The sequence below is a fragment of the Primulina huaijiensis genome, chromosome 7, assembly GCF_012295235.1.
Source record: "Primulina huaijiensis isolate GDHJ02 chromosome 7, ASM1229523v2, whole genome shotgun sequence".
NCBI classification, from domain to species: Eukaryota; Viridiplantae; Streptophyta; class Magnoliopsida; order Lamiales; family Gesneriaceae; genus Primulina; species Primulina huaijiensis.
The window spans coordinates 22,263,867-22,408,045 of record NC_133312.1 but is presented as its reverse complement, the minus strand read 5'-3'; the positions used below and the strand labels follow the sequence as shown (position 1 = coordinate 22,408,045).

The window sequence follows — 144,179 nt, the reverse complement described above, 5'->3', positions numbered from 1 at the left end:
AATATCCCAAAACATATTTAAAAGCATCTCTAGACGTAAAATCGAGCCAAATTCAAAATTTAACCGATTCGTTTTAAAACTTGGACCGGGATCTCGGTTTTAACCCGAATCGAACCGAAACTTAACCAAAACTTTTCCAACTTTTTATCATATCTTAAAAACTCTATAATTGTCCTAAAATCTTAACCTCGTCCCTTCCACAATTAACCACCGACCCTAATACTCACCCTTCCAACTCGCGTCCTAGCTCACCACCGACGGATCAAGCCTCGACTCCACCTTGCCTAGACCCCCTAGGACTCCCGTGAACCTACTGAACCCACACAAATCATCCCATGCAAGCCGCAACCCCCTTCAAACCACTAATCTCACCAAAACGTCTAAACCGAGCCAAGCCTCTACCTCCTCGATCAACAGCGCTTGGGACGGTTCCAGCACGAGCCAAGCCCTTCCAAGCCTTATCTCAGACCCACCAGGGTCTGGTCTAAGCCTCAGCGAGGTCCCTGCAGTGCTGGTTGAACCCTAGACGCTGAAACACCAAAGATCGAGCCACCCCCGAAGAACCCACCTCACGTCCCTTTACTCGTATACGTCCAGCAAATTTTCTAAACCCCATGACAGCAACTTGACACCACCAGCAGCCTCTAAACACTCAAGAACCACAGCCCCTTGCCCAATAATTCAGAAAAAATGTGAGTAATACAAAAAGGGTGCAAGAAAACACATGGAAACCGACATTCTTTCAAACATATGCTTGGATCGGAAATCTTTATACATGAACACAACCATCAACATAAAAACGTGTGTGATGCGTAAAGAATGATACAAATGCGTGCCTGATGATGATTGAAGAGCAAGAACGAGGCGAGGGAACACCAGGAGGATTTTCTTCTTTGGAGAAAACTCGACCGACTCTTTCTTGGGGGAAGCTCTTGCTGAAAACGTGAGGAAAAGATGGTGGGGGAGGGGAGCGTCGGTTGGTGGGTGGGGAAATAAGCGTAGGGTAGGTTTAGGTTTAGTTTAAGTGTAGTTTAGATTAATTAAAATGTGTATTAATGGGTCTCAATTAAAATAAAAAGGGTTTTAAGTCCAATAAGCTTAGAAGTAGGCCCAATAGATCCAAACACACTCTTGAAAAATATTTTGTGTTAGAAAGTTTTTGAAAACATTAACCGAACCTAAAAAAAATCCTCCGATTCGATAAAATTTATGCACCGTTAAAAATTAAAATCATACGGGTAAAAATACCAAATAAATCCCATTTTTTTTTAAAATACACTTAAAAACACATTAAATTAATTAATAAAAATTAATCATGTAAACGGATCGTGTGCTCGGCACCTTAGGGGTGCTTTAAACACAATAAATCAATGAGCTGCAATATCTCGTGTTCTAAGAATAATTACACCGATGAATTAAATCGAGTTTGGTATAAAACCAAGCGAAAGACACTCGAAATAATCATTCGCTAAGAAAAACTGATCGATTTTATATACTGTGCGACTGAATAACTGAAATTACGCGAGAATCAGTTAGAGCTTATATCAGTTCAGTTATGGACAGAACTGAACTGATATCAGCCGGACTGATCAAAACAGTTAAGAACGAAAAACACGCAGTTAAGCAGAAATAACACAGGATATGTTTATGGATGTTCAGAGACTTCAACTTCTCCTATGTCACCCCTTCTACCTCCTCGGGTAGGATACACTAGAAGACTTTGATTTATACAGCACCTTGTACAAACCCACCTGTGAAGACCCAAAGAATTAACACACAAAGCCATTAATTAAAAACACATTCAAGTCATGAATTCAAATAGGAATTTGAAGAGTTCAAGCCATGAATTCAAAGAGGAATTTGAAGAGCCATAACAACATGTTAATGGTGTTTAAGGCATTAAGAAGGCCATAAACATGGTTGAATGGTAGCCTCTTCATCTCCCCTCCATGAACCTATAAATACCCCCCCAAGCGCTAAAGGAAACCACACCAAAAACAAGGCACAAACTGTCCATATTTTCGAGCTCCATAGCGATTATTCTCAAGCCTCGGTTTACCTCCGTCCTACCCACATTTTGTCCCAAGTTTTGAGCTAAGGTTGCTGCTCAAGTGCTGCCACTATTCGGAAGAGTTCGAGCTGAATTCCTCCCACAAGTTGCTCACGTTTTATTCCGAAGATAATAATCAAGTAAGTGGGCTTTTCTATACTATTATGTACACTTGCTTTTCATAAGTGTACTACTCGATAAATATATTAACATACTCGTTCTTCGTAAGTATGTCCACATTTGCTCAAAAATAAATTATGTATGTTTCTTGAAATTCGATCGGCATACTATATTCGTTCCTATTTGCTATGAAGATCCTTGAACAATTTGTTGTTTGATATTAGTTATAATATTTGAAAGCATGTTTGAAATATTTGAAATGCACTGTGATGATTCGAATTAGAAATGGCAAGGAAATTCCGATATTTGATATGTTTTGTTTAAGGCCCTGATGCGGTGGGTTATAATAACCGTTCTTTTGGCCTTGCCCCTTAGAGGAGTAACATATAGGGGACTGATCAGTAAACCATGAAAAAAGATATGATTTTCAGTGCTATGTTTGTATTTTGTTCGTATTCGATTCAACATACTTATGATTGAAATTATGATGATATATTCTTATAATTATAACCTTGATATTTGTTATGCCCGATCGACCCCCATTTACTGAGTATTTTCCAAATACTCACCCCATACATTCCCACCCCAGATGAGAACGAGGAACAAATCGAAGATAAAAAACAAGAATATTTTTGGGGATGGTGATGAAGCCAATCCACTTCAAGACCAGTCTTGTCATTCTGTCTTTTAGTTATTTTATCGTGTATTACGCTTCCGCATTTCGTTTTAAATTGCATTGTAAAGATGATTATTGATTTATGTAATAGACTGGCTTTTGGCTATTTGATGTACTACGCGGCTTGTTGTTACACGATTTTAAATTGTTAAACAACACCGATGACACGTCTCGATTTCGGGGCGTGACACCACCCAGCTTTGGACTTACTCACTGCCTAACTGAACTCCTAGTCTAGACTAAAGACAGCACCTTTCAGCCAAGACTTGTTTAATGTCTGTGTGTCAAAGACTACATACACAAGTTTTACATCTTTGTGCAAGAATGTATTTTTGGGTGGTGATGTGTGTGCGTGTGTGAGAACTAAACGATGGACACTATCCGAAAGTGTTCTCACACACTGAGGGAAAATAAGCTTCTAATCTAAGCTGATATAACTTTGAAGTGTTCCCTCACAATTCGGCGTAATGCTTCTTGTAAGCTGATATGCAATATGCGTGTCCTTCTTCTTGTTGTGTTCTCTCTTTTAACCACACTGTCTTCACTGAGCTTCAGCTTCTATTTATAGGCGTTTTGCTGATCGTGCAGTGAGACACAATTATTGTATCCGTTGCATTTTGAATTTGTTCCTTGGAATCCATTCCGGAACCTTTGGCTTTATGCTCTGATGCAACGTCCATAATTGTACTGTGATAGTACAATTGCTTTTGTACCTTTGCGCATAGCTGTAATCCATTAAGATCAGCTGTCGAATGCCGCAACTGGTTTGCACCTAACTGAAGTTCAGAACTGGTCTGGTTGCGGTGAGGTGAAATCAGTTGACTCGTCAGCTGAACTGATTTCACTGATTCAGTTGAACTGCTCTTGATACTTCAGTTGTACTGGTTCAGTTCGATCATTCAGTTAGCGATTTCAGTTGGCATCTCGATTGCTTCAGTTTCGACTATTTCAGCTGTTGCGCACTTAAGGTAGATTATTAGAAATAACAAAACAAGTTTTGTTAACATCAAAATTAAGCAAAGATTGCGAACTTGAGAAGTTCCAACAATCTCCCCCTTTTTGATGATCACAAAACTTGAGCAATTAAAGCGAAAAACTAAAACACTTAAAACAGATAAAAGAAATTTCAGTGTGAGGGATAACATATTTAAAATCAGTTTTAAATAAAGCTCCCCCTCAAAAACTGAATATAAAAACGTGTTAAAAACATTTTAAAACATTTTTCAGTTCTAGAGGAAAGAGAACTCCCCCTTAAGAACTGAATCAAAAACTCCCCCTTAAAAATATAATCGATCACGCGATTTTTAAAATATTTTTCAGCAGCAGTTATGCAAATAATTAAGGTTACACAAAAACTGAAAATATCAATTCAGTTATATTTAAACTAACTGGATAATACGATGTTTATTTAAACAAATAAACTTCCCTTGTATTATAATTAAGCACATCAATTATGTAAGGGAAAAATGCTACTACACTTAGCTGAATTTTAAACAACATCAGTTATCAATCAGTTTAGACATAGTTTAACATCAGTTATCAATCAGTTTACACATAGTAGAACTAAATGTACCAACTACTGATCACCTTGAATTCTATAATTTCAATGGGGCATATGTGGAAATTGGACGCCGAAGTTGAGGACAATGCTTGGCCAACATCATCATTATCAATATATTTTAAGATACATATTTTACTCTGTTTTTTTTTTTAATAGAAGTTCGAGGAACAAGAATACATACCTGATCAGGCCATAGCCACCCCGATTGCGATGAGCAGAAAGGCCATTGTGCCAGCAGTCCACGCCACAAGCGGTACAACAGTCACTCCAAGAACCAGAATAATTGCTGATGAAATAGCTACTGCTCCAAGTTTTTCCATAATGCCCGATAGCTTGGGCTTGACATGGCGCAATCCAATGCCTAAAAGCAGAAATGAAATCGCAAACACAGTTGCAACAGCCGCAAAAATGGCAGTCAATGAAAAGTGAGCTGACCCAGAAAAAGCTCTGCTCACCAGCGTTCCAGCAGCCTGCGCAGCGATGGCCAGTGTCGTCTCGCTGATCATAGAGTTATCTCGTTTCTTTGTTGTATCTGCAGGTTCGCCACCTATGTGTTCTTTCCGTTGCTGCTGGTCAACAACAGATGGAACATCGATGGATACGTAGGGTTCCCGTGGCGAATTTATCCGGTTGGCGGGTATCTCCTGTTTCCTTCCATGGAGGTCGCCGCCGAGTACATTCTCTTCATATTCCTGGTCAACAACAGATGGAATGTCGATGGATAGGCATCGAACCGGTGGATAATTTATCCCGTCATATATGATTTCATGAGTGGTCATTCCTGAGCTTTTATTTCTCTTTGGTTCTTCCCTTTTCAGGGGAAAACCATTAAAAGGCCCTTTTCTATGCTCACCCTTGAATACTTGTGGAGCTTCTGAGTGTGAGCTAGACCCTTCACCACAATTGTGGGAACCATCACGACCTCTTCTTTCGGACAGAAGATCAGATATTACTGCGTAAAGCTCGTCGGAAGCTTCAGCGGGTAAATAAAAATTCGTCTGCCGAAGAAGGCCCAGAAAATTCATCATAATCAGTCGTATATGCTCTTCAGGAAGAACATAACTTCTGTCGTCAGGCGGGTTTAGAGTTTTTTGAGCTTCAATCCTTCCGATCAAATACGGAAGAAGAAGGGCAAAAAAATTCATCAAAATCAGTGTATGTTCTTCGAGGGGAATATAACTTCTGCCATTAATATTAACTACACGAATGCCAGGCGATGGACGGCGCACCGGTTCCATGTTTAGTTGATGTAAGTCAATCTTAGATGATTGACGTGAATTTTAGTGCCAGTTTGAGTAAATCAGTGCTGGAGCTATGAAAAGTGGGATGATGTATTTGTACCTATATATATTCCGAATATTATTAATTTTTTAAAAAAGAAAAAACTTTTTAGAGTTTTGTTTTAATGTTAAAAATTTATATTTTTATTAATAGCGGATTCTATTTATTTTTACAGTATACTAAAAAATTATAAATATTTAATCAGTTCTCCCAACTTTTATATAACAATAATTATGTCCAAAAAATAGAAAATTTTATATAATAATAACATTAATAAAAGCTACAATAATCAGAAATATTATATATTTTTTCATTTACACTCTCGATATATTATTTCCAAATATGATGTTTTGGAAGTTTTATTTCTATGCAATACAAGAAAAATGGATATTAAAGAAAACTTTTAAACGAAGGCACCACTTTCCAAGAAGACCAAATGAACAGTGGGTCTCACATTTTCCCTTGAAAAGTTTAAGCACTTGCATATGAATCTTCTCGGAAATGTCCTGGAAATTATATCGGAACATATATCCATACACTTGTCTCCTTTCACAAATTAATTTTACCGCAACTACCTTTAATTCATATTTCCTCCTGATTTGGACGAGCTCTTAAGTTCGAAAACCTTAGAAGAAGTCGAAAAAAAAAATCTGGATAACCTCTCTGAAATTTCGGAGAATTATGGCGGGGCCTGGAACCTCTTTAATTAGTGACTTTGTCTCGGAATATCTCTAGTTCAATTATTTGACTATCGTAATGTTGGAAAAAGAACTTTTGTATTTGGGAAAAATTGTGGGGGCAAGGCGCGGCTCACAATTCACAAATTAGCATAAATATTCTCTCTCCTTCCAGGCCTGTCCATTTTACATTTTCGATTGGAGAAATTAATGTCATGACATTTGCGGAGAAAAACCCGTTTAAATCTCTCCTCCTCAATAGCCCATCGTTTATCAGAGAAATATTACTGAAAAATATTTGTAATGCAGCAATTGTTATATTTACTTCGAGTGCGGCAGCTGTTTTACCTGTGCTGCCCCGCCAACCACCGGGCGCAACTGGGATCAACGTCGGGGTTCAGGCAATACTCTTCGGAAGTTACTCTGTGTTCGTGATCTGCCTCATGTTCGCCTTCTCTTGTGCTTTCACCTCCATGGTTCTTCTGCCCAAGAGGCCAAAGGCTTCAAGATTGCTCCATATCAGCGCTGCCTTTTGGCTCTCTTCTGCTTTCACTTCTCTGTTCTTATTCTCGCAACTTTCTGTCCTTGACGGGTCCAACCAGGCTTGATCGTTTTGGGTCAACAGGCCATATGTTCTGATTCAACGGGCTTTATTCAAACCATATGTGAATTATATCTTGTGTTCCCTTGTCTCTAGTGTTTTATGTTGGGATTGTGTTTGAATTGAATGAATGAACGTTGCACTGATTCTGATTTGTTTTGGAATTTGTTGGTAGAGATTTAATAAAATAAATTTATAAATCATGTGATTAAATCCATATATCACAACATGTCAGGAATTCATGTCGAATTATCAGAAAATATAAATAATAGTAAACACGTATCAGAATCCATTGACTGCTCTAGCGTCGGAGTTATGGATTTTTCAAAGCAACCGAGAATCAACCACCTTATTTTGCCTTAGATAGAAGAAGGAGAGATGTCTAGAATATGTGTGCCGTATGTTTTCTGTGATATATTCTCTGTGTCTTGAGTACCATAACCTTATATAACTTTAATAGTCTTCAACCCATCATAGAAGAGTTAATTGGGCTGGGTTTCTACACATAAAGTGGACAATATCAATTTATTTAATACTTTGAAAACCTTTAATTAATTAGATCACTTTATGGAGTCATTTATTAGATAGCTTGTCCATATACAATTAATTAAATTATGTGAACCCACAAAATAATTCTAACATTTGTTAAATCTTAAAAATCATCTTATATTTATTTTACATGTATCAAATAACAGAAACAGTAGAAATAAAGTTTAAAGTCAGTATAGAGAAGATTTAGACTCGGCAGGCATCCTTCGTTTTTCATTATTCCACCGATAAAAACTCCTTCGCCCCTTTTTTTTTTTTAATAAGAAAAAAGCCTCCGGCGTGGCAGGGATGTGAGCTACATATATTTGCGAGTGAGAACCCCAATGCTACACCAGACTGCTTAGAAGTGAAGAACACAGGAATAATATTTCTCATCATGAATTTACACAAAAACTAACATTGCCGGTAATACTTGATATATATAGTTCATTTGTCACTTCTATAATTGTATTGGGGTTGTCTGTCTTCTTTCATGTTATAGTCTAGCCAGAAAATTGAGATTTGGGGGACAAAATAAATTTTTACCGTGGTAAGAGCAAATATTAAGGGGAAAGCGAAAAAATATAATTATTTTTAGATCTCTAGTCAATTAAATTAAAAAATTTAGAGGACGGGTGTGTGTCGTAAATGGTCGTCATAGGTGCTGTGGTTATACTTTGGACGAAAAAACATTTATTTATACTGATTAATCGATTCATTATATATGCTCAAACCTATAGTGTAGCCTGTGAGGCAAGTGTCTCATGCCCAAAATCTTTCAAAAAAATAACTAATATGTTATGCACTTGAGCTCATCTCATCAGCCCATGAATAATGGTTATTGGTTAATGACCCATGAATGATGAAGTCCATTCATAATTTCAACATGTTGATTAGCAAAATCAGCAGATTCGGCTTTCTTTTGCCCGTCGAACAGAGGCGTAGGACAAAAGCCATTCAAATACTCCAGAAAGGCGAGAGAAAAAGGAGCAAAAAATCTCTTCTATTTCCACCACTCAAGAATATTTTGAGTTTGTTTTTCAATCTCTCAAAATTCTAATAAATTTTTAAATCGAGTATTTCTTCTCTACTTTGAGTGTTTGCACAAAATATTTTGAATTTTAAGAAATATTATCTGATTTTTTGTGTTCTTCCCTAAACTTTACCAACAAATACTCATTCATTTTTCATTCCAAAATTATATTAATAACACAAAATCATCTTATCTACAATCACAAGTATAAAAGTGAAAAAGAGGATTTAGTGCGAGATTTCTTAAAGAGTATTTATCTTTAGAAGAAATATGATCAGTGAAGAGAAAACGAATGCTAAATTCGGAATTTTATGAGGGAAATACCTTGTATTCTCAATTCTCTTGTCTTCATTATTATTAATAAAGAAATGATCTTCTTGAGATATTTAGAGTGGACATAGCCCAATTTTGAGATGAACCACTATAAATATTGGACATAGCACAAAAGGATTTCTAGACAGTATTAGGGAAGTTGTTCTTTTTTGTTTAGACTTCGACAATTAATTCGTTAGTAGTAGTCACAAAATATGAAGGTATACACAAACAAGATGATTAGCCTTAATGCCTTTAATTGTCAACTTTGAAAAAGTAAGATGAAAGATCTTCTATTCATCATCAAGATGCAACAACTGGTGTTCAGCGAATCTAAACCAGATGATAAATCAGATGCCGAATGGAAATTTGAGCACGAGCTAGTCTGCGGGTACATCCGATAATTTGTCGATGAAAACGTGCATAATTACATTTGTAACGGGACACATTCTCGTATGCTTTGGACGAATTTAGAGACACTATATACCTCCAAAAATGGCAACAACAAATTGTTCTATTTGAGCAAGTTTGTCCAAGTTCGATACAAAGAAGGAATTCTGATCGCATATCATCTGAACGACATTCAAAGATTCATGGAGCAGTAATCAAGTATGATCATAAAAATTGATGACGAGGTGATAGCTATGATTGTGCTATCTTCATTACCAGAGTCTTGGGAAACTCTGAAGGTATCGCTCACGAACACAACACTAGGATGAGTTGTGAGTATGAACTTAATCAAGAGTGGCATCTTGAATGAAAAGATGAGGCCGATGTCTTAAGGAGCTTATAACTCACAGTCAGATGCTTTGGCTGTTGAGTCAAAGGAGAGAAGCAAGATCAAGAAAAACACAAATCAGAAGCCAATGAGATGTAAGTCCTTGGGGATATATGTCAACATAAAGTATTATCGATGTAGAGAAATGGACATATTAAAAAATAATGTCGGCAACCAAAGACAAACATGAAACCGGTGATGGGCAAACAAACGTCATTGACGAATTCAATCTTGTTCATGAGCTAGATCAAGAGTCCGTAAATTTGACAACTCAAATAACTATGTGGAGATCAATAGTGGAGCAATAGTCTACATAACATCTCGAAGAGTATTTGAATTTTATTTTATACCTAAATGAGTACTTACAGTTTATTAATGTCAAAAATCTAAAAAAAAAAAGTTAAATTTTATTATGAATAATTTAATTGAATTTTATTTTACACCTAAATGAGTGCTTAGAGCTTATTAGTGTCAAAAATCTAAACAAAAAAGTTAAATTTTTTTTTGAAAAATTTAAAGATTGCAAATGTCACGCCTCGAGCCTCGGATTAGTCGACGCTGATGTTGTTTAACAACCACACAATTGAAAATAACAAATCTCGTTTATCAAAGTCTATCCAACCAATTTATAAACCATGATCGACATTGTCTTTACAACGTAAAAATTTCCAAAACATAAATAACTTTCAAAGTGTTTTACAACTTGAATTAAAATAAAACTTAAAAAGAAACGCACATAAACTAAACTTCTTGATTCATCTATCACATGCCCCAAAACTGGTCTTGTAAATTTTCCACTATTTGTTGTTAAGAATTATGAAGAGTAGAGAGTGACTAATATGGTCATCACTCAGCAAGTGAACGTCGTTCGAATATATACATTGCAATATTTAACATTTTCAAAATCAACATATCATAACACAAATTTTCGTACAACACATATAATAGAATAAACATAGTAAGTACTGAAATTCATCTAATTTACATGATTTATTGATATCAGTATTTAATTTTTAATCTTCTAAGGGGATGAGGCCATAACAATGATTACAATCCAACCATATAAGGGTCATAAACTTATCGTATTTGGGGTTCCACCTATATCCAGTTGAATACTAACAGTGCTAAAAAAATATGGTAGTTTTTCATCGTAACACAAGAAGAAAGAAGCATGATCGAACGAAACTTTAAAAAACCATCGANTTACAAAAGCACACTTACCTTAATTCTTGGGTAGAGAAAATGTGATGAAATAATTGGCTTGGTTCGAAAATACTGCCTAGATCCTGACATCACTTCGACAGAATTTCGTCTTGCAAAAAGCTCCAAAAACTCGACAACACTTGGAAGAAAATTCTTGTAAATTTTAGCAGCACTTGAAGAGCAGTTTTTAAAATTTAGGTAGAAATTTTAGGTGTGATATTCGAATAGGAGTGTTGTTCGACTTATAAAGGTGCAGATAATGTCCAGATCACGTATTATCTTCGCGTTTATATTTTTTATTCAACTCTTGAATTTATTATATATCACTCCAAGATAGATCATAATCTCCCTATTTGTCCATTGAGAATGCTATTTTCGAAAATTATCTCCCTTGAAAGCCTAGGATTCAAAATCTTTATCCCCAAGTTTTCCATATCCGATAAATCTTTTATTTTACAGTACAAATATAATCCATGTGCCCTAAAAATTCGAATTATCCCTTTGAAGTTTTCAAATTTTTTGATGATTTGTACTCAAGATAGGATTATTGATCTTCTTGGGTTGAAGTTCTTAATTCTTTGATAAATAGGATTTCGAAATTTTCATCCATAGTTCTTCTTATAAGTGTAGACTTTTATCCATCCCTTTTGATATATATATTTTGTGAGAACTCGTAATTTTTAAAGCACGACCCGGAAGAAGTAAATTTTAATTTTATTAATTCAAGGTATATTAGTTAAAGATTAAGCACAAAGAATTTGAATTTCAGCTCATGGGAAGCAATGTGAGACTCAAAAATTATGTACTCAAGTACAAGAAATTGAATAGTAGCTCAAGAGCACCAACCTTCAACTCATAAACTCAATTTTTAACCAAAAAAAGTCAACCTAAGTGGCCAAAAATTTGGCCATATTTGTTTACATAATTAAAGTGGAAATTATACATACAATAATCATGCAACTGATATGGACCAATTAAATTTGACAACACATTGGGTAATTTGAGGAACCCAATCGATTGGCATGGATGGGGAGGTCTAGTAGAGTCTTCCTTTGACCTATAAATACATACAATCCTTTTCAGAAATCCTTGCACCAAAATTCTCTCAAATCACTCTCAAGCTTCGGCCACTTCAAACAAAAAAAAGTGGTTGCATTCAGTCATTGTAGTGTTATCCAAGTGCTGCCCAAACCTGCCCGAGTCGCTGTCGCCCGAAATGCTGCCCGTGTTCATCCCAAATTTTTCCGAAGTATTGGTTAAGTTTGAATCATACATTTGAACTAAGAGTAGGTGAGTTTTGTGTGTGTGTGTAGCACACTCGTTCTTTGTGAGTGTGCTTAAGTATGTTTTAAAAAAGTTATGCTATGATTTAAGATTCAATCGATTAAAATATGTATTGCTTTCTTCACATTTCTGTATGATATGCATTCCTTCGCTAAGTTTCAATTCGATATGTTTGTTTCGTCTTCGAGTCATTATGTTTGTTTCGTCCGCTTTGTTCCGTCTGTCTTGTTCCAATTCGTTTCGATCTTTCGTTCCGATGTGATATGTGTATGATATGATTCGCATAATGGTGCATTGAGAAATCCTGTGAAGGAAAAGGTCCCAAAGAGAATCTATCTATGGAAGGAGGTCCTAGAGGGAACCCGGATAAGGGAAAAAGCCCAAGAGGGTTGCCATTTATAGGAGAAGGCCCCAAAAGAAGCCCAAAATAAAGGATAATCCATGATCATTATAATGTGATTTTCTTCGATAAGATCTTACAAAGTTCCGTTTTGATATATTTTGATCTGATATGATTCTGTTCTGATATGTTATGTGTGTATGATATGATAAGTCCTAAGTTCTGATTATTCCATTCTGTTTGAATTCTGTTATGTATTATATTCCTTCTGAAAGATATGTATATGTATAATCTGTTGTTCTTATATTTGATCGGCTCCTACTTGCTAAGTGTTTCTCAAAATGCTCGTCCTCTTACGTCCTTCCCCAGATAATAATAAAGAACAAGTGGAAGAAACAGAAAAAGATCAATTCTGAGGCTGGTGAAGAAATTCAGATTTATGAAAATCAAGTCCTTTGTATTAGCTTCCGCATTTTGCACTTTTCTCTGTAAGAACACCTTTCGTTTTATTCGTATTTTACATATCTACAGACAATGTTCTTTTATGAATTAGACTGATTTTAGTTATTTGATACAAGATTTATTGTTTTCAATGTACATTGTTAAACAATGTTGGATGTCTTATATGCTTCGGCCCCCGGGACGTAACATATTTTCAAAATATATGTCAGTAAATATGTGATAATTTCGAAAACATGGGGTTACACTATCTACCTTTCAAATATCTCTTTACTTAAATCTTTATCTTGCATTTTAATTTACTAATTTTGAAATTATACCCATAAATTTCGAAATAGATATTATATGTATCCAATATTTTAATTCCTATCTTAATACTTGAATTTTGAAGAATCTCAACCTATATATATCTACATACCAAAATCGAAAATTAGGTATTTATCACTTGAAACTCGAATTCCTTGGATAATTTGTACCTAAAAATTTAATTATCGTTTACCACTTCAGATAATCTTAACAATCCTTAAAAAATATTTGATAGCTTAGTACAAAATTTCAAGTACAAAAAAATAATACATCGAGTTTAAAATTTGCGGATTTTATAACAACTAACTACTACATCGAAAAAATATTTTCCCAGTCAAATTTCATGAGATTCGGAAAACTAACCTATGGTTCTGTAAAAAAAAAAAAATTTAATGAAGTGTTTCATAATCGATGACAGCGCATGCTGTTCTTACTTCGGGTGCAAGTATTGAACAATCATTCAACTACGACTTTAATAATATGCCTAAAGATTTAATAATTTATTTTTATTTTTTTTTGGAATACATGGCATTCAGCCATATCTGTTTTTCAAGAATTTTGAATGCCTTGTACTAAGAGAGTTGGTACAGCATCAGGGGCGGCTGAAGAAGTGAACTTTGAATTTTTCGATGACCTCTAGAAGGTTAATTGTATAGAATTTTCCTTTGGACCAATTGTATTTATAAGTAATTGTCTCTTTCTCTACCACGTACACGTACTTAATATAATAATTATTAAAACTAATTAATATAAATATCCCAGAAAATTTAAAATAATTAGAGTACTAATATTTATTTATTCCAACTAATAATCATCGATTATTAATCTAATTAATTACAACAAATTATATGAAATTTATTCCCTAGTTATAATAATTAGAAACTAAGATAAATTGTTATCATCATCAATAGTCTAATAAAGTAGAGCAATTTTGTGATTAATTTGCACCAATAAAATAAATTACAAACTAGCATAAAATAAATTACACTGATACAATATAATAAAAATAAAACATACAAAATAATGGCGTGCATGTGCAAGTTAAATATACAAAGGTTTAATTGCTCATCTTACATGAAAACATGTGACAGATTCAAATGAGTCATTTAATTTGAAGTTTTTTCCTTCGCTTATTGTTGCATGACATGTAACCCACTACTTTATTTACTTTTTTTATGCCAAAAATTATAACATTAGTTCTCTGTAATTTTGCAAATCTAACAAGAAAATCATATGTACGTGATCATCCCAAGTCGAAAAGGAAACAGATAGTCCTGTCTATGCCAACCCCGCATACATACTTGGGAAACTAGAGGGAAAATAAGAGGCCAAAGCCGTGCAAGACACAACTCCAGCTGCAAACAGACAACAAACAACCGCCAAACTCCGGCAGATTGAAGCAACCGACCTGTTCTTGTTGCGGAAAGACATGGTCATGACAGCAGCGGTGAACCCTAAATTAAATGCTAGCAGAAACCCATGAAATAACGTTGGATGATTCTTGAATATTACAACCCGAATTTGGTTGCCACCCATTTCCTCATAACGTACTGTCAAGAGTGCCTAGGCCACAAATATTCCGGACAAGAAAATGTTCTCTTCGGGTGGGACGACGAGGGAACCAGAATGGTTCCGTTTACTCATGATGCTAACAGATGACCCCATGTAAAAATAAAAAAAATTAACTCATTTATCGTTTCAGAACTAAGGATAATACGCTCTCTGTTTTTATAGTGAACCGCATGATCTTAAACAAACAAAGACTTTTTGTCTCCCATTGAATTGACGAAATTTCCAGGAAGTTTCGTTCTGGCAAGCAATAGGTAAATAATAATAATAATAATAATAATAATAATAATAATAATAATAATAATAAATATGACACATTGGCAATATTTTTATTAAAAATTGAAAATTATATTTTAAGTTTTGTGTAAATTATATTAAATGATTACTTAAAAACTTTATTTCAAACCACCAATAATATGATAATATTTTATAAATGTTATTTCCTATCAAATTAAATTATTGTATAATTGTATATGTATGAGTGTATGTATTATATATAGCAGCCATATCCTCCACCATACCTTCATTTCGAAAACTATAATATCAATATTCCAGCATTATATATGATCAATATCCTAATTTACATATGTTCTTGGATCAACCAACTCTTTACAGTATTAATATGAAGAAAAAATTTGTGTGAGACGGTTTCACGGGTCGTATTTTGTGAGACGGATATCTTATTTGGCTCATACATGAAAAAATATTATTTTTTATGCTAAGAGAAACTTTTTATTGTGAATATCGGTAGGGTTGACCCGTCTCACTGATAAAAATTCGTGATACCGTCTCACAAGAGACCTTATCTAATATAAAATTGAGGTCATTAATTTGTGGCGTACAGTTTTGGAATGAAAACTGATATATGAGGTTATTCAATATCATTAACCTACAAAATCTAATAGAATATCAAATATAAAATGAAATTTTGTGGAAATAACGAAAAAAAAGATACAGATTATTTAACTTCGAACCTGCGTAGTTTTTTTTTCCAATTTATTTTTATGTTTTTTTTTTTGAACCCAAAACCGATGAAGTTTCATTAGCTCAAAGCAATTTCAATTTATTTTTATGTTTTAAATTATAGCATTTATTTTAAATTTTCAATAACGAACATTGAGTTATTAAAACTCAATTTCAAAAAATGGTACTTTCAACATAACGATCGATTGTGTTTTCAATTATGGATGTTATTCCTTCAAAATATATATGTATGTATATATATATGTGTGTGTGTCTGTCTAGATGTTATTGACTATATAACGAAGACGTCAACAACTTAACCAAAATAGTCAAAAACTAAAAGTTAGTATACCAAATTGTTAAAACTTAATGGATTAAAACTAAAAATTGAATAGTTTAATATACTAAAAAAATTATTTTCCTTATATAGCCCATGTAGAAAAACTGATCTTGCTCAAGTGATAATTAACTGAGGAAAACTTGCCTGTATTGCAAAAGGATCTTTTCCCATGGTGCAATAGTCCCTCGGAAAATCTATTATTAGCATAAAATAGACTAGTAAGTCACTTAATGCTCATACAAATTTATAATCAATATTTGTGGAACAACAATGAAGAGAAACCCACACAAAAAGAAGAATATGAAATTAAAGAATTCCCTTTCTTTTGGAAAATAGTTGAATTCGTCTTATAAGTTGACTTATGTTGAGTTTTGTTCTTGTTACTTGTCAAATAATACCATCTTCAATGTCCGAAACCACGGCAATACAAAGGTAAAAAAAAGTTACCACTTTGAGACAAAATTTTAATTACCTAAATGTCGAATTTGGCTATTATATATTTTACCTAAAATTGAAAATATTTTTTTAGCTTTAAATGAATCGAGAGAACTCTAAACATTTTCCACTTTGATTTTGAAATTTTATCGCAAAACGGTGATTGCATGTTGCACCTCATTGACAAATTTCATAGTGGGAAATTCAGTTTTAAAAGCAAATAATTCAACACTTACTCCAATCAAACACTGTAAATTATGATGTTATTCTACAAATTTCTATCAAGTTTTACTTAATTAATTGCTTCGAAAATTATATACTCAATATTTATATGCAAATGTATCCACCCTTCTACTTATTAGACAAAGTCAGGACACCAACAAAAACAAATCACTATTAGCAAGGATGTAGATTAATTAAGGGTTATGCTACATGTAAGATGGTTAGACATAATTAGGTTACAAATTACTTTTAAAATTACAAAATTATTCTATTTAAAATAATTTTTCCAAATAAAATGCTCGGATAATTTTGATATTAATTCAAAGCGAATATGTAGTCAAAATATATAATTTTTCATTAACTAGAGAGAAATGGGCAGATGGACGCCCAAGAAATCAAAGTTCGAAACTCCCCTTCCTGGCTTCCTTGACTTTGTTTCATCAGTATTACCACTTGTATTTTTTAATTTTTTTATAGAAATATTATCACCACTTGTATTATTTTAATTGGTTTGCTCGATATTAAAACCCCTGCTTGCGAAGATCAGGCGTTAATATTACAGAAACACTTTTTCTTACATTAGAAAAAGTCCATAGCTCTTTCATGGCTGACGCTGGAGGCGGTATTAATGGTGGTGACGGCTACCATTTACACCCAGTATTTAGAAACATGAGAAACCATGAATTAGGAAAGGTTTTCCTAAATATGATGATGGGTATTTTTGCTTTAGCAGTATATATATTGTTCAACAGCACTGACAAGAACAAGACAGTGTACGGGTTCATTCTTTCGGTGCTCTTTGCCGGAGAAGTTGCTATATATTACGGGCTTCTGCTACGGGACACATACCCTCTATTGGCATGTATTCTTGAACAACTCGGAATTTATTTTGTTTTTCTCTCCATCACTGGATTGGCAGCTTCTCTTCTTTCTGTACCAGCTCTAATCATTCCAGTGGTTTGCGTTGCTTCTGTAGTGCTGCTACCTTTCTTGATTCCGTTTCTGTCTCGTCAGCCTAACATACAGATGGAGAACTAATGACTCGAATCGAACTGATTGAGTCTAGTTTTGCCCATCTTGTTATGTATAAGTAAATATGTTTTTTTTCCCGAATCAGATCCTTATGTAGCCGTGCTTGGACAATAAGAGAGCAGCGACGACTACGGATGGTTAAGCCCTTGATTATATCTAAGAGATGATGATGTTGATAAATTCATAATTATTAACTTTCAAACCAAATATTGAAGAATCGCATCACTTGGAATTCAATGCTAATTATATATGTTGCCATAAGATCGATATTCAAAGACTCGTGCTAACGGAGTTTGTTTTTTGTGTTTTTTTCTTGCTTTTTTCTTTTTAAGTTCTGACGAGAGCACGTGAGACATATGTTGTACGAGTCACTTCTCTTATATTCTCTTATATTTTATGTATTTAATTAACATTTTTTTTATATGTTATAATATTTATATTTGATAAGAGAAATAAGTTACAAATAATAAATAAATAAAATGAGAGAGACGAGNTAGAATTCACCACCGACCCTTATCTTTGTCCCCCCACTTGGTCCGAATAATCAAACTCTTAAAATAAACACATTAGTCAATTTAATGGATGAACAAAAATATTTTTTGTAATATTTTATTTATTTATTTTATATAATAATGCACGAACTCCTTAAATTAACCATATTGGTAAATTTATTGGATGAACAAAAATGCTCTTTTTTATATTTTAATAAATTGATTATTTATTAATTATAACTACCATCTTTCAATTTTATTTTTTCAATTAAAAATATAACAAATGCTAATTTATTTTTAGATGTATAAATTCGGGTATGTGGATGGCTGGTATTAATTAAGAGAGACTTGATTTTAAATCCTCGACAATATGATTAAATGTATGTTTCGTACTTGTTAGATCGAAACTTTCTGTGCAGTCTTTGATTCACACAAAAAATGATTTTGTACTCTCTGAGCTCACAATTAATTTTTCAAATGAAATTCGATACAAAAAATTGAAAATCTGAAACGTATATATGATATTGCAGAACAAATTGTTCTAAATCTAATACAAAATATAAAATTTTGAGTATAAAATTGGAACAATTATATTTATATCAATACTTAGTACACTTGTTTTTTGCTCAAATATCATATATTAGTACCAGATCTAAAAGAATTTATACTGAAAAATCATATATTAATACAATATATTTAATGTTTTATACCAATTTTCATCTGAAAAACATGTGTTATTAATACTAAAAAATTTTATACACATTTGAATACTCAAAATTTATATATTTTTGTCAGATATGAAATATTTAATACTCAAAATAGATTTTCAAGGTTTTGTTTCAAATTTTCATTCGACAAAAACGTGTCATTAATATCAATTTTTTTACATGTTTGGGTACTAAAAAATCATATATTAACAGAACATAGCGAGGAAAAAAATTCGAGCGAAATTTTGTTTGAAACATATTCATAATCATAGAAAAATATATAACATATTATACTAACATTAAGGGTGAAATGAACACATTCTAATAATTTTATAACTTGAACAATAAATAATAAATTTGAAATAATTTAAAAATAAATAATATCTTAAAAGCAAAAATTGACCAAATTATTCGAAAATATATGTATAAAACTTGAACAAACTAAATTATGTAAAATAAATACACCCCAATACTTCATATTTTGCATAATAATAAAAATAAAAATAAAAATGATTGTAGAGTACAAAATTCATATCATAATCGACAAAGTTTATGCAATCGATAGTTGATAATAATAAATAAAAAAAATTCATACTCTCTTCTCGTATGATTGTCAAAGTTGGTATATATTTGTAATAAAATATAATGACTCGTGTATATTAGTATCGGTTAAAAAACATTTTGTAAGGTTCGAGATTTTATCATTTTACTCCGATTATTTAATTTATGAATTTTGGAATGTTGAGTCATATTCCATGGTTTTAAAATTCCATAGGATTGAAATGGAATTAAAAAGAGTTATTGAGGGTTGAATTGTAAATAATGAAGAATTCAGGGGCTAAAGTGCAATATTGGATTTGAGTGGACACTTGTCTTTGCCATGTGTTTTGGATGTATATAATTTCATCTCCTTCAGCAATTCCAGGGAAGAAAATCGAGAATCCTATAGAAATTTCCTCAAGGTTCTTAATAGCTTAGATTTTTGATTTTGTAAGTACCGGCGATCCGATTTTTAATCCAAGCACAGTTTTGAAATCCCCTCGTCAAGAACTATACAAAGACGTAAGTTTCATTGATTTCTAGCATGGTTTGAAATTTATGCATTGCAGAAATTGTGATTTGATTATTATTATGTGTTCTGGAAATACTGGTAATCGTAGAATCGAAACCGGATCGAAAAACAGACTGTTTATGCACTTGTTATCATTTTTCAGATTATATCGATTGATATTGAGCTGATTTGAATTATGATTGTATTTGTTGAGATTATGAGTTGCTGAGATTGTTTATTGATATTGAGTTGCCGATAGTATGTCGAGATTGTACCGTTATGCCGTCAGAATTTGATAAGATTGAGATTGATCAATCATGACGTGATTTGAATTGTATATTAATATGGTACTTCTCGAATGTCATTCCAGATTGGTATTGAAGATTTTAAAGACATAACAAAGCCGAACCCCGAGAAAAGAAAGGTATAAACCAATGTTAACCGGGAGATCGACTCGAGTTAGATTTGACTTGAGTTTCCCTAAAACCACATACTTATTTGCTATTGTTTTCAAATATTTGAATTTATTCCATTGATATGCTTGTTCTATTGATTTATAGAACGCATGATTTAGACGATTGGTGTCGTGACAGAGGTGCCAGATTGTGATAGAGTAGTCATTGGCCCATTGCACATTGTCACAGAGGAGTAATTGGTGGATGTGCCAAAGTCTTTGACGGATAGGTCAAGACACTGGATGTTTGGTTTATATCGATGTTTGCTTAGGAGTGGAGTTACTTCTATTGCTGAGATTCGATATAGTATGCCAACGTCTGGAAAAACCGGGATCCCTAGACTAGGAATGAGTCTAGTCTGAGATGTGGAGTCACGAGATTATTTACAGGTTTATATTGATTCATGTGTTCAGATTTGATACATGTTCTTTCATGCGTTTCTATCGTTTATATGATTGCATGTTTTGTTGATTTATACTGGGATGTATTTCTCACCGGAATTATCCGACTGTTGTCGTGTTTGTACGTGTGCATGGCAACAGGTGGGACAGGATCAGGGTCGAGGAGATGAGGAGAGATCGTGATTAGAGTGGAGACTACAGACATTGATGTAAATAGGGTTTGAACACTTGATAATTAGTTGTTGAACCTGAGTTTTAAATTGTTGTATGTTGTACAAGACTTGTACTGTTATACTGATATGTATATTAGATAAATTCCATTACGTTCCGCACTGTATAAAAAAAAATTTTAGACCCAGATTAATTAATTTGATCTAATTCTCCCAATGACGATTAAGAATATGATTAGCGTCCGGGTCCCCACACATTTAGTTCTGAAATATCATATATTTGTGTCATATTTTTAATTTGGTACAGTAGAATGACTCGTGTATATTAGTATCGGTTAAAAAACATTTAGTTCTGAAATATCATATATTTGTTTCATATTTTTAATTTTTTGTACCAAATTTCATCTGAAAAATACATGTGAGTCTAGAGAATGAAGAAATTTTTTTGGGGTTAGTCAAGAAGTGCAGAAAAAAATCGGTTTGATAGAAATTGAACTCACATTTAACTATTAAGATGACAATTTATTCATCATTTACTCTTATTAAAGTCAAGTCCTAATATTAAATATTTTGATAGCAATGCACTCTATCATTTTTATTTTCTATAATGTCTTTCTTCGACCCCTCCTGCACTTTTTTTTTCAATAATCAACCAATCAAATCATGCAAATTCTTAATGCTTAAGATAGTTTTAAATATTTATATATTTACATTTTTTTCCTTTCAAATTAAATTTATGATATATTATTAAAAAAATTATAAAAAAATAATATTGTATTTGTATATATATAAATATACGAACACACAACACGTGTATGTTAAAGACTAACATTATATTATATATTGAACACAATTATATTAAACACAATTGATGAACAAAATAATAATAACAATAACAACATGTATTTTAGTAATTTTTTTAACTTATTCAATTTTATATTTCTTAATAGGATCCTAATATATAAAAATGTCGTCCTTTTCTATTATAAATATGTATCGATATAATAATTTAATCTTCTACTTCAAGTAATTCAATTATAACATACACAAACGTTGGAATTAAATTTTAAAATTATTGATTTAAATTTATCGTGAAATTTTATTCCTCTGAAACTTTAACTTCTTTCTACATCAATTTTTTTAAATTATTTTCCTTCTTTTTTTTTTCTAGGAGAAGAACAAATTGCGTAGCTGAAATTTTTACGGTAAAACACGAATTCAAGAAAGAATTTAAAGCATGAATTTTAATGACATCGATCATAAATATAATTTGAAACTTCTTATAATAATAATAATAATAAGAATAAAAATTATGTGCACCACGAAAATATATTTAAAATTAATTATTTCCGGTTGATTCACTCCAAATTGACCCAAATACGTTTTTAACGGATTATTGTATGATACATTTAAAATATTTCATTTTTAAAATATGATCTAATATTAATCATTGAATACATAATATATATGTTAACTTTCATAAAATTATGTTTCATTTCGATATCGCCGGCGCGACCACCAGCCACCGCAGACCAAATTATCTGGAAGTCCGCGGTCGTCCTTTTATTCCTGGCAACAAAGAGCTAGTTCGACTTCGCTGTTGTATTCAGCGTCATTCTCCTTCAGTTCGATAATATCTTCTTTCAGCCGATTGAACCTGTACTGAGTTTAATGGATTAAACTCATAGTATTCGTATGTCTATTCAACAGACAACAGGTGGCTGGCCTCTCTACTGCCGCTCTACCATTTTGTATTTAGCATCCCTTATCTATCAACGAATAGCCTGAATCTGAATCAAACCCTTGTACTAGCTGAGAATTTTGATCTAAGACCTCCGTTGACTTCTTTTTTTCCCGTCGGTGGGAAGAGAAAGGGCTGATTTATTTGTATTTTATTTTAACTTTTCGGTGTTAATTATAAATATGTTTCGGTCCATGGATTTTCCTTCCTTTTCTTTTGCCGCATTTCGCTTAAAGGGTTGAAGGGAGATAGTGCATCAAGCTGTTCGCNTTAAAAAAAAAAAAAAAACTATTTGAATCTCCTATTCGATCCTACCAATAAAAAAATATTTTTTAACTTCCAAAATAATATTCTAAATGTTGATCAGATCAACTCGACACACGGATATTTATGAGACTATCTCACAAAAAACCTTCTCATTTTTAAATATATTTGTCCAATATTTTTTTAAAGAAACGTCAAATTATATAAGTCTAAAAGGAATTAAGTCCAGTATTTCGACATAATTTTTTAATATCGCAAAAACTTGTGTGAGACGGTTTCACGGGTCATATTTGTGAGACGAATATCTTATTTGGGTCATCCATGAAAAAGTATTACTTTTTATGCCAAGAGTATTAATTTTTATTGTAAATATCGGTAAGGTTGACCCATCTCACATATTAGGATCCGTGAGACGGTCTCACATGAGACCCACTCTTTTAATATACACTGTTGTTTACTCCGAAACATTAAAGACAACGGAAAGAGTTCTATTTTTTTTTTTTTATGAACAAAAATACACTGCTACTGATAGAGCTACAGATTAAACAACTTTAAATTTTATTAAAAAAAAAGAATTGTAATTTGGCAAGTAAATTCTCATCATCCATAATTATTAATCTATCTATATATATACTTGTAAAAGTGTGGATCATGAGTTTTGTTTTTATTGTGAAAATATAAAATGATTTCTTTGTCAATACAAATTCAAAAATTCAATAAGGATATATATATAAAATTCTGACAAATATTAATGAATTAACAATATAATATACAGTTATTGTAGTAATTTATATCACTTCAAAAATAAAATGCAACTCCTATATTAATTTCTCACATAAACCATTTTTATACTCTCTTCAAATATTTTATCCTTTTAATTTTCTCTCTATATGTTTTTTTTAAAATTTTAATGTAATTTTGTCATTATATTTTTAGTGTAATTTTTAATTAAATAATAAATTATTTTATCACAAGAAGATATATGAAAAAATTAACTATATATATAATAGTAGAATAGCATGAAAAATATAGAATCATATGTTAATATTAAGTTTAATATTACCTTATTTTATGATTTTTTTAACAATAAATTGAAAGTAAAAAATTTAATAAATTATTTAAGAGAATTTATATTAACAACTATGAATGTTAATAGCATTTTAAAAAAATTATATATATGAAAAATTTATAAATTCAATATAAAAAATTTGGTAGTATTTGAAATATTTACTAAGATTGTTTAAGATTTATACATTAAGGGTATAAGGTAAACCCGATCATGGTTCTCAAGAACAGTTTAACCAAAATCAAAATTAAAATATTTTCTTTGTTTCAGTTATAAAATCAACTATAATAATATATAAATTTTACGACATAATTGCTAGACAATTAGTTTCATTGTCTCACATATTGTACAACTACTTTATTTGATATTAAAAAATTATTATAGTAACAATTTTTTTAACATAAATATTGTATATAATTTGATTATGATATAATCCTAAAACTTAAAAAGCAAATTACTTTAAATGTTAAATATTACACCTTATTTGATATTAAAAAATAGATAATAGAAAAAAATAATTTTAAATGCCCAATGTACATATGCTATAAGAACTAAACACACAAAAATACATTTAAAAAAAAACATGACATTGATTCGTATATTAAGGCCTAATGAAAAATATAAATTATATATATTTTAAAAATTCTTAATTAACTAATGTATATAAAAAATACTGTTTGCAAAAAATTTATATATTCGCACCGATTTTTTCTTTCAGTGAGATAATAGATATCCATATTAAAATTTATAATGTAACACATATATAATTTTGATTTTATTTTAAAAGATAGTAAAAATTCAAAAAAATATGAAAATTTGAAGAAAAAAATTATCAATAACAAATGTTTATGTTATAGGTATGATTATTTTATTAAATTGTATAACTAAAAAAATTATATACGTTTGCTCGTCAAAGTCAATCATCAATTAAAACCATAAATATGTAATACATGAAAAGATATATTAATGAGCAATAAAAAGCGGGTTTTTTTTTAAATAATTTAATTTTTAAAATTAATTTCAAAAATAATTTTAAAAAAAAAACTTGTGGAAAAATACCTCAATCCGCGCTTCGTAAGCACGGGTGGTGCGCCACGTCCGTACGACGGAATATTTAGCGACGGAATATATATCAAAACCGTCGCTAAAATTGAATCAGCGACGGTTCCAAAACGGTTGCTACAAACCAAAGTCAGTCATCCCTGAATCACTGAAAAAACCAGGTTGAATAGTAGAGGTTCCTGAAAAAACTTATTTCGTGATGAATTTTTGTTTTTTTTTTCTCTGTCTTCACTAAAACAAAAATGGTTTTTCGCAGCGCACAAATTCTTTTTCCGCAGCGCACATTGCATGCTGCAAAGATGCAAGCTGTTGAAATTTCAAGATTATTCGCGGCGAACATGTGTACGCTGTTAATACTATTATGCACGCCGTTAATACAATTATCTGTAGCGTGCAATGTACGCCGTTAATGAATATACCAAAATTTCGGGAAAACCATCGCTTAAAATAGCGACGATTTTTAAACCGTCGCTGATTCCATTTAAAAACTGTCGCGAAAATAAACGAAACCGTCGCTGATTATATTTTAGCGACGGCTGTTTAGCGACAGTTTTGATATATATTCCGTCGCGCGGACGTGGAGCACCGTCCGTGCTTACAAAGCGCGGATTGATGTATTTTTGCACAAGTTTTTTTTTTAAATTATTTTTGAAATTAATTTTAAAAATTAAATTATTTTTAAAAAAACCCATAAAATGACACATAAATTATTTTATACTGTAAAACAATATATGACATAATTCTTATAATAAATATAATTATAATGCTCATTGATTAACATTTATCAAAACATTAGAGTTTTTACATATGATATTTNTTTAATAATTATTGTATGAGTTTATTTGATTTTATTTGATATTTACAGTATCATTTTATTTGAATGTGTATTTCATTACATATATTTATTTATTTATTATTTTAAAACTGTATTTAATAAGAAACTAATATTCATTAATATTAGTCTACGAAAGATCGATTGTGATATAAAAGTAATTATCTTTGATATAGAATTTTAAAAACAAAAGGTCAAAAAATTCTGCAGAAGGTTAAATATTATTTAAATTGAATATTATACGTTATATTTTGCGATCAATTTTACTATTTCATTAGTTTTTGATGTTTTGATGAGTTAGTCACAATGATTTTAAAATGATAATTATTTATCATTAATGTGCTTCATCATGAATCCTATTATTTTAGTTTTAAAAAAAATCCATTCAGATCTCACGTAAATTCCACACGATTGAAGAAACAAAAAGATCTGTTTGTAGATATTTACGATAAGAGCTATATATGCTTAAAATGAATAGTTGGAGTCGGTATTGTATACATAAAGACAAACTATTCTAAAAACATTATATCAATTGTTTAAATCATACGATGCCCAAATAAGATTTTGAACGTCAAAACAAAAATTTTTAAACTTCTACTGCTAATTGAATGCGAGAAAACGGTATTTTCAAGGCCCTTGGTTGGGGGAAGCTGCTGAAGGACAAGTTCATATCCGGCTTCTTACTCAATCCCCGAGATATCGCAAACTACAAGCGAGCAAAGGCTATTGGGGTGGAACAGAGGCTAAGGCGAGATTAAAGGTGGACTCTTCATAGTTGGCAAAGGGAAGAGTGGGATTTCTTACCGGTTCATTGAAAGAAACTTTGGCGATTGGGCGCAACTTTCTGAAGTTGTAGAAATCTGTACTCAAATCCAGGTAGTTAGTTGTCTTTCAGCCTTTCGTAACGCCTTGACACGATTTATGTTCAAGCCAAGGATTCAATGTATGAAACTGTATTCATTTGTAAGCATAACCAACAGGACAGCCAGTCAGAGGAGACGAAAGGGTTCAAACAAGAAGAATAATTGAACCGTACGTAGGCGTGGATGAGTAAAGCCATTTCGAATGTTTTGAGTGATGTGCTGATTTCTTCTCCCAGATGAAAATTATTTCTGTAGCAAGCACAAAAGATTGAGCATAGGCGTTCGTTATTGCATGGTTGCTCATGCATAGCGAGATAGCACTTTCTTGAACTTTGATTATGTATTGCAATAAAGTGGGAAATGTAAGCTCATGGTCTGTAGTCAGACGTATATAGCACAGTGGGCTCTGCAGGTGAAAAAAATTTATTTGTCTATTTTTCCTTGGTTCCCACGCGAAATCTGTTCATAGAAGTGCATAAAGCGAGTCAAGTTCAATCCAGGACGCATCATTTATTAGGCCATAAGCACCAGAACAGAGCCAAAAACTAGTTCCACGAGATACTCCAAGACTAGATAATCATCGTATCATCACCATCAGGTGCAGTAGTATTGTTTTGTGAAAATAATGATATTGGAAGCTCGATCAAATAAATAACGAGCGTCTAGCGTCTGAAATTGATGTCTTATTCGATCAACTGCATGTTGTACTTTCCAAATATCGATTTCATATTTGGATAGCAGCAACTAAGGATTATAGAAGAAGACGCCATTTAGAACTCAAAACGGACAATATTATGAAGGAAATAAAAAGTAGAGGAATAGATTTGATTTTTGGGTGAAAATCGTTTTGTAATTACAACGAAATAATATATCAATCTTTAACAGTCAACGAAAACAATCTTCTGTTCTTCAATATATTTTTTTAAACAATTCTATGTATCTTGTCAATCTCATACAATTACCAATTAAAATCAAGAAACATCACATGACGCTACATAATTCTTATTTATTTAGAATTTGAAGAAAAATTTGTTATTTGCATTTAGATCGTCCAGTTGCTAGTTCTATGTCGCCTGCTTGCATCGAACGCGTGCAACATGAGCCCGATCATCCGAAAAAACTCCTAGCTGCCATCAGATTAAGCGTACTTTACCGGAGAAATGCTTCGCTGCATCAACCATTGTCGCCTCTGGTTCATTAGACGCTTTCATTTTTGAAGCCTTCAAATTGTCACCTTCAGCAGAAGCGCAAAAGAACGACTTCATCAATTTAAAGAAAGAAGCGCCGCAGCCACCCATCACTGATACCTTACTTACTTTGATTCTTAGTTTCTTAATTGCAAGTAAGCCTTGGCAAATCGGAACCCGAAATAATTATTGACTTCTTTTATATATATATATAGCGAACTCAGCCTTTATTTAACACTTGGAATTCATTGAGATTTTGTGGGTAATTTATAGATATACTGAGATATTAAAGTCCAAGAAATTACCCAGAAATTAACTGACTAAAGTTTTTGCTTGTTGATCAAGAACATGATCAGTCAAAAAAGTTGACGAACATTGATAGACCGTGTTTTGAAAAAATCTAAACTTGTTTTGACTCCACGTAAAGTAATTGCGTGTCAAAGATACAACCAACTTAGCAATCGTGTCATAGATTTAGGAACTGTGGTTAATTATATAATTACAGATGATTTTATAAACAAACATAACAAAAAAATCTCATGAGATGGTTTTATAGATTAATTTTGTCAGACGAAACTTCTATTCGACATGATGCATGAAAATGTACTATTTTTTATGTCAAAGATTATTATGTTAGGATCAAACGCTTACCACTAAGCCAAAAATTATAGATGTTAGTCAAAATTCAACTTTATTTTATTACATTTATCACAGCGTATAGTGCATCTACTTGGGTGTTAATGGGTCGAGTTGTGAGGCACATCAGTTCGGGGAAGTACGTGTCTATCCGTTGGTGTTGATCATATTTTTTAGAGATTAGTCTTAACATTTTCATTCCGCTAATCATATTTCCGACGGAGACACTATGATCCGTAAAGATCTAACACCACTCTTTTACGGTCCACCTATTCAACCAGATCAAAAAACACAGCATCACCAGCTTGATCCACACAAACTTCTCAAAAGGTTACACATGTATGCAAGTACTACTATCACACATTCACGCTTAACCCAACATATTACTTTTCAGTATACTCTCATACATTTACTACTTTCATACGATCGAGTGGACGTGTCTCATAGATATAAATACATGAAATCGTTTAACAAGAGATCTACTGACATAGAGGAATTTAATTTTTAAGAGAATATACGATTCTATTAGCTAAAGTATGTAACTCACATGTAAAACTAAAAAAAAAAATTAAAAAAAATCGAAAGATAAAATTGAAACTTTGATTCTAACGAAATAATTTTGAAATTTACTACTCCAATCAATATCATTGTGGGGCAGATGCCAAAAGATGGATGGTTTTGGACAGGGATGGTAATGGGTTCAGTCTAGTGGTACCCAATCCGAACCTTACCGTTTTGGGGTGGGCATGAGTATCAAACTTGGACATCAGGCTGGGTAAGGCTATTGATTTTGGGTCTTAATGTGTACGGATCGAGTAACGGGTCTCATAGGACCCGACTATTCTTAAGTGTAATGGGTATGAATCGAGTAGCCGACTTGTTAGAGTTTTAATACTAATAATACAAATATAATATATAATTTATTAGTTGATAATTTTAACATTATTATACAAAAAGCTTGATCTGGTTGGTTATGTGGATCGTAAAAGAGTGACGTCAGATCTTAAAGAATAATATTGTCTCTGCTTGGGACATGATCGGCGGTAGAGAAAGGATCAGATCAATCTCTAAGGGATACGAGACAGCACCAGCAAATAGACACGCGCCTCCTAAGATTCATGGGACTAACAGTCCGACCCATTAGCACCCAAGTAGGTACACTCTGCACTACCACAAATATAAAGAAATAATATTATTCTTAACATGTATAGTTTTTGACCTACTGATAAGCGCTTGATCCTAACATCAATAACTATGTCTCCACAAAATATATAAAACAACCAAGTGGAGTCAATTCCTAATCATCACCAATACAATAATTAAACCAGATGAGACCTCCAAGCCCCACAAATGCACATGTTTTCATTTGTTATTCTTTGTTGCAACTTAAATTGCAATCCACACTTCGCATGAAAACCATAAGTTTTATCAGAATATGAAGGATCATCGAGTTGATTAGACTACCACGTCCGTTGCCATCCAAACTACATATAATAAATTCAACTCTAATATAAGATTAAAAATATATATTATACATACACTATAAATCTTTTATCTACTTTTTAAAAATAGGAAATAATTCCTCTTTTTTGAACTATTAAATGTGAAATAAAATTGGTTTACTGTCAACAAAACCTACAAGGGTCCCAGATTCATGCATGCCCCCTTTCTATTCGTGCGATGATTCTTTATTTTTTTTCAAGTGATTGATGGAGAGGTTTCGTTTTCCTTAAGAATGGACAGCATGCGATGGAGACTTCTGCCTAACTTTACATTCTTATCTCATTTTCTGTGCCAGCATCGATTTGTTCGTTGAGTTTTGTTTCGGACCTTATTTGGCGTATTTAAGATTAAGAAACAGATTAAAGTGATCACTATTTCTGACAATAATCCAAATGGTTTATGAAAAATCTTGGGATTATTTTGATTCTAATGTTCTTATTATTATACTAACGGTGGAATCACATTCACACATGTTGCATGTGTAAAAAATAATGATAAATTCGAAGCATAGAGATTTGAGATGGTTATCATTTTTACTTGAGTGTGAAATTAAAAATAGTTTTGGTAGTTTAGTTCGATCGGATGAAAAATTCAATAAGAAGTTGGGGGAAGATTTACTCAAATTTATAATATATTTTTCCTTCTAAAAAAAATATTTATGAGGAAGTTGGGGGAAATTTTTTCATTAAATTGTAATATATTTTGCCTTTTAAAAAAGTATATGAGAATCATTTCTGAAAATTTGAAAAAGGAGAAAGGGTTGGTACTCAAATACTAAAAGAAATTAAAATTTCAAATTTCGTAGTAGTTTATTTTTTTAAAAAAAAAATTGATCGACTATATAATATGATTTATTTGTCAAATTTCTTGGATTCAATCATGGGAAAATCTTTAAAAAAAAAAATTTTTTGGAAGATATTAACTTGAATCTTCCATCTTGAATGTGCCAACTGAAATCAAGAGCTTTGTTTTACAAAACTACCCACACTTAATTAGTCCATATTTTTATTAGAGCAAGTCTATTGTGAGACAGTCTCACGAATCTTTATGTTTGAGACGGGTAAATCCTACCGATATTAACAATAAAAAGTAATACTCTTAGCATAAAAAATAATACTTTTTCATGGATGACCCAAATAAGAGATCTGTCTCACAAAATACGACACGTGAGACCGTCTCACACAAGTTTTTTGTCTTTTTATTAAACTTCTTTTCATCAATCCTACTATATATTTACTTTTCCTATTTTATTTCAATTATTTTATTTAGATAATTTCAAGCTTTTAATTTATTTGATTTTCTTTTCCGAAGAATGATAGTATACAAAATTTAGAGTTTCTTGATGATATGGATCGAATAATAAAATTATCAATTCCTACACGTCTTGAAGAAAATTCCTACAAAAATTGTTTTCATTCTCCGGTGAATGGTAATTTATTTGATTTTTCAAGTATTTTTTTTTTTATAAAAAAAAAAATACTTCTCTGGAATGAATTCTTTCAAGTTAGCGTTGATATTTTCTGAAATTTTTAATTGAAAAGGTTATGGTGATAAAAACTTCAATGTAAATATTGATATTTTTAACTTCAAAGATTTGTCGCAAAAAAAAATTAAATTAATTGATGATAAAATCCGTCTTTGTCTAAAAGCTCCACAGCTTTTAACCAAGGCCAAAACATAAGCTCCACATGCAACCAACTGACCTAAAGTAAAATTTTAAAAATACACACATACGTATATATACATATATATACAGTAATAATAGTTTGTAAAACGGTAAAAATAATACGCAAAGAGCACAAACATGAGACATGTAAGGATCACATTCAAAGCGGATATCTATGATATTTACAACATATATTTCCTCTCAAAGATTTAAGTTCTACAAATTATTTATCTGACAAAGTTCGACGAGTGAAATTAAGAAAAGTTAGAACTCCAAAAAACTGGAGGGGAAAAAACCAACTCCAGAGAGGCCTTTCACGCAGCAGCGTCCTCGGAGAAATATTTACATCATCGCTTTCACTGCCCTAAACTCGCATTCAAACTGTAATAACAGTTCTATATGGAACTTGTATCTTACTCTCAAAACCGGCAAGAAGTGCCCAGCCTTTGTCTCTGATGCTGATAGAGGGTGACGGGCTTCTTCTGGGTAAATGCAGGGTGAAGCAACTCCTGGAATTTCTCCAAGAACAGTCCCCATTCTTCATCAGTCATGTCGGCTAGCTTCACAAAATTCACGCTTGCTGGAAGCTGCTCGTTCGCACTTCTGTGGCAAGACAATGAACTCAGAGAATAGCTGTAATCGGGCTTTGATCCTGGGAATTTTGGGAACTTCTGGTTCTTATTGACTGAGCTAATATTTTTCAGATACATGGACAGCTTCGAAATACTTGGATTATTCGATAGGAGCGGAGCATTGATGAAACTATGCTCCTCGTCTTCTCCTTCATTTTCCTCCTCGATACTTTCTTCATGCGTAGAAAGTGGAGCACGTAAATTAAAGCTTCCAAATCCAAAATGGAATGGGTTTCCTGCAACGAAGTTTTCAGAATCCAATTTTTGGGTGAACTCATATCCACCATCTTCGCAATCTAAGTCAAATTGAAACTCGTCAAAATTTATTTTATCTCTGGAAGATGGCATCTTCTCGGAGATGAGCCTTCTAGCCTCGATGCATATAACCTCAAGCTCACTAGGTTCCTCCTCACTAGTGCGGAACTCCCTACTCATCATCTCCCCGATCTCAGCAAGACACAGCCCATTTGCGGCAGCTTCCTTGAGAAAAATTGTACAAAGGAATAAGACACGCAAACAAGCTTCTCGAATCATAGGGAGTTCATTCCGCAACATCTCTGTGTCACGAACAGGGTCAAGATCTTTTATGTACTCAAGTTCATAGTCAGAGAACGGGATTGATGCCTGAGGCCAATGAATCCACTCGAAATACGGATCTTCCAAACTCTCTGGCAAACTGAGGCCGTGATCAATGGGAATCAATTCCACTTGACCGAATCTTTCGTCGTCGTCAAGCTTCCTAACTAACAGATTACCTGCATGCCTATCTGTGTTAAGAATCCTAATGTCTAAAATGCCAATTCGATGCACAGCAGAAATGGGGAAACTTGAGGTTCCATGGTCACTAGCATCATAATCATGTGGAATGAACTGTTGAAAGGATGCAATCTTGCTGACAAGATTCTTGTTTTGAGGCTTGTTTCCATTCACACCATCATTCACATTGAAGATGGAGTGAGTTATCTTGACCAGGGCCGTGGGTGGAACATTAGCAAAATGATCGTGATCGAGAAGATAAGCAGCCACTTCTCTGAACCCTGTTTCCCCAACCCTAACAGAGCGCTTTAAGCCAGGTTGACCTAGAACTTTGCCAACAAAGCCTTTTGGATTGTTAGGCGCGAATGGTTCCTCGTCTGTGGGCTTCACAATGGCAACACTCTCACCTCTGTTGTTTCTGAAATAATAAGCTCCTCCAAGCCCACTATGAACAGGGACTGGATCAACTCCATTGTTGATTGCCTTGATGATTTTCTTAACAAGTTGTTTTGTCTCGGCAAAACGCTTCGAATGCCCCAATATCTCTATAGGCCCACTCTGATCTCTCTGTTGGACGTTGCTACCAGTGGGTGACAAACATGGAGTAGAAGAGCTTCGGTGGAGTAAATTCCTTGTCAGCAGAAGAGCAGAATCATTTCGAATGGAACTCAGATCATTCTTCAGCACCTTATCGCCAAAAGTCAAGGAACTCTCCTCAATGGGAAAATTTATGGCAACCTGTAACCTCCTCTTCAGTGTATGAGCATTGTCGCTCCGGTCCAACTCCATACCTAGCACACAACCTGCTTCTGTCTGCACAAAAACACGACTCCTTCCCGTTGGTTTCCTTTCCATCCTATTGGATCCGTTATAATCCCCACTACCAAGTGGATTTGTGAAAAAAGTAACAGCCATCTGAGTCTTAACAGGGCTATCCAAATTACGAGACATAAAAGGACGAACAAAACTGAAAATGATTCTTCTCAAAGCCGGCAACCAAGATGTTGAGAGGAACAGAGCTCCCTCTCTCAATGGTATCGAAATATTAAAAAAGTAATCGGATAAAATTTTGCATCTAAGAAACAATCACTGATCCTTTGCCGTTTGCCAAGATCTGAGCTGCCACCCTTTACAAATTCTGCAACCAAAACCACGCACAAGATCGCTATATTAAAAGATCAAACTGAGACAAAGATCTACACAATCACTCCATCAGGAAAGCCACATGACAATTCCAATCAAGCGTTTGACCACAATCTCGAATGGAGTAACAAGAAAATCAAATAAACTAAAATAGAGAAAAGTACATTCAAGAAAAACGCACTCAAAAGAGAGAGAAAAAGGCTTCGAGAATCATTCAAGATTTGTTGCAAACAGCTTATTCGCCAAAACCTGAGCTCAAATCCAAGAAAAATCCCACGATATAACCACAAGAACAACAAAATATAAACATTGAATACATAGATTTCTTGAATCACTATTTAACATCACACGAAAATAAATGCTAGGCAACAATAAATTCTAACAAAAACGCAAATCAGCTGATACACGCAATAACCACGAAATCGACTGATTAAGAAAATGAATCAACTTCACACTCCACACACCACTCATTATCATTAAATAAACTCGCCTCACTCACATCTTAACAACAACTAAAAACTTAATACCATCAAGAAACTTGCCGATGCAGAACAAAATGCTCACCATTACACAACAACAAAAAAAACCACGAAAAAACAAATTATAGCATGAAATGGGAAAATCAACTCACCAGAACAACAGATCTGAACAAATCTTGAGACTGTTTCCCAGTTTTCCCGCTCACCGGAGAAAACCGTACATAGAAACAAAATGCACGGAAAATCCGAACAACCAACGCTCGGATATCAAGCGACCAGAAGGTTCAACGGCTAGGATCAAAGCTACCAGAAACCCTGTCTCGCTCCGTGCTTCCTCTCTCTGTATCTCTGTCTATTAACACGTGAACTTATCTTTTTTTCTATTTTTTTCTATACAAAAAATGGCGTTTAATACGATATTTTTCCACCTTTGTTACCATTTGTACTATTTTGTCGGATAAATTATGTATCATTAATTAGACTGAGTGCATTATTAATTGATAAAAAAATCAAAAGAAAACAAGAAAAGCTGTCCACTCCAATTTTTGTACTCGAAATTTTGAGATTATTTAATTTAAAGAACATGATCTTGTTTTCAGCTTGATTAACAATTGGAATACTTGAGCACTTGCTAAATGTCTCCATGCATCCAACTTGTATAATTTAAATGGGGTAGTTTAATTTTATTTAATAATGAATCCCCACAACTTCAGCACTTGTATCTTATATGTAAGTTTTAAATAATTTTGGGGAAAAAAAACACTGAGTTCTATTAATAGTTTTTTGGGAATTTTCAATTTTGGTAATTTAAATGGTCACATTTTAGTCTTAGTTTACTATATTTATTTTTTTGAAAATTTAAGTTTTTTTCCACGTGATGCCGACGTAAGCAGTGTCACATAAGCACTCTAGTGGAAAAAAACTAAAATGGCAAAAAAATTTACCAAATTGCTAAAAATAAAAGATGCAAGAATAATATTCAAATTTGATAATATAACGTGCCAAAATGACACGAAAGATCAACACATATGAAAAAATTATTTTTCTCAATTTAATTCAATAAAATCCGCATTACGTGGCAATTAAGGACATTAAATTACATTCAAACAATAGACCGCACTAGTCGAAAAACATACTGGAAAACAAATCAAATGTCTGATAACTGACAATGGTTTGGAATTCCGTGGAGGAGAATTTGATAATTTCTGCAAGTATCATGGGATCGTGACACATCGTATTGTGAGACACACTCCACAACAAAATATCTTGCAGAACGGATGGAAAAAACTATGATAGAAAGAACATGATGCATGCTCTCAAATGTTGGTTTAACAAAAGAGTTCTAGGCTAAATCTATCAATAAATCTTGCTACATGGTGAACATACGTCCATCTTTAGCAAAAAATTTGAAGACTCCTGAGAAGATGTGGTCAGGTTCTCTTTCCGAGTATGACAATCTGAAGATATTTGGTTGTTTGACTTATGCTAACGTAAATGAAGGCGAGCTTGAACCAAGGGCAAAAAAATGTATTTTTCTTGGATATCTTAAAGGTGTGATAGGGTACAAGATGTGGAGCCCTGATACAAGAAAATGCATCATTAGTAAAGACGTGACTTTCAATGAAGCTAAAATGATGAAAGTACAAAAGAAGTCGACATCTGAAAAAAGAAAATAAAGATACCTCTAAGAATGTCGAGCTTGAGGTGGAGTCTACAACATAATACTCAAAAGATAAATTGAACATATACTACAAACAATTGAGGAATCTGATCCTTTGCAGGATTATCAGTTGGCTAGAGACAGGAGAAAGAGAAAAAAGGTTAAAACTCCTCAAAGATATAGTTGTTATGCCGATCTAGTCTCTTATGCACCAAGTATTCCTGCAAGCATTACTCTTGATGAACCACAAATATACCAAGAGGCAATTGCTAGCAAGGAATCTCCTGAATGGATTAAGGCAATAACGAGGAGATTGAATCACTTGACAAAAATCATACTTGGAAGATTATTTAAAAATCGAAGAATCAAAAGGTTGTTGGAAGTAAATTGATCTTCAAAAGGAAAAAATTCATGGTGTAGAAGATGTAAGATTCAAAGCAAGACTTGTGGCAAAAGGTTTTACATTGAAAAAATGGATTGACTACAATGAACAAGAGAATGATTCAAACTTATTGCAAAGTATAGAACCTCGTGAACCACAGATAGAATGTATTCTGGGTAGGGGTGGGAAAAAATACCGAATTTTCGGTATACCGAGATTACCGTACCGAAAAAATACCGAATTTATCGAATTTTTGGTATACCGAAGATTTCGGTACGGTACGGTGTACCACCCCTAATTCTGGGGAACATGGAGGATCAAGTCTATGATCTAGAACAAGAGTTGTATTCTCTCTGGTGGTAAAAACACAACTCAATCCGTATACTTTTTGCAATTGTTTTTCATTTTGACTTGGAACTTGAGCAACTAGATGTCGAAAAAACTTTTCTACTTAGCGAACTGGAAGAACGAATCTACATGAAACAACCATAAAGATTTGAGGTTCCAAGCAAAGAAAACCATGTATGTCTGTTGAATAAATCTTTGTATGGCTTGAAACAGTCTCCAAGATAACAGTACAAACAATTTAATACTTTTATGCATGGAAATCATTGCTCAAAGAACGAGTATGATAGTTGTGTGTACATGAAGAGACTCAAGGATGATATATTCATCTATCTACTGTTATATGTTGATGATATGTCGATTTCTTGCAAAAACATATCATAAATTGAAAGGCTGAATGCACAGTTAAGTACATAATTTGAGAGAAATGATTTGGGAGCTGTTAAGAAAATATTGGAAATGGAGATCTACCGAGATAGAAAAGCAGGCACGATGTTTCTTTCAACAAAGAAGTATATTGAAAAGGTACTTGAACGTTTTGGCATGCAAGATGCGAAGCCTGTGACAACTCCATTAGCAGCTCATTTTAAACTCTCAGCAGCATTGTCACACAACACTAAAGAAGATGTGGAGCAAATGTCTCGTATCCCTTATGCAAATGAAGTTGGGAGCCTCATGTATTCCATGGTATGTACTAGACCAGATATTTCTCAAGTTGTCAGTGTTTTAAGCAGGTACATGGCAAATCCTAGAAAAGTATATTGGCAGACAGTCAAATGGATTATGTGATACTTGAGAGGAACTATTAATGTTGGTTTGACTTATGGAAATTCTAAGTACAATGATGTATGTATGCATTATTGGATTTGCGGACTAAGATTTTTCTGGAGATCTTGTTAGAAGAGATCGTCATGGGTATGTGTTCACACTCTGCGGACATACTATCAGTTGGAAAGCAACCTTGCAGACTATTGTTGCTTTGTCAACCACCGAGGCAGAGTACATCGCAGCAACAGAAGCTGTGAAAGAGATTATTTGGCTTAAAGGAGTACTAGTATGTGAGCTTGATATACCACTAGTTAAGATAATAGTCCACTGTGATATCCAGAGTGTAATCCATTGGACGAAAAATCATATGTATTATGAAAAGACGAAACATATCGATATCAGAATGCAATTCGTAAGAGATTTGGTTTCTCAAAAAACAATTACAATAGATAATACCTACAACAGATAATCCAGAAAACATGATGATTAAGCCAGTTCCAGCCACCAAGTTCAAGCATAGCTTGGACTTGATTTAAAGTATGTAGAATATGAGAAACATGAATGAGAACATCATATCAAACACTATGAATATTATTAATCTACGCCTAGGTAGAGATTTATTTATTAGTTTGCATAATTAATAATAGTGATTGTTAGTTGACATAATAATGGTGGTTGATAGTTGGCTAATAAATATGGTGGTTTGATTGTTGAAGGACGTGGAAAATTTTGAGTCATTTGTTTCATCTCAAATTTACATATAAATAGGTTTCATCATTGGCCTCGAAAACCATCTCAAAATGAGAAACATAAGAAGTAATTGAGAGAGTTTCTTGAGAAAAATTGAGAGTTTTTTTGCATAGAGTTGAGATAAGAAAATTATTCAGTGATTGAAAGTTCTTTTGTAAACTTTATCCATAGAATAAATGTGTTGCTCTCTTTCCTGTGGACGTAGGAAATTTCCCGACCGCGTAAATTTCTTGTGTCTCATTTTTCATTATTTGCTAACATATATAATTTTCTACAAGATGCAAACATCAAAGTTCAACAGTTACACAAAATAAAATATATTTCAAACGCCTTCATTATTTGGTGAACTTGAAATTCATTCTAATTACCACTACAAAAAATTCAATGTACAACCACACTCAAAAGACAACGGTTTTATCAGAAACCGTTGTCGTTTTTCCTATTAACAACGGTTTTCGTTAAAACTGTTGTCTTTGTGAATTTTTTCTTGTCAAAGACAAAAGTTTTTTAAAAACCGTTGTCTTTTATGGGACCCGTTGTCGTATACCGTTGTCTATTAGCGTGTTTTTCAGGACATACGACAATGATTTTAGAAAACCGTTGTCGATTAACGTGTCTTTTGAACAAACAACAACGATTCATTTAAACCATTGCCATATTTAGCGACGGTTTTAAGAAATCCGTCGCTAAATTTAGCTACGGTTTTAAACAAAACCGTCGCTATTTTTAAATTAGCCACAGTTAAGCTTAATCCGTCACTAAATTTAGCGACGGATTCCGCAAAACCGTCGCTATATTTAGTGACGGTGTTTAATAAAACTGTAGCTATTTTTAAATTTGCAACAGTTTAATGCAATAACTGTCGCTAATAGCGACAATTTAACCCAAAACCGTCGCAAATTGTCTATAAATCCATTTTCTTCAATACCACTTCACAACACTTAAAATATTAGCGACAGAAATCATGAAAAAACCGTCGGTAATTAGCGACGGACTTTATGAAAAAATTGTCGCTAATTTTAGCAATGATTTAATAAACCATCGCTAATTAGCGACGGTATTTTTATGATTTCCGTCGCTAATTAACGACAGGTTTTCAAAAACTGTCGCAAATAATTTACGACGGTTTTTCAAAAATCGTCGCAAATTGTAGCTACAATATCGGTTAAAAACCGTTGTCTTTGAGCGAACCCTTTAACCACAGGGACTTTAACAACGGAAACTGGAATGAAACCGTTGTCATTTGTCTTTTTTCTTGTAGTGTACGTGAAACACTACTTAAACATGTAAGATGTGTATTTGAAATTTATTGTCTTGCTTCTATAAAAATACAAAAATACATTTGAATATATTTGAAATACATGGATTTGAAATCCATCGATCCAAACGCAACCTTAGGTTCCACACTCCAAACTCAGATGACATTGCAAGATTAAGAATGGTAATTTGATTATAGTTATAGTCTGCCTAAACCAAAAGAACTAGTGCATCACATTGGAATGTCTCCCAAACTTATTTGTGCCACTGTCCGGTTAAATGTGGTGGCATTTCGGGATCGTAGCAGTTCTTGATGTTTTGTTTGATAATTTTTATTTTTCGTGCAGATGAAGCTGATCAGAAACGAATGCCTCAGGCTTTATCCTGCAGCTCATTTAGTCACAAGAAAAGCTTCAAAGAAAGTTTAACTATGGAATCTGATTTTTCCTCAGAATATCAACATTTTCATCCAAATTTTAGCACTGCACCACAACCCTCAAATATGGGGAGAGGATGTTCATCTTTTCAAACTAGAGAGATTTATGGAAGGCATTGCTAAAGCTACCAAGAACAACGCTGCAGCCTTTTTCCATTTGGTATGGGGCCTCGAACTTGTGTAGGATTAAACTTCACAACCAATGACAAGATTGCTCTTTTAATGATTCTGCAGCGATTCAAGTTCATTCTTTCTCTAAACTACATCCAACAACCTGTTAAAACTCTTATTATGCGCCCAAAAATGGTGTGAAAGTCTTACTCAAAGCCATTCAAGAGTAAAACTAAATACTTTGTTGTACGAATTATCTGGTGTGCTGGAATTTCAAAATGATTCAATTTGAGCACGATATTTAAGAAGAATTTCAAAATTTTAAAAATGATACATACATGAAAAAAGAGACAGGATTTCATAATCTGTTTTTCATGGCTCATAGAAGCGGTTTTCAACCATTTTTAAAGTCTTAGCAGGAGCTAAGTGTTTGCATAATTTTTTTGTGATGCGCGCGTTCTAGGTACTAAAAACACCAACTTGAATGAAAAATAATAAAAAAAATTAATTTCTAACTATTCAAACAACGTGAATTCTTAATTCAATCGTTAGTTTTAATCTCCTAAACTAATATACACCAAAATAAAGGAATATGATGGAAATGTCGCTAAAATATAAGAAATAAACTTCCAACATGATTAATAAATTCGATCATTATTTCTACTTGCCTAAACTAATATGTACCAAAATAAAGGAATATGATGAAAATAACGCTAAAATTTAAGAAATAAACTTCCAACATTATTTTGTATCTACAAAAATCTGCAGAAATTCGGAAACATAAAATATAAAAACATCGATTGAAAAAAATAATGGAAACTGGAATGAAAAGCCTAGAAAATATTGAGAATGCTTGAAATATGAAAATATGCGGATTTGCTGCTGGAACAATTTGTACTAAAGTAATTTGTCATGTTTTGGCTTCTTCCATCCATTCAAAGCTGTCACAGTCCAATATTATGCAATGAAATCTGGTGGTCCACAGAAAATGGAAGGCCTAAAGCAAGGATGAAAGGGGTGATTTGTTAAATATATCGTAAGGCTCGTGGCTTCAACGTAGAGGAAGAACTACTGAAATTTTTATTTGAAATGGTTTTTTCAAATGATGTCACCCTTTATTGTTCTTTATCATTGTTTGATCCATAATCTATTAAACAAGGGAAGATTTGTGAGGCACTTGTACTTTTTTAGTGAGAGATGGTAATCTGTAGTTTTCAAAGATGAAATACAATTCAAACCATGAAATCATTTTGAATCTTTGTACATCTTCCCCTTAAAAATATCATAAAGATTCTGAAAATAAATATGTATATAAAATTTTCTGTTCTATCTATTTAGGTAAATATTACGACGCTTTTTTATTTAATATCAGGGCATTTGTCACAAAAACAGCTACCAATACCAAGATCGAAAAGTATGCTAATCTGCATTAGTTTAAAAAGTTCATAATGTTTCCTCAAACACTGAAAGAGTTTCTGAACTAGACGATAAATAAAAGTAAAGCCAAAGACAGAATTGGACTAGTATCTTTGTTTCTGTTTTCACAAAATTCTGGCTGATATAAAAATAAATCATCTAGTAACTTTGCTGTTTGCGGAAAATGGCTCCCGTCGAAATTTTTGTGCTTGTTCTTTCGAGTGTTCTTTGCTTGTTCTTTCTTTTGAAAGTTATTAGATTCCTCCGCAGAGTATGGTGGAATCCACTTCAGCTACAAGCATTCATGGCTTCACAGGGAATCAGAGGTCCATCTTATAGTTTTCCCCATGGAAGTACCAAGGAAGTATCCGACATCTTACACCGATCCATGGAAGCAACGTCTTCAGACATAACACATGATATATTTCGAAGAACTCAGCCTCATGTGTATACATGGATAAAAACATATGGTAAGGTCATGTTTTCGAACTTTTGTGTTGTTTTTTTTGTCTCTCTCATGATTGCTCAGCAATGTTTATTGGTGAAAGGGATGAATTTTCTAAACTGGCATGGTTCGCAAGATCAGTTGTTCGTCAGTGAACCGGAGCTTGTTAAAGAGATATTGATGAATAGAGAAGGCTTTTTTCCAAAAATGGACATGGAAGGATATGCAAAAAGATTGCTAGGGGAGGCACTAATTACTAATGAAGGTGAAAAATGGGAGAGGATAAGGAAACTAGCAAATCACACTTTTCATTCAGAAAGTCTAAAAGTAAGTCTTTGCTTATTTCTCCATAACCGGGTGGAGTGAAAGACTTTATAAGAGCGTTCACATTTTCTATTAATCATTTTCAAAACTCATTTCATGAGATCTAGCTTGTACTGCCTCATTAGTTTAGTGCATGACAGTACTATCGAATATCGACGAAATCTGAAGTTGTGTTCTATGTTCAGAGGATGGTTCCGCAGATGAGTTCAAGTGTTTCCATGATGCTTGAAAAGTGGAAAAATTACGATGGGAAGGAGATTGATGTGTTCAAGGAATTTGGACTGCTGACTACTGAAGTGATATCAAGAACAGCGTTTGGGAATAGTTACTTGGAAGGGAAGAATATATTTGAAATGGTGGCCAAGTTAACTTCGACCACTGTCAGAAATGAAAATAAAATCAGATTCCCAGGCATCAGGTTTTTGCTTAGAGCTAAGAAATAGTCTCATACTAATCAAATTCTTAGTGGGTTTTTCTTCTAACAGTAGTTTGCTAAATTTTTCAGCCTGGTTTTTAAATCTGATGATGAAGTTGAAGCAGAGAAACTCGAAAAAAGGATAAAGGGTTCTATCATGGAGCTGGTAAAGAAGAGGGAAAGTTCACCAAATTCGGAATTGGGAGATTTTGGAAGTGATTATTTAGGCCAACTTGTGAAAATCAGGCATGATTCCGATGTAAAGAAACGAATCACACCCGAACAGATGATCGATGAGATCAGGGTAATATACGGTGCTGGACATCTCACGACCACGAGTCTTCTTGCTTGGTGCATCCTGCTTCTCGCGATACATGAGGACTGGCAAGAAAAGGCAAGAGAAGAGGTGAAGGAGACTCTTGGTTTCCACACACCGAATTCGGATGGCATTGCAAGATTAAGAACGGTAATCTGATTACAGTTAGAGCCTAAATCCAAACAACTAGTGTATTAGGTGGGAAAATCTCCGAAATGTAGGATCATAACAATTCTTTAAGTTTTCTTTGATAATTTTTATTTTTCTTGCAGATGAACTTGATCATAAACGAATGCCTCCGGCTTTATCCTCCAGCGCTTACACTGACAAGAAAAGTTTCAAAGAAAGTTAAGCTAGGGAATCTGATTCTTCCTCAGAATATTAACATTTTCATCCCAATTTTAGCACTGCACCAGAATCCTCTGATCTGGGGAGAAGATGCTGATCTTTTCAAGCCAGAGAGATTCGCTGAAGGCGTTGCTAACGCTACCAAAAACAACTCTGCGGCCTTTTTGCCATTCGGTATGGGGCCTCGAACTTGTGTAGGATTAAACTTCACAACCAATGAAGCCAAGATCGCGCTCTCAATGATCCTACAGCGATTTAAGTTCGTTATCTCTCCGAACTACGCCCACCAACCTGCACAAATGTTTATCCTTACGCCAAAAAATGGTGTCAAAGTCATCCTCAAAGCTCTTTAAAAGTAAATTAAACTACTACACTCTAGAGTACAATTTATCTGGTGTGCTGGTAAAAGGTATGTTCCCTCTCTATTGTTCTAAGAAGTAAACTTGTGTAATTAACAGTTCAACGTTGGAGAATAATACAAAGTCGTCGCAACTTCCTTCAGTCTGATCACATGAAAACTTCCAAGAATGTCGATATGTTTTCAGAAATATTGTGTGATTTTAGTCAAATGTTTTGTACTCGTCCCATGTTTATGAGAAATATTTATGTGCAACAATTCCAATGGAAATATATTTCCATGCAACAATTCCAGTAACATTCCATTCTAATTCAACATGTTTAAAAAACAATCACACCAATAAAACCAACAAATAACAATCAATTGTGAGATTTTTTTCCCCTTGGTTAAGATGGGTTGAATAATAAATTATTATGTGATGATGCATGTATAATTTGACGTAGGATAAAGTGACCATTATGCACACCTCAGATCTTGTGGAACACCAACATGATAAACGACACAAAGATGGCAGATTTGTCTTTCTATATACATTCTTAGGAATTTGCCATCCTTGCCTAACTTCTTCCAAGATACATTCATACATATATAATTGGTCAAAAGTGCAAATTTACGGCATGTTTTTTTTTATTACACGCGTTCTGTTATTTTCGTGCTATCATATGATTTCACAATAAGGAACAAGCGAAAAACAACAAAATTAGGCTAATGTAACAAAATTAAGGCTCTTGCCCGATAAGTACTGTCGGCCACATTCTAAAGCTAATTAAAAGGCGGACAAAATTCCTCGTTTCATGCCCTATTAATCATACAATATTTAACTATATCTGTCACAAAATTGGTTACATAGAGTTGTATATGTATAGCAGAACAAAAAAACCCATGTTTTATGGGACAAATGGAACTTGCTTGTTATGAATGGGCCGTCGTTTTCTAACCCATGGATAATCCATCGTAAAATATTCTGATTCCTTGGACCCTTCTCTCCATTCACCTTTCTCTTTTGCATGCATCGCATTTTCTTGTCTCTCGCGTGGAGTGAGATTGTTACCTAAATAAATGTAACGCAAGACACAATTTTACAAGAATCTAAAAAATGAAATGAATGTATTAAACATTATGCAAAAATTAATAAGGAGATATAGACTTCAAGTACATCGACTGAGGTATGAATTCAAAATTTTCGAAAAAAATGTGACTAAACGCAGGATTTTTATACTTAATGATCGAGAGCAAAAATGATAGGATGCTAGGTAAATGTCAAAAACATTAAACATAGAGGAGATGGATGCAAGAAACCCGACTAAACGCATCTCAGGCTTTCTAAGAAGGTTATGCATGGTTGATGGGAAATGAGGTGCCACTGAAACCATATCTGATGTGCACGAAGGGATACATATGAACAATAAACCCTAACCCTCTTACATTTCTAACGAGTAAGGATTTTACGCGAAATGATACCAACGAGGCCGGGAAATGGTAAACTTGATGAAAAAAAAGAACCTATTTTCCTTACCCGAGGAAGCTTCAGTCTTCAAGCTCTTGTTGTTCGGGACAACATTTTTGTCAGAAAATCCTTTAACCAGTACCGCCTCTTCACTGAGTTTTAGTTTTCTTGGCAGTGAAGAAGCTGTACCGCACTCGGCATCATTTTGGTAAAGAACTTTGTGCAGATGTACTTCATCTGAGGCGCAGTGCACAAACATGAAACAAAATGCAGCCAAAAGGCTTAACAAATCCATAGTTCCCTATGATAGAAGGTTTTCTTTGACGAAAGCTTTTATAAAGCAAAGGAAGCTAGCTAGCTAGCTTACAATCTTACATATATAAAGAAGAAAGAAATGGAAGTAGTGGTATTTTTAGTAAGAAATGCAAGAGAACATACACAAAACACAAAATTCAGAGTCCCAAAACCAGTACACAAAAAACCCTTATTTTTATACTACACTTTTTAGGAACAATCAAAACTTTGAATTGACTTTTGTGTGCCCAATCGGGAACTGGCGCTTATTCGTATCTTTATATTATATTACGATGGTACACTTTATATTTTCGAGAAAATTTTGGTTCTATATATGGGTATGTTTAGTTGGGTTGATTAGATTTGATGAGATTATATAGATAAATAATATTATAATTTTTTAAAATATATGAGTAGATGTTGAATAATATTGAATCAGTAATATATTTAGTCTGATGCAAAAATTTGTGTGAGACGGTCTCACGGGTCGTATTTTGTGAGACGGATCTCTTATTTGGATCATCCATGAAAAAGTATTAATTTTTATGCTAAGAGTATTATTTTTTATTGTGAATATCGGTAGGATTGACCTATCTCACAGATAAAGATTCGTGAGACCGTCTCACAAGAGACCTACTCTTAGTCTGATTGGTTAAATTTGAGATAAAATGATAAAATTATATTAATATCCTTTTCAATAATTACTAAAAATAAATAAATAAAGATATCGAAGATAATATTGTAATTTTGTATTAAATTATTTTGATAAATTTAGGATAAATAATAAGATAAATAATTGATACCTAAAATTGCAACTAAACACCTTCCCAGTCCTTGACTTTATTCTGAAAACTAGTAGATTACGTTCTGTCCATAGGCTCCAACAAACCAGTACCATGTGGAGAATGAGTTAGCTCGACATAGTTTTCGGAACCGTAGACAATTTGTTTTACTCGCATGTCATTCCGTTGTTTATCGTCAAAATTATAATTTATGATTTATTGAATATGTAATGGAATGATTTTAATAAAAAAAAATTGCAGCCAAACATTTGATGGGATTGACATCGAAGCAACCAAACGTAACCGTATGAAATTTACTATTAGGAAAGTCTTCGTTGTAAGCTAAGGGGAACTATGTTCATATGTTGTTTCTAGTCAAAGGAAGCAACTCTAAGTTCACATGAGAATTTTGTTTTCCAAACATAAATTATATAATAATATTGCATCAAATGGCGTATATAATAAAAAAACGTGCATGTGGGATAGTGATATTCCATTGAAAACTACAAGTAGCTATATTTGTCAATCAAGCTGAGATAGGAAAAGTAGGGTTGGTAGGACAGTTGCTAGCTGTACTTGCTGTTCAATTTAAATATAAATACCAAGTTTTTATATACTAATTATTCAAAATTTCATTTCTGATCAACAACTTGCATTTTTCCAAATAAAAAATGTGTATATCACTATTAACTATATGTACATAAGTCATAACCCCCTTTATAATAAATATTTTGTATGAAATTAAAAAGCACGCACAGACAATCAGAATATACCAATAATACTTCATTAGATTTCCAAACCAAAGAACCAAATAAAACTAATCTTGTTGATGCTACACAAAATTTACAAGCTCTCTCTTGGAAATTGACATCAAACAATGTGATAATTGAAAAGAATAACAAAATTAGACATAAGAAACAGCTCCAAGCTCACAAGTTCAGATCACATCATGAATTCAAGAAATAGCATTCAAGCAAACCGAGCCCGAGAAATATCGACATGTATAATCACAACGCTCGTATCTTTTAAAAGATCCCCGTTGTATAACTGCACCCTAATAACCTAATATGAAAAGAAGACCTTTAGAATCTACAGCAAAGAAGGCCTGATCTCCAACCTTTGTGTTTCCGAAAATGTCTCCCATCGGCTTTCGCCATTCTTACAGGACTGCTATTCCATTCAGATTGTAATCTGTAAGTGAAACAAATAAACCAACATAAGCAAAAATGTCAACAGAGGAGGAACTGTAGAGATCTCGAGAAGAATTTTACATTGGGAAAGCAAATGATCGGCCACTGGCAGCACTGCCATCAGATCGAAGGGAGAGGCTCCCAGTATATGCTATTGGCCCTGAAAAAGTAATAAGACCACCAGCAGCAGTGAAGCTTGATTCTCCCTCGTCATGTCGAAGTTGGCTGATGACTGAAACCTCATCGGAATTCTTGCGCTCATGCTTGATTGAATGTTGCTCTATACCTTGGCCATCATGAGTCATTTTGTTTTTCACATCCTCGCTGCAGACGTGCTGAACTAGGACAGCTTCAGAGGACCTATCAGAATCCTCATTCTTAACATCAATGGCTTGTTCTTGCGCGCCTCTAGCGGCTTTGTCATTAATGCTAGCACACCGAGCTAACGAACTATCCAATATATTGTCAGCATTTCCATCTCTATGAGCATGCACATTCCCTGATTCAGTTAACTGTTCCTTTAAGTTTTCAATTTGCTCACGTGTGATGTTCGAGACCACTTGTTCAGGGGAATTGAAATCGAAGGTAATGCTGCCTCCTATTTTACTGTTATACAATTCAGTGTTTGATTCAATATCTTCCTTTGCTCCTGTTCCTGCTCCTGATTCTGCTTCTACTGCCAATTCTGGGATCTTAGAATCTTCTTCTCCCAAAAAAAACTGCAAGTAAATTGCATGAGCATGTTAGCATTATCGTGAGTTAATCGATCGGGTCCAAAACAGAATGCTGCGTGCTATGGTAAAACACAAGTAAAATTAAAAATAGTTGCAATCTAATTGTCTAAAACAAAGATTGCAGATTTCAGAGCTGTATATCAGACAACTAATAAAATATGTAAATGCAGAACCAGAGCAAAGGTAGGGCACATACTTCATCATGCTGTTCCACAGCTTTATTCCCCTCATCATCCAAAGATTTGAGAAAAGAACGAAGGAAACTCCGCGTACCAAACTCTTGAATGGGAAGTTCACTACCAACATAAGATTCCTTTTTATTATCTCTGCCAAAACAGTTTGATTCACCTACCTGTGTTGAGTCCTCTATTTCACAATTTTTAGCACTGTCATCAGCAGACAAGTTTCCTGAGGGCGGTTTCGACCTGCATTGAGCAAGTAATTCGTCATAGCTCACTCCAATTTTTCCACATTCAGTCTCATCAACGCTACTGGTATTTCCTAAAGATGCCGCCTCTAATCCATTTGATATAACAAACACATTGTTGATGTCTCCCTCTGCGCCAGGTTGATCATCTTTACAACTTTCGAACAAAATTTTGTCCTTTGCAGGCATCCTTTCATCAATGCTTATGTCCTTCACGACGTGAAAATTAATCTCTTTGTTGCGTACAGTCAACTTGGGTGATTCACATTCCAAGACGTTTTTGTCTGTAAATAATTCCAAATCTTTCTCAATCAAGTCTGAACTAGTCATTTGTGGTGAGCTAAAATCGCTCGATTCACTTTTCCTATCGATATTGGATAATTTAACAGCGGGGCTGCTCTGCAACTTTTCTTTGTCATTTGCTGCAGAAGACCTTCTAAGAGAATCTAACCTTCCAAGTTCACAATTGTTTGAAAGATCATCAACAGCATTTATATTCCAATGCTTGCCTCCACCATTAACCTCAAATGCAATAGGATCATTTTCCCTTTTAGAACCATTTACTTGGCATACTTCTTTACCTTCAAAGGGCAGGGAATCTGCTTCCTTCCCAAAACTTTTAGAATCATAAAATGTTGTATTCCGATTTTCCTTCATGTTTTGCTCTTCAGCATAGAAGACACTGCCATTGCATTTAAATGGTTTAGAAAAAGCTTAGAAACAAAGAGGATGCAAAACAAAGGCTTAAAATCTGCATTGCATATCACTTCTCACCCATTCAGAAGTTTGGAAAGGCATAAATGTACTCGTGTAGCTAGAAAATTAGCATGCGAAACCAATCGAGATTTAAATTTTAAAAACGGGCGCTACCAAGTTTCATGCTTCATTTCACTTGGCATTGTTTGGATAACTCTCAGTGATTGTGAAGCAAGCATCCACTAGGCAGGCACATGCTACTCAAAACAATCTGCCAGTCAGAAAGTTGGCAAAGTTAGAGCGGATGAAAAACAACAAAAAAATAAAGACATAACAGATAACGTAATAACAACATATCATTGGTGATTAAACATTAAGGAAAAACAATTTGCCGCAAATAATAGCAAGCCACGAAGAGGAAACAATAGCTAGAGCAGAGTCAGTCTCAGGTTACATTGAAAGGGAGAAAAGAGAGAGAGAGAGAGAGAACCAAATGCAATCTACTGAATGCCAGTACCTTGAGGAAATGGTCAGCCCCGATTGAGTAACATCAAAAGATAAAAGATAAGTAAGCATACATAACAAAGGCACCATGATTCTCAGTTCAGATTCTTGACTACAAGGGGTAAGTTTAAAGATGCATATAAATATGGAAAACATAACTTCCAAACTGATTTCTTTAACTTTCGAGTGGAACAGTAAAAGTCCAGTTTAAAATTTTTACGTGTAACTGGATATCCTTAAAATAATGTCCGAAACTTTTAATATAAATAAAGAATAAGAAATTATCCTTTTTTCTCTTTTAACTTCCTTGACCACTACACCTGTTATCATTTGGAATCTACCCTTCGTCTAAAGTAAAAGAAGAGGACAAGAAAAAGTCACCAATTCTTAAAACATCCTAGCAGCTAAAAGAATACATATACTCACATTTTAAACTTTTTTCGTTCAAAGTCAAAACCCCAATCCCCACATCATTTGTCCTCTACCTCCCAGATCTGAGTTACACCCTAATTTTATATAACTTTTTTAATCTTTTAAGTTTTAACCATTCCATAATCTCACTTACAAGTTACAAAGAGAATAACGTAATTATTTGCCCAAATCCTTTAAGTCTGACAGATTTTATTTTATCAAATCCCCAAAATTTTAAAATGCAAAAACACACCGCCCATGGAAAAAGAAAACCCAGAAAATCAAATTCAGAAGCAAAACTCATATATTTCCATACACACAAGTGGATAAATAAAGAGCCCAAAATTGAAGTACCTGAATTACCTGTTCGATCAACATAAAAAATAAAAAAAAAAAACAGACTTCCCCTTTACGATTTCACAGAATTCTGAAAAAAAAAAATTCACTTCAACGCTTCAGAAGTTGATCAGCTTAAGAAAATCCCGAATAAAAAATCAGGAAAAAAAAAAAAGATCAGTTCAAAATTGTATCACGAACGAGTGACTACCAGACGGAGATCTAAACATCAAGAATCAACAAAAACATATCACAATTACATTTAAATATGCATAAACACACAAATACAAACCTTAGCTGCGATTCAGCTCTGTAAACAAAGAATTTGCACGTATCAAGCGAAACCTCAGCCGCCTAAACGACACATCATCACGCCGTTTGATTTTCTCCCCGATAAAGGGATATATTAAATACAGATAGATACACTCTTCCTACGCAGAGAGAGAGAGAGAGGGTGGAGAGATTAATGAAATGGATTTGCGCTGTATAATACATGTTTTGTGTGCATAGACAGCGATCAAGTGATAATAGTCAACACCTCCTTCGTTCTCTCTCTAGGTGTAGATACAGAATCCTGTATGTACAGCCGGGTAATAAATGGACCAGTGTGGTGTCGGTTTAAATTGGCATTAAATGTCGGGAGGTTTTCATACTAAATGTTATGTTACCATATTGAATAAGTAAGTCTGGCTATGTTTTGTTTGGGGAAAAAAAAGTTTGGTTTTTTTATCTTATTTAATTAAAAAAATTTCACATAGTCCTTTTGGCAAGCGTTCAGAGTCCTAATTTAAGACGAGATCTCAGATTCGATACAAACGCAAAACCTCACTACTAATATTGATTGTCATCAGCCTCAAACATGTAGCATTAGTAATAATATTAATTGTAGAATCAAGTATTTATCAATATAGCGACAATTGTAATGAGTCACAATTAGGGATGTAAAAGAAGCGAGTCGGTTCGTGAGTTTTTCGAGTCGTATCGATAAATATTTTACTTGTATTCGAACTTGAGTCGAATTTGAACATGTTCGAACTTATTTCGAGCTGACTCGAGCCAAAATTATTATGTTCGATAGTTTACGAGTCGTTAACAAGCTTTAATATTTTTTTAATATAATATTGTTATCTATTAAATGTATAAGCATTTTGAGTCTTTCGAACGTTTCGAGATTTCAAACCTTCAGTATCAAACGTTAATATCTGAGCAATAGTTCGAATAGCTCGTGAATAGGTTCGAACGTTTCGAATCTAATGCGAACTTGAAATTCATTTTAAGTCGAACTCGATCTAAAAAATTAAAATTTTCGATCTTTAAATCGAGCTCAAACTCGAATATACTTAATTCGAGCCGAATTTGAATCTTAAATTTTTACTAATATTCTATTTGATTCGATTCGTTTACACCTTTAATCACAATGCAAGTTAGTATTTCATGTTATAAAATGTTCAAATGTTTGGTTTCAGAGTGAATACGGTCTGTTATGACGTCATTTAGTGTGAAAAGTGAGACATCAATTTGTTACATATATTTGTTTCATTTCATGTTTTGTTCAAAGTTTACAAAAGATTATATTATTTTACAACATTATAACTATATATATATATATGTGTGTGTGTGTGTGCGTGTGTATAAATATATATGTATATTGATTTATTCCTTACATAATATATTATTATCATATCATCTCACGAGTCAAATGATGGACTAACAAGGTGATTGTCTCTATATAACATTTGTCTAGTTAAAGAGAAATACATAAAAACAAACTGGTTTAGAATATTGAAANTTATCATTGTTAAGTATGTTCTAAGAAACTACGAGGCTTTGGGTTTTCATAGTATTATTTATGTCCATCCATAACAATTAAAAAATACAATGCAATCTCCCACACGATCTCTGCTGTTTTTAATCACATTTCAAAGCTAAATGAGGAATTCTCAAATCTGAATATATTTTGGCATTAAGGATTCCATGCTAGGTGTATTTGGTCTCCGATGATATATAATTATATNTTATCATTGTTAAGTATGTTCTAAGAAACTACGAGGCTTTGGGTTTCCATAGTATTATTTATGTCATTCCATAACTATTAAAAAATACCATGCAATCTCCCACACGATCTCTGGCTGTTTTTAATCACATGTCAAAGTTAAATGAGGAATTATCATAGATAAAGATTCGTGAGATCGTCTCACAAAAGACCTACTCTAATTATATATGTATAGTTGTGCTAACTTCACTTATCGGTAATTTATACAATTTTCCAACTTATATTGGTGTTTTCATTGGTTGAAAATATGGGTATTTCATAACATAAAAATTCCTTTAGTAATTAATTACGGCCTTTTATTCCTAATTCAATTTAATTGGCGTTTTCAATGTTACTCGGTCAACTTATTGATTAATATATTTATTTACAACAATCGGTTACTTTCTCAAGAAAAAATAAACACCACAGATGTTCTAAATTATTGAAATTCAATATATATTCTTTTAATTAAAAATATAATATAACAATCAAGTGATTTGTTAGGTGAAATAAATATTTTTTTAAAAAAATGAATTATTAAATTTCGTAACGGTCAAGTGATTGAGTATAGGGAATACAAGTTGCTTGTTGACATCTTACTAAAAAAATATTATTTATATTTATAAATGTAATGTTGGGTCATATATAGATGGGATCAAGCTCTTTACTAAATTAAAATATAAAATTGAGTGTTTGTCACTTGTACTAAAAGTTATGTAGAATCAAAAACTTTAAAAGTTCATCTATACCACGCGACATTATTTAAAGATTAAATAATATTTATTTAAATTAAGTTAGTTGTTTAAGTAAAGATTTTTAACGGTATTTTCGATATAGTCATTATTTTTCAGGTTGAATAAGTTCTTCCCGAAGAAGATTATTAGATTAACTGTATATGAGTGAGAGTAGAATGGATGACATCTTAAGAAGTTCTCGTGCATTAAGCTGTTGACATTGCGCAGCTTGATCTAGTTGACTAAGTATGCCGTAAAAGTGACACCAGATTTTAACGGGTAATATTGTCTATGCCGAAGACAGGGCCGACGACAGATAAAACATAAGACTGATCTCTAAGGGATATGAAACAACACCAGCAGATAGACAACTCACCTCCCCAAACTCATAAGCCTAAACTTGACTCATTAGCACCTAAGTAGATGCACTCTGTCCTACCGCAAATATAAATAAATAAAGTTGCGCCTTGACAGATGACTGTAGATTTTGGCCTAGTGATAAGCCCCTAATCTTAACAATTACTATTAGAGTGATGTTATAAGTTTAAGTCTCCTAATAAACATATTTATGTACTTCTTAGAAGAGAAAATTCTGGGTTAAGTGTGCATTAGAAAAAATAGTAGTGAGATGGGTAATCTCCTGAGAAGTTCTCGTGTGTCAAGCTCCTGACGTTACGTCGCTTGATCTGGTTGGATAGGTGAGTCGTAAAATAGTGACTCCAGATCTTAATTGGTAATACAGTCTCTGCTAGAGACATGACTGACGGTAGAGAAATGGTGAGACCGATCTCTAAGGGATATGAGACAGCACCAGCAGATAGATATGTACCTCCTCGGATTCATGTACCAAACAATCCGAACCATTAGCATCCAATCAATGAGAATTGAATTTGTGACACTGACTCTAATATTAATTGTAGGACTGAATGTTTGCTATTTTACCAAAAGTTATAACTTGTGGTAACGTGCAACTCAAATATTTTAAAGCGTACAACAACTTAATTAACACCACATTTCAATTGTTTTATCCAAGAAAGACAATTATTACACCCAAAAAAATAAAAATCGTTTTTTACTTCTTAAAAAATAAAATCAAATATGAATTTTTAAATTTTGATTCATGTTTTCCTGGAAAATATATTGTTATCTTTTCAAATATTACAATTAATCATTATCTGTAATTCAACTTTCGTCACTATCCGAAAATATATTTTTGAATATTTATAAGTTTTGATGATGTGATCTTAAGTCTATTAAAACTCTGAGACATTAAAATTCAAAAAATGAATTTTTTCAGTAGTCCGCGATCAGTAGACCTTATGAGAAGAAGTAATTAACGTTTATCGAAATCAGATAGACAATATATACTAAATGATCGTACTTTTCTATTGCCTACTTAATTGTACAAACAATCTATTAGTATCGAATATGTTTCCTTATCTGTGAAAACGTTTTATCAACAAATCTTCTTGCTTAGAGAATGTTCAGATAATACAAACAAAAAACATTTTGGTCATTAAATTTCAGTGTTATAGACATTAATTATTGCATACTTTATGTAGAATATGATGAATGACATGTGACATCCAGTGTTATTTATGTTATGACCCTTGGAACGACTAAAATATAGTCGTTCAAATCTGAACGTCGGGAATCATTTATAAAAGCTCATCTCATTATTCAACAAACTCTCCTTACGCTCAATCATTCAACAATTTGTTATATATGAAATCAAAAGATTTGTTGAAAATATTCAAGCACGCATATAAAGGTATATCAAATTATTTCAGAGATAATCTGCGATAAACTTACATCGACATTTGTTTCAAAGTTTATATCATATATTTGTGTAATATTTGCAACTGACAGAAAGTGTTTCTGATCATAAAACATTAGGATTTTACTTTTAGAAGTTGTTGCTAAGAGTTTCAGTAGATATTGTCTAAGTTCTATTGAAGTAGGTGTTTACATAAATTGTAAAATCAAAGTCTCTTAATAGATAATTTCTGGAAACATAAAAAAAAGAAACGTAGAAAGATTCATGCTTCGAACTTATATAAACAATTCTTGTATGTTTTTACTTTAAGTTATACTTAATTTTTATCGTTCCGTTGCTCAAGGTTTACGCATTGTCATTTTGGTTCACGAAGTTCTGTTGAACTTATTTTGCGCTTTTATTTTAGTTGTCTACCGAACTCAGAAAGCTGGGATACGATTTTAGCTGCTAACACAAGTTGAGATAACTACTATTTAGATTCAAAGTGTGACATCCGGGGCCGAAGAGGGTGGGGACGTTATAATTGGTATCATAGCCGATTTCTCTTAATACGGTGTGGTTTAGAGACGAACCAAGCGGAAGCTGGTAGACATGTGACGCCCGTGGCCGAAGAGGGCGAGGAGTGATCGCCGGTGCCATGAGGTTGCACTGACAATAAGAGGCTCCTGACATGCTTCTAGGAGAAAGAAGCTTGAATAAATCGATCTCACATCAGAATGAGAGATATTCCAAAACTGTTCGGGTATGAGACAATGCAGTTGATGAGTGCTTAAAAGATTTGATAGGTACTACTCGTATAAAAAATATGCATATTCTTTTCGGGACCTCATTTCGTAAGAACTTCAAAATTAAGTGTGCTTGATTTGATACAATTCTGATATGGATGACCACTGTGAAGTGTCCTAGGATGCGTGAGAGTGATAACATAAATACGCTGGTAATATTCGTCTTAGTACAATGGAGACAATCGTCGAATCCAGAGTCTTATACAAAAAATAAGAATCGTGACGTGTTTATTCACCTTCTATAAAGACTTTCACCGATCTTAACAAATATTGGATTATTACATATTATTAAATACAACACGATTTAATTAGTGTTTTTAGAAATTTAAAATAAAGCAATCTTACTTTCGAATCTTTCATAAATGTTAAAAAATTAATGAAATGAAGTAGTCAATTTGACTATTTTTAAAATATAATAATAATTATTGTGTATTTAATGCAATAATCAACTCCGCTCTATGTACGAATGTTTATGTCATATATGAATCAAATTAAAATGCTATTGGAATGTTATATGATTTTCAAAGATTGAGTTGTACAGCTAATACAAGTGATATAATTTCCTATAATATTTACTTGGTTATGTGATTGGGATCTGAGATTATAACGATCATGCATTTGACTTATAGGAATTTCTCAATTTTTAAAGATAATATTTTGTAATAAAAAAATAACATTTTTTTATGAATTGAGTCTGATAAAAAAATCCATATAACAAAATTGACATAAAAAAATGATTTCACGTAAATTTATGTGTTCGAAAATTAGACATCACAATAAAAAAAACTGAACGATTTTACATTTTATTAAATTCGTAATAAATCACATAACTCAAAGTTAAATTGTAACATAAAATTAATTAATTCTTACCTAAATGATTTCTTAATAACATGAGATGATCCCAAACACATTTTATACTACATAATTGGAATCATTAAAATTTTATATAAAATCAACTGGTAATTATATTATAGAATACATTTTTGAATAAAGTCAAGAAACCCTATCTTAAAATATAAAATAAAAATATGTCAGAAGAACAGGTGGGGACGGAGATGGGCCCCACTTAAAACTGAATAATAATTTGGTCCCCACGTGTACGATGTGCTATTGTGCGCCGAGGGTGGGGCACACTGTTCTCAGTTGTCCCATTCGGACTGTTACTTGTAGCTTATGCCGACGTGAGGTCAGCAAATTAATTAAATACATAGAGCCATTTAAATTTAAATTAAAATATTTATTCGAGTATTTAAATAAATAATTATTATTCTTCACTAGAGGTTATTAATGATTTTTATATCATTAATTTAAATAAAATTTATTTGTATATGTTATTAATTTGATAAAATATTAATTACATGTAATTTAATTTTTTATTATTTGAATAAACGTTTTTGTCATTAATGTCAAAAATGAGTTATGAATCAACCAAATAAAAATCCCAGTTGCATATAATTTGATGACAAAAACTTGTATGAGACGGTCTCACGGTCGTATTTTGTGAGACATATATCTTATTTGGGTCATCCATGGAAATGTATTACTTTTTATACTAAGAGTATAACTTTTTATTATAAATATCTGTATGGTTGACCCATTTCAGAGATAAAGATTCGTGAGACCGTCTCTCAATACACCTACTCTAATTTGATTTATTAAAATCTGTCATGAGAATCTCTCCCAATATCGAATTTTTTTAAATATATATATATTTTTAAAAAAAGGAAGAAAAGAAAAATAAAAATAAAAATTCGAGTCAACAAAAAGGGTCAAAATCGGGAGGAAAAAGTGCAATCCATATTAAAAAGTTTTTTAACAGAAAATGCAGCCTTTGTCCCCAAAACATAAGAAGCCAACAAATGAGAACATAAACCTGAGTTATGACAATAAACCTGAGTTATGACAAATGGACAAGATTTGAGGCAAGTGGACAATTTCGTGCTCTCGTTTTTGTTTTGTGCCCAAAACTCGATCATTTTTGGACAAATTGAAATCCCAAAAAATCATACACCGAAAGGGACATGGTCGGCAAATGTTTGGATTTTATATTATTTTTGTTGTTTGATATCCGAAATATTAATTAACATTATTTTAATCCATCGAGCTAATTATAAAAATGTCAATCTCAAACTACGGTTCTGTTCTGATTCATGCTTTATCGGACATTTCATGTAGAACTTTTGGCAATAATTCTTGTCAAAGATGGATTTTTCTTCTTGTCCCTAGCCAATATAGGCATAGGCTTGAACACAAATATTTTTGAAACGTAATAATTGTCTTAGCTAACAGAGTAATTGACACTTGATATTTGAGCTATTGATTATACGGATCAAATAGTAAACGATATAATAATGAAAAAAGAGCCACGAGGTTAGCTAGATGGACTTGATCAAATGCATTTATGAAAGAAGAAAATTCCCAGAAAATGAAACTTTTACATATTCTAGCAAATATGTTAGAACAAAATTAAAATCATAAAAAGATCCATTCATTTACACCAGAAATTGGCTTTATCTGTTATTAAAACTTGTTAATGTAGATTATCTGATGATCGTGGTTTGCAAATTACTGCATTGATTCTTTAAGTTTATTGATAACACATCAAAAGTAACGAATATATATATATATATATACTCACACATGCGTGGGGATGACTATGAGCATTATTTATTGAAACGTTGGTCCGGTGAACAATAAGTCCTATGTTATGAATGAAACTCAACAACCGCAAGGACTCATGCAATCAAGACATTCACAAAAATGTATGTCAATTCATAATAATTATAAAAGTTTTTATGTCCGTTCATAAATATAAAGCTTACACACAGAGGAGAGTAACCAAGATTTCATAGAGTGAGTCTCATGTGAGACTGTCTCATATATCCTAATCTGTGAGACGGGTTAACCCTATCGATATTCACAATAAAAAGTAATACTATTAGCATAAAAAGTAATACTATTAGCATAAAAAGTAATACTTTTTCATGAATGACTTAAATAAGAAATCCGTCTCACAAATATGACCCGTGAGACCGTCTCACACAAGTTTTTGCCGATTTCAGAATCAGACGGACAAAAATTTATATAATACTTTTTGTTGTTTTCAAATGTTTTTACTACAAAATAATATAATTTTATAGGTAAAAAAAATTATATACCATCTCAAAAAATTTCTGCCATGGATAAAAACTTAAATAAGGATGTATATTTTATCGAACAAAAATCAACATTATATTGTTGTTTAGTTCGTATCAACGAATAGTGAAATTTTAATATGATCCAAGATACTATTTGTATGTGCACCTAAAGTTTGTCGAAAACTTACCGTTGGTCGATAATTTTGCGTAGAGAGTTGTAGTAATAGCGTCATGAAAGTTATGGCATCGTCATTCTTGCCGTCGACTAAGGGAGTGTTTGCAAACTCTACGAAAAAGAGATTATTCAGTTAAAAAGATTGGTTATAATTCTGATCTTTCGAGAATGATTTTGATATTTTGATAAATAAATGAAATTTTTGAGATTAATTCTTAAAGAATTTGGGGAATTGAAGATAAACAGGCCAAAAAATTAGTGGGTAATTAGCCTATTGGGGCTTTGATCCGAAAACCAAGTTCGGCCCACTAAGCTAATAGAAAAACAAAAAGTGTTGCTGCCCAGGATCGAACTGGGGACCTTCAGTGTGTAAGACTGACGTGATAACCACTACACCACAGCAACTTTGGTTGGCAAAATCTAAAATTCATTATTAATACATTTTTAAATATTTAGTTACAAAATATAAAATGCAGGACGACTCTGCAGAGCGCATAGTGTTGGGTTGGGGGTCACAGATGTACAAGTCCTGGGCTACCAAGCTGCCTCTCATGTCGTCCAGTAAACCTCACAGAATTCCTCCATGTAAATTCTACCCATTCAATCTTTTACTGTAACACATTTTGATTTTGATTTTGATTTTGATTTGTTGATGCATTTCGTCGAACAGTTGCAGGGACTGCACTGCAAGGTGCTGTAGCCAAGAGACCGAGAGGTCCGAGGCATATAGAAACTGCTGCCCTAAGCGATGCTGACACTGAACCTAATCCATTGAAAGAAGCTTTTTCCGGATATACTAGTTACCTCAACGACCTTGTAAGTTTTCTGTGGTATGTTTTGATAGAAACGTTTCATGGAATCCTAGTGATGTCTCTGTCGTGGTTGAATTTTGTGCGCATCGCATCGAGTAGTTTTCGGGTTCTTGTAATTTAGATTCACATAACCTTTTTGTTGCTGTCTCGGGAGAATGACGTGACTCTTGATTTTGAATGTTCTGCTGCAGTTCGGTCTCCAGATATAAATTTCTGATTGCAAGTTGATTTTGAATGTCAATTCACCTGGATCATAATGCACTTAGCTTGCATGGAAATTAATAGAAGGGCATTGATTTAATGTATACTGATGGACACTGGGGCGAACTTATAATTCGTGGAGAAATTACACCTTTATTTTCATTTAAGGGATGGCAACCACTAATTTGTGGTGCTGCAAATGTCGGTATTGACACCTACGTAAGGTTCTATTGCAACTGGGAGGTAGTGGATGTGTGACGCCGTCCTTGGTAGGATGCCAAACTTGCTGCCCAAGATTGATGCAGGATCATGACATATCCTCTACGCTTGTCAATGGTTCTAACCAAATATTTTAAAATTGCCTTTCAAGGTTAATTTTTCGGTGTGACTATGCATAAATAATTTGGGGGATTGTTCCAGACCTTTAATTGTTCCTTTTCTATTGTCTTTGAGATATTTTATCATGTATTATGACAGTCCCTGGTTTAATTGGAATATGATTAATGCTAGAAACTTGCTTCAAGTTAGTGAAGTTTGTTATATGACTTTAAGCAAGAAGCAGCAACTTAGGCTATTTACAGTCGATGCATGGTTTCTCTAAAAATTTGCACAAATATTTCAAGTCGTCATCTACGTTTTTGTGGCAATTTTTTTCATGCACATGGACGCACTGGCTGCTGATTTTCAGAATGATAAGCGAGAAAGAGTGGTGAAGGCTAGTCGTGATATAACAATGAATAGCAAAAAGGTCATTTTCCAGGTGCATAGGTAAACGAAAGTTTTTTTCATTTGCATTATATTTTCTCATAAATGTTGCATACAAAATTCCGTTTTCCAGTGAAAAAGGGTTACTTCTACCATTTAATCGGAAAATCCCATGAACCCTTCCACTGGCAGAATTAGTAAACACAACAAAGATGAAGTATTAGAACAGGCAGAAAAAGATTTAGCTATGGTTGTGAATCAATATATATCTCGTCTGGTAAAAGAGCTCGAAGGAACAGATTTTTGGAAGCTTAGACATGCTTATTCTCCTGGGGTATGTGTATGATGTCTTCTTATCTTGCAATACTGCAAGATTATTCACAAACTTACTCATGTTTTACTTTGATTTAAAGGTTCAAGAATATGTTGAAGCTGCAACATTCTGTACTTTTTGCAAGACTGGTGGTCTTTTAGATCTGAATGAAATCAATGCCTCCTTAATGTCCCTAAGTGATCCGTCCGTCGAGCCTCTAAAGATTAATGTACTTGATTATTTATTGGGGGTATTTTCTGAAATTATTTTTATTTAGAAGATTTTGTTTAGACACACAACATAGTAAACAACAGTATGATGAGTTTTAGCTGCCATGTTAAGTTCAAATTGTGCGTACCTTTCACACCTAGATCATATGCAATGCTGCAATTTATTCACAACTATGTCGCTAATGCCAATTTTTTATTGTTCATGTTTAGGTTGCGGACTTGACCGGGGAGTTGATGAGGCTAGCGATAGGTCGAATATCCGATGGTGAACTGGATTTTGCGAAAAAAATCTGTATGTTTGTCCGTGAAATCTATAGAGAGCTCACACTTATTGCCCCAAAAATGGCTGAATCATTGGACATGAGAACAAAGATGGATACCATGCTTCAAAGTGTGATGAAAGTTGAAAATGGTATTATCTGGACTAAAATCCAGACATTGCTCCCGAGAGTATTTACTTAAAGAAGCTAGTGAAATAAACGAAATGCTTTACCAATCACTCATCCTTAGTTTTGTGTTGCTCGTTCATTTCTCAATGGAGTTGGCTAGTTGCTATATGTCACTGTTGTTAAAAGCATATCTGAGAAGATATCTATGGTTACATAGAATGGGTAATTTTCTGATCAGGGGCAATAAATTATTAACGAAACAGTTTCCTATATCAAATTTCAGACCTTTGGCGAAGTTATTTTTCTTTTATAGCTTAGTTTGACACTAAAAAGTTCAGTTAAAGAAACAAGCAATGGATTTTTTAAACTGTGCTCTAGATTTGTTGTTGCTGTCTACGTACAATTATGACTAATAGAAAAAGGACCTTTTATGTTATGATGCTTTTTAAATCTAACCCTATATTTTCGGTTTTTATTTTTTATTGTTATCATGTTAAAGAATATTCCAATTCTTCCTCTCTCATATTTGCGAATTCTACAGCTTGCTTTAGTGTTCATGTGAGAGGTTCGGAGTATATTCTGCTCTGCGACCCTGAAGACGCTACCTTTTCTTCGTTGGGGGTGCCTAATTTAGATTGATGGCTTACCGAGGATCATCATTTGTTCAAAATTTTCTTACCCACCTGTTTATCTCGCTGGGAAATAAACAACAAAATATCGATGTGCTGATACTTTGAAAGTTTGCGATTGTCTGCTGGATCCCCTGGAGTCGCGTTTTGTTCCTTACGACTAAAAGATGCCTACGGCCACCAGCCAACTGGACATCCACTAAATTTCGAAAGTACTTGTATATTACATATTATTACTTTCTTATGTTGCAACAAACTGCTGGGATAGTGATGACAGAATTTGATGGCAGTAATCTAATGGATTTTGGGTACTTGACATTAATGGAAATATAATGGTTTTGCCGTCAATTTGTTTGTTTGTAGTTTGGTTGGTGACATTGGTATATTTCTTTGTCATCTAGTATGAAGGATGGGAATCATTTTTCAATGGAACTACTATCAGCACATTTTGACCATCAAATTCATTTCTGTCTTTCCTATTCTTTTTTGGCCTTGCATTATTATGTTCATGCATCATCCTGGTTTGGCTCTATCATATGATTTTGTCAGCTTGCGGACTCAGTTGAACAGCTGATAAACCGACAATAGATCGAATATCGGGTGTTGAACTTGATTTTGCTGGAGAATTATGCATTATTGTATGTGAAATCTATGGAAATATAGTTGTGCAGAAGGGCATACTTATTAAGTACTATAATTATGTGCTATAATGCACGTGAATGGTTGTGGTGGTCCTAACATAATTGGAGGGCTCGTCAACGTGGTCGACCGACACCGACTCTCAGAGAATCGGAAGAGCCGGCAAAATTATGGCATGAGATTGTTTGAGCCCCACAGCCGGCTGCTGATTCTGAATGTTAATATCTAATAAAGCTAAGTCCGATATAACTAAGCCCGATACTTCAAACAAGTGGGCAGTGTCATGTATGAGAGTGAATTTTTATGCATATCGAAATTAGAAGTTTCTATTAAATTTTTATGTAATAAAAATATTATTTTTTTAGTACATTATAGTAACAGTTGGTTATATACATGATTAATTTAATGTTACACCAAAGCTAATGGTGTATGTTAATATATATTATCTATATATAGTACCATGAATATATCAAAATTTATGTGGGAACGTTTGAGAACAAAAAGACATTATTTTATAAAAGAGAATTATTATTATTATTATTATTATTATTATATATGAAATTTTTATTATATACTAAATCCATCATCTTTAATTATTTTTAAAAAAATATTTCGTAGGAATAATAAATTATAAAGGGCGAGAATAATTATTGCGCTCCAACAAAGTTTCAACTCAATGTATACATACATAAATATTATATATAATACAAAAATTCATATGAGAGAGTTTCACGTGTCAATTTTGTGATATATGTTTCCTACCCGACCCTATCCATTCAAAAATACTATTTTTTATGTCAAAAATATTACTTTTGACTTAAAATATGGATCACATCGATTCACGTAACGGATATAAATAGATAATAAAAGCACGGACCACCGAGTGTTAATCTTATCTAATAGATTTTTTTTTTAAAAAAATATTGATACAAGATGTAGGACGTGTATCGGATATTGGAAGAAATGACCTAGTCTATTACACGTACTATATTAATTTACGTTCCACAAATTCAGACCAATTTACAAGCAATAAGTATATTACATATCCAACTCAAATTTATTGTCCAAGGTTGACTAGTGGCGGCTGCTCAATACTTAGGGTTGATGATTTTAGAGTATCAAAGGTTCAAAGAATTTTCTTTTGTCAATTCTCGTGTGAAAGGTATCATCAATCATGTGGTGTAAATTTACATTTTAAAAGTTCAATACTCATACTTATATTTTATTTAAGACAAAGAAATTGAAAAATTTCGGTTAAATTGAAATAATCGAATTATATCATAATATTTTACTTTATTGATTTAGTTTTGGTTTGTGAAAATTGATAACTAGTAAATTATGCACACACCTTTTCTATGTAAAATTATAATTATAATTTATATAAGATTTTTTTATTTTATTAAATACTTAGTTTCGTGTTTAATTTAATAATAACTGATAGAAATTAATGAGGGTTCATAGTGTAATTTGAGAGGGGTAATATTGAAAATAAATTGTGACAAATTTTTAAAAAAATTTTGGTATAAAGGTAATTTGAGAAATAAAATATGATGTTCTTTAATGTCAGATTCTTTATATAATAATAATATAGATAGGTTTGATTATTATTTAATTATGGAATCCACCACTTGGCCACTAAATTAGATTGAGCCTTTTTAGGGACCAAACCCACAAGCCTTCTAAAAAATTTATTACCAACCTCTTACATTACAAATGTATGCTCTCATTTTACTCTTGAAGCCGACCCACAAAGCTTGCTTTTTAGGAGTTGTTGGAGTGTCCGTCGATTACTCGGATTGATTGACTACCTAAATTGGTCGATTACTCGGACCTCGTTATTTCGAGTCAATAATTATTGATTATTTGGTTCCGTTTGATTTGATTGTGTTATCTTTTCAAATATTTTTAGTCAAAAACATCGAATAAAATGCAATACAACAAAAAAAAAATTCTTTAAAAAATGCCAGAATTCCATTTATATTCACAAAACATAAATTTATTATCTTACCAAAAAACACATTACTACTAGTATATGTTATTTACTCAATCCCATTTTTGTTAATTTGATTTAGGATGGTTAATGTGCCCCTCCACCTTCTTGGATTTTGTGGTCTTTTTCATGGTAAATGTATGCATAGAGACTCGGACCTGAAATTTCCATGAGATGCTGAAATCAGAATTTACCCGACACCAACCTGCTATAAATACATACACACAACAAACGCATATCCACGCATACTAGATGTGAAAGTGAGAGCCTATTTCGTATAATCTGAGAAAGCATCGCGGTGTCCATAGATTTCCACTTTCTTGATTCACACTCTGTTTATGTTTATGTTTACGTTCTGTGTTATATTTGCGGGAACCAGACCCACATGTATTGAGGCTTGATTTTTCATTCTTTTTAGTTTACTTCAAGGTTGTGTTGTTTGAGAGAATCAAGAATCCTCAAGAATTCTAAAGGGTATGCTTCATTTTTATCTGTTTATTTATTGCGATCCCCTGCTCTTCATTTGGTCTCTTTTTAGGCTCCTTAGTTTCCTATCTTTGATTTATTTACTTTGAATTTTCTTGAGTTGTGTTGTTTTAATTGAGTTCTACGTTGTTCCTTGTTCAGTTTCTTGCGACTTCACGTTCCCCGATATTTTATTGTTCTTGTAATTTTCTTTTGTAAACTTCTCGTGGCTGTATTAGTTAAGCTGTTTATTTTAATCTCTTTTTTGGGTCCTTGTATTTGGTGGTGGGTTTCTGGTTTTGTCGGAATTTGGAGGCGGAGGTTGAACTGTGTTTTCTTGATTTAGTTGTGTCCAGCCTGCGATTGCTCGTTTTTTCACACCTACATGTGTGTGAGTTGTGTGCTTTAAAGATCCGTTTTTTTGGGCAATCATGTGTTTGATGGGCTATGCCTCTATAAAAGCAGAGACCCCACGAATACAAGCCTTGTTTCCTGAAACAGGGGCTTGTATTTTCTTAATTAGCTACTATTGACATTTCGGAATCATTCTTCAATCATTTTTTGGCATGTTCTTGGAGACAAAATCCAATCTTGCTGTATCTAAAGTTTGATTATTTTTCCCAGACTATTCGGCGAGTAAATACTCGAAACATGGACGATGAATATGAGAAGTTTATCAGGAGAATGAACCCTCCAAGGTATTATCTCTCTGTTATTCAATTTCGTATGAGTTAGCTTAGTTCAGTTCCTCCTTTTCCTATGTTTTAACACTTAATATCACTCTCCCCACCTCTTGCCAGAGTTGTGATCGATAACGAATCCTGCAAAAACGCAACGATCATTCAGGTACGCATCTGTTTGATCCTTTTTTTGCCTTTCATGCTGGTTTTTTAAGAGATTTTCTGCTAATTTTTATCTTTTAATGAAGGTGGATAGTGCTAACAAATATAGAATTCTTCTTGAAGTCGTACAAGTTCTTACTGATCTCAATCTTACTATAACCAAAGCTTATATATGCTCCGATGGTGGATGGTTCATGGATGGTAACAATAGTTTGTTTATTTGATATCGAAAACTTAATTTACGTTTCCTGGATGGCGTTGAGATGTAATCTTGAGCAGTTTTAACCCCCTTCAGTTTTCAATGTCACTGACCAAGATGGAAACAAGATAACTGATGAAGGGACTCTAAATTATATTGAAAAGGTTAGATTTGTGTTAATTTTGGAAATTTTCGAAACTTCCTTTGTGTATTTTTAGCAATCCATATGGACTTGTCATGTTGTTTCAGTCACTCGGCCCCGATTCCTGCTTCGCGACATCTACAAGAACATCAGTCGACATGAAAACAGGGATGGAACACACGTCCATCGAGTTAATAGGACGTGATAGACCAGGGCTACTTTCTGAAGTTAGTGCAATTCTCACCCAACTCAAATGTAACGTGGTTAATGCCGAGGTGTGGACGCATAACTCTCGTGCAGCCGCCGTTATGCATGTAACAGACGAAAAAACCGGGGGTGCGGTAACAGATCCCGACAGGCTAACCATGGTTAAGCGCCGTTTATGTCCTTTGCTAAAGGGTGGTAACAGCTATAGGAAAGCTATAACTGTGGTCTCCAATGGTGTCACTCACACGGCTAGAAGGCTTCACCAAATGCTGTTCGATGACAGAGATTACGAACAGATGCGCGATGATTATTCGCTGAATGACAAAGAAATCCCGCATGTTAATGTCGTAAACTGGCACGATAAAGACTACTCTGTGGTGACAATTCAGTGCAAGGATAGGCCAAAGCTTCTTTTTGATATAGTGTTTACTCTGACAGATATGCAATATGTGGTTTTCCATGGAAATGTTGAGGCCATGGGAACCGAAGCTCATCAGGTATACTATTTATGACCCATACGATTGGCACCCACTACCCACAAATGGTTTTACAATATGTCTAAAAAATGTTTTTGTTTCTTGGATTTGAAGGAATATTGCATAAGGCATATAGATGGATCCCCGGTGAAATCGGATGCCGAAAGGCAAAGGGTGATTCAGTGTCTTGAAGCAGCAATACAAAGAAGAGTATCTGAAGTAAGAACAGATAATCTTTTTGCTGAACTTTTCAGCAGTCGCTGTCGTATATTGCAGCTTATCGTTTCACTGCGATAAAGGCTAGTCGACACTGTCAAGTTGTTGAAGAAAATTTTGGATTACATATGCCATCATATTCTGTTTGATTCTTGTTTAGAGTTCCTATTTTAACCCAAAACTATCTTCCACAAGTTCGCATGTTTCTTATCATATCGCTTCAAAGGAAACAATTATGTTTTCTTGCATTAATTTAACCCGTTTTGTGTTCTGTTCATCACCAGGGATTGAAGCTAGAACTACGCACGACAGATAGAGTCGGCCTATTGGCCGATGTAACCCGTATTCTCCGTGAGAATAGCTTATCAGTAACTCGAGCAGAAGTGACAACAAGAGCAGGCAAAGCAATCAACTCGTTCTATGTTCGTTGCACGTCGGGGTACCCTGTCGACCCCAAGATCATAGATTCCATCCGGAAAACGATAGGGCAAACTAAAGTTAGAGTGAAAGGGTGCCCTGATGAGTCAAATCCATCCCCTCAGGAATCTTCCACCAGATTCTTGTTTGGTGGTCTTTTCAAATCAAGATCTCTCTGTAACTTCGGTTTGGTTAGGTCCTATGCTTGAAAGATGACATACACAGTTGAGTTTATACATATATATGTGTGTGCGCGCGCGCTTTGATTGGTTTTGAATAACATGTTAGACTGTAAATTTGAGGCTGACACTCTTGTTCATACGCCAACCTCGAATCATTTGTACAGAACAATTCCTTATGTAATGTAATTGATTTAAAAAGTTGATGCATGCTTATATGTTTTAGATTAATTTTCGAATTGAATTTGAATTATTTAATATACCATCCTGGTCAAACATTTTCCTTTCATTAAATATTTTTGGTTCACAACATTTAACAGATAAACGAAGTTTTATGCAGTGTAATTACTTATCATGTAATATTTGTCATGAGTTAATAATTTATTGAATAATCCATATTTATCTTATCTACCACGTCAAACAATACTTTAGTATAATGCGTACAGTATTGGCAGGTGCGAGCTGAATAACTTATCACAATCTTAATCATGCACACTAAATATATGATAAGTTACTGATTAAAAATCAATCATCTCTTATCATGCACACCAAACAATCCATAAGCAAACTAGAATGTTAAAAAATTGAGGTAGTACTATTTCTCTATCAAAAAAATTAAATATCTAAATTTCTAAGAGAAAATCAATATTAAGTATCTAATGGAATCATGTACTTTGGATGGTTTAATTGTGATTAGTGATTAATTAATATTGGAATTGAAGCATGACCAAACCAACCTTTTACCTTTTATAGTTGTTTGTGGGTTTGGCGACCGTCAAATAATTACACAACTCAACCTTATTGTATACTATGATAACAATTATTATTATTATAGTAATATTTACCAATACCATAGGACCATATTATATTTTAACTGTCTGAAAATGACAAGTAATTGATAAAATTTTAAATGACTGGTGAATCATAATTTAATTACTATTTAAATATGGCAAAAACATGTGTGAGACGGTCTCACGGGTTGTATTTTGTGAGGCAAATATCTTATTTGGGTCATCCATGAAAAAATATTACTTTTTATGCTAAGAGTATTACTTTTTACTGTGAATATCGTTAGGTTTGACCCGTCTCACAGATAAAGATTCGTGAAACTGTTTCACAAAAACTTACTTTTTAAATATTTGATTACTTCGTGCTTTCGTTGGTGGATTGCATTGCCTGATCACATTTGGATATACTTGAGCAAACATTGAAAATTGCTTAGAAACTTCCTAATTCGTGACATCCTCAACTCCCTTTGTTATTATTTGATCTATTTATTATTATTATATATAATATAGTTTTGATATTTTATCTACTCACCGTGTCCACCCATGTGAGCGCTGCTGAAACGACACCACCTATTAGATTTATAATTTTGATATGGTTCATCACATCGAATATGTGAGTGATAACTCAACTATGCTAACATAAGTAGGCACAATGAATGAACATCATATCAAAATTATATCTTATCTTTAATATTATTATTTTATAAAGGTTCAACACCTTATAAAAACTGTTGATTTAACTTGATTACACCAATATTAAATTAAATATATAATAAGCCAAAAAATAAACCACTTCACCACTTCATGTCTACATCTCTGTTTCCTTAAACCTTATCCTCTGAATTTCTAAAAACCACAAAATCTTGTTTACTAAATTTAGATAATTTGATATTAGTTCGGATGATTCAATTTAAAAAATTAAAAGATTTCATAGTTATAAATAATCATAGTGCTGATAGATTAATAATCCCGACTCTACCATTGTGTGCCACTCCAGGGATGTATTTTTCATCCAAGAAGCAGTAGTTCAAAATCTAAAATATCTTTATCCGATGGGAACATTACTCTACTTGTTTACTTCTACATTATAGCACATTATCTATTGGAAGTTAATGCAGTATAATGGGCCAATAATATATTTTGAAAAATAAAAGTGATTATATAAAAACTTATTAAAATTACCAAAAATTAAAAGATAAATAATTAAAAGTAAAATTCGATAATATAAATAACTAAAATCGTTCTATATAAATACTTGCTTTAACTTTAAGGAAGATTTGCGTTTAAATCTCTAAATCCAAAAATTAGTTTGTGTTCAATTTTTGTCGGGCAAAATTTTTTTTTTGTCATCTTTGATTCACACAAGACCTATTTCTTCACTCTATAAGCCCACACATGTTTTCTCGGACAAAATTTTATACAAAATATTGAAAATATGATACTAATATATTATATTTGAGTATTAATTATTTCATATCTGATAAAAAGATACTATATTAATATCAATATTTGTTACACTTGTTTGAGTACTAAAATAATATATTAGTACTCTATATGAAAGAAATGATACTGAAATATAGTATATTAGTACCACATTTATAAAGTTTTATGCTGATTTTCATCCGAAAAAATAATATAATGTCATCAATATTAATACTTATTATATATGTTTGGGTATTCAAAAATCATATATTAGTATCAAATCTGAAACATTTGGTACTTGAATTAATATCATATATCAATACTATAGTTTCAATGTTTTGCATAGATTTTTATTTGAGAAAAGAAGTGTCATTGATATCAATAATTGTTATACACGTTTGGGTACTAAAAATCATATATTATTGTCAGATCTGCTATTCAAATATCATATAATCGTACGAAATTTTCAATATTTTATATCAAATTTCATCGTAAAAAACACATATAAATACAAGGAGTATAAAAACATTATTTTTAATAAGATATTTTTGAATTTTTTTTTTGAATAGTAACTTAATACAGATTTATTGATCATTAGTTTAATGGGGCGTATATCGAAGCTGAAAGCTTGCAAACGAGATTCGCATTAAAATATTAAAAGTCGAAATAGATTCTGAAAATTAAAATCCATTTATATCGTACGTTAAGATCGAGTATCGAGTCTTTTCAAGTTCTCTCCTGACTCTTTACGTTCCAAATCCAGTCTTCTAAATATCACATCTCATTGAAAATTGTATAAAACCTTTCACGGGTCAGACCGTTCCAATTCAAAATTTACGTATATCAAATTTGAATATCACAATAGCGGATCATATACATTATTGAATTTCACAAGATTAAATGTAATAAATTGTTGAAACTTCGTGCCTTAATACCTGCTTATATAATATATGTAATGTTATAAAATGTGAATAATAGTGAATACCTTCAATATTATATTGAATAACTTTGAATTGACTGAAGTTGTTAGGTAGAAGTTAGGCTAAATAACCAGAAATTATATTCCTCAAATTATAAAACAGTGAAAACAATACTTTGCCAGGTCTTTTCAACTTCTCTCCGACTCTTTACATTCCAATGTACTAAATACCGCTCATTGGAAATTGCTCCAAGTTTCCAAAGAATCCCATCAGATCTGCGCCTATATAATAAACCCTTCCAAGTTCCATCCTGATCAGTTCCATCCTCAAATAGTCAAGAATCGGTTCAGCAGAATTACACAAACAATGGGTGCCTCCGAAAGCCGCGACGATGCTTCGACATGCCAGAAAACAGAAGAAAAGAAGGATGAGTTGACAAAGGAAATAGCAGCATTGGCAGTCTTATCCTTGGCTGCCTGGGGTTTGTCTAAACTTCTGGAGCCGGAGAGGAAGACGATGAAAGCGTCAGGGAGGGATTACAGGATTTTTACGCAGCGTTTGGTTGGGAGGATTAGGTGTGATAGATTGTTTTATCACACCTAATCATGCGTTTGGTACGATTTTTATTTAACCAGCCCAATCCTTCCTATGAGTGATTAGGTGGTATTACGTGTGATAAAATAATACCTCCTTTCTCCGTAGTATTATTAATCCTTCCTCTATCCCTACTATCTTTCCAATTTTACCCTTCTTCCTTCACCGGTATTGAACCACCTCGGCTGCAGGACCGCCGTCGCCGGACCTCCACCACCGTCGCCGTTGCCGGACCGCCGCCGCCGGACATACACCGGACCGCACCGCCTCCCTCGCCGGACCTCCGCCACCGCCGCCGTTGTCGGACCGCACCGCCGGACCTTCGCCGTCGTCGGACCGCCGACTTACCGCCTTCGTCGGACCGACACCGTCGCCGCCACGTCGGCCGCCGGATCCGTCGCCGGACCACCGTCGGACTGCCAGACCTCCGCCGCCGGAGTGGAAGAAGAAAAAAAAGAAGAAGGGCAATTTTGTCCTTTCATCAAAAATTTCAAAATTATCCTACACTTAAAAATCTTACCAAACATACTACCATATATTACATATCTACGACAATCATTTTCTTTATCATTTACATACTAATCATTAGTTTATTTTATCCTGCAACCAAACGGAGCCTTAGAGATGATTTTGAGCGTGATCCCGCTGATCATTTTCGCCGTCTTCGCGAATGATAACTGAAGTTGCATGCAAAATCTTATATTTGATTTCTGCATGGATGATAATATTCGGTACTATTTCAAGTATTTCGTTCCTGGTTGATTATTTTAGTTTGATGTTAAGTTGTATGAGTTTCGTGTGATGTTTCAATTGTTAGTAATTTCAGTCGTTATTTTAATGCTATGAACTTTTATTTTAGTAATTAATTGTTTATGACATTTTAACAATATTTCCTATGAGCACATAAATTGATAAATGCTCCATTTTGGTTTTTCCCGATATAAAATATTTGACAGAGCCGCAGTTGTATTATCGAACAATGGTGCATTGACAACAACACATAATATCATGATAATTTTTTATGAAGAGCCAAGAGCAAGTAATAAAATGAAATCTCAAACGAACTTTGTTTTCTTGATATTACGAATCATAAATATATGTAGGGTTGTGGGTGATATTTTTTTTTTTTATAAGGATTTCGTGTAAATATTAGATTTAGATTTCTATTATCATAATTAGAGAACATTAATACTAAAATAGTATTCAAGTTTTGCGGAGATTTCACTATTTGAACAACTGGTACACTGTACATTTTTATTCTACACGAAGCGTTGTATTTTAAAATATTTTTCCTTTAAATAATTAACTCTAAAGATTCACAGAAATGTGCAAGATATGTTTCCTAAAGGGGAAAAAAATTAGAGAACTCATAGCCTTCTTTTCTTGCTTTTCCCCAATTGTTCAGACTTGAATGCATGCTCCTGTTTGATCTTGAAGAAAAGCTCTAGTTTTCCCAGCCTAATTCTCTTCTTCCATCAGTGCTTTGTTCTTCTCCTTCAATTCGCATCCAACAATAAGTGATTTTCCTTGCGCAGTTCACGTGCAGCACCTTTAGCTTCCTGTTTTAAGCGTTTCTTCAGTTTTTACCTCTCAGCTCGCTCACGATCTGGGTCGTAATCTCTTCCTTTTACAAAGCTGCACGTGAAATATCAAGAACCATAAACATTTTAATAGATGGCTATCATTCTCTATATTTTGTGGCAGAGAGAAAATGAGGTCAGATATAAAGATATACTTTTCTTCAAACTTCGGAACTTCTGTTTTGACAATCCTCTGCTTTCTCCAACGTAGAGGATGGCGTAACAAGTAGGTTTCTTGAGATTTGTTTTTTATATGTTGGATTGCTTCTTTGATTTCAACCTTCAATGCATCTGGGATGTGATCTTGTTCTGCCAGTTGAATTAATAATTTGTAGATTGGTGAAAATATCTCCTGGAAGGGTTTGAATACTTCGGATTTGCTGTCAAACCCTTTCAGAGTTGCTATAATCGAAAAAAGTACGCTGACCCTGCGTGTAAAAGGATTTATGGCTTTAGGCACTCTGTAGAAGACGATGACTCAATGGGCTTTATTTGCGGGCTTTTTAAATGGGCCTTGGTCCTCATGTCTGATTCTAATTTTGTGGACTTTGGAGAACGATCCAAATAATATTTAGAGAAAACGTTTTGGGGAAAAAAACAAGTTCTACATTAAAAACTCGAGAGATATTTATTGTTTTTTAAATTTCATTTGATTTTTTTTTTTACCAAAATATCCATAAATTCAAATTTTATTATATTTTATCCCAAAACTCTTAACCAATATATTAGATAAATTAAGAACTATATTTTTTGAGAGATTAATCGAATCTATTTTTAAATAAGTAAATTAATTTAAATATGTTTTCAGTGTATTATTGAATTAACCAAATATATACAATGTTAACTGTTCATTATACAATGAAAATAAATTATTTTTTCTTTCAACCAACAACTATTTATATTAAAATTAGGAGAAAATTACTATTTTAGTTTTGTAAGTTATCATGTTTTTTTGTTTTAATCCAATAAATTGTCAATATTTGGTTTTTCATATAATAACTTGGATTATTTGGGTCATTTTCTCACCCTAAGCCACTTGACATTGATTATATCTTACATAACTCTTATAACGATAATAAAACATATAATATACAATTAAAATCTATCTAATCAAAGATAAATGGAAAGTGCAAGTTTTTTTTAAGTGATTTAGTAATATTAGGCATATTTTGTTTTATTAATTTCCCCCTATATTTTTATATGTGTAATATGTGTTTATTATTGCAACAAGAGTTACGTATGAGAATATCATTATCAAATAAACAATATTCTATGGGTTGATGATTTCTGATAAAGAAAGTACCAGAACAAAAAAAATCGAGTCATTAGATTAAAACCAAACATTAACAAATTAATGACTAAAACACCTAAAATATCAACTTACATGATTAAAATTATAATTTTTTTCTTAAAATTAATTTAACTAAAATCTCCTCAAATTGGAGTTCATTACATAAATTTATCATAAAAATCATAAGGTGTTTCATTTTCTCTCTTGAGAAGTGTGAAAATGGGTTAAGGGGAAAAAAGGAAAAAAATAAATAAAAGAATAGTTCTTTTTTGTTTTAAAAATTAGGAAATTGCTTTCTAAATACGAAAACAAAGATAACATTAATAATTATGTGGGATTTTTATAACGAAACTGTAGATTAATGAATTTCATTGGAAAAAAATAAAAGTTTTTCTTGTTTTATTTTAGTGAAACAAGTTTATATAATTTTCCATTAAAATACAAATATAATTTGAAAATTTATATTATCATTTACACAAGAAACCACACACACATATTAGTTCTTAGCCGAAACATTTAATTTCAATGCAGACATCATAAAAACACTCGTGAATTTCTCATGCAGCTGGTACATGGATGTTACCAAAGATTACACACACACACACACACACAGCGATCCAACGCCATCGAAGTGGAGTCGTTTTCAGGCAGCGAAGCATCCAAGATGACAAGAATAGAGTGAATCAAGTGTGAGATCAAGCTCATTCGTTCTAGCTTCTGCATCTTCTGTCTGGTACATATCACTACAATGCCATAAAAGGTACGTACATACATGACAAGTATGCAAATTATATTGTCAACTGATCAATAAATAAAAATTTTGTGGACATATCCCGATATCGTGCAATCTTGAATTCTTGTAACGAATCCGAGTTATTTAGTTTTTTTTTCCTGAAACTAATTAACAGTAAGTTGAGAATAACATACTCGACGAAGAATTTAAATTTATAATTTTCCTAGTTTATTTGATCTATACAAACTCTAATGATTTCTAGCTTAGTGTGTGTGTGTGTGTGTGTGTCTATATATAATAATTGTTTGGATTTGCTAAATCGCGGTTTACTTTTTTTATTCGAACCTTCGTCTCTCCCACAACGGATGGAGAGATGATTATGCCAAATTGTGATTTGTTTTAGGTAAAATTGTAGATGGGAGAAGAAACATATATTTATTTATGGTTACCGTATGTTTAAACGAGGAAGTTGAGGAGCCATCACGAATGGAGGTGGCATTGGTGCAATATTAGGGATCTGATCATTTTGCAGCTCCCGTGGTGGCTGCTGCGCGTTTTCCTTCTCCTTTTCTTTTATCTGTTTGGATTCACGAAACAATAAATTTTTTAAATTTAAAGGGTTCTCGTAACAAGTAATATCAACATGATTATTTGCAAGAACAATGTTGAATGTCCTACATCGACTGAATTAATTCTTTGAAAATTATCTATATGAACTTGGACTATCCTCTTATTGACTTAGTTTTTTAGGTTGAGTTAGGGTTGAATTTCAATCTTAATAAATAGACCTGTACAAATATTTTTACAAAAAAATATTTGTACATGCAGGTCTATTTATCCAAATCATCTCGATATCACAGTCCGGCACAAGGGAACAAACGAGAAAAGAAATTCTAAAAAGTACTGGGGGTGAAATGTAACATGTAAGAAATGAAAGGTAAGAAAAAAATTCCAGTTAGTTAATTACCTTCTTTGCGAGCATGCTATTTTGCCCTTGTATTGCTTTCTCCTGTCCAAACATATGAAATCTTGATTCAAGAAGATCATTTATTCGGATTAAACATATTAACTTGCACGTTTTTCATCATTAGTCGAACTACGCAATGACATACTACTACTATAATTTTTTCTCAGAGGGCGAAAATTTCATTTTTCATGACTAACATATATAAGAATTTTCACTATCTTTATAGTACTTGTAATGAAATTATCATTTAATTTGTTCCTGCCTCATCATTTAATTTATATATATACTTTTTCTAAAATAAAAGTGTACTTTCATTAACAAGCAAATCAATACTTTTTTTTTAAATTAATGATTAACGAATGAGTCATTTAACAAAAAACCCTAACAGGTTAATTACCTTTCCCAGGATCAACTTTGTAAGTTTTTGCTGCTTAAATGAAATGACTAACCTTTCTCTGCAGTTCAGATATTGAATCGTACAAGAGTTGATTCTGTAAGGGAAATATAATGCAATTCATATCTTAGTTGGAAAAGTACTCTTTCTAGAAATTAGTTTATAGAGTCGTCATTAAGTACTTCCATGCATTAATTTGAAAACTTAAAAATTTTATAAGGTTTGATAGTTCAATTTTTTTTAAATAATTTAAAAAGTGAAGGTGATTCTTTGGTAATTTAAAGAGAAGTATTCAGAGCAGACATGTCGAGTATCGAAATATGAGAGCATAAGATGTAGCGAAGATAAATAATAAACGAATCATACTTTTCTATTCCGAATGCTCTTAAGCGCGGTGTCAAGCTGCTGCTCCAAGTTCTGGAGATCTTTCTGGTTCATGGAATCAATATCTTCTCCCATATAGTTCCTGCAAATGAAAATCATAAGGCAACAAGCAATGCATCGTGCATCGATATCTTCTTTATATATATATATAGTACTAATATTGAATCTTCTGTTCAACTCTATCGATTAATTAATTACCTGTGATTTCTTTCTAAGAGCTCAATTCTAGACTTGAGTCTGTTGTATTCTACGCTCCAATCGGCCTACGTACAGAAGTTGAACGCAACGGCGTTACCATTATTTTCTAGAAGCTATGCATATATGCATATACATGCGATTATAATTCAATGAAAACCATTAGCCAAGCCAGATTTTGTACATTGATTTCAGCATGCACTTACTGGAGACTTAGGTTCATTTGCAACTTGTAATTGTCGTTCTGCAAACGAATATCTTTCGTACCTCTCAAGGATCTTGTCCATGCTGCAATGCAACACCAAAAACAATTAAAAATTTTTTTAAAAAAATTCGCCCCTCTATTAATTATTGGCAGAATTATAAAAGCAATGGCCCGAATAAACATATATTGTAACATATTCATTTTTATTTTAGATTTGATGTAAAACGAGGTCACATAGTTATTCCGTTGGAGAAATTTTGTGAGCTTACATAATTTAGTTAATTGTACATGGATAAACTATCTAATAAAGGATTTAATATTAAAATGACGGTCTAATTAATTATCTGTTTTCAAATTATTAAATAAATTGAAATTGTCTACCTTATGTGTTGAAACTCGGTTCAATTAAGTCTTTTATGATGATTCAAATATTGCTAAGATCATATAAAGTTATGGTCCCCGAGACACAGAGAATAACACAAAATATCTATAGTACACATATTCTAGATCTCTCTCTTTCTCTCATCTGAAACAAGAATAATGTGGTCGATTTTCTTTTACCTTAGAAGATCCATAACTACAACGTTTGATTAATCAATGGATTCTGGTGCGCATTTACTGTTATTTATATTTTCTGATAATTCGATATGAATTCATGGCATGTTGTGAAATGAATTCGATCACATTATTTATAAATTTAATTTTTTTAAATCTCCAACAATCCCTCCTTGTAGTATATGCTCCGAACATACACCAGGCCAAACTTTTCACATTATAACAAATTTATAAAAGTTGACCTCGTACCCGGATTTCTAATTAGTAGGAGTTGCATATAGAGTTTATGTTATATACAAATTGTTCTGACTTCGAATGAAATCAGATTGCCTTCACTAAAATACAAAAGAAATATGGTTTGTGCACATCATATATACAACAATTCCTATTTTACACTTAAAAATTTGACCTTTCTAAATTAGTTTTGAGTCAGTTCGAAATAATTTCGAAAATCAATGAATATTAGCTAAGTTGTAATATGCTGTATTATTTTGAAGGCATCAACATACTTGTTAAATTATTTGTATAGTACTACTTGGTACGTACAAATCACTTTAAATAACCTTTTTGAAACGACCCTTCTTCGATGATAAATTAACTAAAAGATTTGAAGAAATATGAATAATATGTATTAGGGATATATAATCTTGTTTTCAACTTCAAATCCAAATATATTCATTTAGTAATCTAGCTACCTATTTTACCCCATAGCAAGACCACTTAGTTTAAAATTTGATAAAGTGCACTTTTCTCCCTCCCCAAAGAAGCTATAAATCTTTGATAAAAACACGCAAGCCATTGAGCCAATCGATATGATTCCCTTCTAATCAAGAAACCATTGTCGTTCTGACATTTTTTAGTTCCGAGGATTCTCTTAGGATACCCCGGAATTCCAGACACAAACTGGGTAATAATCCATTTCTTCTTCTGAAACCAGAAAATGACAAACTTTTTTGTTACAAGTTTAGTACGTACTAATTGCTATTTCCAACAAAGAATCTAGAGGTGACCAAGGGTTAGAGATTGTTAGGATCCGATTTAATTAACCATAATGAGACTTTGGTCATAAAACCAGTTAACCGGTTCAACGATTTCTCTAACTTAACCATCTCGCCGTCGTTGGAAGGTAGATTAAGCGTTTCCCTACCCCGGAACTGATGGTTCATTCTTTTAGTTCAGATTATTTAGATGGTTATTAAGAAGATGGGAAGTTGAGTTTTTGTTCTTTTAAATTTTTGTAACTAAATTTTAATTAGCAATTTTATTTTTCAAATTCAAGTTCCCTCTTAAATCTTTCATAGTTAAGTATAAACCTTAAATTTTGAAATCTTATTTTAGTTTTCAAATTTTGGAGGTTTAAATTTGGTTAAATTTTTTAATCAAGAATTCAAAAAAATTAAAATCAAAGATCGAACCGAAACCGAACCCATAAAAGCGATTGTAGCATGGACCGCTGGTTCTAAGAGCTGGTCTAGCCGGTTATGGCTTAGTGTGGGAATATCCTAACCCATGGAACCCGAGTCGGAACCGACGGTTCCTGCTCGTGTTTTGGTAAAAAAAGAACCTATGAATACACCGTACGTGTCAAAACATAGTGTGTAGTGTACACACACATATATATATATTTATGTGTGTATATATATATATATTCACCGGATAAAAGGCCAGTAATATCTTTGTAAGTTTTCACATTTAAAATGGAATATTTTTTAAAACAAGATCAAATATTCTCTCTACTTCAGATAAAATTATACAAATTAAATACTTAGCTGTAAAAAGGTGGAAATACACTAAAACAACAAATGGGTTGTATCCTTTTTCAACATAAACATATATAGCTTAAATTATATGTTATAATGTTTTACTTCGGAAAAACAGTGATGCATATATAATTAGTACAACATAAAACCTAGGTGTATACTTCGATCGCCATTAATAAATTTCAACCATAAGAACTAAAATTTTACTCGTACTCAATACTAAAATCTTTTATACATAGTAAATAAACGTAAAAAAAAGGTGAAATCTTAAGTTTTAAATTGAAATGTCAGTGAAGGTGTGAAAACTAAAAAGATTTTAGAAGCGCCACGCAAAACATATATGAAACATGAAAATAATACCAGAAAAAAGAAAACCCTACTTCCACTGTTCATTATTTCACCAAAAAACCACAGATCTTATACTGAAAAAAGAAAAGTTTTCACGTGTTGATTAGTTAAGTGAAGTTCAGAAAAGACCAGAAATTAAGAAAAGGGTTAGCTGATAATTATTACCAAGAATCATCAGCTGCAGCAAAGAAAGAAAGCCTACTTTTTTAGCTCATAATTCCACAGAAAATTAAGCCATAGATCTTATACACAAAAAAGGGTAATTTTTTAGAAATCAGTTAAATAAAACATTCAGAAAATAATCAAAAGAAAAGGGAAGTTGATGATTACCAAGAATCGGTAGCATACTCAAACAGCTTCCCTTTATGGGAAAAAACAATCAAAGCAACCTCTGCATCACAGAGCACAGAGATCTCATTGGCCTTCTTCAACAAACCACCTCTCCTCTTCGAGAATGTCACCTGCCTGTTAATCTTGTTCTCAATCCTCTTCATTTCCACTTTCCCTCTCCCCATTTTTTTTCTTGAAAAACCGAACAAACCACACTTATCAGAAGCAAAAATTACCTAAAAAGAGAAACCCCGTAGCTTAAAATGTGAGTTCCCTCTTGGTTAAAAAAAGCATCAGGATTTCATTAGTTCATCACTTAACTCTTTCTTGCAAGTGTTGTCTCCGTTCAGTGGAAAAACTTTATGGGTTACATTAATAGATGGGGCAAATTAGCATTTTGATACAAAAGAACCGTGGGATAGAAAAAACCTGAAACCATGTTGGAAAAACCAGGTGGTTTTTTTAAGGATGTGCTGTCGAGTTGTGATTGGAGAAGAAGGGTGCGGGATCGTTGTTGTCTGGTGGATTATGGGGCTCACAGTTCTTGAGAGGGTACGATGAGTAGGGGAAGAAAATAATTGAATTTTTAGTATATTTAGATTATTGTATCGAAAATATATCGAATTTTTGTTATACCAAAGATTTTGATATGGTATGGTAACGATACCGAATTTTTTGGTAATGTATTAAATTTGAAAATTTCGGTATATATTGGAATACTGAAATACCGAAACAAAATATAAAAATTTAAAAATATATAATATTTTTAAAATATAAGTTTTTTTCGATATAAAACGATATATACCGATAGCGTACCGAAATATCGGCATACCGTACAATTTCGGTATAATCGGTATGCTAATTATATGTACCAAAAATTTTGGTACGATATCAAAATTAAATTTCTTATACCATAATTTTCGGTACGATATATGATATACAATATTCGGGACAAAACGATATACCACCCCTAACGATGAGTCCAACTTTTCAAGATGTACGGAGTTGGGATATGTGTCCACGTCTGTATTTTACTATTTTTCTCGTAACTGTTTGGATTGTGAAATCTCGGTGATTCTATGCTTTCCGATTGTATTTGAACAAGATATTTGTGCGAATTGAACATCAATTTTTAAAATAAAAATTATCAATGAGTTTCATATTTTTGTTTTAAATTAAGATATTCGTGTAAACATCTTGTATAAAAAATACATCAGGAATTCTTCTCTCGATGTAACATAAAATCATCCTTGAAATCCGAGTTTTAACCTTTCATGAGTACTGATTATATATATTTTCCATAACATGTTTCACCATGCCAACACGTACTGGTACGTTGGTCTATGTTTTCATCAGGACTAATTCTTTATGTTCTACGTACCAAGTAAAGTTAATTATGTAGGTCACTCATATTTTAATCAAAGTTCACATCATATACGAATATTCAAATGTTAAAATTCACTCATATCACATGGGGAAACACTCCAAGTACTCTAACATAGAAAATCTCAATCATACCCTCAATTTGAATATTTTAATGTATGAAAATTTATTTTTTTTCATCTTTTTTATTTATTTTGGTTAACTATGTTACCATTTTTGTGTTTAAATCACATTCCTTTTATTTTTTTGACAATTATGATAATTTTTTCTGTATTTTTTGAGACAGATCTCTTATTTGAGTTATCAATGAAAAAATATTATTTTTTATGCTAATAGTATTGCTTTTTATTGTAAATATCGATAGAGTTGACTCGTATCACAGATAAAGATTCGTGAGACCGTCTCAGAAAAAACCTACTCCCAATATCATAATCAAATTGTTCTTTTCTAATCTAACAAATCACACGAATTTATTGGGCAAAGGTAACTTAGTCCCGTAAGTAGTATAAATTTAAATTTGTTATCTAATTTTACTCTAACTGGGCTTCTTTTGTACTTTTTACACCTTTTCACCGGAAAATAGATATGATATCAGAAAATGGTGACATTAAAATTTAGACCATTAAAACGGACTAATGGGCGGGTCAGCTCGTAACTTACCATGTCGGTTTGAACTATATGAATGTTTAAGCCCATCTAATCAAACATCATATTAATATTATTTCAATTAAGAAAACATGATACCTCACAAATTTCCAGTAAAATTATCATACATCCTTGGATGCATCAAATATGTCGGATTACGATTTAGCAAGTACTCGGAAAACCACCAAATTGAGCAGAAATAAGATGAATTTCAGTTTCCTAGAAAGGACGACACATCTTTTATGGTCTAGTGCACCAACTCTTCATTTTGTTTCAAACCAAATTAAATTTGTATTGGAGTAGTCGCAAATGGAGGGTGCTTTTTCTGTAAGTGGGGTTCTATTTTTGTTTGATGAGAGTGATGATTGTTGCCGGTTGTCTTGCTTCAGATCAATGGCTTCGAAATATCTGCATAGTTTTCCATGTTGATCTCTAGAATCAGTGCACGCCTTCTTCTTCCCGTTTTCTTGGGATAAAAATGGATCATATTTCGGAAGCTTCCGAGTAGCATCTTCACTTTTTTTCTTGATTGAGCTTGTTTCTTTGATGTTGGTCGCATTATGCCGATTCACATGAGCAGCCTTTAATCTTTTAATGTTCCTCTTAAGCTTTTCACAAGCTGAACGTGTCGGTGTATCGGTACGCGAACAGCGAAACTCGTGTGCTTTGGCATCGAATGGAGTTCCTTGCATTTCAACTTTTCGAGGAGTATTGCTTCTTGTTTTTGGCTCTCCAAGAGAAATGAGAGGTGTTTTCTGCACTCCAGAGTCGAATTACAAGGCAGAGAATGCAAGAAATGTAAGAAACAAGAAAACATGGTATCTATGTGCATGTTAACCTCGTCGAAAAAGCCAAATTTCGGGGATGGAGGACGAATCCCAGATGGTCTGAAGTGTGCTGCAGAGAACAATATGTCCCGAGTTTCTTGAAGAGAATTTGGTGCTTCTTTGTCATCGTTATAGTCCATAATTATTGGCTCTTTCTCATATCCTGTTTTCGAACGGAAACCAGTTGAGAGAGACGGCGAATTTGGTACCAATTTGGTTCTTTCTGAACATCTCCACATTCTAGACATTTCAATATTTCTTGCCTGTGCCATTCTTTTCAAATGGCTAGGACATGATCGAGGACTTGAGTACGAAAATCTCGCTGCTAAAAATAAAAAGACAGAAAATAAAGATTCAAAATAATATAGTATATGTTAAGACACAAAAGAATAAATACAAGATCATACTTCAACTTCAACCTCACTTACCAGAATTGGGTGTTGTGTGTGTTTTTTCCATTTTGGCATAATTTTTTCCCACTAAATCCTTTTTGTTTGGCTTCATATTCAAACTGTTTCTCAACCTGCATAATACCTTGGCTGGGTTTGGAGAAAGTACAGGGCCTTCTTTTCTGCTACTTTTCTTTAAAGTATTAAAAAATTATTAATTAGCCAACATAGTTGCAAACTGCACAATTTATATCAATTTCAGTCAAAAAGTTATAACTATTAGTAAACATGCAATGCAACAATTCAGAACATGCATATTCCAAGTTCTCACTGTAATAGAATTGAGCAATTGTTAACAAAGCAAGTTGATCACAAAACTTTGTTCTAGTATACTTAAATCATCTTTATCTGTACTACATTGATGGAAGACCCTAGCTCCAAAAACAAAACAAAAAATTATTTTAGATTCAAATGTAATTAATTCAAGCTCGCAGATTCGATAATTTGTTAATTCGATCCTTAATCTAAACCCAGATGACTTAGAATCCCATACAATAATCAATCAGTAGCACACACCTTATTTGATCCGGAGGAACAGTCAACTTTCTTGTGTGCTGCGAAATGAATTTATATAAGACATGCAAAAACAGATTATAAAGTGTTTGTCTATCAAAACAGAAATGAATGTATAATTTAATGGATCAAAAACTTACTATTCGATGTCGATTCCTGATTTTTGAATCCTTGATTTATGATTGATAGTTCATGTTGATCAAGAAAACCTATATATATATGATCAACAAAGCAGAATATGTACAAACAAAAATATATTTCAAATATATATATGTAGATGTTGCATGCATTAGCACATGAGATAATGCATCACCTGAACTATTGCAAAATGCAGCATCCCAGGCTAAACTTGGTCTGCCTGACTCCACGCCCAAAGGTGGTGGTCTCAATTGTCCATAATCTTTTTCTACATTATCTGGGAAATCGATCGAACTAGAGTTTAAATTTTAATAAAATCTCTTCGTGCAAAATTGTTTATTTTTCGAAATGGGAATCCATCGTGCTTCATAAAATTTAAGATTGAGTTCAAATACATGACAATACAAAATAACAAACCTTGAAGAGAATTACTCGAGTGAGAAGCAACAAGAAAATCACTATCATCATCTGAAAATATGTCAATAAGCTTAATCTTCTCATCTGCAGCACTGAGACTGAAGCCTATGCCTTTTCTCTTCTTCTGTTGATCACCAAATTCCATTTGATCTTTTAAGAACGAAATCTTGTTTGAACGAAATTTTATATATATATTTTTTGGGAAATCAAGAAACGGCCATGTACAGTAAAATTTTGAATTTGAAGGAAATGGGATCGTTAATTATAATTATGATGATAATTAAATTAGAGATTTAATGGGAGATAAATTACTTGCAAATATAATAGTTTGAAACGGCTGTCAAAGAATTCGAATTCATTTTTATTTTATTATTATTATTAGCTGCGAGGTACGGAATATCTCGCTTTCTCATATTTAAAAATTTAGCTATTTATATATTTTGGCATTAGTAAAATAATCCCTCTTGATAAACAAGAGAGTTGCCCCTCAAAAGTTTACTTACTTATTCTAATATCACCCCTTAATTTTTATTTTTTTTATAAGCCCCCCTCAATTTTATTTAATTTGAAAATATGTTTGATGCCCCGGGACGTCCCGGGTCATGGATAGGCCCTGGGACTTCATGGGCCAAGAATAGTGCTCGGGTCAGGATGATACGCTCTTAGGATGATAGCATGACAAGATGGGTTAGAAACCTGAGTCATAGCTCGAAATGAAGAGAGTACAACTTAGAAATCACAAAGTGAGCAATCAGTCAATGGGCCGAGTCATTGGACCACCCGGGACATGACTTCCCCAAGAGTGGAATGCCCGAGCTCTTCTATAATCGCCCGAGAAGCATTCTGCTCGGTCACCTCGATATGAGTGAAGCATTTAATGGCGTCAATTTGGTAGATCATGCACAGCCGATTTATTTCTGACAATAACATAAATGGTTGACAAAATTAAGTGGGCTGAATGTGACTAGTATATGATTTGACATGTTAGAATATAGGGTATAAGCAGCCACCCTATTATAATTAATGATCAGCGCAATGAATGAGATCATCATTACCATCTTTACTATAAATATCAGGTTCTTTATTTGCATTGGGGATCCATTCAGATATTAACTCACATTGAATACTCTCACACCAATCACACAGTCATCACTTGACTACATTGATTTTATCGCTTGCGTACCCTACTGTCTTAAGCATCGGAGTGACCACGTCGGACATCCCTCCGGCGCCCATTCACGAGTTCATCTCCTTGTCTGCCGGTCATAGGGAAAGCCATATCTCACATTGCTCTTATTCCCTTCATTATCTTGATAGCAAATCCGATGGAGCACTCGACCCGGCTCATCCATTTCACCCGGATCGCATCAATGTCCTAAAGCAAGAGCTAACGTATGAGATTCATACATTGTACTTCTTAATTATCACGTAGATATCGACTTCATATGGAAATCATTCAGTATCGATTACAGTGGCAACATGAGAACTTGCCTATAAATTATCATTTAGAGTTTTTTGAACATGACGTTTTGAAAAGAAAAATTATCTTGAATTCTAAGATATAATTTATTTCTTGAAATAATTTCTTCTTAAATTTAACTTCCTTATAAATAAGATTTCATGAGATATTGAATTAATGGTTTTGCCTTTCTAGATATTATATTTATGATAAAGATTTTGATGATATGAAATTATTGATTTAAAAAGAAGTTGTTCCTAATAAAACTCTTGATTTTCATTATCTTGTAGATTTCCTTGTGAGATAAGGTGAATTATAAATAAGGAAAAGAAGTCATTGAAGAGAAGTCGACGATTTTTGTTTTTCACTCTTCGCTTGAAAGTTTTCGTAGTTGCACATCGTGTGTACTTTGTACGTCGTGGATTTCAGAGAAAAACACTCTACAAAAACGTTACTGTTTTGAAGAGTGATGTTTCACGTGTTGCCGTGATAGTTGGAGACATCTGCAGACAACATGCGTCCAAGTGTTGGCTGAAGATCGCGTTTTGTTACTCCAGTTTTTGGCATCACGTTTTGCTTTCTTGATTACGTTTTAGTGCTGTTAGTTGTTTTAAAAAGCATTTTATTAACGTGGAAAATTGATTTTTGATTAAGATCACTAGTGTTGGTTTTCGTGTAAATTCCTTGGTTTTCTAGTGATTATTTTTGCCTTGAGTCACCTCACAAGTATAACAAGTATTTATACTTGTGCAAAATTTAGTCTGGTTTATCTATTTACTTAAAGTTAATTTGTGTTATAAACTTTTATATTCTGCTGCATGTTGTCTGAAATGTTGTAACATTTCGTACAACACTTAATTCTGATAAAATACAAATTTACTGTTACATTTGATTTTACTCGATTAACTGTTAGAGAAAATAAGTCCAAACCTTACACGTTCGACACGAGCAATAATTTTAGAACGTGTCGGAATTTTTGGAATCAGAATGCAAAAAAACAAGAAGTATAGAAAAGTCAAGTTAATGGTTTTTTTTTTATGTTCAAGACTTTCAAAATTGTCTAAAACTTGACAAAAGACATGGTTCATTGTCGAGTTCAATCAAAAGTTCAGATATCAAATATATACAATAAAGTAAACTTTGAGTTCTCGGCATGGAACTCATTCTTTATTACCTCACTTGAAGGAGTTAAAATATACCACTTCTCCTTCCAAACATTCCTGTGCTAAATTATCTCACCTTTGTTGCTGCGATTTTCGTCTTTTTGAACATTTTTGTACTTGTAAACGGACGAGCACACGAGGTAGAAGGCGAAATTCATAGCTCCCATTATACAACAGAACCAGTATACATTATCAAGCCTCCCGTGGTTTATATCGTCCGGTAACCATCCAGTCGTCCTTTGAATAAGATCGATAATGGCATTACTAATATAGAAGGCAATGCCAATAAACATAGCAATAGCTGCAGTTGAAGTACTCTTCAATGATTCTGGAAATTCCTGATAATACAAAGCAACATTTCCTGGAAAATGAAATGCTTCTCCTATACCGGCTAAAGCCAATGGTGGCACCAACCAAAATACTGACATAGGAACGATAGCATTGACTTGGGTTTGCAGATTGTTGGATCGTACTAATTTTAGTCGCCTAGACTCAACAACTGCTGAAACAGCCATGCTGATTACAGTACAAGCATGCCCTATACCGACACGTTGTAGAAGTGTGAGTGGCTTTGTGGTGATTTTCTTCCAGAGTGGGAATATCAATCTGTCTAAAAGGAGAATGGTGAGGGAAGTTGATAATAATATGAAGACTGGCATTGTTCCTGCTGGGATTTTGAAACGAGATCCGATGTGACGATCCATGGTCAAGGCCTGGATGATGGCTAAACTCAGTTGGATGGCTAATGGGGTGCACAGGAATAAACCAGTAGACCATAATGGGAAGATTTTAATGAGGGTCTTGAGATCTTCTACTTGTTGTACTGTTGTTTGTTTCCATGGATTAGAGATGGATCCGTCTTCGGTTATTAACGCTGCCCTGTTCAAGAACCTGCAAAGTTGGAAAGTTTCTGTTATAATTAAATGAAACTACTAATGATAAGGATTGGAATTTGGATGCAGATGTCAGGCTTTAGTGGGAACAGCCATATTAGTTGAGAGAGCATGCCAGCCTTATAAGTTATTCTATTGTTTCCTGTGTAATGAACGTGGCATCGAGTATTTCCCACCTTTTAAACGCAGAAGTCCACATCAACTCACTCCGATCATGTTTCATTTACTAACTTGTATGCAGGAAACCCATTCTGATCCAACCTATAACTAAATATGGATAATCTTAAGGACATACATACGACGTTATCTATTTTGCAAATCGTTACTTTTCGTTGGCTTGATTCTCAACAATATATCAACATTAGATTGTGAGCCCCAATCGAGAACATGTTATGGCTGTGACTGCACTTATGTATAGCCTTCCGTCACGAGTGCAGCTGTTGTCATTCCCAAGTGCATTTTTGTCAATTGTAGAGAGCAAGTCCTTAATAAAACAGTGAACTAACCTGAAAAACTTAGTGGGATTCTTAACAAACGTTTCTGTGGCATCTTCATCCGAACCATGGTAATAATCTTCACTTTTCTCTGAAAGAAGCATCCTTCTTTTACCAAACGCCGCAACGATAACACAAGCTAAACTCTTAAAAGGGCTCCCTTTTGGCTTAACAAGACGATAAAACCGTCTTCCAGACAAGAAAACAGCTAAACCGATCACGTTAGCCCCAACACAAAGACCAAAACCTAGTGTCCAACTAACATTGTCTTCGACAAACACAATCGCCGTGGAGCTCACAACTGTGGCAATGTACATTGTGATAATGTACCAGTTGAAAAACACTGATTGATTCTCTGGAGCGTCGAATTGATCAGCTCCCATGGGGGCGATAGTGAAACGTGTGCCAGCATTGCCTAGAGACGAAAGGGCTAATGCAAGATACAAGACCGCCAGTTGGAGTTGTGAAGGGTGTTTACAAAGGTTTGATCCATTTTCACATGCTGGAGGTCTCAGTTGGTTGAATGCTGCTGTTAAAAGTATTAACAATATGCCCTGCATTACAGTAATAATATCTTAAAGAATGTTTAAACGAGTATAACATAATAAATTCAGGAAAAAACAGTAATTTTACCAGCAAAGATATAATAGACGAAAACCAGATGACTGAGAAGCATCCAACAAAGGAATCCGCAGTTATTGCTCCGATGATCGGAAACATCGTAATACTGCCATTCACAAAGTTGTAAATCTGCGCAGCACTTATGCTCTTAAAGTTGAACTCTTGTATCAGATAAACTATAAGGTTTGACACCCAGCCTCCCGCTGCCAGTGTTAGCCCTGTCAAAGTCGCTGTTTTTCGGAAAAAAACTGGTTAGATCGTTCTAAACTTGCAAATTTTGTTGAGTTATACGATAACTTGCCTATATCAAGACAGTTAGTTTATCAATACTTAAGATATGTTCTACAAAGTAAATTTTATTATATAAACTAACTCAAAGTACAGAGTAAACTGTTCCATTACATGTTACTGCTACACTGGCAGTAGCACCATGTGTTAAAATTCTTGATCTCGAGCATTAACTCATGTCAAACTGTAAAAATAACATTGACAAAAAAAGTTGATTCTTTTAAATCTGTGCTAGAAAAAGGAAAGAATCAATGAACCTATGAGAAAAGGAAAGGTGATCCATCCGCCCCGCCTGCCGCCAGCTTCAGCTTGTGGGACTGCTGCTGCCAAGCCGGTCATGATGCCTCTAGGCTACTGAAGTTTCTGCAAATGGACAAGAGGTGTTGCAGACTTTTGTTGTGTCCTAAAAAAATTTTGTTGGAGGACTAACTTTAATTTCAATATTAATTTCTCCATTTGGATAACAATCATGTTTTTCCAAACAAATCCTGAAGTGAGACAAAGTGGTTAACGTGATTTTCTGGTTAAGATTATAATAAACTCTAAGGTCCTGAATATAAGAGAAATGTCAAGGCTACCCACCCACGCAACTTTTTCAGCGTGGGTGTTGGTTGCCCCCACCCCATCCAGCCAATTTCTTTTTATGAAAAATTAAATAAAGTGTAAAATAAATCAATATATAAATAAAATAAAAATATATAGATAGTGTAAACTCTAAGCGAGTTTATTTTGATTCTTCTATATATTTTTTATTTTTTTGTTGTAATTAAAATTGTTTTTGGAATTACATTCCTATTAGATTTTTTTTATCAACCATGGTCATAGTTTTTTCCCATGAAAAATTACATTTTTTGTCATGTATATTGGTCACTTACGATTTTGGTCACCTATATCATGAAATTTAAATTTATTTTGTATATTTTGATTTTTGATGATTTTAGTCTTTTTCTATTAAGAATAAACATGTGGTAATACACATGTCAGCACCATATCAATACTACAACGGTGTCAATTCAACGTTACATCAAAAAAAGATTAAAATTATCCCAAAAAAACAAAGATAATAAACTATGAATGAAATAAAACAACATATACAACCAAAATCACAAATAGATAAATATAAAAAAAATTCTCACTTTTTTAATTATTGCCATAATCCTTTTTTTTTTTGACAAAAACTTGTGTGAGATGGTCTGACGGATCGTATTTTGTGATACAGATCTCTTATTTGGGTCATCCATGAAAAAATATTACTTTTTATGCTAAGAGTATTACTTTTATTGTAAATATCGGTAGGGTTGATCCGTCTCACAGATAAAGATTTATGAGACCGTCTTATAAAGACCTATTTTTTTTAGTGCTCATGGAAATTGCAAATTGATTNTTTTTTTTTTGACAAAAACTTGTGTGAGACGGTCTGACGGATCGTATTTTGTGATACAGATCTCTTATTTGGGTCATCCATGAAAAAATATTACTTTTTATGCTAAGAGTATTACTTTTTATTGTAAATATCGGTAGGGTTGATCCGTCTCACAGATAAAGATTTATGAGACCGTCTTACAAAGACCTACTTTTTTTTTAGTGCTCATGGAAATTGCAAATTGATTGTGCCCCACAGTTTGAAATAGATCAAAAAATTCTATACCTAAAAAATTTTAATAAGTGGAGCTTGATTAGTTAATTGCTGGCACGAATCTTGTGCGGTCATTTGATATATATTTTTCTTGACACATTTCATGAAATAAGGCATCTTTGAAAAGCATATTTGTATTATTTTAATTATCAATAATAGAGGTGGATACTATTTAGTTTGATGGCTCAAAAAATTAGAGCAGATTCAGTAATTGTCTTAATCAGTGAATGAAATATAATGTATAACATCGACATTTGCATGTAAAAACTCATAGAGGCACAAATTTAAGTACAAGTAGGTTTCTTGTGAGAGGGTCTCACGAATCTTTATCTGTGAGAAAGGTCAACCCTACCGATATTCACAATAAAAAGTAATACTCTTAGCATAAAAAGTAATACTTTTTCATTGATGACCCAAATAAGAGATACTCTTAACATAAAAAATAATACTTGGATGACCCAAATAAGATATATGTCTCACACAATACGACACGTGAGACCGTCTCACACAAGTTTTTGCCTTTAAGTACAATAGGGTCGAATATATTTGAGTTGTCAAAACAGGTCAGCACACACCGATCCACCATGGTCTGGTATCAAATGAGTCATGATCGTTAATTCGACTAATTGAAAAAATCTCAACCCAACTCAATTTATCTTAGATCGCAAGTTAGGCAGAGTTCATCCATCATTTTTTTTAAAAAAAAAAAAGACATAAGAAAAAACAACATACATATACATATTCCATAATTTGTGTATTACCCATTATATTTAGTCAAATAGCTCAACATGCAATGTCATTAACATAAAAAATTTAGAGTGCATAAAGTTTAATAAAACCTAAAAAAAACTAAATAAATAATACGAAGTTTTTCAAAATTTATCAACTCATTATATCGTTTCATCTTTATCTCACGTTATTTTCGTCAATAATTTCTTGAATATTTGATTCCACACAAAAAAATTGTTTTAATACTTTCATCATCGAATAGATTCGAAAATTAAAAACTTTTAAATGGTTTAAAGTAAGTCTAGCAAAATATTCATATAATAATCTGATACTATATATTAAAATTGAGCTGATAGAAACAAATTAGTATTTGTTTTTTAAGTATGAAAAATTGAATTTATATATAAATAAATAAATAAATAAATAAAAAAACTTGTTAAAAGATTTGAAATTTTTAAATTTGATTTTTCGAATACATAGATCATTAGTTTATATTATAAGCGGTAAAGATTTACGCATGACCGTCTGACTTCACCGATTTCTGAGTCCTGAGTTGGAATTAACAACGAGCTGATTTGTTTTTGTATTTTTGGGATTTCGCATTCTTGGTTATTTGAGCAAGGTTTTGACTTTTGAGTGATGGAGGGGTCTGGAAATGAACGATTGGATCCCTTTTTTAATTGTGTTCAGGCAGTCAAGAATGTGGTTTCGCCTCTAGAATCCAATTTTCGAAAGATAGCAAAGAATTTTGAGAATTGCGTTTTTGGGGTTCCCAGAAATGGCTATTTAAATATTTGTGCCGATGACACTGCTATCGAGCTTGTGAGGAGACACTGCAGTGCCGGTTCAAGTATCAATCATCATGGAGCTGTTAATGGTGATGTAAAGAAAAATGCAAACTTTCCCGTGGAAATATTCACTGGACTGTTTGCAAGAAATTGTGGAAATGATTTACTTAGTAATGCTAGTGTTTGTGCTAACGGAGTTGAGAATTTGAAAGAGATGTGTGGAGGCGATAATGATTGGAAAGTAGGCAGGAATTTGAATGGGAATGTTCTGCACTTTGAAATGGCATGGTCTGTTCTGACTGACGGTTTTTTTAGCTTCTCTCATAATCCAATCCAGGATAGGAAAAGTGAAATTAGGGAGAAGAAATTGATGGTTAAAGGTAAATGTTTTCCATTTGAATGCTTAATAGCGTTTGTTTGAGCAGCTGATCCATTTGCCAACGTCTGATGTCTTGGTTGAGGAAAATGGTTCTTAGAACACTGATTATGAAGCTTCTGCTGCAGCTGTTAATGAACGTGATCATTTCTTCTCGCGTATTTCAGGTGGTAGAGGAGCATGTATAAATGGATTTTCGAGTAACCTGAAGTTTGGGCGAGTGAAAGGTGTGCCACTGAGTATTATTTTGGTTCCTTCAGTGACTGACACGAAGGATGAAGGGATTAATAGTGCTGCTGACCAGAATGGCAGTGAAGCCGATTCGCCTCAGAAGTTGGATCAGGAGTTACTTGATGTTCCTTTGTCTAATAAAGAAGGTTTCGGACCAGTTCTGTCCACCATATCACCGACAGAATTATCCAGACTTCTGCCTTCCATAAGGAGATCGTTGGAAGAAGATCATCCTGACAAGAAGAAACTGTTAATAGCCCAGGCTTTCTTCAGATATACAGAGGCTGAAGGTACGTTTTCCACTTCAATACTAATTTATCTGATCGGAATTGCTTGACAATGTTAACTGATATGCTATCAGTTGGTCATAAATCTTGGCCTTCTATCAAAGACTTGCTCATTGTCAATGTTCCATGCCTTTCAAAAATCAAAGTCCTAGGACTCATCTAATTTTTATCGAACACGTGTAAATCCTTAGCTTGTTTACCTTGGTGCTTGTTCGGCCACGATGACCATCACAAAGACTGCATTTAAATCAGGTGTGGATTTGCTGGTTCATCGTGGCCCATGTCTGCACATTATCGCATTACACATTAAAGTTGGATAATTCATTAACGGATTAACTTTTTGCTCGATATTGTGTACTTCTATTAGTTTAGTTGGGAAATGTAAGTTAAATTTTCTTTCTGCAGGAAAGAATCTTTTTCAGGAATTGAACAGAGATGATGATGGGCAAGTTTCTTTTCAAAGTCTTGAAGTTGCTATCAGAAAGCATAAATTGCCTAAGAGTCATGATCGTGAATTTATGTATCATTCAAGGAGTTACTTGCTGCCATTGAAACGGCTTCAAAAAGACTCACAGTAAACCAATTTCCTTTCCTGTTCTACTACACATGCAGTGAATGCTAGCGTTAGATTGAATTCCTGCTTAGTTTCAGGTTGCATGTAAGTTATTTGTGATGGAGACTGGAGAGCCCTTGGAATTTGTGTTGGTACTTGAATTTTTTAGATGTATTTCCAATAAAATTTGAAGTTTGATATGCACTTTTTTACTGGCAATTTTTTAGCGAAGTCTCGTATCTCGATTTTCTTTCTTAGCAGCATTTTCTTTTAATCTCTCTTCTTTTCTGTTTATATTACTCAAGTTATTAAACAGGTTAAAATTATTGTCATAAAACTTATAGAACTTCGAAGTTTTTTTTAAAAAAATCTGGTATTTATTTGCCAATTTCATAGCTGGATATAGATTTTGTCCTGAAAGTTCTAGTTTGAGTAATTTTTGTTTACCTGATTTTGTGTATTTTAATCACTTGGTCTGACTGTGATGGTCAGAAATTATTAGATTTTCCAACTTAAAAATGGAAGAATTATAATTTTGGGAGAACATTGGGTAGATATAATTGCCAATTTGTTATGTGTTCGGTGTAACAATAGGTTATTTGTCATTTGACTGTGTTCCATTACACCTGCCTTTGATACAGTGTTAGGATCGGCAAAAAGACGAAAACAGTGCAAAGTATGGGGTTAAATATACTGTTTCAATGAAAATTTTACATTTTAAAAGAATTTTCCTCTACTTCCTCCTTTCTATGCACAAAGTATAGCTACAGTAGCTCTAGTTCTTGAAATCTTTAAAGTAAACTGAACACTGAGAAGTTGGAATGAGTACACTATTTAAAACTATGTGGAATTAGTCAAAATAAATTTCAGAGAACTGATTTGAAGTTTTAAAATTATGTTTGAAGTACGCAATGCAGAAATGTTAAACTGAAATGTCTTAAATGAAAAGGTAAAAAGGGTAGCGATTTTACAGAGATTTGAAAGTGGTGTAATCTTTCTATGTCCTCTCTTCTTCCAACTAGAATGAATCCACAAATTAATCCTTGTCCACACTAAATTCTGAGGTATAAATCACTTCCAGATTTAGTGGACTCGATTAGTCAATAAAACTAGCAAATATTGTCCACTACACTTCTGGTTTGATGGTAATACAATGGATAGGGCTCAAGATAAAGTGTCCGCACTAATCTATGAATCACCCAAGATTACTTAAGCACCGTCACAAACATGTGTGAGACAGAGTTGCTTATTAGCTTTTGTGAACATAATTGCAACAATAAATTTACATCAAAAGTTGCAATATTTGGCTTCTATTTGTACTCTCTCAACTATCTCTGCTGAATTCATTTGGTCTGATAATCACGACACTGTGTAGAGAGGGGTAACATCCTTATAGTTTAGCCTTTTTGCTTGTTCAGTGTCTAAATCGAATTTCTCTTTGCTAACTACTTAGCCAATAGAATTAGCTTACTGGAATCGAATAGCATTTTCTAAGCATAAATTTTAGCTTGATCATCTATACTGAACTTGTCTGAGATGACTTTCGGTTTGTTCATCATCCCTTGTCTTTACTGGAACTCAATGCTAAAACTGTTCATTGCTAGAAGTCATCTATACTGTAAATCATGGACAGTGATTAAATACAAGAGAAAAATAACTGATTATGAATGAAATGTTTTGTCTAAGACAAAACATGTAGACAAATCTTAACCTGAGAGACAGCTTAAATTGGTATCATTTTACCAACTTTTGGTGGCATGTATTAAACGTCACTGAATTCTACATTGCATGCAGAAGGATTTTGTCTGAAGCTGCTAATGTGGGTGCTGTTTCTCCGAATGTGGAAATACCTGCTGATAGTGTTTTTAAATCAGCGTTGGCTGGAGGAATATCTTGTTCATTATCTGCCGCTATAATGCACCCCATTGACACAATTAAGGTAAATTCTAGAAATTTTGATAATAAATGTATGTACAAATCTGTTTGGTCATTTTCTTGTTATTAGGTGTTAGCAATGTAAGATTGCACATTAATCCAATCTAGATATGATATATATTGTTTATTGTTGCATGGGCTTCAGTCCTGTAATTCTTATCAAACTGATGAACGTTAAAAAAAATTGTGATCAGTATTCAAATTAAATGTGAACGCTCATTGACAGATATGCGAACTGCACATAACTGCCATGAAAGTCTTGGAATTCCTAATAAACCTGATTTTGATCGTGATTTGTCAAAATGTTTTGGGAATTGATTGCAAATAATAGATTGTCTGCTTCTTCAACGTGGGTTCAGAAATTTCTTTTTTCTGAAGTTAATTGCCCTCGGATTCAACTTCCAGAGTTATATTAAAATATTGAAGGACAGACAACCTTGGAGTAGAGTAAAGTTGTTGTTGTGTTTGCTTTTGGCAGATTGCTTTCTCTAGGATTCTCGACCCAAATTTAATGCATATATGACTACCAAACTCTTACTCTACTATTGTGCCTCCAACGAAGTTGGAACAGTCTGTTGCATCGTTTAACCTCTTCAGGTTTTTTATGATTTGTAATATGTATTTTTCCTTAAACTGACTCAAGCATCTAGTGCTCTCGCTTTAAGGGGGATTGCAACTCTGGTTCATCATTTGGTGGTTTGTTGTAATTGTATAGAGATTGATATTAATTCGACAGATAGGTTATAAAGCTAATAATTAAATTATTGAACATGAAAAATAGGCACATATTACCATTTTCGTATGTGTAATTTCATTTTTCACGAGGCAATTTGACTGCTCTCAATTGGTTTCTCAGACACAGGTCCAAGCTTCAACCCTTAGCTTCTCAGAAATTTTATCGATGGTTCCTCAACTTGGAGTCCAGGGATTATATAAGGGGTCAATTCCAGCTATTTTAGGGCAATTTTCAAGGTATATTTTGACTATCCATCATCTCTTACTGTTAATTATAGAATCTCTTTTCTGGATGATACGAATACTTATTGCAGCCATGGATTGCGAACTGGAATCTGCGAAGCAAGCAAGTGTGTTTTAATAAAATTTGCGCCGACACTTCCAGAAATACAGGTAACAATTTTGGTGATGTATGTGGGTGTTAATACTTTCCTCCATATAAATAGTCTTCATTAACCGAATATATGGTCGTTTGCTTATTTCCAGAATCTAGCTAAGAAAGATGCTTTTGAATATGTGTTTCTTGCTTGTTGGGAAAATTACATAGTTCCCTCAAAGCCATTGAACCTGTGTGCCGCCTTATGGGGATCAAGATTTTACTTCATACTTATTTAAATATCCTATTTATGTTGAATATCCTTCATCGTGAGTTGCTAGCTCAGTTCTAGTCATTCCAAGAAATTATACGAACTTTTTTTTTTTTTTTAATTTGGTTTGCAGAGCTTACCTATTAGTTTAGTCATTTTTACATGAGTTGGTCAGTGAACTACAGTTATTTTAAGAATGCTATAAACATTTTTCATAAAAAATTACATTAGTTTGTAAATTCTGCTTCTTACATTGAATTTCCTGCCATATGTCGGCAGTTTCTTATTACGAGGATGGTGTTTAGGTTCAATCTCTGTCATCATTCTGCAGCACATTTCTTGGAACAATAATGAGGATTCCATGTGAGGTGTTGAAACAAAGGTTGCAGGTTGGCCTATACGGCAATGTGGGAGAAGCTATTGTTGGAACTTGGCAGCAAAATGGTCTCAAGGGTTTTTTTCGTGGAACTGGGATGACCTTATGCCGAGAGATTCCATTCTATGTTGCCGGCTCAAGCATTTATGATGAATCCAAGAAGGTACAGCTACAGCTTTCTGTCTTTGTAGTCTGCATTATTTCCAATTTATATTCTGTAGCTGATCGCTTTTAATGGCAGCTCCTATTTACTTTAAGCTCTTTAAACTGTTTGAAAGTCAGTTCCTTGATTCGGTTTCCTATCTGGTTTGGAAATCAATTCCGGCACGCCGATGACTTTTGTGTCGTTCTGGGATATCTTTATTAAAAACTGAAAACCAACCCAGGACCGTACTAATAGGCCACAAAATGTCACCTATAGAAGTGGCATATAAATTGTTTCAATTGATCCGAGTGGTAAAAGTGGTTTTAGTAAGTGCATTAATATGATTCCTTGCACTATTTCAGGCTGCTCAGAAGCTTCTTGGACGGGAGCTACAACCATGGGAAACAGTTGTTGTTGGAGCTTTGTCTGGTGGGTTTACTGCTGTGTTGACGACTCCTTTTGACGTAATAAAGACGAGGATGATGACTGCTTCTGAGGGCCAATCTGCAGCATTCTCAGTCGTGTTGTTCTCCATCTTACGTCATGAAGGGCCTCTCGGATTATTCAAAGGAGCCATTCCTCGGTTCTTCTGGGTTGCTCCACTGGGTGCCATGAATTTTGCTGGCTATGAACTCATAAGAAAAGCGATGGACTGAGATAAGGATACTGCTGACCCACTCTCAAACACGATTAGGAAATGAAGCTCTATTGATCAAGTTTCTACAATTTTAAGAACTCAAGACGGAAAATTTTTTTAGATGTTTCCGCAAATATGAAATACACCAGTAGAAATAACAACCAACCGCAGCAGTGAGATAGTAAAATGTCTTGGCCGAGATATCCCCCTAACTCGTCTTTATGTGATATCGTTTCATAAATCAATTTTGTGAGAGAGATCTTCGACCCAACTCATTATTAATATTGTTTAATAAATAAATGATAAAATTTAGTTTGACATGAGTTGTGCTTTGATTCGATTGCTTTGAATTACTTGGCAAGCATAATATATTTAGGCACCCACTAGTGTTTTAGTCGCTTGTTGATTTAGAATTATTGAAGGGTTTTAAGATATTTTTATATCTTATACGAGGTGTTTCCCATTATATAATATTGTGAACTTTTAGTACTGGGATCATCGACACATAAAATCAATTTTCATTAATATATGAGAAATACGTGTGATCTAATGATATTGGATTATGAGAATAATTACTTCCGAACTCCGGTTTAAATCGGTTAAAATACTTGTTCATTTTCTTTATCTAACAAAACTTAATATTTTCAACTTAATTTATTTAATCACATATTACGTTTTATTAATTTAGTACATCTATTTTAGTAATTCATAATCTATATGAAAATGACTTGAAATCGGAGACAGCTAGATAAAATTGAAGTGGATTGGAACCGATATTGTTATATATAATAGAATCCGTACCTACTTGACACAATATGCTTAGTGAGAACTCGTCTCTTTTATTTATTATACATAGTTGTTTCGTTTCAAACCCATGTAATCTATGTCATAAATCCCATAAAATCAAGAAGGTGAATCGATAATAATTTTATCACAAAAACTCATATGAGATCGTCTCGCTGATCAATTTTGTGAAAACCCATAAATTATGGGAAGTTGTGAAATTTTATTTATTTACATACATGTATAAGATATTATTTTCGAAATTGTAAATAATAGAAATTTTGAAAATAATGAATAATACATTTTATTCAAAATTTGTTCTCAGCCAATAATTATCTTAAATTCGAAACCCTAATGCAAAATGTACCCATTAATTTCGAATTATTTGGATTGATATCAACATATTTAAAAGAATATATTGCATGTAAGGCAATTTTCTCAACAAAGAAGCTAGCAAATTTGCAATACAGTCCAGATACGTCATGAACCTGTACGAAAAATCAGTCTACGTTTAACCATCCTGTCCAGAAGCCATAAATTCGAAATTTTGCAATGTATATTCACGTTTTTATTTATTTGGCACAATTTAAGTATGAAATATATATATCGATAATTAAGGAATAATTATTTCGCAATTCTGGAAGGAAAATCAATCAGTTTATGGTAAGATTTTCACCCCGCCCCTATAAAATATGAGGACTTCCCTCATTCGAAATTCACAACTTAGAATCTCGAAATTCTCTCTAGCATCCTCCATATAATTTTCGAAGCCTTTATCCTCAAGTAGCGAAGCTCTGCCGCAATCCAGACCCGGAGGGAAGTTCGATCAACCAGCGCAACAACCCTCCACGTTCTTAAAATTCGAAAAAAAATACTGTAAGTAGGCTTTTTTAAAGATTAAATTTCGTTATGTATGTTTCTTCGTTTTTTTGAAAATACGGTCGAGTACGTTTTCTTGTGTTGGTTTTCATATAGTTTTGGGCACTGTGAGGAGTCGACTGTATATGGGTAGGAATCCAACCATGACATGACTCTTACACGGCGAGAATGTAACCGCTATATGGTCTCGCCCACTTAGAGGAGTAAAAATTAGTGACTGATATCAGTAAACCATATAAAGTAGAGGAATTTCAGTGCCTGGTAATGTTATGCATGTGATATGAATGATGTTATGCAAGTCATGTGATTTCGAAATTTTATGCATGTTGTTATATTGTGCTCGAACGGCCTCCACTTGCCGAGTATTACCAAAATACTCACCCCCTTACAATCCTTTCCCAGATAAACCCGAGGAAGAACTCGAGGAAGAGGAGTAGGACTAGTTTTGGGGCTTGTGAAATTCGAGACTTGAGATTTTAAAATTTTAGTTAAGTTTAAGCTTTATTATTCAGTTGTAACGCTTCCGCATTAGATTCTGTCGTTTTTTCGATTTTGGGATTGTAAAGATAATTGTTATTTCGTTTGAATTATGATATATAAACTGGTTTCGGTTTATACTGTGCTACGAGGCTGGTTTTTTTCGATTGTGTGATTGTTAAACAACGCCGGTGTCAACCCAGAGTTTCGGGCGTGACAAATTTTATGATACGGATTTCCGACCTAACCCGACTCATGAAATATTACTTTTTATGTTCAAAGTTTTATTTTTAACTGCGAAAGTATCATTTTTTGTTAGTTATATTATGAAAAAATATTGAGTAATATGTGTTGATCCGAGTTAAAAATATTACTTTTTATTTCAAAAATATATTGTGTATTCAAGGACGCAACCAAGAATTTTTAATCTAGTGAACGAAATTTGTTTCAAAGTGTTTATATATATATATATATATATATATATATAAGTAATGTGTATCACATTATCTTAACTTAATGAACGTAAATGTAAAGTACTAAATTATACAATAAAATATGTTTGAATCCTATTTAAGTTACAATCTGCGATTATTCAAATTATCAAACTTATCAGAGATAAACTTCATATCAACCCTAAGGAAAATAATTCATGATAATAAAAAGCGAAAGTTTTACTTGTTTATGATAATAAAACCAATCTCCAAATCACAACACAAATTTCACAATTAATGATCTTAATATTTAAATATAAAAATTAAAAATAATTTATAATAATCACCATATTTTTGGAAAACACTATTCTTTTCAATCAATAAAATTTAATTTCAAAAATAAATATACATAAAGAAAAGCACACTTTTTTTCTATTTGTTCCTAAATTACAAATTTCGATTAAGTCGTATGAATTTAAAAAAAAAAAAAAAAAACCATATCGAACAATTAAAATATACCGGTAAAATGGTGATTCTCCTAAAATTCATATATGATTTTATAAATTTGCAATTGAAAGTCTCTTGAAGAGTCAGTTTTAGCCGTCAAATGGAAAGAACATTAAACCTAATTCTAGTATTTGATTTCACGTTATAATTTTAGTAGATTTTTTAAAACCTTATAAATTGCACACCATATTTAAATCTATAACTATACTAACTAGTTGAGCTAGGAATTTTCTAGTGGGGCAATATCCCACTATTACCTCTAAAGAAGTTACGTCTATGTATGTAATACATGTTGATTTGAGTGAAAAAAATATTACTTTTTCTGAAAAAATATTATTTTTCAATGCAATGATCGACTCGTCTCATTGGTACGGATATGTGAGACCGTTACACATGAAACCTACTCGAATTATATTTAAATTTACCAAATTTTTATGGCTTGGAGGTTCTAATTGTTTTTCTATGATTCTAAAACAAGAAACTGGTCCCATAATCCCTCTATTTTCTTCCAAAGGCGATGTTTAACCTCTTGTTTGTATTAAGTTGGACATTGTCCAATCTCAATGAGGTGAAGATGAAAAGGTGCAATTTGATATTTTTTTTATTTTTTATTCAATTAAAATTTTATTTGAAAATTTAAGTGAAATTTTGTATGTATAAGTACATGATTTACGATTAGTTCGACCCTATCATCGAGGTATTTCTTTAATAATACTCCAAGTATAGATCAATGATAATAAATGACTCACGTCATTTTTTCATATGATACAATGTGTTGATCGAAGTAAAAAAAAAATCGAGATTAGGTCGAAAAAACTCACTATGTCCTTCCGAATATGACCAGTGTTGGATTATGTCCGGTGACGTTACCTTTGTCGGTGGCACTCCATGACCCAATTGAGATATTAGGTCCTCATACTCAAACAAATATCTTTTTGTTTTTCCTTCTTGTAATAGACAAACAAGTATCTTTAATCGAACACATATCTAAATTGGTCTTTTTTTTTTTTTTTGGGATTCCTTCTTTTCCGGGTTCAGAAATCACAACAGAAGTTAAAAAGAAACAGAAATATGAAGATATTCTTTCATATCCAACCAAAAAAATTTTGAAATATGTTTTTAGAATATCATGACTTTTAATATATAGAATTTTTCAACAGCAAAAAAAAAATGAAATCATATCATAAAAAATTATGATAGTCAGTCGATGACTTATAGATCATCTGACATAAGGCAAAAACTTGTTTGAGACGGTCTCACGGGTCGTATTTTGTGAGACAGATCTCTTATTTGGGTCATCCAGGAAAAAGCNTATATAGAGTTATGTATAAATATATATCGTGATTTCTTATCCAAGAAGTGGATATTTTTGTATGTGGAAATATCTCCAAAACTTAAAATGCATGTATACTACTAGACTAGGAGAAATATCCTGTGTGTGTTCAATATCAGTGCTAGCTGTGACGTTACAAGGCAAGAGATGTGGGACTCAGAAACACAGTGCCCAAAGGGACTACTTTAAATTATTGGAGCGTAGTAAAAGAAAGCAACCAGACATGTTATAGATTAGATTTGGAGGAGATAAAGACCCATTCTTGAGCACCAATCTATAATTGGCCTGTTAAATTTACACTGGTAGATATTTGGATATCGAAGGGGCTTCGTCGAAGATTAAGTTAACATTGATCGATGAATTATAGACGAAAGGTGTTTCCGACGAAGCATCTCCGACTGGTGAAAGATCATTGGATCCATTGCCACTGATCCATAATTGTCCAGTTACAAAAATTAATATGAGTGATTTATAAGTTTGATTAATAAATATTAAATACATAAGCAATGTATATTATAGAATAAAAATTTTAAATTCATATGTACCCAATAAATAGATCACAGCAAATCTGATCGGTTTATAATCGTCAATATGTTAAACATAAGCCACTAAATTTTATAAGAAATATTGATTTTTATTTTTAAAAAATTACCAATAGTTTTTGAAGATGAAATATGCATGTATGTATGTACAATATTGCTTTAAAAAATTGGGTTACTCGTATAAACTTTTATAGAAAAACTAGGTAAAGACACGTGCGACGCACGTGAAAATATATTTTTCTGTTGTCAATAATTGTTGTTAAAGAAATGAGATCGGGAGAGATTAATTTACAGAAAATTATATATTAATAATTTTCATGTTATTTTAGTCAATAGAAAATGAGTATGCTACATGTACAACCAAATTTTTACAATAATTCTTACCACACAAAAAAATCTTTACAAAAATTTTATTTATCAAAATCTCATTATAAATTAAATATAAAATCTCCTTGGACAATAACAAAATCTCATGATATAATTGTTATAAATATCGCAGTAGGATATATTGGTTGTTCTTTTAACATTATCCGTAGGAAATTCAATGTAATATAATTTAGACAAAAACTTGTGTGAGACGGTCTCACTGGTCGTAAATATCTTATTTGGGTCATCCATAAAAAATCATTACTTTTTATGCTAAAAGTATTACTTTTTATTGTGAATATCGGTAGAGTTGACCCGTCTCACAGATAAAGATCCGTGAGACTGTCTGACAAGAGACCTACTCTATAATTTGTACAACAAGTATTATAAAATGAGTGCAAAAGATATTTGTTTAAAAATTTTGTGTTATAAATCTAAGGTTATTCTTGAATGGAAGGATTTCAATACATTCAAATGTATTTTTGTTATTTAGTGAAGTGACATCGTAAACTTCAAATCCACTCATTTCATGTGTATATAGTAGTATTTCATGTTAATTGTGATATATTTCAAGTCCACCCAATAATGATGTAATTTGAAATTCATTCTACTTTATATAAATAATAATACGTAAATAAGTCATGTGTTGATTCAATATTTGATCTATTGTTTCATTGTTAACAATAAAATTATAATTCTAATCCATGAATTTGAAATCAATTCATCCAAGCGCAATCTAAATAAATTAATAATTGTTGAAAAACATATTAGTAATAAATCTTATAATTTTTTATAAATTAGACATTGGAGAAAATATAATATAGAATTGATATCATAATAATAATTAAAATTAAATTTGAGAGAAGAAAAAATTATAATACATAGCGTTGATCACTTATTTTACCACGTGCTACTGATTTATGAAAAATAAAAATACAATATAGATAATATATTCTAAATCTTAAAATAAATTATTGTGTCAAATGTTTTCTTCTTTTATATTTTCAATTTTTATTGCTTTTACTTTTTTTTGTCATCAGCTTTTTCTTCTTTGTGAAAAAAATACAATATTCTCATCATCTTCATTAGCAAATCTTATGGTGCTGTCGACATCAATCATTTGCATTTTCATATTTGTATTTTTTGATTCTTTGTTGGAAAACTTTTTTTTTATAATAATTTTGTTGCTGAAAATCTTTCTATGCTATAATTTAATTATCCCCAATATTCATTCTTGTGTTGTTATCGTCTTCTATTACTTATATTTCAATATTTTTACTATGAGACAATTGATTATAGTCTTTTTTCTTTTTAATTTCTTATTGTTCGGAATCTACTGATATCTTTTTGCATTCAATATTTCGTTGTTGAAATATTTTCTTATATTTTGAATGTGTTCAATTATAAATTATTTAAATCGTTTTGTCCATTTTGTGAAGAAATGTATATTCTTATCTATTTGATGTCTCTACAGGTCTCCACACAAATTAAGTTTTTTTTTGGAAATTTTTTTTCGTTTAATCTACAAGCAAATAAAACCAAAGAATTTTGTTATTTCGGTCTTCTACAAATTATGTTTCTTGTTTGTAAAAAAATCTTTTAACTTAATCTACAAGCAAATAAAACCAATGAATTTTGGTTATTTCATCATCTAGACAACTGAAAAATATGATTTAATTAATATGATATTAATTTATCAAAAAATGTTCAACTCTTAGTGATATAACATATTTATGCAATATATTATTTAAATACAAAAATTCAGAATTACGATCACCATATTTTTTTTATATTTCATACTATATTATTGGAAGTATTAAATTTTTATATATTAATTTTTTTCTTGAGAAACTTCTTGCATATATAAAATCATTCGAAAGATTATAGATTTACAAAATAAAACAAATCATATTCAATTTAATATTTTGTGAAAAATATATGTTCACTTCATCTATAAGCAAATAAAAACCAAATAATTTTGACCTTTCTTATTATCAATCATAAGGAGAAAGCAACACCCCGAGCGAACTTGTCGTAGCGGACAAATAGTTGGCTCAGGGTTTTATTTATTTCCTCGCTGCCCTCCGGGGGCCGGACCTTGGCATTATATCTAACAAGCCTGATTTATTGAGTAATGCTAATGAATAATTTTTGTAAAGATTTATTCATAATAATTTTAAAAATTTACCTTCGAAGATATGTCATTTCAGATTATATAAAGCTATAATTGATTTGCTTATATCTATCTTTTATAAAAATACATTTTCGTCAATTGTAAGATCATCAAATAAGTAATTGTTATAGTTTCTTACCTTTACAAAGACGAAAAATAGTTAAAATTAGTAAAACTATATGTATTCAATCATATATTGTTAAATTTTAAAAATAAACTAAGGCTTTGAAAAATATTAGTTGGGTTTTTTTTATAAAGAAATATAGATAGAATAAATACTCACGAAATATTTATAAGGTCATCTTTTTTTCTATATCCGATAATACTTCGTATCATTTTTGTGAAATGTAATTAACTGTCGAACCTTCTTCATAACACCGACCCACATGATTTAATTATTTTGCATCATTATTTTAATTTGTAGTTTTAAATTAAATAATCTCAATTAATGTAAAATAAAGGATATTTAACATAATGTCCTTACAAAAATTATGTTTTTTTTTTTTGGAAAAAATTCAATATATTTACATCCAAATAAAACAAAAGAATTTTGGTATTTCAATATTGTACAAACTAATTCTTTTGGGAAAAAATTATTTCACTTCATCTATAAACAAATAAAACAAATGATTTTTTTTTCAATATTCTCAAATTAATATTTTGTGGAAAAAAATATGTTCAATTCATCTACAAGAAAATAAAAACCAAAGAATTTTGGAGTTTCAGTCTTCTTGGCAACTTGATCCTTACCTATCATACGTAGATTGACAATTTTGACATTATCATAATCATTGATTTTACAAAAACTTTCTCACCAAATTAAAGATAAACTTCTTGCATATATAAAATCATTCAAAAAATTATAAATCTACAAAATAAAATAAATCACATTCAAACAAATATTTTTGTGAAAAACATTTGTTCACTTCATCTACAAGTAAATAAAAACCAAATAATTTTGACATTGTCTATGGAGAAGTAGTGAGTAATGCTAATGAATAATTTTTTTAAAAATTTATTTATCATAATTTTAAAAATTTACATTCAAAGATATATCTTTTAAGTTTACAAAAAGTTGTAAATGTTTTGTCAATATATATCTCTTATAAAAATACTCCTTCGTTAATTGCAAGAATATCTCATAAAGTAATTGTTATAGTTTATAGCATTTAAAAGAGTAAGAAATAGATAAAATTAAAACAAATTTATTTATGCAATCTTATATCGTTAAATTTTAGTAATAAACCAAGGCTTTGAAAAATATTTGTTGACTTTTTTATCGATAAAGAAATTTAGATAGAATAAATAAATATTTATTAGGATTATCTATATTTATATTTAATAATTGATAATTCTTGTATCATTTTGACACCAACCTTGTAAAACAAAAAGAAAATTAGTTTAATTATTTGGCTTCATTAGTTTAATTATTCGTTTTAAAATAATTAATCTTAATTAACGTAAAATAAAAGATATTTAAAATCATATTCTTATACAAATTAATTTTTTTGTGAAAAAAATATTTTCACTTTATTTACAGGCAAATAAAACCAAAGAATTTTGGTATTTAATCTTCTACAAATTAACTTTTTTGTGAAAAAATCTACAAATTAAGTTTTTTGTGAAAAAATTATTTTCACTTCATCTATAAGCAAATAAAACCAATATATTTTGGTATTTCAATCTTTTTAAATTAATATTTTTTGTGAAAAAAGTTTGTTCAATTCATCTACAAGAAAATAAAAATCAAATAATTTTAGAGTTTTAGCTTTCTTGGCAACTTGATCATTATCTAGCATAAATGTAGTTTGACAATTTTGTCCTGATCATAATAATTAATTTTGCAAAAATATCCTCACTAAATTTCTCCTGTATGTACAAACTAAGGACAAAGTTGAAAATACACAATAGAAAAACTTTGACCTTGGTTCACACTTTTATAATATGTATAGATTTGGGTGGATGAATTTTAATTTTCCCCACAAAATTTTGGAAATTTGTTGGGAAACTTTTGTGGTTACAGTGGAAATCCTGGGGGAAAATTGAAAGTTGAGTCCATGCAGGCATGCTTAATACTCTGTTAGTCCAAAATATAATATTACATTTTATTTTTCATTGTGCCAAATATATATTTGTTGGGTTAGGCGTGTACGGATGAGAATAATACTGAGATGAACGACCTCTTGGGAAGTTTTTTTGTGTCAAGCTGCTGACGTTGCGCCGCTTGATCTGGCTAGCTATGCAGACCGTAAAATGATGGTATATCTTAATGTGTAATATTGCCTTCGCTGGAGATAAGACCGGCGGTAGAGAAAAGGTAAGACCGATCTCTAAAGGATATGAGACAACACCAACAGATAGACACGTACATCTCCGAACTCATGGGCCTAACAACCTGATATATTAGCACCAAAGTAGGTATACTAAGACATAAAGTTGTGTTGGTTAATAAATGTAGCTTTTGACATAGTACTAAGTGTTTAATCCTAATAATTGGTATCAGATGAGTTTAAGTCTCCCAAGAAGCATTATATGCTTCTTGAGAGAATGTTGGGTTAAGCGTGCATGAATATAGTAGTAATGGGATGTGTGATCTACTGAGAAATTCTCGTGCGTCAAGCTACTGACGTTGTGCCGCTTGATCTAGTTGACTAGGTAGACTATAAAAGAATGACATCATATCTTAGTGGGTAATATTTGATAAGTATTTTACAATTTAATTTTAAGTTAAATGTGCTATCCATATGGTTTTGCCATTCAAAAAAGTGAAATTTCAAGTTGTCCATTTGGATTTGGTCATATTCTGCAGAGAGATGCCAAAATGATATCCAATAAAACCATTTGAAATTGTTTTCTCAACCAAAACCAAATTAATTCTTATCATGGGAAAATATCAATGTAGCATGCACATATTTTTCAAACTTCCATCTCCAACCAATTAAAAGTTGATCCCCACAAGAATAGCCTCTACATAATTACATGATGAGTATCCAAGGAAAACTAATGATAATGTTGAAGTACAATAATTGTTTTTGTCACGCCCCAAAACCGAGACGTGTCATCGGCGTTGTTTAACAATTTAAAATCGTATAACAACAAGCCATGTAGTACATCAAATAACCAAAAGCCAGTCTACTACATAACTCAATAATCGTCTTTACAATGCGATTGAAACGAAATGCGGAAGCGTAAAATACGATAATCTAACTAAAAGATAAAATAACGAGACTCGTCTTGAATCGGATCACCATCCTCAAAAGTATTCTTGTTCTTTATCTTTGATTTGTTCTTCGTTTTTATCTGTGGTGGGAATGTAAGGGGTGAGTATTTGAGAAATACTCAGTAAATGAGGGCCGATCGAACATAATAAATATCAAGGTGATAATTATACAAATATGTTATCATAATTTCAATGGAATCATAATTTCAATAGTAAGCATGTTGAGTCGAATATAAACAAAGTACAAACGTAGCACTGAAAATCATCTCATTTTTATGGTTTACTGATCAGTCCCCTATATGTTACTCCTCTAAGGAGCGAGGCCAAAAGAACGGTTATTATAACCCACCGCGTCAGGGCCTTAAACAAAACATATCAAATATCGGAATTTCCTTGCCATTTCTAATTCGAATCATTACAGTGCATTTCAAATATTTCAAACATGCTTTCAAATATTATAAATAATATCAAACAACAAATTGTTCAAGGATTTTCATAACAAATAGGAACGAATATATCATGCCGCTCGAATTTCAAGAAACATACATAATGTATTTTTAAGCAAATGTGGACATATTTACGAAGAAAAAGTATGTCGATATATATATATCAAGTAGTACACTTATGACTTATGAAATGCAAGTGTACGAAAAAAAATAGGAAAAACCCACTTACCTGAAAGATTGTTCCAAAAATCTTGGAATGAACAAGTTGGAGTTTGACACTGAAAAATCAATCACCTTGCAAAAATGTTTGCGCCTAATTGAACCGTTGGATCGGTCTGAATTTTGGATATGTTGCTCCAAACACGTGTAGGTATATTCTGAACGGTGAGATCTGATTTGGACGTGTAAAACGATGAGCAAAACTTTCTGAAATTGAGCAGAATTTTTGTACTCGAAAATTACAACTTTTGGAGAGAACTTTTGATGCTGTTTTGGTGTGATTTCACTTATTCTTTTGCCACTATTTATAGGCAGCAATGTGACTTTATGCCTTCCTCCTCCATACCAAAGGTTGCATGGTTTATGGCATTAATTACCAATGTGACTCTCGTCATTCCCCTTCCATACCAAAGGTTGCATGGTTTATGGACTTAAACGTTACCAATGTGACTTTTGACATTCCCCTTCCATACCAAAGGTTGAATGTCTTATGGATTTAAATATCACCAATGTGACTTTAGGCCTTCCCCCTCCATGCCAAAGGTTGCATGTAATTTTATTCTCCTCCATGACATAATGTATCTTCAATCTAAAACAAAAAAAAACTTGATACTTTGTTTCTTTGTAATGTAAAATTTTGGGTCTTCACAGTTTTTTCTAGAACAGTGATCGATTCATGATATTTGAGTTGTTCTACTCTTTTAGTAAAACAACAAACACTCGATCAAACAATTTGTATCATTGCCAAATTCACGGGTTCAGAACACATGAGTACAATTTTGGGAGAAGGGTTTTTGGATTGCAATAATTATCCCAGGAGAGTGATCGAACCATGATACTAGCTCGGATGTTGTACGATTTAAAAGATTAGAATTTGATCGTTACCACTAACTATACATTTTGATAAAACGACAAACCCTCGATCATATGTATACATAGGATATCTAGCTACATCGTTATCTCTCAACATCTTCAATAAGACACCTTAGTCTACTGTTGTCGTCCTACAATTTAGCGATGGTGTATTAGCTCAAGTGTAGACCGTGTTTTCATGGTAATGTCGAAGTCCTAACCTCCATAGTTGGTACTAAAACGTATGCATGAAACATGTTTTAGACGGACTAGCCAAGCTCGTGATTGGCCAAAGGTGAAATCAATCACATATTTTGTCAAATTCATTTTTAATTTTTCAGCCTTCCGCCTTATACAGCCCCTGATTTGAATGACAGAAGAGCTCCGCCGAGAAAATCCGCGAGCCCTTCAACATTTTTATACCCATCTTCGTGTCATTATTTTTCGGATAATCGTTAAGAGTGAATCGTGACTGAAGGAGAACTATTACTTGACATCATTTACACATAATCATTTTGGGTAGAATCAATACATTAAGGAAGAAATATTATTTGTCTTTTTTCGATTTTGAATTTCAGTTTTAGTCCACTATCTTTCTTTTTTTTTTTTTTTGACAATTTTAGTCTTATTTTCAATGTGGTACATCCGAACTGGAGTCAAATATAGAATCATCAAAGTGCAATTGATAGAAATTTGAAGAATTTTTTTTCTTTTTTTTTTTTAAAAAAAAAGACCATTATTGTCAATCATTTCAGACATTTCCCATTTCTTTATATACATCGCCTAACAAAATACCCCTTTAAGCAAAACGAACTACTAAAATATTATTGCATATTCAACAGATATATCCCAAAATTTTCCCAATAAATCTGAAACCATGTATGCCACAAGTCCTAATAACATGTACAAGTACTCATTCAACTGGAGGAACGATTCTGGGGAGCTCGACGTGTTCGAGGCAGCTCAGTATTTCTCCAGTGCTGTTGATGATCAAATTCCAGGGAACTTCAACAATGCTGCAGATTTTTCGCAGGAAGTCATCGACGAAGGAAGGCAGCATCAAGTTCGGAGAGCTGCAAGAATGAGCCTCGATTCGATAAGGCAGCACGAGATAAGTACTCCACAAGAACAAGCAAAAGATTCACATAAAGCCAAGGAATACAAGAAATACAGGCAGCCAAGTTCTCCAGGCGGTAAGCTTGCTAGTTTCTTGAATTCACTGTTCAATCAAACGAGATCGAAGAAGCGCAAATCCCAATCCGTCGGCCCGAAATATTTTGAAGAAAAAGAAATCCCAGGTGAAAGAAGGGAAAGAAGACGCAGCGTTTGCCATTTTCGGATCAATGCTAAAGCTAAAAATGTCGATTCTAAATCCAGGAATTTTTGTTTGGGTTCCGGTCTTATGCAAGCCACTCCCACAAAACCTTGCAAAGAAGTCGGATTCAGGGATTTGTTTGAGCGTCAGAAGCGTAAAGATGATGGGAATTTGAAGCCAAACTCTTTGCAGAATGAGTTTCGTTCCGAGAAAAAGTGCACAGATGACCCCTGGATTAACAAGAATTCTGGCATGAATTGGATTGATGATCAGTACACATCGGAAGAAAAAGAGTTCAGGAAATTCAGTGATTGTGATGATGGCGGAGATACTGATTCAAGTTCGGATCTGTTTGAATTGCCAAATTGTGACTTCGAATTTTATTCAAAAAGTCTGCCTGTTCATGAAACAACTCGGGCAAACAGCATCAGGAGAGTTGCACCAGTTTAATTTTCTTGTTCGTATGTTAATTTTTGGACATTATATTAATATATATATATATATATATATATATATATATCTATGTGTGAGGCCATATAAAATATTTACTTTTGATATTTTATTTATTTACTGGTCTACGACTGATCATTCTGCATCCGTATGTGATAAAAGGTTGGACTTTCAGTAAGATATTATAATATTTCATTTTTTTGTTAGAGAGATTAAATATCAGTACACAAGTTCTCATATTTAATTTTATCTTCAGAAAATTTTTCTTTTGATTTTGCGTAGATTGAGATCTTGAAATTTTTCCTTTGGTTTTGCACAGATGGATTCTAAATAGGGCTTTTTCCCTCTCATTTGTGCACGGAAGTATTATGTGTTTTGTCGAATTGATGATCTTAACAGTCTACCACACTTGTATAGACAGATCGACATTACTGTATTCATATTAGGGTATTTATGAGCCAAAATCATAATGCTATACCGACTTGAGCTGAGCTTGGTTAGCAACTGATGAATTTGATTCTCAATCAAGCTGTGTGCAGCGGATACCTAGAAAGAATGTTTTCTAAGCTAAGAGCGGAAAGAGCTTGCTGGACTCAATGAACAATTTTACACAGATAGCTAGATTTAACAGCTAAAATCCGGAAGTAGCTAGGTTAATTTAAGCAATAATCAGTAGAAATTAACTAGACAAGAGTTTGTTTATAAAAGTTTGAAGCAATCCTTCTGCGTCTCTTCTTCCATTATCAAGAAATATTTTACTAGAAACTTTGTTAATTCAACAGTTTGTACAAATCCACTTCAACTAATCAATGGTCATTGATACTCCTAAAAACTCAACACAAATTCAATCTATATATCTGTCCAGAAACAAACTTCTGAAAGTTTACAAAAATTCACTCTTCTATCAGCTCAATAAAACAAATGATATAGTGAAACAAAGTAGAACAAGAATTATCCTCAAAAATCATATATTGATTTTCGGTGTGTCTAGAGCTGTTTGATGTATTTCTTTTTTTAAGAGTGTTAGAGGAGAACTTGAATGCTTTTCAAAAGAGATGTAAAGATTCAAATGTTATCAATTGGTTCATTAATAGTGATTTCAGATGATTTTTTCCTTTCATTGTTAGAATTTTTTAAAACGGTCTTCAATAGTATTATCAGCTGGAATGCATGCAGAAAATATGACGTGTCCTTGTCTTCTTTCCAAATCTATAATGCGACAATAAATGCTCTTGGAAGCTAGCTAAATTCGACATCCAACGACTACAATAGACTTTATCTTCTTTAGAGAACATCCTCGTTTGAACTATAGACATTTACCCTTTTATACTATACCCATATATTTCCTCCTCCAACTATCTCCAATGTATTCTATATAAATTTTTTTTTCTTCTAAAGATCATTTTGTTTTCAAAATTTCATGCAAATAAAGCTGAATTTTAACATTAACTTTTCCACGCCTGAAAATATTTTATCATTTATATATATATATATATATAGTTTTAAAAAATTAAAATTCTGATTTGTTTCAGTTCAAAGAGTAGATATTTTTTTTAATCTTTATCGTTATGTTTATATATATGTTGCATTTGCAAAACAACTAGTAGGTGGATACATGATTCTTAATCATTACAAATCAACCAATTTTGTTGACGGGATGGAGAAAATGTATAATCATACCATATGATTTTAATTAATTAACCTCGTGAATATTTTGAAGCTTTAAGTTTAAGGTACGATGTCACCCACTATGGGATTGGGGTCCGATATTCTATTACTCCACTAGCTAAAGCTACTATTTTATCCCTATTTACTTTACAGAAATTAGTCATCATAAGTTTTTCAGAAAAAAAAATATCATATTTGTTTTCAAACATTAAAAATTATTTCGTGACAACTCGCATGTTATCGAACAAAATTATCATAGTTTAATCTAGATTCGATGGTAGTGTAACAAGCAACCAAGTTTATGCTTTAAACTAATAATTGGATTAACATAAAAGACACAACTTGATGCTAACTTATTATCACTTTGTTTTTTCTTTTTACCTTTCTCATGCAAAGAATATTATTTGAACCTTTTGTTAGACTTTTTACAAAAACTTCAGAATCAAGGCTTAAGAACAGGAGTAGGTCTCTTGTGAGACGGTCTCACGAATTTTTATCTGTGAGACAGGTCAACCCTACCGATATTTACAATAAAAAATAATACTTTTTCATGGATGACCCAAATAAGAAATCCGTCTCACAAAATACGACCCGTGAGACCGTCTTACACAAGTTTTTGCCTAGGAACAGTGCCAGAGCAGTTTTCCTTTTGGAAGGTTAGATTTCGATGAATTTACAATTACACACTTGAGCAATCCATGAGATAACCACTATAGTGTGAATTGGAACTCCTTGATACATCTTTAATTATTTAAATTTATATACTCAAGTTCAAAATAAATTATAAATTTATTAGATGGTTGATTTGAGATCGACTGAAAAAATTTAACTCGAGCTCAGTTCGTTCATACTCTACTTAAAGAAAATAAGGAGAAAGATTGTATTTTTAATGAATGATAATTCAAGTGATAATGTGAAATTTTAATATGTGTGATATGCTAAAAATATAAAATTTTAATTTAGTAAAAAAAAAATTTAAAAAAAAAATTATTTTTACAACTTAGATAGCAGTATTCAGAACTTGGGCCCGTTGAGTCGAGGCCTACTTCAAAGTTTAATTTAAAAAAGTATTTAAATAAGACAAAAACAAAAACGTTTTTTATTTTTGGATAAATGTGAAAAAAATGTTTTTGTTTTAAATTTTAAAAAGAATTAGAAGTACTTTTCAAATCCAAAAACCATAAATTTCAATATCTAAAAAAATATTTTTTAAGTGTTTTTTTAAAAAATGTGTTTTGTAACCAAACACTACATTTTTTTTAAGAAAAGAAATTTTTTAAAAAAAATTGATAGTGGAGCTTCTTTAATCAAACGGGCTCATGTGTGCCAAATCATTATTGCCTTTTTGTCTTAGATATACACAATAATCAAGAAGATCTTGATGAACAATAAATTGTAGTCGAGTATGTCTCTTGTGAGACGATCTCACGAATTTTTATCTGTGAGACGGGTCAACCCTACCGATATTTACAATAAAAAATAATACTCTTAGCATAAAAAGTAATATTTTTTCATTGATGACCCAAATAAAATATCTGTTTCACAAAATACAACCCGTGAGACCGTCTCACACAAGTTTTTGTTATTATAGCCGGTGTGACATCAAGACTCAATTTAGGATGGATCTTGGATTCTAGATCTAATTTAACAATCTCCCCCTCAACAAATTTTTTTTTTTTTTTTTTGTGAAATCTAAATAAATGAAAGGATTTGGGGACAAAATGAGTCAAGAAAGCTCATGCGATTAGATGTCTGCCCATGCTTCGTCTCTACTCTTATCATGTTGGCCATAGGCTACACGTGAGCTAGCAGGTATGCTAGTGATTTCCAGATAAGGTGGCCCATACAGTCGGCCCTAGACTATATGTGCCCTGATCGATGTGTGAAATGATTGCGAAGCATGGTGATCCATTCAATGGCCCCAACTCCCACCGCCTTAGTCGTAGCAAGTAGTTGCTAACAAATTCGAGATTTGAATCCCCGAGTCCAACCTTTCATCCCGATCAGTCGGCTGCCCAACCTCTTTTCCTCGGACAACGACTACCTTGGTCGCTCTTTAGTTCGGTCCAGGGACCTCGATCTAGGTCCTTATGAGGGCCTGTGGAACATCCAGTGTCATGTCCTGAAATCGAGACACGTCATCGGCGTTGTTTAACAATTTAAAATCATGAAACAACAAGTCACGTAATACATAAAATAACCAAAAGTCATACTATTACACAAACCATGACTGTTTTAACAGTACATAACACAAATGCAAAATTTATAATGTAAAGGAAAATAAAATTAAAATTGATACTTGAACTTCATGTCTCGAACTTGATCACCAACCCCAACATATATGTTGTTCATCATCTTTCAATTGATCTTAACCCTTATCTGAGAGGGAAGTCAGGGGGTGAGTGTTTAGACAAACACTCAGTATGTGAGGACCAATCGTACACAGGAATATCGAAGTATACATGTAATATGAGTTCAAAGATAAAATTTCGTAGAACATATTGCAATATGAATCAAAACATGAGACAAATAGAATTCGAAACAAAGCCTTATCATATCGTGTTCCGAAAATTTTCTTACCACTTTAATTCGTATCCTAATAGTGTGTTTTCAAGACTTCATAGCATAACAGAGGAATCATACGGAACGAAACATATACGAATCAAATGACGTGAAACGAGCAGTGTACGATTGAGTTTTCAAAAACAAGAACATCATTATTTTAAAACACACATATATAAGCTCACTTACAAATATAAAAGTGTGCAAATTTTGTAAAAAGAATATAAATACCAAAACTCACTTACTTGATTATTATCTTCAAAAATGAAGAAAGATTTAACTAAAAGGTCAAACACAAAAGCTGCTGGATTGCCTCGAACTTGGCTGCTTGCAAAGTTTCGAGATGACAGAAACTTGGCTTCAAGATGCTGCTGAAATATTGTAATTCTCACAGCACTACTCATTTGAAATATAACACACTTTGATGCTCGGCAATTTCAGGAATTTGTTGATGATTTCGTTGTATTTCCCCTCAACTTTTGGCCATTATTTATATGTGAAAATAATAAGCTGAATAGACAGCTGTTAGCACTCAATAATGGTTGTTAATTGATCTTAAATCAGTTGTTTACAAACTCCTCCAAACAAGCTGCATGTGTCCCATTTAAATTTTCAAATTTGAGGTTGTATGCTTGTATTTTTTTCTGCTGTGAGACTGCTGAACAATAAATCAAATGACATTTATTCATTTTTTATTGTACTGTTATAACTTGATAATTCAATTTGGAATAATGGTGATTAAATAGAGAGAATATATTATATATATATTTATTCAAAAGGCATGAAATATTGCAAGAATGAATTGAATTCGATTTCCACATCCAGGGCATCACCATTGTTTTAAAAAATGTGGCTTGGAAAAAAGCAAGCGAATTCGTATCAAATACACGAGTTATATTATATTATTGTCTCAAATAATAGAATAAAATATATTTTTCCTTAGTAAATGATTTCACTGTAGTTACCTGATCGTGCCACTCTCTTTCTTCCATCTCTTCCCAGCTCCGAGGTAAGCTTTGAAGACTCTGCGCCTTCGTCTTTTTCATCGCTTATGATCCAATCTGACACATTTACACAATTACACACTAGTTTTTTCTGGTTTATTCCCAGTTATAAGCCGTTATTTACCTTTCAAGATTCGATCTTTGGCTGTAACTTGCCATTTTTATGTTTGTTTTATAGCTTCTTTTTTTTTTATCAATTTTCTCTAGGGGAAAATCTTACTATTGCTTCTGTTGGTTTTCTGATGCAAGCGCAAGGATCTTCCTGATAGTTTGAACAAGTTGTTTTGCAGTTTGGGGTGGGAAAAATCTGGTTGTTCGATGAGAGGAAAAGATAAAGATTACATAAATCAAGAGCTGCCTAAATGATTGCTTGGGGTGCTTGTAGCAACTTGAATTTCTTGATTTGGGGTGGGTTGGGATCTGTGAGAGTGTAGAGAAAAGATTGAACTTGTTGTGTAGGTATTTGGGAATTAGAGCTCCTTGGTGTTAATATGAGTGGCTTGGAAGAGGAGAATTAATCTGTCGGGGGTATAAAACTTGGAATTTTTTTCCACTGATGTGTTTGTTATCAGTTTTTGTAGGTGGGAATTGTGGGAATTAAAATAATAAGATTTTCTTGAATTATCATGTCATATATCGTTCATTGTTTTCTTAGAATAAGGATAAGTATCTGATGGGAAGTATTCATTTCATGTTTTTACTGGTGTCCAGAAAGTAATCACTCGTCTCCAGGGTTAAGCTCGGCATTGGATTTATATTGGCTTTTTTATTCATTCAGGCATCATAAAGCTTCATAGCTTAAAAAACCTCGTTCTTCTCCCAAGATGGATTCTGTAAGCTATGGTATTGAGGTGAAGGGCCTGCACGTTGTGCAGATTGATGATGCTCATGTGAGGAGTGGAAATCGGTTAAAAATATGGAGCACTGAACCTCTTTGTATTCCGGTTAGGAATAGAGCTGAGAGCATGGAATTTGTCGAACCTATTTTGCCTGACATCATGAGAAAATTAGATCTTAGTGACGAAAGTTCAGAAAATTTAGGATATTTTACAGATGATGGTACTACCAAATCCTCTGTGTCTACTTCTACCAACACATTGACTTCGTTCGGGGGATTCGGCTCCAGATTCTCAACTTCTGCTACGAAAGCCGATAATCAAAACTTGGTACTTGCGAGTTTTATGAATGACAATGTGGGTGCTCGAAAAGATAGAAACACTTATCAATTTGATGTTGAAAACACCGCGTTGTGCTCTCTGGAGCATTCGGTGTCTGCGAAACGAGCTCGTACGTCAAATCCACTATCTCTGATTCCCGTTTGCCAAGTTCTTGATTGTAACAAGGATTTGAGTTCTTCAAAGGATTACCACAAAAGGCACAAAGTTTGTGATCTTCACTCGAAATCTTCTGTTGTTATTGTTGATGGTATCCAGCAGAGATTTTGTCAGCAATGCAGTAGGTGGAGACTCTTCTCTCATTTGTTTAGCTCAAACTTTGATGCTAAATACACCTTCTTCTTTCTGATTGTGACAAGTTGTTCCCAGATTTTTCTTGTAGAATCTGAAGTAACATTTGAATTTCAGGTTTCATTTGCTTGGAGAGTTTGATGAAGGTAAACGCAGTTGTCGCAAACGCCTCGCAGGACACAATGAACGTCGGCGAAAGCCTCAATTGGACTCTCACTTGCGTATGCTGCACGTTTATACTTTTCTATCTATTTCTTTCTACGTGCTAAACGTTCAAAAATCATCATGTAGTAATCCGTATATTTCAACAGGAAAGAAATAGGGGAGGTTAATATATGATCTAGAGGTTAATATGCATGAAAATAATCAAAGCCGTCCAGTATAATCAAAATTTTGTTTAACGAATCAATTTGTGACTGGTAGCTTTGCAAATAAAGGATACGAGTAGACATTTGCTAATGATAGGAAATTAAACAAGTACACATTAAAGGGTTGAGTAAGCATTTACTATTGATAGGAAATGATGCGAGTAGACCTGGTCGTACAATATCTTGTGCTCTTATGACCACGGTTATGGCCCTGTGTCACTCTTTAAATACAGATTCTTATTCATATTTGTGGTTATTGTGTTTTTTGGAAGTAGAAAAAGCAAAAATCGGAGTCTCAAAATTTCTAATCTTTCTATGTGCGGAGTATTGGTCTGAGTTGTTTGTTATGCAGGTTCTTCGTATTTTGCAACGGATTTATCAAGAAAACCATTTCTTTTTCCAAATTTCCTTCAAGTTGGTTTCTTTGGTAGTGAGCCTATGAACCACAAATTTGGTCTTCCACTTGCAAACTCTCTTCTCCATAAGAATGTGCTATTCTCAGTTCAAGAAGTATCTGCGGAGTCAAACTCCAGCAGTGCTCTCTCTCTTCTGTCATCTCAATCACAGAACTTATCGAGCAATTCAGCAGACGTATCTGTGAATCATCCTCGGATTTTCCTTGATAATCAACATTCAACCCTTCATATTAACAAGGATTCCGCCGAAACCTTCAGCAATAGCACATTAAAGAGTTTTACATCCAGTGTTTTCAAGTCATCTAATGGAGTTGACCAAGAAATTTTCCCTGGGGTTCTGGACTCTATTGGTTTAGATATTCGACAAGATATACTTATGCAAGAATCAAAAGCTCCTGAAGGTGCAAACACTGTTGATTTACTTCAATTGTCATTTCATCTGCAAAGAGTAGAACATCAGAGATATTCGACCCAAGTGAATCTCGAAAACGATCACTTCCGCCACATTGCGACCACTTGAACAGGACCAATGCGGCAATGTGCCGGAATCAAGTGGCTATTCTTCTGACATTCGAAAGTCAGGTGTCATTGAATTTTATTAACATCATAAATTCTTCAGCATCTTTTGTGTCATGATCCTATTCATGTTTGTACATTATTATTATTATTATTTTCCTTGATTTGGCATGTTCCCTAAGAGAGACGATCTCTTTGAACTAACTTCAAGTGGGATTATTAAAGAATTGATTAAAAGTGTGGGATAATGTACTTTGATGAAGTTGTGTTATTTTTTATTCATGAGTGTGACTTTATTAGTCATAAAGTTTAAGGTGTGCACTATCTTGAATATTAAAAGTTATCTTTAATGAATGAGTTTAGTTGTGTAGTTGTATGAAGTTGGCACATGATTTGGTAAGCTACTGGAGCATGCCTTGTGTCTTGATTATTTTTTTCTTCAATTATAAATGCATTATGTTTGGTAAATGCGAAAGTTAGATTAGAGTGGTCAGCTTGGATATAGAAATGATCATAAAAAAGTATTTTATTTTTATTTTTACTAACTTAAAAGTGAAATGAAATTTTTTTTTTTTTAAAAAAAAAGAAGACATTAATCCTGAACATGACAAATAGAAAAATAATAGAGAAGACAATTGTTGTCTACATTTTCTAAATATTGTCTTAAAATTCAAACATGATATCTTCTGACGTCTCGTTTGAAATAGTCGAAGCATATTTTAGAACTTAAGATGTAAACTTATGAGAGAAACCTAGGTATTCTGAGTGGTGTGAGGCTATGTAGTACATAATTTTGGACACGAACCTGAACCAACCCGAAAACTCTTAAACCGAATGTGAACCCGACTAACTCGACTCAACCTGGTTTTGATTTTTTTATTTTTTAATAATAATTAAATAAAAAAGTTTAAAAAATTAATTTTAACACATAATAATAAAGCCTCTTTATATATGATTTAAATTTGAAACTCTAATCATAGAAAATTAAAAATATATTTACTAAATCAGTTGTTTAAAAAAAATTAAAAAAATGTATAAAATAAATATTAAATGATGAAAATTTATGATTTAAATATACAATATTTTTTTCAAATATATAATATATAAAAAAAAGTAGACAATATTAATTAATTATATATTTTGAAAAAAAATTTACATTTTTTGGGTTAACTTGGTTAAACCGAACCCGATTACTTTTTCGGATCAGATATCGGGTTTAACCCGATCTAAACCGAATCCAAAAACTCTCAACACATACCTGATTTTTCCGGGCCGAATCGGATCGGGTTGGTAGGTCAAATTCTATTTTGACACACCTAGTTTTTTTGTCATATTGTTTGTTTAATAAAAAAAAATGACATGCAAAACCCTACACTATATTACTTCGAGCATCTCGAATCATGTGTTATGATTGTTGCTCCAATCAAGCTTTAAACTGATCCACATGTGAGATAGTTATGTAGCTGTGCCACAAATTTTTTAAAAAAATATTTTTGTTTAATTTTTTTATATTTTAATTAAATAATGTTTTTATTTTTAAAATTTTAAATAAATATTAAATTAATTTTCTTGAAAATTTTTAAATATTGTATTACTTTGAATTGAAATTATTTAAATATAAAAACATATAAATTTAACAAAAACTCAAATTAAAATAATAGTGCATTAAAAAAAGAAAAAATTACGGGAGACAAACAACAATTACAAGAGTTTAAAAATTTCTCGATCATAAAAAAAAATAGAAATGCTCACTAATAGGGGTGTCAAAATACGACATGACCCGTCAACCCGACACGACACAACACGAAAAAAATCAGGTTCGGGTTGGGGTTTTTCGGGTTGGGTTCGGGTTAGTACTATGTTAGACGGGTTTCGGGTTGGGTCGCGGGTTGACCCGAAAACTTTTTTTTTTGAAAATATTACCTATATTTTTATATATTGTATGTTTGAACAAAATTTATTGTATATTTATATGATAAATTTTCATCATTTAATATTTATTTTTATTTTTTTATTTTTTTAACAATTGTTTATTTAATTTAGTAAATATACTTTTAATTTTCTACCATTAAACTTTCAAATTTAAATCGAAAATTTTGTTATTATGTGTTTAAATTAAAATATTACTATTATTTTTTATTTTTTCGAATTTTTTTCATTAATTTTTTTAAAAAAAATAAAAAAATTCGGGTTAGACGGGTTGAGTCGGGTTAGACGGGTTCGTGTTCGGGTTGCTTCGGGTTCGGGTTGGGAAAAAAAATAAAAAAATTTCGCGGGTTGACCCGAAACCCGACCCACCCGACCCGATTGACACCCCTACTCACTATGAACTACGAAATGCATTAATTGAGCATTTCTGATAACAATATAATCATTCAAATATTTAATGTTGTGTTTATATTATATTATTCATTTGATATCAAATGCTCGTGTTTTTCCTTTACATTGATTTATTTACTTTTATTTAAAAAAATTTATTTATGCAAAATAATTAATATTGAAACAAAAGAGAATATTTTATACATGAATTTTTTTGAATGTGGGTATTCAATTTGTATATTATGTCTTGTGCACCATTGTTCAGAAGGCAAATATATTAGGTCTACAAGTATCAAACAAAATATGTATTTCCTCAAAATTTACAGCTCATCAAAGGTGAAGTCTATGAGACATTGTTTGGTGGGCATGATGATATTCTATCATTCTTGCATCATCTCGTGTTTAGCTCAAATTTTGCGATAATTGAAGTAAAAAAATAGTTATATTATCCAACTATCATCTCATCGTTCATGCATCCCACGAATCAACCGTATCTAACAGTATCAAGGCTTGCTTGATTGCCAAAAAGAAACTAACAAAACAATACAAAGACAACCATCTTTCTTGGACTTCTTATCTAGACATTATCATGGTTGGTTCTTTCTCAAGTTTCTTCGTTCAAGACATCCCATAAGGAATGGATCCAATGATTCAATAAATCAAAATGAGGCGTGTTATCCGATGCGACGAAAAATTTGTAACTTTAGAATCTATCTCATGGTAAATGAAATGAGTGAACGACACCAAAGTTGAATTTGAAGAGTTTCTCACCCCGCTTTAGGTCTGCCTCAAAACACACATACAATTGGGGGCGTGGAGGTTTAAAGAGACCAAACAAATGATTTCATGGAAATTTTCTTCTATGCAGCATTGCATCACAGAACTTGACAGCATCGCAATTATATCCAACATTGTGTACTCTCACAATATTTGCACCACTTAGAATCCCGGCGGTGATGGCCGCAACAGTAGCTGGATCTCTTTGTGCTGCTTCGGGTCGAGAACATATTTCACCTAAGAATCTCTTCCTCGAAGGCCCTATCAACATAGGAGCACGAGACAACGCCAAGCTCCGCCGAGCAATCTCAGACCGAATAGTTGGCAATCCGTTAAGAATATCAATATTTTGTCCTGTGTCTTTTGAGAATCCGATCCCAGGATCTATAATCATTCTCCAAGCTGGGATACCAGATGACTCGACATCTCTAGCATGTGTGTACAACTCAGATGCAACTTCCGCACAAACGTTGTCATATTTCAAGTTCTCCTGATTCTGCATGGTAGATGGATCACCTCTCATGTGCATTAAAATATACGGGACTTTGAGCGCCGCGACAACGTTATGCATATTCGAGTCTAAATTTCCCCCTGATACATCATTAATAAGGTGAGCCCCCATGCTCACGGATTCTGCAGCAACCTGTGAATAAAATGTGTCGACAGAAATGAGCTTTCCTTCCATTTCCGGCAAGTTCTTGATGATTTCCAAGAAAGGCATCAGTCTATCGAGTTCTTGTTCGGGGGATAGCTTAGTTGCCATTGGTCGTGTTGATTGTGCACCTATATCAATGATATCTGCCCCTTCTGACAGCATTAAACGAATGTGAGAAACGAGCGATGTTTCTGATAAAAACCTCCCCCCGTCACTAAAACTATCAGGAGTCACGTTAAGAATACCCATGACAGAGGTTCTCGATGACCAGTTCCACAACTTACTTGCAATAGGTAACACCCTTTTCATCCCATCTTTTCCGATGAGCAATTCACCACCTAGTTTCTCCCACGCACCAAATAGTCCATCAGGACTTCCTGAAAACAAATCCCACGATTTAATTGTATCATTATCTATGTCGGATCCCAAAAGATCAATTAAGGGACCCATCACAAAAGGTCGCTCCCAAATTCTTTCGTGGGGAATAACAAGGGTATCAGTGTTTACCCTTTGGCTACCATAAAATAAGATATCTAAGTCAATTGGTCGTGGACCATACCTAATTCCATTAACACGGCCCATGTCCCGTTCGATTTCCTTCAGAATTCCTAAGAGTTTATGTGGCTCAAGTTTCGTCATTCCTCTAATAGTGGAATTGAGAAAGTGGGGTTGATCAGTCACATAAGCAGGTTCGGTCTCGTATAAGCAACCATGTCTTGTGATATGTATACCAGATTTCTTCATCCGTTGCAAAGCTTCATCAAAATTATGAAGTCTATCACCCACATTACTTCCCAAAGCTATTACAACTTCCTGTTCTTCGGAGTGAACTTCCACTGAATTATCATGAAAGAAACAAGAAAGACGCAAGCTAGTTGCTGCAAAGGAGACCGGAAGTTATCAACAAACTAAACTATCTATACAAACAAGATTAATTGACCAATCCTAGTAACAAGCCCAGCTCAAAATTGCAGACTGGAGAATTACAAATATTACTCATGTTGAAGCAACACAAACTTGATTATGCAAACGACATAAAAAAAAAACATGTGAGAAACACAACATTGGTTGAATTCACCATACTTAATTATTTAAGGAAAATTGCCTTCAAAAAGTTTAAAGACACCACCTTTAGATGTCTTCTTAGCAGCTCTGACTCCACGGTCAGCCAACATCAACTTCTTGAAAATATTCATTTCAAGAAGCACCGAATCGCTGCAAATAATTCAATAATTCAGCAGGCAATAATTATTTAAGGAAAAATGCCTTCAAAAAGTTTAATTATTGAATCGCTGCAAATGATTCAATAATTCAATATTAAATTTTGTGTTATTCAAATTGAAATATGCAGGCAAACGAAATCTAAAAAAGAATTCCAGTACTTGAATCTTTCTATAAATTCAAAAAAAAATTACGAACACCCCATAAATTTACCACATTCATGCCACTAATTGATGCAACGGTTCAAAAAACGAGGGGCTTACCGGACCAAGGAGGGGAATTAGCCAAGCAGGCACGTCTGAATGCTTAAATCTCCAATGTTGGAAAATTTGAAGCCAAAAACCAAACGAAATTGGCAGCTGGGGCGTGGAATGGAGTACAGTGGAGTGGATGAGGGTATAAATTCAGACGAGGGGTGTGGACATGATTAAGGTAAAGGTCTGAATCTGCTGTTTAATGTTTTAGAAAAATGATTATAGTTAAATGAGTTTTGATATGATGCACACTTATGTGAGCACCGATGAGGTGTCACTCACTTATTGGATGCACAATTTTTCTATATTTCATTACATCCAATAGGTGAGTGACACCTCATCGGTGCTCACATAAGTGTGCACGGTAGGTGTGCAGCGTATCAAAACTATAGAGAAAATTTTATTTTGATACATAAATTGATCACAAAAACTTGTGTGAGACGGCCTCACGGATCAATTTCGTGAGACGAATATCTTATTCGGGCTATCCATGAAAAATATTACTTTTTATGCTAAGAGTATTACTTTTTATTGTGAATATCGGTAGAGTTGACCCGTTTCATAGATAAAGATTCGTGAGACCGTCTTACAAAACACCTACTCTAAATTGATATACCAACTAGTGTAAATGACTTAATTAATATATAAATTATTTATAAATTGAAAAATTAGTACATGATAAAAGTAAGAGCTTTAAATCCAATTATCATTAATAAATTCAATTAAGTACAAACTTTTATTTTCAAAATTATTTAATTTATTTATTGATTATTTTTTAAAAAAATTATATAAAATTATATTTTATTATAATAATAAATAAATATACAACTAATCTTTTTAACCATAGTGATAAAAAATATAATAATTTTCGGTCATTTGAGTTCAGATGTATTGTTTTCAACATTTTAGTTTTTCAAAAATTAATATTGATATGTTGGAACTCTGATCAAAAGTACTCAACATGAAATTGACATTTCCTGAATTTCATGAGATGTAATTAATCTGGTGGACTGTGATCTTTATTTTGAAAAAACCCATAAAAATTGATAAAATATCATGAAAATGATCTTTAAAATATGTAATTTTTTACTTGTTTTAAGTTCAGCTTTATTTTTATATACAAAACTCGAGCATATTTACTTAATTTGTAAGGGATTGTATTCTTTATTTTTTTAAATACAATTAATTTTATATATGGTTTTCATTTTTTTTAACTTTTATAGGAGGTGGTCGTGTAATTTGGCCACGACGGATTCTACTTATCTATTATCTAATATCTGTATAAAATCATGAAAAAAAATCTGAGTTATAATTTTACTTTTGTGTCCTTGATATTTTTTAATTTCCGATATTACCCATTGATGATTGGTCTTCAGTCTTTTGGTGTTGCGAATAATTTCAAACCAACTCATCATATTCTAGTGGTAAAAATATGTTCATAATTCTTTATAGTATTTATTGTTTGGATTTAATGTTATATCGTATTTTAATTTGAATTAATGTTATCTTATATTTACTGTGATGCATGTATCCTTTTCCCTATGACAATGGAATAATCGAATGCTAACAAATCAAACGATTAGATGAGAGTCAAAGGATCGTTATATTTAAATAAATTCTAGGACGTGAAATTGTGTGTGAAAATCAGTGTATCTTATAACATGCATAGGAATAACAACAAAATAAAAATATATTTTTATATAAATAAATACAAAATATATGGTTTAATAGGAAGTTAAATTGTGTGTGAACGATAGTGTGTGTGTGTGTGTGTGTGTGTGTGTATATATATATATATATATTAACAGAGTAAAATTACATGTTTTATATAAATAAATACAAAATTCATGGTTTACTAATCATTAAAGTTTAATAATAATTATATAAATTTAATTATTTTATCAACCCAATATTACTCAATTTTTATTAGTTAAAAATAAACATTTTCGAATCTATGAATTATGTAACATTCAAATTTTCAACCAAAAGCAAATTGAAACACTAAATATAATTACTTAATTTATCAAAGAAATATATACACACTTGCATTATCAAAGAAATATTTTTGTAAATAAATCAAATTTGAAAAGAGAAAAACAAAAAAAAAGTATTAATTAAAAAATTAGAAATAATTAGAATTTAAGTGATAAATAAATTAATATAGAATAAAGTTTTTTATTCATAATTAAATATTTGTTTGAGAGTATTATTATTTATTCATTGTTTTGAACTCTCGACCCTTTTTTTTTTTATTAATTATGTTCAATTCAAAATTCGATTGATTATATGTTTTTTCTTATTTCGATAATTTCACATGTAGAAGCTACACTGTTTGTTTTCGATAGTTACAGTCGTTCTTATCATTCACATCTTTTGGAGGACAATGTCATGATTGAACTGAGAAAAATGTACGATTTTAGAACCGAATGATAACACATTTCATTGACGATTTTTGTAAATGAATGCATGTATTTACTAAAATACGATCCTATATTAAAATCTGCAAATTTTCATTCAAAAATTATTCACTTTGCTCCAATCTCATCCACCAGATTCTTCGTTGCATTGCTTGAATTAGGACGAAACGTAATGCTTTATTTTGTAAATTAATGACTTGTACGTCCCGAGACATCTGCATAATTCTGTAACACCTCTCGAATACTATTACATGTATTCAAGTCCGTTTGTCCGAATAGCAGTGTATCATCCGCAAAGAAGAGATGGTCCAAAATACATGGTTGGACCAAAATCTCATTATAAAAAGTTAAAAATAGAAAGGTCCGTCAGGGCTACAGCCCGGGTGAGCCATAAGGTGGCTCCGCTCTTGTATTTATTTTTTTAATAATAACTGAATATATATTGGATAAATTACAAGTTTGAAGTTATTCATAAATATAATTGTATGAAAAAATGTATAAGAAATTATATTCATCTGTATTTCCGCAATTAAATAAATTATTTAAAAATTTCGCACCATAGAAGTTGAAATAATCCACAAATGGGATTTCTTCATGCAATGCAATAAATTAACTTTTTGTACTCTTAGTAGAAAGAAACTATAACCGCGTATGCCCAGTGTATTTGTATCGACTTTGAATTTACTGATAAAATAAATAAATTATGAATGCCTAGTAGTGTACATCTAATCAGCAAGACCTTATGAAAGTGATATATAGAATGATTGTTGGTGTGTTGCAGATGATCAATCCACGAGTAAAGATCATTACCGTGGAGAATACACCAGATGATCTTCGCCAACGAAAACCGGATATAGGAAAGGAAAAGGAGGAGCTGGGTTGGGAAACGAAGATCAAGTTGCGCGACGGCATTTGTTTGATGGAGGACGATTCTAGTAAAAAAAATGTGTTATTGCTGAGGGAGAGAAAATTAAAGGGCTTTATGTTTGACAGTTATTCGTACATTAGAAATTTTCACTGTATCGCTTGGTTCTGCCATTCTCTACCTTGTAGTTTGCATGTTTAGCCCTTATTTGTCAATGTTACTAGATATGCGAGACATTCTCAATGAACGTTTTGACGACAGGCAAATATGAGAATTTTGGTTACTGGTGGAGCTGGATTCATTGGCTCTCACTTGGTTGACAAGCTAATGGAAAACGAGAAGAATGAGGTTATAAGAATCACATAGTTTGGTCTTTAGACTCACCCTGGCAAAGATCATTTCCTAAATGTGCATACTTTACCCGAGTTTAACTTCTTTTATTCAGGTGATTGTCATGGATAACAACTTCACTGACTCTAAGGACAACTTAAAGCAATGGGTTGGTCATCCACGATTTGAGCTGATTCGGCATGGTGTGGATTCTTTGGAGTTAATTAATTATCATATTTCCTGTTTCAGATGCAATAGAGTTGAGAATGAATTTGCCAACTGTTTTTTATTCTCTTTTCTTTTTTCTTTGCAGAGTTGAAGTCGATCAAATATACCATCTTGCTTGTCCCGCTTCCCCAATTTTTTACAAATACAATCCTGTGAAGGTTAGTCGCTTAGATAAACTCTTGTTCTATTTTATACTAGNCCATCTTGCTTGTCCCGCTTCCCCAATTTTTTACAAATACAATCCTTTGAAGGTTAGTCGCTTAGATAAACTCTTGTTCTATTTTATACTAGTGGCGGAGCCAAATGGGAGCTAGCTAGTTCCCTCTTAAATTTTTCTAGAAACTTATGCGTTTTCTATTATGACTACAGAGATTTTGCCTTTTCTAAGTTTTCCGAGTATCAATGTTGCCCCCCTCACAAAACTTCTGTCTCTGCTGCTGCTGAATTAGGCGCTTAAAATATTCTCCTTTATGGAAAAAAGCATATTGGAATAGATTTTTCCACCAAATTTGGGATATCACCGTTTAAAAGAACCGAGAAAAATGTGGAATTTGTCATTGATATTCTTTGTTTTCCCTTCTGGTGACGCTCAACAGACAATAAAGACTAATGTCATCGGTACACTTAACATGTTAGGACTCGCCAAATGAGTATAGGAGCGAGGTTTGACAACTCGTCCATGTTTCTTTCCATCCTTGATCATCATGATAATTGTGGAGACATTTATTTCGATTTTATAATTATGGTCGGTTCCTAAACAATAATTACGGTAGATGACTAGACCATAAAAGTAACATTATCTTGATTTATTAATCTAATCAAACTTAAATTTATTATAGTTAATTGCTTAATGAAATTATTTTATTATAAATGGCTTTTGGACCTTTGGTGGTCAGAAGCACCCTTTTAATTACGCTCCACATTTTATTCCTTACTTGAATATTAAATAGAGTTAATTACATCTAGCTCTCTTATTTTTATTATATTAATTAATAAAAATATACTTATTGTAAACATCTCACATGAGATTTGTAAAAAATAATAAATAAATCTGATAACTTTTAATATTATATATGTGATACACCTCTTTGGTTTTTTTATTTTTCTTACATTTAATCTACTAAAAATGTAAGATAAATATGAAATTAACTGTGTGTAAATTGTAAAATAAATATAAAGTTGATGAAATTGTTTGTAATTTTAGAATGCATATAATTTAGTTGTTTTTATTCCCGGACCTTGGATAATAATTTTTGTTATACAAGATAAAAAAAAAATTATGAGAAGGTCTCACATATCTATAATTTTAAGATCAGTTGATCTGATATATAATAAAATTTTTGGTATAAGAAATAATATTTTTTCATTAGTTAGGTCGGATCAGAGTCCGTCTCACATGAAAAAATTGGTCTGTAAGACCGTCTCACATGAGTTTTTGCGTTTAAAAAAAACACATTGTTGCATTTTTAAGAATAATTCTTGACATAATAAAATTTTTGTTAAAATTTTTATTTCCATTTTTTTATGAGCAAATGATCAATAATTTTATATCTCAATAGTTAAATGTGTGTTCAATATTTGTCAAATCGAATTTTTTTCTGCAATGCTTGACTAACACAAAAAATTGTTTCTGTACTCTTTGGGCTCACATGTGTTTTTTCGGATGAAATTTGGTACAAAACATTGAAAATCTAGAATAAATATATGATTTTTCAGAACTAAATATTTTAGATATAACCATAATATATGATTTCTAAGTATTCAAACATGTATAACAAATTTTTATATTAATGACAAGTCTTTTTGGATAAAAATTCGATACAAAATCTTGAAAATATGGTATTAATATATGATATTTGAATACTAAATATTTCAGATTTGGAACTAATATATGATTTTTGAGTACTCAAATATGTATAAAAAATTTGGTGTTAATGACACATGTTTTTTCGAATGAAAATTGGTACAAAACATTACATATGTGGTACTCATATTTGATATTTCAGTATAAACTATTTGACATCGGGTATTAATATATGATATTTGAGCACACAAACAAGTTTAGCAAGTACTGATATTAATATAATTGTTTCAAATTTATACTCAAAATATTACCTTTTTATCAATCTAAAACAATTTATTCTGCAATATCATATATATGTTTCATATTTTCATTTTTTTGAACCGAATTTCCTCCGAAAAAATGATTATGATATCAAGAAGTGTAAAAATTATTTTTATGTGAATCAGAGACTACTGAGAAAGTTTCAATCTTTGTTAGACTAAATACACATTTAATTATATTGGTGAAGATTTAAAAGCAAGTTTTTTTTAATAGGATTCATTCTGTCATTCAGTCACTACCAAAACCTTTAAATATTAACAGTTACATATTAAAAAAAAACTCCACTTATTATTATGGACACACCTTTTATTGAGAATAGACTAATATAGAATATATATAATATAAAATTGTCATACCATTTGGCGAGTGACACCTAAACTATGTATTAATTGATTGGCCTTCTAAACTTTTTTCCAATTCCCTTTTTGGGTAATATTTAACAAAATAGAATTTTCCTAAATTGGACCCTACAAATACTAATGGCAAACATTTCACATCCAATCAATCAATTCAAAATTATTCATATAAATAAATGTTCATAATAAGTTGCTTCTTCTACTCTTTGTTAATTCTAAGTTACGATTCTTATTTTTATTCGTTTAAATTACATGTGCATTCCTGTTAACAATCAGCCAAATTATTTAAACTAGTTTAATATTTATAACAATATTATAAAAATATTATATTCAAAATGTCTAAAAAATTATTTCACATTATTTATTAGTATCATGTCATTTTTAATGTTTCTATAATTATAAGATCTTATAACAACAAATATATATCAAAATTCAAAAGGTTAATCTCATTATTNATAATATATATAAAAATGTATAGTAAATGAATAATCTTGATCAATGTAAGCTTACAGAAGAGGCCCATGAGTAATCGGATAGGAGAATGCCCGGGATATTACTCACCGGACAGTCAGAGACCCGAGCTCTCATGCAAATTCTCGGGTGATGACTCTCTACCCGGGATACCTCGATAATAGCACTGTATTCGAGTGCGAAAGCAGTAATATCTTCTCTCGATAAGCGTATCTGATAAATTCTTGTTGCTTTGACGTGATAAAAAAGTCAAAGACGACGTGACAACAAGTAGGTGGCGGCTATTAGTGGTAAGTAGACACTGAAAATAAGGAAAATTCATCTCATTCCTTCCTATAAAAAGCAGGTTTGCTTTGCATTTATTTCATTCAGAGATATATTAGCACATACACACCAGTAACATTTATTCTTCCTTACACTGGATCCTTTTACACTTCACTTGTTGACTTAAGCATCGTAGTGGTCACGCCGGATACCCCTTCGGCGCTCATTCACGAGTTCATCTTCTTGTTTGCAGGACACGGTTACAGCCATATCACATAGATATATTTTCCTCAAGATAGATATATCTCTTTGCTCATTTTTCCCTTCAAACAAACTCTTATCACATTCGGTGGATTGCCCCGACCCAACTCACCCGATTCACCCGGATCACATCACAATAGTTTCACGAACTAAAAAATGAGACACTATATTCGTCATCCTTCTAAAAATGAAAATATCATATTCCATAAAAGTTTGAATTTCCAGCACTATAACACAATTTGTTATCGTATCTTCACGAAGTTCATTGACAAAATTTTTTCCAATTAAATTATTAATGTGACATCAGAAAATACCGATGTTATAAAATATTGACATATAGTGACGCAACGGGTGGTGGATGATTTGCACATTGCACCCACCCCTTAACTTTTTTTATAAAAAATTATATATAATTTTTGTTGTAGAAATAAATAAATAAAAACAAAAATTTATACTTTTTGATTTCAAATAAACTTTTTTCAATCAACTTTCTTATAATATATACTAAATATTATTCATTAGCATTATGATCATAAGGCAAAACGAATTTTAGCTAGTATGGTTTTTGTGAAACGATTTTTTATTCCCGACGTTCGCGGATTAATCTTATTCGTATTTACAAATAAAAAATAACATTTTTAGTATAAAAATAATATTTTTTTATAAATAATTCAAATTAAATATATGTTTAACAAAATTGACACGTGATATCATATGATAATAATCGTTGTGAATTTTAACGTTGTTAAATGACCACAATATATTTGCATAACCTAATAAATGGAACATCACAAACATCGAGAAGGTGCCAGCTCATGAATCTGGCCGAAGAACGCAATCTTCCGAGTGGGTACCCGAATTATTGGTTTACTGACCCGATCCGTTGACACGTGTCTTTCAAGATTATCGTCGAGATATTACTCGACACGTGTAAATTAGTATTGAGGAGGGAGAAGTACTACTATGGACTCAAGATTCTTTGTACCCATTTGCACCTTTGACCATTTAGGTTCAAGTTTTTTATTAAAGTATCTAAAATTCGTAGATTTGGTTCATATTTATAATAAAATATAATATTTTTTTATAAATTGAGTCGCGTTAGAGATTCATCCCACATAATTGATCAGTAACATTGTTTGATATGTTGGGTGCAATAATTGTCTTTACTTGGTAGAGCGATCGAACCGTGGTGCTTGTGCTGCTGTGCGGTTTAAAAGATTTGAGTTGCATCATTACCACCAGCTATAGCTTTTGGTAAAGCGGTAAACACCCGGTCCTACAATTGGTATCAGAGCCAAAGTCACGGGTTCGATTCCCATTGATTGCAAGGAGTGCAATTATTGAAAGAGAGATTGTTGGGTGCAATAATTGTCACTGTTTGGTAGAACGATCGAATCGTGGTGTTTGTGCTGCTGTGCGGTTTAAAAGATTTGAGTTGCATCATTACCACCTGCTATAGCTTTTGGTAAAACGATAAACACTCGGTTCTACATCATATAAGTCTTTTTACATCTTTTTAATGGTTTCGATCTATCTGATATGAATTTTGAGTTCATTTAAGATTTGGAATTTTTTTTTGTAATTTGATTTTTGAAAGAACTGGCTTCTAACAAATTAAAAATCATAGTAAAATTAATTATTGCCACTTTTGTATAACTTTTGGCTTATTTTTTTTTATAGAACAAACCGATATCTGGCTTCAAGGATCATTGTTTTATGTGTCATGATCTTTTGTCTTTCATTTCATTGAAAATATCGTGATTGCTTTTTTATTTTTAAAAAGTCGTTGGGTATTATTAATTTTATTTAATAATAATTTTTTAATTTATTTTTGTTAGTATGCATATATTTTCTTGGTATTATTAATTTTATTTAATAATAATTTTTTAATTTATTTTTGTTAGTATGCATATATTTTCTTGGAATTTGAGAAATAATTAATTTAATTCAGTCAACTATATAAAACAAGTAAATTGCAAATAAGTTGATTATATTACACAAGCAATTTGTTTCAAGTATTTTGAAAGCTGAGATAAAGTTTGGGAGACTTTCGTTCTCATTGAGTCTGATGAATATGAAGTAGTTTATGTTTACAGTTTACAGAATGTTTGTAAAATATTATATTTTCGTAGAAACGATTAAATTTATAGATTGGCTATGCATCATGAATCTCTAATTTTTATATTTCATCGAAAAATATTATCTAATAAATTGTTGGAGTTTAGAATTTAAATAAATTTGATTATTTTTATATATAACTAGACATTTCCAACATAAAATGCCCTAATCCAGGACAATATAAATTAAAAATTCGTTTTTTTCCTCCTTTTATATATACTAGGTAAAGACACGTGCGACGCACGTGAAAATACATTTCTATTGTCAATAATTGTTGTTAAAGAAATGAGATCGGAAGAGATTAATTTACAGAAAATTATATATTAATGATTTTCATGTTATTTTAGTCAATAGAAAATGAGTAATGCAACATGTACAACCAAATTTGTACAATAATTCTTACAACACAAAAAAATTAATACAAAAATTTTATTTATCAAAATCTCATGATAAATTAAATATAAAATCTCATTAGACAATAACAAAATCTCACGATATAATTGTTGTAAATATCGCAGTACGATATATTGGTTGTTCTTTTAACATTATCCGTAGGAAATTCAATGTAATATAATTTGTACAACAAGTATTATAAAATGAGTGCAAAAGATATTTGTTTAAAAATTTTATGTGTTATAAATCTAAGGTTATTCTTGAACAGAAGGATTTCAATACATTCAAATGTATTTTTGTTATTTAGTGAAGTAACATCGTAAACTTCAAATCCACTCATTTCATGTATATATAGTAGTATTTCATGTTAATTATGATATATTTCAAGTCCACCCAATAATGATGTAATTTGAAATTCATTCTACTTTATATAAATAATAATATGTGAATAAGTCATGTGTAGATTCAATATTTGATCTATTGTTTCATTGTTAACAATAAAATTATAATTCTAATCCATGAATTTCAAATCAATTCATCCAAGCGCAATCTAAATAAATTAATAATTGTTGAAAAACAAATTTGTAATATATCTTATAATTTTGTATAAATTAAACATTGGAGAAAATATAATATAGAATTGATATCATAATAATAATTAAAATTAAATTTGAGAGAAGAAAAAATTATAATACATAGCATTGACCACTTATTTTACCATATGTTATTGATTTATGAAAATTAAAAATACAATATAGATAATATATTTTAAATCTTAAATTAAATTATTGCGTCAAATGTTTTCTTCTTTTATATTTTCAATTTTTATTGCTTTCACGATTTTTTTTTGTCAACAGCTTTTTCTTCTTTGTGAAAAAAACAATATTCTCATCATTTTCATTAGCAAATCTTATGGTGCTGTCGACATCAATCATTTGCAGTTTTATATCTGTATTTTTTAATTCTTTTGTTGGACAACTTTTTTTTATAATAATTTTGATGCTGAAAATCTTTCTGTTCAATAATTTAATTATCCTCAATATTCATTCTTATGTTGTTATCGTCTTCTATTACTTATATTTCAATATTGTTACAATTGAGACAATTGATTATCGTCTTTTTTCTTTTTAATTTCTTATTGTTCTGAATCTACTGATATCTTTTTTCATTTAATGTTTCGTTATTGAAATTTTTCTTATATTTTGAATGTGTTCAATTATAAATTATTTAAATCATTTTCTCCATTTTGAGAAGAAATGTATGTTCTTCTCTATTTGATGCATCCACAGGTCTCCACACAAATTAAGTTTTTTTTTGGAAATTTTTTTTTCGTTTAATCTACAAGCAAATAAAACCAAAGAATTTTGTTATTTCAGTCTTATACAAATTATGTTTCTTTTTTGCAAAAAAATCTTTTAACTTAATCTACAAGCAAATAAAACCAATGAATTTTGGTTATTTCATCTTCTAGACAACTGAAAAATATGATTTAGTTAATATGATATTATTTTATCAAAAATTGTTCAACTCTTAGTGATATAACATATTTATGCAATATATTATTTAAATACAAAAATTCAAAATTATGATCAACATATTTTTTATATTTCATACTATATTATTGGAAGTATTAAATTTTTATATATTAATTTTTTTCTTGAGAAACTTCTTGCATATATAAACTCATTCAAAATATCATAGATTTACAAAATAAAACAAATCATAATCAATTTAATATTTTGTGAAACATATATGTTCACTTCATCTATAAGTAAATAAAAACTAAATAATTTTAACATTTCTTATTATCAATCATAAGGAGAAATATTGAGTAATGCTAATGAATAATATAAATTTTTGTAAAGATTTATTCATAATAATTTTAAAATTTTACCTTCAAAGATATGTCATTTCAGATTACATAAAACTTTAATTGATTTGTTTATATCCATCTTTTATAAAAAAAAAAAAAAAATACATTTTCGTCAATTGCAAGATCATCAAATAAGTAATTGTTATAATTTCTGACTTTTACAAAGACGAAAAATAGTTAAAATTAGTAAAACTATATGTATTCAATCATATATGGTTAAATTTTAAAAATAAACTAAGGTTTTGAAAAAAATTAGTTGGATTTTTTTAATAAAAAATATAGATAAAATAAACACTCACGAAATATTTATAAGGTCATCTTTCTTCTATATTCGATAATGCTTCGTATCATTTTTGTGAAATGTAATTAACTGTGGAACCTTCTTCATGACACCAACCCACATTATTTAATTATTTGGCATCATTATTTTAATTCGTCGTTTTAAATTAAATAATCTTAATTAATGTAAAATAAAGGATATTTAACATCACGTCCTTGCACAAAATTTTTTTTTTTGTGAAAAAAATTCACTATATTTTCAACCAAATAAAAAAAAAGAATTTTGGTATTTCAATATTTTACAAACTAATTGTTTTGGAAAAAAATTATTTTCACTTCATCTATAAACAAATAAAACCAATGAATTTTTGTATTTCAATATTCTCAAATTAATATTTTATGGAAAAAAATATGTTCAATTTATCTACAATAAAATAAAAACAAAGAATTTTGGAGTTTCAGTCTTCTTGGCAACTTGATCCTTACCTAACATACATAGATTGACAATTTGACATCATCATAATAATTGATTTTACAAAAGCATTCTCACCAAATTAAAGATAAACTTCTTGCATAAATAAAATCATTCAAAAGATTATAAATCTACAAAATAAAATAAATCACATTCGAACAAATATTTTTGTGAAAAATATTTGTTCACTTCATCTACAAGTAAATAAAAACCAAATAATTTTGACATTGTCTATGGAGAAGTAGTGAGTAATGCTAATGAATAATTTTTATAAAAATTCATTTATCATAATTTTAAAAATTTACATTCAAATATATATCTTTTAAGTTTACAAAAAGCTGTAAATGTTTTGTCAATATATATCTCTTATAAAAATACTCTTTCGTTAATTGCAAGAATATCTCATAAAAATAATTGTTATAGTTTATAGCCTTTAAAAAAAGAATAAATAGATAAAATTAATACAAATATATTTATGCAATCTTATATCGTTAAATTTTAGTAATAAACCAAGGCTTTGAAAAATATTAGTCGATTTTTTTTGATAAAGAAATATAGATAGAATAAATACCCACTAAATATTTATTAAGGTTATCTATATTTATATCTAATAATTCTTGTATCATTTTGTAAATGCAATTAAATGTCGAACTTTCTTCATGACATCAACCTTGGTAAAACAAAAAGAAAATAAGTTTAATTATTTGGCTTCATTAGTTTAATTATTCGTCTTAAAATAATTAATCTTACTTAATGTAAAATAAAAGATATTTAACATCATATCCTTATACAAATTAAGTTTTTTGTGAAAAAAATATTTTCACTTTATTTACAAGCAATTAAAACAAAAGAATTTTTGTATTTTAATCTTCTACAAATTAACTTTTTTGTGAAAAAAAATCTACAAATTAAGTTTTTTGTTAAAAATTCTTCTCACTTCATCTATAAGCAAATAAAACCAATATATTTTAGTATTTCAATCTTTTCAAATTAATATTTTTTGTGAAAAAAGTTTGTTCAATTCATCTACAAGAAAATAAAAATCAAATAATTTTAGAGTTTCATCTTTCTTAGCAACTTGATAATTATCTAGTATAAATGTAGTTTGACAATTTTGTCCTGATCATAATAACTGATTTTACAAAAATATCCTCCCTAAATTTCTCATGTATGTACAAACTAAAGACAAATTTGACAATACACAATAGAAAAACTTTGACATTGGTTCACATTTTTATAATATGTATAGATAGATAGATTGGTTCACACTTTTATAATATGTATAGATTATTTAAATTTACACAATAAATTTTTTAATATTTTATTAAAAAAAAATTTTTGCACAAATTTTGTAACTTCTGTTGTATTATGATATATGTAGAAGCTCGAGATTTGAGAAATTAAATAGAAAATAAATATCGAATCGACACATAACACCTGCCATATCGTAAAATCAAACATTATTGTCGGATCCCCACATCAAGAATGCTGCGCCCGCACACAGAGTAGAATCTCCCATCTGTCAACACTTTCTCTCACAACACTACGCTAGCGACACCACCCACGAGGACTCATTCAAAGCCACGCCCACGTGTCGCATTCTCACCTTTATCAATTCCGGCCACTTGTCCTTACCTAGTACCTCGCATGGTTCTTCCTACGGAGTCAGGGGCCTTTTCGTCATTCCGTGTCCCTCCTCTCCCCCCTCTTTGTTGGTTTTGTTTGATTGTCACACGTACAAGCTTTCTATCCGCTTCATTAATGTCATTTTTCCCCGTCTCATTTTGATTCTTTTGGGAGAGTTTTTTTAATTTTTTTACTTTTATTTATTATGGTCTTTGTTGTTTGGGAGGCAACTCATTTTTGTTTTTCTTGATTTTTGATTACTGATACATTGGTTTTCTTCTTTGTTCTTGTTTTCTAATCTTTACCCCTTTTTAAGGAAGTGTTGGTGAAGTGGAAGCTTGTGTTCTTAACCCGAAATCTTGCTTAAATTTTGCACAAAAATCGAATCTTGGAGCTCCCGGGGGATAACATGCTGGTAAAAATGAGATTATTCCATCTGAGCTTGTGCGAATCATATCGTGAGAAACTTCAACATGCATATCTATACACCCTGAAGGTCGAAAACATGCTTCTATAGTTTTTCTTGTTTAAGTTTTTTATGCCTGTCCATGGGGGATGGTGATGTTATCAAGACAATATTAACAACAAGTGATATGGAGAATCTTTCTTTGGATGTTTCGGTAAACAAACTTTCAAGAGACTTGTTGCAGAGGTTTAGGGGTAGTGATAGTGAATTCGAGGTATTGACAGAGAAGAATGAGGAGATTGAATTGAATCTTGGGCTGTCATTGGGGGGAAGATTTGGAGTGGACAAGAGTTGCAAGAGTTTGGTGCGCTCGTCCTCAATAGCAGTATGTTCACCAGTTGTGAGAGTTGATGGGGATCATCCGAAATCGACACCGATTACGGGTTTGGTGAGGACATCCTCGCTGCCTGTGGTGACCGAGGAAGAGTGGAGGAAGAGGAAGGAGTTGCAGACATTGAGAAGGATGGAGGCCAAGAGGAGGAGGTCCGAGAAGCAGAGGAATTTGAGGGGTGATAAAGAAGTAGTAGGAATTTACGGCGGCAGTGGTGGTGGAAGTTTGGGCTTGGAAGCCGAATCGGGAGTCAAAAGATTTGGTTCATCCTTGGAAGCACGGTTTGGTTCGACTTCTTGGGCGGGTTATGGAGGTGGAACTGATGTGGCTATGGCTAAAGCTGCATCCCCCGGGTCGGGAAGCTCGTCATGTGTCTCGGATCTGGAGGGTAAAATTCGACAAGGTAGTTTGATCTTTTGAATATACATAGCTGGCTATATGTTTCTTGGATTTGATTGCATATGTTTGATGATTGAGTTTTTGTTGTGTGGACAGCTAAACTATGGGTTGGATCCTGTTATGTAGAATTCTGAAGAAATGAATTATTATCAACTGCACCATCTCAAGTATATTGCGTTTTGTTTTCGTATGTAACCTACATTCAATGTTCTGTCCGAAACTCCGAATTCTTGAATTTTTCTACTTCTCATCAGTCGTAGTCTTTGTTCCTCCTGCAGTACCGCGTGTTTTTGTGATCTCAAGGGAGAACTTCGAATGTTAAAAAAATATCACGCATAAAAATTTTAAAGATCTTTCACGATTTCTTTTTTAGGTAACGTTTGGTTCGAATGATGGGGTGACTTAGGATGTATTATACATGGATTATAATAGCATAATGATTTATAACTTTGAGTTCGGATTGATTAGATTATATTTAGTTTATTTGTCAAATCTTTTTTCAGAGACATGCCCCTTTATTATCCTGATGGAACCTACAATCTCGAATGTTTTACTCTCTGATTGATTCTTTTGGCATTGCAATTACGCTCTCGTGCCCTGTGTTTAATCTGCTAGACACTCACCGGAGGTAATGAGGTACTTTATCCGGCAAATAAGCGAATAACCCGTGGTTTCTACGACTTCAATCATTTCAAGGCTTCAGCTAAGAAGCCTCGCAATCAATTTAAAATTAAAGAGCTGTGTATCGATGATCACAATTGAGTCTCGAACCTGAGATCTCCTTCCAAACCTAAGGTCATGAGCTACAAGTCACTGTGATCTGATTTTTCGTTATTATAGCTTGAACATACTGATTTTTATGACTAGTTCTAAGTTTATATTTTTAATGTGAAACTTTTTTGTTTACATGTTTTTTTATGCCAAGTATCTATCGCAGGATCGAGTGGTGAACCAAGTCCCACCAGCTCTCGTCCATTGAAAGTACAAAATCAAGATGTTGGTTCTTCCGGCACGAAATCTCAAGAAAATACAGGCAAAACCACTGGATCAGACGTATCTGCTAGTCCATCTAAGAAGTCTGACACCTCAAGAACTGCAGGACGGAGAGTTGGGACAAATGCAATAGAGGACATGCCTTGTGTTTTCACGGTGGGAGACGGGCCCAACGGAAGAAGAGTCGATGGAATACTGTACAAGTTTGGGAAAGGAGAAGAAGTTAGAATAATGTGCATCTGCTGTGGAAAGTTTCATTCGCCGGCCGAGTTTGTCAAGCATGCAGGAGGCACCGATGTCGATCATCCCCTCAAACATATAGTTGTGAATGCCTACGCTTCTTCACTATTGTAATGGAGGAATCGAGATCGAAGCCCTGTTGTAATATTGGTGGAGTCGAGATCAGAGCGAGCAAGGGTTTAAGTATGATCCAAAAGGACCTCTGTACTAACAAATTTTTGAGTCATCCATGTTGTAATGTTGTTTGTGGTGACGGAATAAAGAGAATATAGAGTCAAGCTTTGGAAATTGAGTTCGATCAAATTGGATATTAGCGAGGAATGAGGATGGAAATTGCATGTTGGGAGATAAATTGCTATTTGATTTCCAGGATTTAATGGTCTATCAAAATTCTACAGTACTTTGTATCGAAGCAAGACATAAATAGAGAAATTTCATTCAAAATATTTGGAGTTTGAGAGAATGTATGTATTTTTCTCTGATTACCTATTTTTTTATTTCTCACACCGACTATCAAATTAGTCTTGCTACTTGTGAGTCCTGGTTGATTGGAAAAATCAGCAAACCCCCATATAGATGTGTCTGGCCGACTAAGTTTTAGAACCAAAAATGGGCATTTTTATTTCACTGGGAATGATTACGTGCACGTAGGTGACTAATAATGAAAAATATCATAACGAGATTTATATAATTTTTAAAATCGTTTGAATAACATCTTGTTTATGAGTATTTATTAATCTAAATATATCAAAACACAATAAATAAAAATACATGATGACGATAAATCAAATATATTCATTTATTTATATTACATTTTTCAATTCGCATGATTATAACATAATGACAGCTCTATCAAATTAACAAAGATATTTTTCATCCAAATATTATTTACAATGGAAAAATAATAAAAATATAATTAATAGAATAGTGAATATTACTAAAACCAAAATCACAATATATTTAA

General features: G+C 32.4%; 14 protein-coding genes and 1 non-coding gene across 26 annotated transcripts in view; 7 read left to right on the top strand and 8 right to left on the bottom strand.

The window, feature by feature from the left end:
• Positions 1 to 5,697, bottom strand: part of LOC140981743 (uncharacterized) — a 7,136-nt gene extending 1,439 nt beyond the window's left edge. The window contains exons 1-2 of one of the 4 annotated variants that reach the window (XR_012176128.1): positions 4,863 to 5,697; positions 4,589 to 4,768 (exon numbers count right to left, since the gene is read on the bottom strand). Coding sequence is in view for 2 of the 4 variants with exons in the window: in XM_073448163.1 (XP_073304264.1) it covers positions 4,593 to 5,645 (1,053 nt within the window). In the remaining 2 variants the exon portion in view is untranslated. Of the gene's footprint in view, positions 1 to 836; positions 1,104 to 4,588 lie in introns of those variants that run through there. The other 3 variants (XM_073448164.1, XR_012176129.1, XM_073448163.1) reach the window with 3 other exon arrangements.
• Positions 5,698 to 32,004: 26,307 nt separating this feature from the next.
• LOC140980982 (phosphatidylinositol 4-kinase gamma 5-like) lies at positions 32,005 to 35,243 on the bottom strand. Its single transcript, XM_073447154.1, has 2 exons — positions 35,028 to 35,243; positions 32,005 to 34,391 (listed from the first exon to the last, which is right to left on the bottom strand). The coding sequence occupies exon 2, from the start codon at positions 34,202 to 34,204 to the stop codon at positions 32,285 to 32,287; it is 1,920 nt and encodes a 639-aa protein (XP_073303255.1). The 5' UTR covers positions 34,205 to 34,391; positions 35,028 to 35,243; the 3' UTR covers positions 32,005 to 32,284.
• Positions 35,244 to 42,007: 6,764 nt separating this feature from the next.
• Positions 42,008 to 44,455, top strand: LOC140981166 (cytochrome P450 CYP749A22-like). The gene is made up of 5 exons (XM_073447469.1): positions 42,008 to 42,470; positions 42,549 to 42,772; positions 42,955 to 43,187; positions 43,275 to 43,650; positions 43,773 to 44,455. The coding sequence occupies exons 1-5, from the start codon at positions 42,185 to 42,187 to the stop codon at positions 44,199 to 44,201; spliced, it is 1,548 nt and encodes a 515-aa protein (XP_073303570.1). The 5' UTR covers positions 42,008 to 42,184; the 3' UTR covers positions 44,202 to 44,455.
• A 3,078-nt stretch (positions 44,456 to 47,533) lies between these two features.
• LOC140981173 (uncharacterized) lies at positions 47,534 to 51,628 on the bottom strand. 4 transcript variants are annotated; one of them, XM_073447476.1, is made up of 6 exons: positions 51,320 to 51,627; positions 51,055 to 51,118; positions 49,951 to 50,047; positions 48,850 to 49,762; positions 48,001 to 48,638; positions 47,534 to 47,920 (listed from the first exon to the last, which is right to left on the bottom strand). In XM_073447476.1, exons 3-6 carry the CDS (start codon positions 50,013 to 50,015, stop codon positions 47,812 to 47,814), a joined length of 1,725 nt encoding a protein of 574 aa, XP_073303577.1. In that variant the 5' UTR covers positions 50,016 to 50,047; positions 51,055 to 51,118; positions 51,320 to 51,627; the 3' UTR covers positions 47,534 to 47,811. The 4 variants fall into 4 exon arrangements, with proteins under 4 accessions (XP_073303577.1, XP_073303579.1, XP_073303576.1 ...); XM_073447478.1 differs by lacking the exon at positions 51,055 to 51,118 and having other exon boundaries at positions 49,855 to 50,047; positions 51,320 to 51,628; XM_073447475.1 differs by lacking the exon at positions 51,055 to 51,118.
• An 8,371-nt stretch (positions 51,629 to 59,999) lies between these two features.
• On the bottom strand, positions 60,000 to 60,072 carry TRNAV-UAC (transfer RNA valine (anticodon UAC)). Its single transcript has one exon. It is a non-coding gene; the product is annotated as a tRNA-Val (tRNA).
• A 77-nt stretch (positions 60,073 to 60,149) lies between these two features.
• Positions 60,150 to 63,074, top strand: LOC140980608 (uncharacterized). Its single transcript, XM_073446540.1, has 7 exons — positions 60,150 to 60,252; positions 60,338 to 60,483; positions 61,369 to 61,448; positions 61,578 to 61,719; positions 61,799 to 61,948; positions 62,139 to 62,340; positions 62,859 to 63,074. The coding sequence occupies exons 1-7, from the start codon at positions 60,186 to 60,188 to the stop codon at positions 62,954 to 62,956; spliced, it is 885 nt and encodes a 294-aa protein (XP_073302641.1). The 5' UTR covers positions 60,150 to 60,185; the 3' UTR covers positions 62,957 to 63,074.
• Positions 63,075 to 65,814: 2,740 nt separating this feature from the next.
• LOC140980607 (ACT domain-containing protein ACR4-like) lies at positions 65,815 to 68,928 on the top strand. The gene is made up of 8 exons (XM_073446538.1): positions 65,815 to 66,049; positions 66,665 to 66,738; positions 66,841 to 66,886; positions 66,969 to 67,083; positions 67,178 to 67,245; positions 67,331 to 67,927; positions 68,021 to 68,125; positions 68,407 to 68,928. The coding sequence occupies exons 2-8, from the start codon at positions 66,692 to 66,694 to the stop codon at positions 68,746 to 68,748; spliced, it is 1,320 nt and encodes a 439-aa protein (XP_073302639.1). The 5' UTR covers positions 65,815 to 66,049; positions 66,665 to 66,691; the 3' UTR covers positions 68,749 to 68,928.
• Positions 68,929 to 75,760: 6,832 nt separating this feature from the next.
• Positions 75,761 to 81,573, bottom strand: LOC140981228 (agamous-like MADS-box protein AP1). The gene is made up of 8 exons (XM_073447557.1): positions 81,185 to 81,573; positions 78,193 to 78,274; positions 77,990 to 78,054; positions 77,774 to 77,873; positions 77,463 to 77,504; positions 77,014 to 77,055; positions 76,496 to 76,623; positions 75,761 to 76,056 (listed from the first exon to the last, which is right to left on the bottom strand). Exons 1-8 carry the CDS (start codon positions 81,367 to 81,369, stop codon positions 75,957 to 75,959), a joined length of 744 nt encoding a protein of 247 aa, XP_073303658.1. The 5' UTR covers positions 81,370 to 81,573; the 3' UTR covers positions 75,761 to 75,956.
• A 1,796-nt stretch (positions 81,574 to 83,369) lies between these two features.
• LOC140980260 (uncharacterized) lies at positions 83,370 to 84,611 on the bottom strand. Its single transcript, XM_073445989.1, has 3 exons — positions 84,468 to 84,611; positions 84,051 to 84,364; positions 83,370 to 83,967 (listed from the first exon to the last, which is right to left on the bottom strand). The coding sequence occupies exons 1-3, from the start codon at positions 84,541 to 84,543 to the stop codon at positions 83,476 to 83,478; spliced, it is 882 nt and encodes a 293-aa protein (XP_073302090.1). The 5' UTR covers positions 84,544 to 84,611; the 3' UTR covers positions 83,370 to 83,475.
• Positions 84,612 to 88,030: 3,419 nt separating this feature from the next.
• Positions 88,031 to 91,018, bottom strand: LOC140981823 (protein NRT1/ PTR FAMILY 2.7-like). Of its 2 annotated transcripts, none has more exons than XM_073448301.1 (4): positions 90,732 to 91,018; positions 90,199 to 90,416; positions 89,578 to 90,119; positions 88,031 to 89,069 (listed from the first exon to the last, which is right to left on the bottom strand). In XM_073448301.1, exons 1-4 carry the CDS (start codon positions 90,811 to 90,813, stop codon positions 88,241 to 88,243), a joined length of 1,671 nt encoding a protein of 556 aa, XP_073304402.1. In that variant the 5' UTR covers positions 90,814 to 91,018; the 3' UTR covers positions 88,031 to 88,240. The 2 variants fall into 2 exon arrangements, with proteins under 2 accessions (XP_073304402.1, XP_073304404.1); XM_073448303.1 differs by lacking the exon at positions 90,732 to 91,018 and adding an exon at positions 90,589 to 90,724.
• Positions 91,019 to 93,354: 2,336 nt separating this feature from the next.
• LOC140981790 (uncharacterized) lies at positions 93,355 to 99,720 on the top strand. The gene is made up of 8 exons (XM_073448254.1): positions 93,355 to 94,007; positions 94,171 to 94,524; positions 94,927 to 95,095; positions 96,869 to 97,013; positions 97,866 to 97,981; positions 98,059 to 98,137; positions 98,637 to 98,870; positions 99,215 to 99,720. Exons 1-8 carry the CDS (start codon positions 93,479 to 93,481, stop codon positions 99,506 to 99,508), a joined length of 1,920 nt encoding a protein of 639 aa, XP_073304355.1. The 5' UTR covers positions 93,355 to 93,478; the 3' UTR covers positions 99,509 to 99,720.
• Positions 99,721 to 112,500: 12,780 nt separating this feature from the next.
• LOC140981156 (protein BIG GRAIN 1-like E) lies at positions 112,501 to 113,672 on the top strand. Its single transcript, XM_073447451.1, has one exon. It carries the CDS (start codon positions 112,595 to 112,597, stop codon positions 113,480 to 113,482), a length of 888 nt encoding a protein of 295 aa, XP_073303552.1. The 5' UTR covers positions 112,501 to 112,594; the 3' UTR covers positions 113,483 to 113,672.
• Positions 113,673 to 118,610: 4,938 nt separating this feature from the next.
• LOC140981017 (squamosa promoter-binding-like protein 6) lies at positions 118,611 to 121,758 on the top strand. 5 transcript variants are annotated; one of them, XM_073447229.1, is made up of 4 exons: positions 118,611 to 118,721; positions 119,428 to 120,175; positions 120,300 to 120,403; positions 120,903 to 121,758. In XM_073447229.1, exons 2-4 carry the CDS (start codon positions 119,541 to 119,543, stop codon positions 121,484 to 121,486), a joined length of 1,323 nt encoding a protein of 440 aa, XP_073303330.1. In that variant the 5' UTR covers positions 118,611 to 118,721; positions 119,428 to 119,540; the 3' UTR covers positions 121,487 to 121,758. The 5 variants fall into 5 exon arrangements, with proteins under 5 accessions (XP_073303330.1, XP_073303326.1, XP_073303325.1 ...); XM_073447225.1 differs by having other exon boundaries at positions 118,660 to 118,721; positions 118,924 to 120,175; XM_073447224.1 differs by having other exon boundaries at positions 118,669 to 119,244.
• A 2,539-nt stretch (positions 121,759 to 124,297) lies between these two features.
• Positions 124,298 to 126,834, bottom strand: LOC140981492 (folate synthesis bifunctional protein, mitochondrial-like). The gene is made up of 3 exons (XM_073447906.1): positions 126,718 to 126,834; positions 126,363 to 126,448; positions 124,298 to 126,111 (listed from the first exon to the last, which is right to left on the bottom strand). The coding sequence occupies exons 2-3, from the start codon at positions 126,427 to 126,429 to the stop codon at positions 124,646 to 124,648; spliced, it is 1,533 nt and encodes a 510-aa protein (XP_073304007.1). The 5' UTR covers positions 126,430 to 126,448; positions 126,718 to 126,834; the 3' UTR covers positions 124,298 to 124,645.
• A 14,012-nt stretch (positions 126,835 to 140,846) lies between these two features.
• Positions 140,847 to 143,661, top strand: LOC140981087 (ninja-family protein AFP3). Its single transcript, XM_073447344.1, has 2 exons — positions 140,847 to 141,986; positions 142,920 to 143,661. The coding sequence occupies exons 1-2, from the start codon at positions 141,335 to 141,337 to the stop codon at positions 143,327 to 143,329; spliced, it is 1,062 nt and encodes a 353-aa protein (XP_073303445.1). The 5' UTR covers positions 140,847 to 141,334; the 3' UTR covers positions 143,330 to 143,661.
• The last annotated feature ends 518 nt before the right edge of the window (positions 143,662 to 144,179 follow it).

Bases quoted from the DNA above. Each gene is read 5' to 3' on its own strand.
- LOC140980607 (XM_073446538.1), top strand. From the start codon at position 66,692: ATGGACGATGAATATGAGAAGTTTATCAGGAGAATGAACCCTCCAAG. The intron at 67,928-68,020 runs GTATACTATTTA...TTGGATTTGAAG, and splicing joins TGGGAACCGAAGCTCATCAG to GAATATTGCATAAGGCATAT. The intron at 68,126-68,406 runs GTAAGAACAGAT...GTTCATCACCAG, and splicing joins TACAAAGAAGAGTATCTGAA to GGATTGAAGCTAGAACTACG.
- LOC140981087 (XM_073447344.1), top strand. From the start codon at position 141,335: ATGGGGGATGGTGATGTTATCAAGACAATATTAACAACAAGTGATATG. The intron at 141,987-142,919 runs GTAGTTTGATCT...TATCTATCGCAG, and splicing joins GGAGGGTAAAATTCGACAAG to GATCGAGTGGTGAACCAAGT.
- LOC140981173 (XM_073447476.1), bottom strand. From the start codon at position 50,015: ATGCTTGCTTCACAATCACTGAGAGTTATCCAAACAATGCCAAGTGAA. The intron at 49,763-49,950 runs GTAGCGCCCGTT...ATGCAATGGCAG, and splicing joins GAAATGAAGCATGAAACTTG to TGTCTTCTATGCTGAAGAGC. The intron at 48,639-48,849 runs GTATGTGCCCTA...ATTTACTTGCAG, and splicing joins CTGTGGAACAGCATGATGAA to TTTTTTTTGGGAGAAGAAGA.
- LOC140981166 (XM_073447469.1), top strand. From the start codon at position 42,185: ATGGCTCCCGTCGAAATTTTTGTGCTTGTTCTTTCGAGTGTTCTTTGC. The intron at 42,773-42,954 runs GTAAGTCTTTGC...TTCTATGTTCAG, and splicing joins TTCATTCAGAAAGTCTAAAA to AGGATGGTTCCGCAGATGAG. The intron at 43,188-43,274 runs GTTTTTGCTTAG...TAAATTTTTCAG, and splicing joins ATCAGATTCCCAGGCATCAG to CCTGGTTTTTAAATCTGATG.
- LOC140981156 (XM_073447451.1), top strand. From the start codon at position 112,595: ATGTATGCCACAAGTCCTAATAACATGTACAAGTACTCATTCAACTGG.
- LOC140981823 (XM_073448301.1), bottom strand. From the start codon at position 90,813: ATGACCGGCTTGGCAGCAGCAGTCCCACAAGCTGAAGCTGGCGGCAGG. The intron at 90,417-90,731 runs GTTCATTGATTC...TCCGAAAAACAG, and splicing joins CACCTTTCCTTTTCTCATAG to CGACTTTGACAGGGCTAACA. The intron at 89,070-89,577 runs GTTAGTTCACTG...CCAACTTTGCAG, and splicing joins AATCCCACTAAGTTTTTCAG to GTTCTTGAACAGGGCAGCGT.
- LOC140980982 (XM_073447154.1), bottom strand. From the start codon at position 34,204: ATGTCTCGTAATTTGGATAGCCCTGTTAAGACTCAGATGGCTGTTACT.
- LOC140981228 (XM_073447557.1), bottom strand. From the start codon at position 81,369: ATGGGGAGAGGGAAAGTGGAAATGAAGAGGATTGAGAACAAGATTAAC. The intron at 78,055-78,192 runs GTAAGTGCATGC...TTCTGTACGTAG, and splicing joins CAAATGAACCTAAGTCTCCA to GCCGATTGGAGCGTAGAATA. The intron at 77,056-77,462 runs GTTAGTCATTTC...ATGTTTGGACAG, and splicing joins TATCTGAACTGCAGAGAAAG to GAGAAAGCAATACAAGGGCA.
- LOC140981017 (XM_073447229.1), top strand. From the start codon at position 119,541: ATGGATTCTGTAAGCTATGGTATTGAGGTGAAGGGCCTGCACGTTGTG. The intron at 120,176-120,299 runs GTGGAGACTCTT...TTTGAATTTCAG, and splicing joins TTTTGTCAGCAATGCAGTAG to GTTTCATTTGCTTGGAGAGT. The intron at 120,404-120,902 runs GTATGCTGCACG...TTTGTTATGCAG, and splicing joins TCAATTGGACTCTCACTTGC to GTTCTTCGTATTTTGCAACG.
- LOC140980260 (XM_073445989.1), bottom strand. From the start codon at position 84,543: ATGAAGCCAAACAAAAAGGATTTAGTGGGAAAAAATTATGCCAAAATG. The intron at 84,365-84,467 runs GTAAGTGAGGTT...TTTTATTTTTAG, and splicing joins ACACACAACACCCAATTCTG to CAGCGAGATTTTCGTACTCA. The intron at 83,968-84,050 runs GTTAACATGCAC...TCTGGAGTGCAG, and splicing joins AATTTGGCTTTTTCGACGAG to AAAACACCTCTCATTTCTCT.
- LOC140981790 (XM_073448254.1), top strand. From the start codon at position 93,479: ATGGAGGGGTCTGGAAATGAACGATTGGATCCCTTTTTTAATTGTGTT. The intron at 94,008-94,170 runs GTAAATGTTTTC...CGCGTATTTCAG, and splicing joins GAAGAAATTGATGGTTAAAG to GTGGTAGAGGAGCATGTATA. The intron at 97,014-97,865 runs GTAAATTCTAGA...TTGGTTTCTCAG, and splicing joins ACCCCATTGACACAATTAAG to ACACAGGTCCAAGCTTCAAC.
- LOC140980608 (XM_073446540.1), top strand. From the start codon at position 60,186: ATGTACAAGTCCTGGGCTACCAAGCTGCCTCTCATGTCGTCCAGTAAA. The intron at 60,484-61,368 runs GTAAGTTTTCTG...GCTGATTTTCAG, and splicing joins CTAGTTACCTCAACGACCTT to AATGATAAGCGAGAAAGAGT. The intron at 62,341-62,858 runs GTATTATCTGGA...CGAATTCTACAG, and splicing joins TGTGATGAAAGTTGAAAATG to CTTGCTTTAGTGTTCATGTG.
- LOC140981492 (XM_073447906.1), bottom strand. From the start codon at position 126,429: ATGAATATTTTCAAGAAGTTGATGTTGGCTGACCGTGGAGTCAGAGCT. The intron at 126,112-126,362 runs GTGGTGTCTTTA...TCTCCTTTGCAG, and splicing joins TGCTAAGAAGACATCTAAAG to CAACTAGCTTGCGTCTTTCT.